General features: G+C 41.0%; 4 protein-coding genes and 1 long non-coding RNA gene across 11 annotated transcripts; 2 read left to right on the top strand and 3 right to left on the bottom strand.

Moving 5' to 3' along the window:
• The first annotated feature begins 39102 nt into the window (after positions 1–39102).
• pax2a (paired box 2a) lies at positions 39103–64587 on the top strand. Of its 4 annotated transcripts, none has more exons than XM_051076925.1 (10): positions 39103–39443; positions 40588–40785; positions 44404–44489; positions 44735–44854; positions 45850–45894; positions 52869–53044; positions 55093–55213; positions 62593–62694; positions 64141–64227; positions 64466–64587. In XM_051076925.1, exons 1-10 carry the CDS (start codon positions 39199–39201, stop codon positions 64585–64587), a joined length of 1302 nt encoding a protein of 433 aa, XP_050932882.1. In that variant the 5' UTR covers positions 39103–39198. The 4 variants fall into 4 exon arrangements, with proteins under 4 accessions (XP_050932882.1, XP_018527382.2, XP_018527386.2 ...); XM_018671866.2 differs by having other exon boundaries at positions 64447–64566; XM_018671870.2 differs by lacking the exon at positions 45850–45894.
• Positions 46066–107317, bottom strand: LOC108880381 (uncharacterized). Of its 3 annotated transcripts, XR_001960472.2 has the most exons (8): positions 107076–107317; positions 99657–99800; positions 67088–67183; positions 64395–64622; positions 51793–52286; positions 51583–51704; positions 50393–50510; positions 46066–46632 (listed from the first exon to the last, which is right to left on the bottom strand). It is a non-coding gene; the product is annotated as an uncharacterized LOC108880381 (long non-coding RNA). The 3 variants fall into 3 exon arrangements; XR_007814846.1 differs by lacking the exons at positions 46066–46632; positions 50393–50510; positions 51583–51704; positions 51793–52286 and adding an exon at positions 54432–55960; XR_007814847.1 differs by lacking the exons at positions 46066–46632; positions 50393–50510; positions 51583–51704; positions 51793–52286 and adding an exon at positions 63354–63785.
• On the top strand, positions 106426–111105 carry cuedc2 (CUE domain containing 2). 2 transcript variants are annotated; one of them, XM_018671874.2, is made up of 9 exons: positions 106426–106566; positions 107384–107488; positions 107576–107719; positions 107842–107903; positions 108106–108239; positions 108398–108565; positions 108657–108721; positions 108802–108862; positions 108947–111105. In XM_018671874.2, exons 2-9 carry the CDS (start codon positions 107415–107417, stop codon positions 109091–109093), a joined length of 855 nt encoding a protein of 284 aa, XP_018527390.1. In that variant the 5' UTR covers positions 106426–106566; positions 107384–107414; the 3' UTR covers positions 109094–111105. The 2 variants fall into 2 exon arrangements, with proteins under 2 accessions (XP_018527390.1, XP_018527389.1); XM_018671873.2 differs by having other exon boundaries at positions 106427–106566; positions 107324–107488.
• Positions 111106–111188: 83 nt separating this feature from the next.
• On the bottom strand, positions 111189–119850 carry LOC108880378 (hypoxia inducible factor 1 subunit alpha inhibitor). Its single transcript, XM_018671872.2, has 8 exons — positions 119412–119850; positions 115955–116205; positions 115217–115365; positions 114947–115092; positions 114653–114759; positions 113880–113943; positions 113658–113768; positions 111189–113341 (listed from the first exon to the last, which is right to left on the bottom strand). The coding sequence occupies exons 1-8, from the start codon at positions 119589–119591 to the stop codon at positions 113285–113287; spliced, it is 1065 nt and encodes a 354-aa protein (XP_018527388.1). The 5' UTR covers positions 119592–119850; the 3' UTR covers positions 111189–113284.
• A 5291-nt stretch (positions 119851–125141) lies between these two features.
• Positions 125142–125881, bottom strand: LOC108880367 (protein Wnt-8-like). Its single transcript, XM_018671843.2, is given in 5 exon segments — positions 125142–125183; positions 125185–125375; positions 125378–125425; positions 125428–125710; positions 125855–125881. Coding segments are annotated over 5 exon segments (591 nt in total).
• Positions 125882–126059: the final 178 nt, after the last annotated feature.

Genomic DNA, 126059 nt, shown 5'->3' on the forward strand with positions numbered 1-126059 from the left:
TGCACGGGATGCTGCTTTCCCGCGACAAAACTGGCTTCATTGGCAACAGCTAAATAGTTTTTCATTTCCAAATGGTCGGTAAAAGGGAAAAAGGGGGAAGCAAAATCTAATATTTCATAAATCTTGGGATTGCTTTTTTACTTCTAGTTTCTACTCCCTCAATAGTTATAATTACTATACTATGATTTGTAGAACTTTTGAATTTTTTATCTCACCTGTGCCAGATGTGACTGATAAGGAAAAGGGGGAGGGGGGGGGGGGGTTATATGTCTTATTGGAATGTAAGAGACATGATAATTTCCAAATCTTTCCTTAGTATTCATCTTCTCCTCCCTCCAGTGTTTTTCTTTTCAGCTTAGCTGGCTGGTTAGTTTGTTGGACGGGTGTATGAGCTGTGGTGTCTGTGCTAGGAAATGTCTGAGTGAGGACTGAGTTCAGGAAAAGTACATCAGAGGGTGTGTGTGTGTGTGTGGCAGTGGTGGTGAGCCCCTGAAGACCACATCTTATTTTAAGCACTGCAGTTACCCAACTTCACCCTGACCCACTGCGATGACACATAATGCACAACACACGTAAACAAAAGGAATGTTAGGGGAAATGTTATGCTCAGACATGACATAAATTTGTGAAAGTGAATGAAGTTTTGAAAGCATTTCACTGGCTCTTGGGCCATGAGTGTTTTTCAGTTCATAAACAGGAATTCAAAGCTAAATGAACATAAAAACACAGGTGGCGGTACTGTCACATGGCAGCAGTGCTATTAAAATCTTCATTCCTCCTGCTGTTCCCAACATGCTGCAGAAGCGCAGTGCTAGTCTTTGGTCCTCTTGCCCTCATTGGCCTTTACTGTGTACAGCCGCCTTTCTCACACTTTCATCAGAATCCCATTCCCCCCCACACACGCAGCCCATAAGCCCCCTCTGAAACTCTACCCCTCGTACTACCATTCTAGCCTGCCTATGATGGATGGCCGCACCTCAGGTCCTCTCCGCCTGTCCATCAAGGCCGGCGATTAAAACACTTGGAATGACCAACATTTTTCTTTCTCTCTCTCTCTCTCTCTCTCTCTCTCTCTCTCTCTCTCTCTCTCTCCCTCTCCCTCGGTCCCCCCCCCTCCCAACCCCTTGTCCCCCCATGCCACCCCTCCACTCTTAGGCCACCACCATTGCAGCCCTCTGCCCCCTCACCTTTCTCACCCTCCCTCCCTCCAGCACTCCTCTCCTACTTCAGCTGCCCCCAGAACCCCACAATCCATCTTGTGGGGAAAAAACATCATTTATTCTGTACTTCCCAGATAATTTACTTTTTCTCTCCCTCTTCCGTTCCTCTTTTCTTTTTCTCCTCCTTTCTACAGGAATTCTCTATTTCCCTATAAAATGAAAATTCATCTGGAATTACATCTTATGTCATCATTATGTTTATTAAGCGTGGATGATGTATATGAGGAGCTGCGGCGTGCCGCTGAGTGCTTAATGATGCATAAGATTAAGCCGAGCCTCTCAGCTGTGCTGAGACTCCCCTCTGCTTCCCAGGCTGCAGACACACGCTGGGGGAACAGGCTCCAAACGGCCATCAGGTGAACAGGGGAAAAGGGAAAGCCTACATCCTCTTTGTGTGTCAGCAGAGAAGGAGGGAAAGTACGGCGTTGGTGCAGAAGAGTTGCTGATAGGGGAGGATCAGAGAGTTGGCAGCGACTTCAGAGAAAGTGAAAGAAATGGTGTTTTTATCAGTTTGTTGAGTACAGTCAAGAAAATTTGTCCACACATAGTAACTACTACAGCTATTTTCTGTAATAATTTGAGCTCCTCCCTGTTACCTCCTCCTACGTTGAACAGCACCAAATAACTTCATATCTCCCTTTCTCTTCTCTGATCTTCTCGTATTTTGATCTTAGATCACACACACACACACACATACACACAAGCACAGACACAAATAGAGGATTTGCTCCCGGCCTCCCTCCAGCCTAGCAGCAGAAGCACCAGCAGTCTATGACAAAAACATTATCCTTCTGGTGCTAAACAATCCAATAAACCTCTCCACAGGGAAGAACTTAACCTCTCCTCTCCTCCGATGCTGGCTTCCAGACCACGTGACGGCTGCCACAGTAAATTCAAATCATTAGTCTTCTCACTCCGCCATCACACAGGGAAGGAAAAAAATCTGCCTCTATTAGTAATGGAGACCTCGTCAGAGACCTTCCTCCGAGAGCCCTGCCTTCCCAATTCCCACAGGAAAAATCCCCAGCAAAAAACTAATTCTACTTTTAATAATCTGTCATCAGGACCAGAGGCAGTCATAAATTATGTGGGGAGCATGTGCGGGAGCGGGCCACGAGAGGGAACTCAGGGGGAGAAATCAAAGCCTGAGTTTGACAAACTTTGCCGAAGATAAATAATAACTTACAAACAGGATTAGTTGTAAAGTCATGGTTGAGTGCCCTGCCAAGCAGTTTCCCTAGCAGTCTATGCAGGATGAAGAATTTACAGACACACCTGTCATTAGCACCTCCCCTCTTTCTTCCACACATCCTCCATCCTCTCTTTTCATTCTCACTCCCCCATTCTCTCTCTGCTTTCTTCACAATCATGACAGACCCCCTTTGCTTTTCTTCCCACAGCAAACATTGTTTGTGTTTCATCATTAACTGTCTTGGGTCCCAGGGGCAGGTGCAGAAGGAGTATGATTCTATGGAGACTATAGCGCAGACAGCAATGTGGTTAAGAGGCAGTATTAGAGGAGTGTGGCAGGGGAAATGGCCTCTTCCTCCACCCTTAAGTAAATAAACATGAATAACCAATCAGCCTCCCGCACACACTGTCACCAGAGTACTAATAGCAAATGGAGCTAGGTTTACTCTAAGAAGCTGATGAGACACCATCGATTGGGATGATTGGTTTCTGGGCATCTTTGTGTGCGCACAGCATAAGCATGTGTATATTTGTGAAAATGCCTGTGAACCGTAGGTGCATTATGTTTGTGTGTGTGTGTGTGTGAGGGGTATGTGTGTGTGTGTCTGTGATACAGAGTTGGCGAGCGAAGCAGCCAGTATGGGAAGAAAGGGCTATGAACCGTGGGGTTGTTCTCTCTCACTGTTTCCATGTCAATATTTGCTGGAACGATCGACATGCATCATAATCGGCTCCCTCTATCAAACCGTGGCTAAAGGCCCATCTCCATCAGGTGATGAATACCCCCACCCCCACAGCCAACCATGGGGGGAGGAACTGGCTGAAATAAGACAGACATGTTCCCACAAGTCTGTGTCAAATCTCTATTGATTTAATCTTCAACAGAAAGACACTCTCTTGGCTTACACAGCATAAGGTCACCTGATGTGATGTAATAGCTAACTTTTTAAACCTGAGTAGGCAACAGGACTTTGCAGCAGTGATATTATTCTTGTGATGTTGTTATGTCTTTATCAATAATCCACATGCTGCATGGCATGTTTCAGTTCTTAAAAAAAGTATAAAATATTTTCATGTTATTAATTAAAATTTTTAATTAGATTTTTTTTCTTTTTTTATTGTCAGCAACTCCCATGAAAAGACAAAAACCATCAAAATCAGATCCAACTAAAAAGTATTGACTTAGATACAAATTATTTCTCTGTGCCATAGGTCTCAATTGGTGCCATAAAACAGTCACCATCAAAAGCATATTTTAGTCCTGTTTGTTTAAAGTTTTCTAACAACTACTGTACACATTTATTTTGGGAAGTCTTACAAAAAACAAACACACAAAAAAACAATATATTTGTGATTAATTTAAAGATTTACATCTTCAGTGGTCATGGATGGGCTTGGGTTTGAGAGCCACAGACTGGAAAGTCAGAAAACAACCAGAGTCAGACTAACATATTTTTTGTTTTGGTTATTTCTTGGGACTTGTTGATAATAATGAATGTATGGAATAACCCTAGCCTTATCCTTAAAATACACTTAGTTTCAGTCATCTGCAACTTACTTCATAGATATTGTAAACAGCAAAGTGGTTTGCACTAACTTCCAAATACCACCCTAAACACCCCTGTGCTTCTGTCTCATTGAGCACAACATAAAGAACGCACCAAGCGTATCCCATGAAAAACCCTGAGAAAATGCATACATGCAGTACTGGGATTTCAACCCTGCAAAGTCAAGTGCTCAATTTTCTCTCCATTCTCCAGCGATACCAAAGAAGCTCAATCATACTGGGACAGTAATATGAATCAAGGACAGCTCACTCACTCTCAATTGCAGCTCGGTCTAACTGGGACCATGGGTAAAACAGAAACTGGATTCTCAATTCAAATGGGAGAGCGAATAGGCCAGCCGGACTCTCTAGCACGTCTCGAGGCTGATAGATTACCTACTGCAGTAAGGACAAAGGGAATGAAGATGACTACTCTGCCAAAGCTGGCTACAGATGAGACATGCACGGCTGAATGACCATGGTACACCTCACCCATTTGTCTATGTGTTCAAGCTTTGCACTACGTATGACAAAGGAGTTCGTACACTACACTATTGACATACAGTCTCACCTTTATATCTTAGAATATCTTGTTCTAACTTTCATTTTGAGTTAGATTTTGAGCATGTTAGAGCATCCATCAACTGGATTGGCCACTTAATGTTCCATACATGCTGCTATTTATTACGCAAAATGCTCTATGAGGGCATAAATCCAAATTACTGTCAGTCAGCTTTGTCTCAAAAGTAAAACAATGAATCTAGTGAGAAGTCTATGCAATATTTGCTATGATTTTATTGATCTAAAATCTAAAATCTTTTTTTTCTGTACAATATGTACAGACTTTAATATACAATACTCTGTAGTACATAGTATGAAATAGATTTCTTCTGAGGTATTTTGTTTGACATTGGGAGGCTTTATTCAATGCATAAAGCCATATAATTCTGCGAGCCAGCTATTTTTTTTTGCACTGAGTACATGATGTGCTATCCTCAGAGATTAACCTAGATGTTCTTGAGGCCAGGTTCACTTGTATCTGAGCCACAGTCGTATATTACAATGCAGCTGAGGTGGCAGTAGCAGTAACTCATTCTTTTCTATTCTATTCTGCCTCTGCATATTCCACAAAGCCCCCGCTGCTCTGCACTTAGAAGGTCACCTCTTTCATCAGCTATTCTATTTGCATTCCAAATCGTACGTACATGAAAAATGTGCCACTGAGTTTTCGCGGCGGCCCTTCGAAGGCAGATTAGATAGAATTTGCCATACGAACCTTATGCACGCTAACCTTTGCAGATGGCCCCACTATTGTGGAGAAATGGATTGCCTAATAAACCATATCATCCGACATATTTGCCGCTTGGCTGACCAAATAGAGGCTGTGTTTTTTGAGCAAATTCCCTTTGTCAAATTTGTCAGTGTTCATGCTGCCGTTTTAGGTTTGGGTCACAGAGAGGAGGAGGAGGCGGGATCTTTAGTGTATCAGGTTAAAGTGCCGACCAATTTGGACTGTTTCTGAAGATGAGACAATTTTTCCACAAGATTTATTTCATCAGAGGGAAATATTTCAAGGGCTCTCCATTTGTTTGTTGCATGTTTCCTATTCCATCCCTCCCTCACGTACTGTACAGCCTGCTGCATGTGAAATATACTTCAACAGTGATAGACGGTACTTATTCCACCTGATTAACTGAGACAATTAGCAGTGCACTGTTCATAACACTTGGTTACTACTTTCCATGTCAGTTGCTATATCTTTTTCAGCCAATTTTTTCCCCTGTAGTAAATATTAAGCACAGTTATATTTTATTTTACATGCAACATCTTTGTGTCTATTACCATTTGGATCATTTAAATTTCCATGAAGCTATTGTTTCTTTAAGTTTGTCAGCTATTCTGACATTCATCTTAATCGTTCATCACTGAATTCCCAACATAATTTCACTTTTATCTATAATTACCGTTGGGCTAGAAGGCAGTGAGGAAACAATGCTACTTCTAAACCTTGTGAGGTTCTCACCAGAAATCTAATTTCACAGCAGAGCCCTAATTCATCGCTCCCAGAAAAACCTCTTTCATCAAACTTTGCATATGAGCAGCCAAGTGATGCACAGGCTCTTAACGGCATGCTTTGCCTCCTTTGGTGAGTTGGCCAACCAATCCATCTTCCTGAGTGTGCTCAGAGCCGAGGAGTGGGCAACCGATGCTCCCGTCACCGGGCTCCTGCGGGAGATGGATTGGGGCTCCATCGCCCACCTCCAGTCCGGTACCAGCCCAGTGGCACAATCTGGACCTCAGCGCGGAAAGCCACGTGGTGGGCCTTGTGGGGCTCTATGAGGGGGCTATGAGAGGCAGGATGGAGGATGCTGTGTCTCAGTCACTCATGTAGAATCCAGATCCTCTGCTCCACAGGAGACAAAGCTGGACCTCCTGTTTGTGTTCCACAGAACAGAGTGAGGGTGTCCAAGTCATTGCCTGCCTGTGCAGTTGCTAATGCAGGCATTTTATCTATGACAAAATGTCAAACAATAATGTGCTCATCAGCAAAAGGAAAGAAAACTTACTGACATACACTGACTTGTTTAGCATATTAAAAGGCAGAAATTGCAATCTACTGAATAACCTCCATCTTAAGTTATGTCCTTCATTGGCTATTAGTCTCTGAACTGTCCGACGGCACAACAAATACAATAACTGATTGCCCTGATTCTTCTTAATCTGATACGTCTTTTAAAATGTACATCCACCCTTAAAATAGCTTGTCCTTCAGCCGGAGGAGGAGTTTTGTTTCATCCCTTTGTATCGTTCATCATGACTGGCTTTGAAACTGAAGTGAAAGCTTCTTTTATTAATCACAAAGAGCTCAAGTCAAGGCTTTGCACTCCATCGCTTGCATCCAATTTACAGCAGCGATAATTCATGCTATGCTAAACATTTCTTGTAAAATGTCACTTTGTGTTTGTAATTAATTTCTAAATTAATAAGCAAAATCTCTGAGTTATGGCATCAAACCCTTTTGAAACCTTGGTGGCTAAACAATGCATCAAGGTGCCACCTGGAATGATCGAGACGATAATAAGAATCTGACTCTGGGAAGAGCACCTCATACACTTGGCAGGTTGTTTCATAGTAGAGCAGTGTAACAAAGATAGGAAAATTACAGATGATCTTTCTCTTTTCTAAAAAGAAATGCTCCCTTTCATTTTAAAAACCTAGAGAATAGCAAATAAAACATGCTTTAAGTCCCCTGTCCTGCATATTAGTACTGCCAGTCACTCTGTCTTCTTAATCTCACCACTGACCAGGGTGGCCTGGTCCATGGGATTGCAAGCTGTGCTTCCAAGTAGGGAGCTGTGTTAGGTTACTTTCTAGAAGGGGTATCATGTTTCCCACATCAAATGCAAGCAGAATAAAGAGTGGGGGGTTAAAATGAGAGGAAGAGACAGAGCGTTTCGGTGCCCACAGAGCTCAGACGAGAGGGCAAATTCACTTGTCACATACCAAACAAGTGCATACATCGCAGGCTGATAAATCAGTGACTTCAAACTTAACTTCTTAGTTTTAAATATAAAAAATGAGTAGTGCTTTGGCTGGGAGATCTGAGGGATGTTGGTCAAATCATCTATGATAATGTAATCTTTTAAAGCGTTTCAGTTAGGGGTTTTCCTTTGATGCAAGTGGCCCATCTCCGCTCCTTCAGTGCCATTGATGGCAACATCCATAACCTGTCCTCTGATATTTCATTCCCATACGGGTGCCATGAACCTAAGATGTAATCGATACACAGACACACAGGCCTCCTGTGTTATTACAAGGGGGACAATGTCTGCTCAGCTTCCCGTGCCGTTACACAGTTCAGGCTTCCAATTAACCTGAGCGGATCCCCATGCCAATCACACAGGGCTTCTATCGACAAACCGCATGAAAAGAATAATGTTGTTAGGATGATGTAGCTCACGGTAGGAGGGCTGCTTCTCCCCCCTCTCAGTGCTGACAGGGATGAGTGTTGTAGTCATTTATCACCTCCTCGCTGGTCACTGTGGGGCCAAACAGGGCTGCACGCCTCTCACACCCTCCCTTTGCCTCAGTGGAGTGGACCACAATCTGAATAAGTCTGATTACGATAACAAAGCCAAGAAACGCATCTGAATTTCACTGTACTGGCAATACAGCGAGACAAGCAACACTTGCTTTGCATATGCAGCATCCACAGCCAATGTTGGATGGTTTTGAACATTTTTGAGTTTACTCTGCAGCGAGATGGAGCCAGTCGGTATCACAGACAAACTTGTGTCATTTGCAGGGAGAGAAAATAAAACGAATCATTAACTTCTGTTTGTTCTGAGTTTGTAAGTTGGGTAACTGCAGGGATGTACAGTAAATTAAGTAGGCCTGTATAGGAGTAGGAGTCCTTTGAGTGGATGAGTCCTCCTACAGAACAAATTAGAAGATGATTTATAGAATGTTTTTAACTCTTTGCATACTCCATCCTTTATTCGTGCCCATTCCACATATCTTTTCCTTCACCTGTTTGTAATATTTATTGCTCACTTTTTTTTCACTTAATTTAGGTTTTTACAAATTGGTCAGAATGTCCCAAATATGTTGTTGCAGACAGTGCAGCATCAAAACTGTATTTTCATGGTATGTTTAATGAATTAAATGTGAAAAATCCATGTATGATAACAATACAATCTGAAGGTTTACCTGTTTATTTGTCAGCAGTGATATTTTTTTTAATAATTGTTGTTTCAAAACAGATGTGCTGTAACTGTTGGACTGGGACGGGAGATCAATCCATTTATTTTTCCCATGTCTATTGAGAGACAACATACAAATTGAGACTGTATCTAAGTTACAATAGCAGCCAAGTGTGGCCTACTAGGATTTCAGGAGTGATTGAGAGTGTGTTTAGATGCTCAGGGCCAATCTCTAAAAGCATTGTTACACTGACAAGGCCGACGCAGAGAAAGAATGCCTCTCTATGTTTACTCCCCCTTTCTTGGGCATTGCTGCCACTGGCGACTTTGATATTGATTATTGTGAAACAAAAATCAGCTCAAGGAGCACGATCATTAAGACAAATGCAGTTCCACTCAATGCCAGAGACCTGAAATTCTTTGAGACATACTTCTCAGAGTCAGACTTCAGAAGATACAGTACACGCTAGTTCTCTATTGAAGAACATATACAGGACACTTGTGTAGAGCATAGTGTATCTAGTGATGTCCATTTTGTTTTGTTTTGTTTTAAATTAACTAAATCACTAAAAGATACACAATGGAGTGAATCAGTGCTGAACAAAGTATTTGGATCATTTATTGCAAGTAAAATGAGCAATACTGCAATATGTACTATGAGAGGTCCTGGATTAAAATGTCACTCAAGTATTATTATTCATAAGTATTCCCAATGTTTTGTATGAAAAAAAAACTTAATTTGAGAAGTAATTAGCAACTAAGTGTGTCAAAAAATGTTGTAAAGTAGAAGTATAAAGCAGCATGAACTCAGTTATAGTACAGGTACATGAAATTTGTTCTCAACTGCAGTACTTGAAGAAATGTACTTAGTTACATGAGTTACATTACATATACAGCTACTTATGGATTGCCAAAGTGCGCACACTGATGCCCATTCTTGTCTGCACTGGTTTAAAATGAGAAGAGCCTGAAGTAGACAGTGTTAAATTACAGTTCAGTATATCACCACATTAGAAAGAACACTAAAATATATTACAATTTTAGAACACACCATATACACTTTATGAGCTGTAGATGATACACATTATTATGAACAATGAAATTCCAAAACTTTACATATAAGTGTGATCACTTTTTCTTGTTTAGCACAAACACAGCTCTGACTTGAGGATGTCACTGCAGATTTAATGTGGCCCCCGTACCTTTAAAACTTTCCATTTGTTATGTTTGGTCATCCCATTAGTTTCCATTTATTATCATTAGTGTGATAGAAGCCTCTTCCTTGCAGAAGCACGGGGAGGAAAAAAAAACCTCTACATTTTCACATTAGACAGAACTCCACTGGTGCGTCAGATTAATGTTCCTTTCACAAAAACAGAAAAGGTAGGTGGAACATCAACCTCAGGAGCAGCACCATAACCATTACATTATGCTGTCTGTTTATTTGCTTATTTTCTTGATGGCCTGCTAATTCCTCCCGTTTTTCTCATGATGGTTGAAAATATAGCTCTTCTTTAAGTGCATTTGAACAACCTGTATTTGATGCTTTGGTTGTTTGGTAATAGCTTCAGTATCAGTTAGACTATTTTTAGCCACAGGTTAAATTAAGGAGCTAGTGAGCAACAACAGATTAGAACAATTCCATGCCTCAAATTTCAGCAAAAATCATCATCTTACTCTTGATAAATGATTATTTATTGAGAGATTTGACTGTCTTGATCAGGAATTATGCAGTGTTGATTTATTATCTGCATAATGAAAGTTGTAATTTGGCCATGAAGCAAAACATGCCTGGTTGAATTTGTGCTCAAAAAAAAAAAAAAAGAAGAAACAAACAAACAAACAAACAAAAGCAAAGCAATACAGAAAGAAAAAGAAAAATTATTGATTGTCAGACAAGTTTTGAAAAACATTTTGAAACCATGAAGACCAAACTGTATCCATCTTGCTGCAGAGGGCAGGTCTGGATGTGTCTGCCCCAGGTTCAGGTCCCTGTCCTGCCCACTATGAGTGATAAGTAACAAGGCCCCCAGCAAGCAGGACAGGTGTGTCGCCAGTTCACTCTGTACTACATCCAACGTGATTAATGGTTTTCTTAATGTATTCATGGCAGTAATAGAAGTCCCTCACGACTAACCTTGCATAAAAATGCAAATGAATAGAGACAAACTGCAGAAAAAACACAATGGGCAGGGCTGAGCCTGGAAGCCTTGGGAAGTGGGTGTGCATATTTCTTTATTTCAGGGAGAACAACTTAAAATTGTAGATTAGTCCTCGTTGTGCTGGAATAATTAAAGATCATGAGTCTTCATAAGAATAATTTGGGTTTTGAGCAGAAGGCCACCAGGAATCAAAAACAATCAAACAACTGACCCAAAGTCTTTAACAATTATCTCACTGTATCACTTTATCTTAAAGTAAACAAATTGATTAATGGTTTACAACACACTAAATTTAGTTGTGAGCAGATAGAAAGGCATTTTAAAATATTTATTAATGCATTTGTTAACAACAGTAACTATTCAGATGAAGCATCTGCAACAGATAGTGGATGACAAAATAATCATTTTATGTGAAATTATGTACTGCAGTGATAATATTTATTTATTTCATTCTTAATGAAATGCTTATCATCAGTGACATGTTTATTATATGTATTAATTATCTATTTTTTAAAAATAAATCTCTCTTCATAAGAACTGAGCAAACTCCAGCACCATAAGCTCCACAGCAAATTGAGTAAGTATACCTTGAGTTAGGATTTCTTTTGTCAAGAATAACTCTTCACCATGTGTCTTGAAGACATTTATTATATCAATACTTAACAAATGCTTTGTAATGCATTGGGTTTTTGAATGCATACAGTCATTTTTTACTGAATATGATTACAAATATGAGTCACAGGAGGCGTCACAGTTATACATTGATTAACATTTAAAAATGTCCTTATAGGTGCATACAACTACATTATTGTGTTATAAATGCTAAATGCTAAACATAAATCCACAGGAGCCTCCCATTTACAACCACAGATTTCAGCTGGTGGCCACAGCCACACTGGAGCACTCACAATGAATAATAAATATTTCAGAAGTTTACTTGAGTGAGTACATCATGAGTGCTGAGGCAGTCTGTTCATCAGTAATTTTTTTCCCCTCTTTTATCATCATAAATAATGTTGATTAATTATCAAGACAAAATCACTGAGGATAATCCATGTAGAATATATCACTGTCAGGCGAACTGTTGAATATTGCATTTACACCAGGAGCATTTTAATTACAGAAGTCTTAACATATTAATTAGGACTCTGAAGGAATATAACAGTTGGAAGTAGAGACCTGAAAAATAACTTTTGGATCTTTGAAGATTGTGGCATGTGACTGTTTTCCTCTCTTGTGTGCTGACTCCTCCTTCACCTCCTCATTCTGATCTGCTCTTAGTTCTCTCTTTTTTGCTACAGTAATTCCATCAGTGTATTAAAGCACAGTATCTCCATTTCTGCTGTTTGAGGTAAGGTTTCTTATGAGGCTATTATAGATCATTTGAATCAGATGTTATATACAGCAGGCTTTGTACTAGAATGGAAGAAATGGCTGCATCCTTTTCAGTCTAAAATGTTTCAGTTACAGTGTTTAAAGGCTGAAAAAGAGGGATTGTTTTGTAATAGGTCTGAGTTAAGCAATCTCTCCAGGCTCCAAAAAGCATGTATTACTGCTTTATGAAGCCATGACACACTCATATCATCCTTTATGAAGCCAGCAACCAGCCCCCTAACACACAGGCCCATCAAACCCAATCCCATCAGAGGGATGTGGGGCAGAGATGAAATTGGCCTCTTTAACTCCCTGTACCGTAACATGCTAATGCAGGACAATGACTCGCTCATTGCCTGCTATTATGGAATCTACTGGAGGCCCAACATGAGGGCTGTGACAGAAATGATGGCATGATACATGAAAATGCAGAGTGGGCCTCTCACAAGAGGGAGAATTCAACTTTTACTGTCAGGTGTGGTGTTGTTGAGCAACATCCTTTGAAGTTGGAAATGAAGATTGATGTCTTGCATTGCTGTTATTAATATATTGATGGTGCTGTCAAAAACATTGCAAATAACATTTTTTAAATCCATATTGATGCATTAGCTCAGGTAATTGATGAAAATCCTATAAAACTCCTTAATTTTTTTCCCCTTACGAGCTATTTGTCTACCATCTGCTCCACTTAGAGCTCCCCTGGGAATGGTCGTGATAGGTTGAAATCACTGCTGATGAGAGTCCTGAGTGCGCGCAACTCACGATTGAGTTTAGACCCTTAGAGAGCATCATATTCTGTGCAGAACAGTAAACATAAAGTAAACTGTCCTAAAACAGAGAAATGTTACATCACATAAATAACAAGAAGCAGTATTTGTCATGGTGCACAGACATTCAAATTCTATAGTTATTTTAAGTCCAGTACAAAGGTTTAATGAAATGGGTGTTTCATATCAACATAAAATATCCTGTAAATTATCAGTTGAATTCATTGCTCCGTGGACTTTCAGCATCTTTATATAGTCCTCCAAACTCAGCTTTAGCCAGACTCCCCTGAGAGGTGGTTCACTTTCTGAAAAGTATAATTAATACAGGAATTACAAAGTGAAAAAGTCTAAATGAGCCAGATATTTTTTACAAGACAAAACTTATCGCAGGAGTTGCAAGGGAGGGAATTTCTCTATTGTGGCTCCGATAATCCCCACAAATAAAAGTACAGCTGATATTCCTATATGGTCAAAAGAGAGTTAAGATAGCCTTGGTTTTCACACTCCAGCTAATTCAATATACTGGCAAGGTTATGAGGATAACAGAGCTAAAAAATATATATATGTTAAAATGCAGCTCCTGTGTTTTTTCTTTACCAAAGTAATCTAAAACCAATGGAAGTCCAGAGAGGACTGTAGTCTTCTCAGGTTAAGTTTCATGAGGTTCTGTTTCAGCTACTTGTTGACAAAGTAAAACCCAATAGCTTTTACTAAAACCAGAGTTAAATTAATTCTACAAAAACAATTCTCTGAGAAGATGCTCCTAAAATTACAAACTACACATACTGTAGAAGATATGTATGCTTACAGGATGAGAGAAGCTGCAAAGTTGGAGGGGTGGGGCATTTAATCTCTCCGTAATCATGACAGGCGTTGATGTGAAATGAACAGTAGCCACTCTCCTTGACCAGCTCACAGTGGTCAGCGGTCCACGTCCAGGAGACTAGATTGGATTTATTGCTACTGGGCCAAAGGTAACAAATACATGCAATATAAAAGCGGAGATGGATGCCATTATCACTGGATGGATTTTGTGCCCATCATGAGGGGCAATCACATGGAATAGATTGATACTGCAAGCAATACCTTTATATTAGGCTTATATATCTTAAATGGACAATTCACTTACAAGAAGGCAAAACAGGAAGTGGTTGAACAAAGCAACTCTACAGCCAAAATCAGGCAACTTTAATCATATTTCCTCTTCTGATCATTCATGACTTTTCGTCATTTCTCTCATCGTTTACCTTTAAATGTGAGTAGCAGAGAATCAGACAGGTCAAACTCTGACTGCTGTGATTACTCAAAAACCATTATTGCCCAGAGGTTTCAGTTGGCTGAGGTGGAAATATCTTCATCTCATCAGCAGGGTCGGCCGAAGGTTCCCGGGAGTCCTCGGAGAGATGAGATGAGGTTATGAGAGGTCATGTAGAACAGCTCAGTGTGACAGCAAATCAGAGGCCACCCCTACGGATGGAGTCACGTGAAACAAAAGGAAACAAGGAGATGAAACACAAACACAAAACCTCTGTGGGCAAACTCCATCTCCTGAGAGCTTTTTGCAGTGCCTGTGACTTATGGCCTCATTCCATCATCATAAATAGTGAAAGAATTTGGCTAAAGTGATCTTCCTTAAACTCTATAATGTGATACTTGCTTGTTTTTCCTTCTAAATTTGGCTACACGGGCTCTCTTTATTGTAATCTGTTATTAGGAAAATAAAGAAAACCTACATGTATCTTTTTAAAGTGTTTGGTAATAGATTTTTAATGTTCATTTGTCTATGCCCCGAAGGCTTGGATCTTTGACATTTGAAATAATTGTTGTTCGAAGGATCATCACCAGGGGAGGGTTGTGAATAGTGTAGGGACGATTTGAGTAAATGACTGTGTCAGCCTGTTTATTTGTAACATGATTGCCTCGGGCGCTGCCACAGGACAGCTATTAGAGGGCTTGGCCATAAAGAGATAGAAAGAAAAGCCCAGCGATCACCCAAAAGTTAGCACTTAATGTGACAACTTATCAGACAACAGCTCCCCACAGAGAATGTGGAAATGACAGAAAGAGAAAGGGAGGGGAGGCAGACATCATTGCCCACAGACAGAACAATATAATATGACAATGAAGAGGAAACTGTATTATAATTACAATTATCTGAAGTGGTTGCAGTGTCAAAGATCATATGTCTATTCAGAGTCCTAAGCATCGCCCCATATGTTTTAGCATATTGCACAAAGCTGTCCAATCCATGTTGGCCTGAGGGGAGGCAGGGTACAGAGGACGTCCAGCCCCGTATTTAATTAGATGACTCTAACACTTTCTGGCCTGTGGCAAGGCCTGCAGTGTGAGTGGAGGGTTTTTACTGCCGTCCGTAAGAGCTGCTAAATAAACACTTCGGGTCCCAGAGGGCCTGAGATCATGAGAGGATGCATGTCACTCGCAAGATGTAAACACAACACTGAGAAACACAAAGAATCAGGGTCAGAAAGAAGGCAGTAGAAGAGCTTAGGCTGATAAGGATTTGTGTTTTAAAGATAAATAATGTCACACTGTTGTCTTTGTTGCTATCAAATTATCATTATCATTAATAAAGCTGTGATCATACAAAGCACCCCCCTGCCAAACAAACTATCTATCTATGGTAGTTACAGAGAAAACAAGAAAAGGCATTTTATCACTCTCTTTGTGTGCAATTATCTGCATAATTATCCTTAGAGATCTAACCTGAGGTAACAATTGCTGAAAATAAAAATTGTGATTGCTCTGAAATGAAGGAAAAGGAGCATTTAAACTTGAAAATATCTCTAGATGAGTGTTTCTTATTGACAGACTCCAGGAGGATGCTCATTTCTCTTTCACACCGATGTGATGTACTAAAATAAAATTTTGTACTTTTGTTCTTCTGCAGTAAACATGATGCATGGTTTGTAAATGTCATGTCCCTGCCGTGACTGAAGCCACTGAAAGGTACTGTTATAAGACAGACGTGTTTTAAAAAGAGAAAGAAAAAAAAGTGTCCTCGGAAAGATCCCAGTATCGTCGGTCTCCACAACAACTCTGGCCCGGCTGAAGAATGCTTGTAATCTCTTCTGGCAGGGACAGATCCTGTGGCTCAGGCTGGCTGTGGAGTGGACAGTCCTATTGTTGCTTAAAACCTCAAAGGAGAGAAGGAAAGATAGGAGAGCAGGCAGGAGGTGGAAAGAAAAGACCGGGGGGAAAGGGGGCTCTGGAAGCAGTTAAATATAGTGCAGGGATGGATGGATTAACGGTGCGAAGTTGACGCTGAGGAGCAGGTAGTGTCTTCCTTTAATCCCCCTCATGAAATTCACCTATTCTCTGTTGTCCTGGGAAAACCATTGTTGCCTTGGTATCTGCCAACTTCAGTAATATTTCCTGTTTGTTCTATTTCACAAGTGGATGAGTTGGATTTATTTTGACAAATATTTAGTTATGAGAAAAAAAGACATTCATAAATAGAGAATGAGGAGGATATGCATGGCCTTTTTGTCATTGCCCCATTCGTGATGAGATGGAGAGGAAGAGATTCAACACAGAGATAGTGTGTTAGTGTGTGTGTGTGTGTGTGTGTGTTTGTGTGAGTGTGTTTGGAGAGGGCTGAGGGGGAGGGACCAAGGTTTTTGGAGATTATGCTAAATCAGGGCCAGTTAGAAGAGGGGGTGGAGCAGAAGGCCAGACAAAGACTGAAGAGGATGCTGCCACTGGCATTTAAATGGGCAAGAGGGTGAGGAATTGAGAAAAGTAGAGAGAGAGAAAAAAAAAACAAGAGAGAGAAAAAGCATAGAGTTTCTCCGCCATGGCAGACACTTTTTTTCTGGCTCTTGAAACAGATGCTGAGGCAGATGGTGGTGAATTAACAGAAGATGGGAGAAGAAGAAATGAGAAAGCCTAAAACGGGCCCATGGAGGGCAGACATTAAAATATTGTGTGTGTTTGTGTGTGTGTATACACACATTAGTGTATGCCTGTGTGTATGACAGAGAGAGAGAGAGAAAGGGAGTGTGTGTGTGTGTGAGAGAGAGAGAGAGAGAGAGAGAAAGAGAGAGAGAGTGCAGAGGTCCAGGGGAGAGGCTGTTAAACAGTATCTCAGCTGGGAGGACTAAAGAGGATGGGTGGAGGATTCCCAGTCAGAGATAGAGCTCACGATAATAATCACAGGCGTGAAATTACAATGCTGATATTTGTTGCACCCCAGGGTGTGGTGTGGTGGGGCTACCAGAGCTTGGAGGGCCCACATATCACCAGAGGCCCACGCTGGCGGACGGTCATCAATGATCAGAAGAGCGGTCCCTCGCCCACACCTCTGCCCATTGTAGATCCAAATCATCCAGCAGAGTCACAGTTTAAAAGAGATTCACCTGTGGTGAAAGCACAAGAACAACTGTGAAAAACAGTTCAATATTAGACTGTGCCCTCTATGACTTAATGTCACTTTCTATAATTATTTTTTTTCAATTTGCATTTACAGTAGTAGTTCTTCTTACATTACTGCTACATTTAAAATATTAATTTACATTTCCACAACAAATCCTTTTTCCTCAAATCCTTCTAAAAATTTAATGTAATAAAATCTTATTGAATTAGAAAAAAAAAAAAAAAAAAACACCATTCTCCAAGCCCACTTTTGAAACTTTTGAGTTTGGTTTGGAGGTGATGCCTGATCCTGTGGGTGGGACTACACACACCTGAATCTGTTTGATTTCTCAGAGATGTATGGGCTCAAAATGCAGTGCTTTTTCTTATGTAAAAAAAATAGAAATTTTAAAGGTAGCTGTTATATTGTTATAGTTTCTCAGCCTCAACACTTGGACAACAAAGATGTGTCCGTGTTCTGTTTTCTGATCAAAATGCACAGTGCATTTATTGAAGCTGTGCTTTCCCATGTGTAATGTAACAAAATATAGAAAATATTACTGGAGGTATTTTTTCAAGGTTTGTATTGTAAAATCCTCATCATGATTGGAGGATGTAGTACACAGAGATCTGCCCTCTGACACTTGCTGGCAGAGGAAGACTAGACATTGCAGTAATGTCGACGTGTAGATATTACCGTGGCTGACAGCCCCTGAAATATATTTTTAGGGAGTTGAACAAAATGTCAAAGTTTACCAAACTGACCAAGTTGAGATTCCTTATCTTAGTTTCTGACGTAAGTTACCATGCAGGTTATTTTGATTAATCTGCACTAACCTCTGATAATTACACAGTTTTGCATAACAAGCTGCAGTTCCCTGCCTGTTCATCTTGTTTAACAGTGAAATCAGAGCCAGAAAGGTGGCTGGATCTACTTCAGCATCAATCTCCTCTTGGCCACGAGCCAAGCTCTGACAAGATATGACACCACATTTTCTTCCATCCACTCAGTGAAGGGGGAAAAAAGAAGCTCATTTTCATGTCCATCATCTCCTGCTCTTGCCACTACCTCTTGCAAAGGCCCCTCACCCTCCGCCTCCCTCATTTCTGGGGTGAAAGTGAAAAGTAGATGTGTTGTCAGGGCAAAACTGATAATGGCAGTGGGACACAGACTGATCCCAATTGCCCTGCTTTCAGCCCCTGCCACCCCTGTGCTCCCCGACACTAAAGGGTCCACTGACAGATGGGATGGGGCACTGTGAGATAGAGCGCTGAGTTGGCATAAAAAGCCCACCAAATAGGCCTTTTTCTTGGCATTGTAGGCCTGCAAAAATAGTTTACTATTGGGATCATTACTGTCTGCATTCTGCCTTGCATTCATCATGTGTATAGGTACTTTGAACTGACAAACAACATTTGTTTTAAAAATTACATTTTTGTAAGAAAAATGTCAGAGGACATCTTTGAGCAAACAGATAATGATTTTCTTAAAAGCTGAAATTAGTTTTAGAGTGAATCTGGCAAACTGCCCACTGGTGATTTAAGTTGGCAAAGTTTCCTTGCTCTTTAATTCATGTTGATAAGTCATGGCCTCCCTTTAGTAAATCTTTTTATTTACTATGCCCTCTGCCTACAGGCTCTTATCAGCTTTGGGGTGCATTCAAAACTACATTCCAAACTTTGGGACGAAAGCCAGTTGAGCACAGTGCCTCTACTCTACCTCGCTGTGTTTATTTTCTTCCATTTGTAAAGCAGCAGAGTGGCTACAATGCACAGTGGTTATCACTTCACAGGCCCATTTCATTCAGATAATCTTCACCTCTCAGCAGAGGGAGAGATAACTCATGGGATCTATCAACAGAAGGAGCGAAAAGTGAAGGTCATTATAATGTCATCACAAGTTATCCTGCCGACCCCAAAGTCCCAGAGATTGAATATTGTCCTCTGGGGAATAGATGTAGGACATGAAAGAAAGAGAGGAGGGACATTTATAGAGAGAGAAAGAGACATGTTGACAGACAGGAAGTGAAAAGAGGAAAAAATGGGAATAATAGCATATTACAATAACATGTTTATGCAGAACTATGTTGCATTGGAACAGGTAATGTATAAGCTGCCTGTTAGATTTATACCAGAGAGAATAGGCTGGTAAAGATGCACTTTATCTTCAGACATGAAAACAGTCCTTCTGCTCTGGCACAATCCCACCAGGGGCTGGTGGGAAATTGCTGTTTTTACATTTCTGTATTATTTTCCCATAAGGAATACGGATAACAAATGAAATATTCAGCCCCGTTGTCTGATTTATTCCTTTTATTAGCCACAAATATCAGCCCAGCAGTCAAAAGAAGCCTCGCCTCATTCAATGGGCTCTTCCCACTTGGGGCCTGACAGCCTATCAAGTCTCCCCGCATAAACAGGTCAGGATTGTGTGAGAGCGCCAATATGTTATACTTTAAGGTTTTTGCCATGCAGAATCACTAAACAGAAATCGAAAATTACTGAAGAAAAATTCCCAGAGGTATCGCAGCGGGTCTCAGTGCAAAATAAAATTACACAAACATCAAATCATATAAACAACATTAAACCCACGTAAGAGCCACAGACAGTTAAATAATGGGATGTTGTTCCTTATCTCTAATATGTTCCTTTTGGCACGGGATTTCCAGCCAGAAGTGTGTGATCCCTGCTGCAGTAAAAGCCCCTGTGCTGTTGTGATGTTTGCAAAGTAGGAGAGACAGATGCCCAGTTATGGCGGCAACGTAACACAATGAGCCTCATCAGATATTAGTAATTGACCATTAATGAACTCCCCGTGATAGCCCACTGAGGAATACACACAAGGGCCCCTGGGACCACAGGGCAGCGGGGGAAAGGGCCCCATGGCATTAACATACTCCCAAGGCTACAAGAGGCTTTTAAATGGCCAATCAATAAAGAGCATTAGTTCATCATGCCCTCTGAGGGACCCTGGAGGTGTCTGTTGTATGTTGAGAGGCAGCACAAAAAGGGAAAAGTGTGCGGTCAAGAGCCCCATTCTTTGTGAATGATGAATGTGAGAAACCCCAACATGGGCTCAATTTGTTGTTTATGGGAGGTAAAGTCTTATTATTGAATTAATCAAAGAGCAAATTCTCTTGAATGATGCATTTTGTGGCTGTAAAAAAAAAAAAAAAAGATATATTTACAGAAACTCAGGCCTTTGGTAAAGCCCAGTGCTGCACTTCCTAAAAGCCCTTGGTACTTTTTGAAGGCAAGACAACATCAACATTTTAACCGCTACTGTAAAACCAGGACAAGGGCATCACAAATATCATGTGACATTTACTGTACATATTCCATTAGATAGCTATGAATAAAGCTAGACCTGCTCTGCACCCAGCAGTTTTATTCTTAATTTTCTCATTTGTGTTATATGGCACAATGAAATGGATATCATTACATAGAATAGCACTATCATACAAATACCATGCTGTGTCCTTGAAGGCGGCATAATAAATGGTTCATCACTGGCAACCAAATGGCAAGACAAATTTATGGCTGCTGATCTCTCTCATCATCAGAGCAAAGTACTCAGTAAAATTTCATTGTAACTTCCAGGGAAATAAATAAATTTGCCCCCTGACCTTGAGGAAAAATCCCCTCCCACCCATCCAGCTGAGATGATGGACCCCTCTGCCTCCATCACTCTCTGCTCTCTCTTTCAATCACCTCCATACATCTTACCTTCTTTGGCACTGTGTCCATACATAGATAGTAGGCTAAAGATAGGTGTCCCACCTTCACTTTGCTCCATACCCCGTCCCCCCAGAGATTTGCATAGCGCCTCTCTCTGTCTCCTCTGTCTCTGCTGAGACCTCAGCCCCCCTGAGGAGCAACGCTAGACAGAGAGGGGAGTGAGAATACAGAAAATAGCAGATCTGGAGGGAGGGAAAGAGTGAAGAAAGAGAGCGAGAGTCTAAGTGTGAGCGGTGGAGGCGGGAAAGGGTGAGAAATGACAGGAGAGGAATATGCATAAAGTCTCAGTTTAAATCAAGATAAAAGACAGAAATAGAAAATAATAGAGGGAACAAACCCCTGGACGCTGGCTTTCTCTAATGGAAACACATGGCTGAGGGCTGAGGTGTTGTCAGCAGTCTGCCTGCGCACACTGACATTCCTGCCTGATAATCTGGCCTGCCATAAAATTAGAATAGCAAATACCCCACTGACAGAGATGCATGTCCTCCCTCTCTTGTGCCACCATAAAAAACTCCTGCCGGTGTCTCCGAACACCACAAACTTCAATTTAAATTTACAGCGCCGCAAAAGGAGAAGTGATATGCATTCAAAAATTTTAATAACCTATTAAGTTATGACTTCAATTTCATTTTATGAATATTTTCCTTGGGGAGCGCTGCCATCACCAGAGAAAGACAGAAATTTAAAAAAGATAAATAGTGCCATTAATCTATAACATTTCTCTCCCATTATTCTTGAAAATGAGGAGTTATTTTTGCTCAGATCGTCATATAATTAGCTCCTTATACTTGACTCATAAGCCAGAAAATGACCATGTTTGAAATATTTGAAGTCTGTCATTTGGCTGGGCATAAAATCATCATTTGTCTTAATATATTGTCTATCTGACAAGCAGTATTTGAAGTTGATTAGGTTTCAGTAGCCTTATTAATAACAACTACTGGATCAGAGGGAGGTGAGTCCTCTACGTCTAAGTCAGTAAGTCTGCTTTGTTTTGAAAGATCACTGTACTATAAATTCTCACACGTCGTTTATGACCCAACATTGTGTTTTACTGGTTTTAAGCCGCAAAACTATTAAACAACTCATCACAACTCCACTTTGTAGAGGGTGAATGTGGGAGTGCAGCAGGGTATAATAGCTTTAATCTGTCTGTTGTTTGTCTCATGGGCATTAAACACCATCTTGATATGAGTGAGACTACAGTGCACACAGGAGGGGGTCCTCATAATATTTAATAGGTCATCAAAGGGAATGGGGGGTAGACTGCTGACATTTGCCTGGATAGTTAGGAGAAACCCCAGGAGTTGTCATATGACTCATTACCAGAGCACAGTCGACTTGGTTGCATCATCGTTCAAAGACTGTGTGGCAGAAAAATCATAATCCAACAGATATAACTATTCAAGTCACAATGGCCCCATTAAGTAGCATGAGATTTTGATTCTTGTTTCCACCCTGAAAATAGAGACTAATCAGTTAATAAAACTCTATTACTGCCACCATGAATGAGATAGTGGCTGCCATTAGTGTGAAAAACCCTGTGAGTACAGCGGCCTGAGACTACAGCAGACTACAGCTGAAAGAGCGCTTCCCACAGATAGATATAGATAGATTGTATTTTGTCTCTCTCCCTCTTAGTGTGAAACTCCCTGAAGCCTCTAACCACCTGCCTCACCACCTCCTTGCCCTCTACCTCTGGTCAAAGATTAAAAACTGCAGCCCTACAACCCAAAGGAGATGAAGGGACATCATTTTGAGCTGCAAGATTTTCCATAACAGGAAAACAATGAAATATGGTGACTGGGCCAGCTGCTGACCTCCTCCGGCCTGCTGGACAGCAGGTGTCAGAGATAGACGGAGGGAGTATAAGTTAATGTGAACTCCAGTATCTATTATACACTTAAATTACCTCAATATATTATTAAATAGTCATTAGAAATGCATATTTCTCATGAGTAAAGAATATAAAGATTTTGCATTTTTTTGGACTGAACTGAACAGCACTATAGACTTGCCTTAGTTTAGGATTAGAGTTGCATTCAAATTAAGCTGAACAATATGCATGTTAGTCCTCAATCATGAAAACCATGAGAAATGACAGCCCCATTTTGGCTGGGCTAACATATTTAGGTTAAGGTTAGTCTGGATTAAGATTTTAATTAGTTATGTAAATGGTGAAAAAATTGCCTCATTTGAGTCCATACTGCCTACAACTTTTGTATTTGTTTATCCAAAAGATCAGCCTCCACAGGTTGGGCTTTACTATTTCAACAACATAAATCTATGAGTAAAAGCAAAAGCAACCCCAGACCAGTTTCAAGGCTTAGGTCATGGTTCAACATGAAGATGTTGTCGTGGTGTTTGGAAATTAACCTGAAGAGCCTTCACATTTAAACTCAGAAAGTTTTTTTTTTTTTTTCTTCGTAGAGAGGCAAACAAAACATGAGCATTTCAAAAGAGAATTTAGCTGTCACATTCAAGACCCCTCAAACTTTGGACAACCCCCATAGCCCTGCACAAATCAACAGTACAGCACTTACATGCCCCTCACACATTGATTCCCCTCCCGAGGGCCCAAACCAATTTTTCTTGTTTTCAGACACTCTCCCTGCCTGAACCTGCAGTGGCCATCAAAGACATTCATCCATCCGCCCAGGATGACTATGACTGATCTAGCCACCAAACGATCAATTTGTATCCCTTTCTCTTTCTTCTTCTTTCTTCTCTGTCCCTTTCTCTCTCTCCCCCCTTCATTTCATTCGCTTGCTATTTTGTTGATGTGCAGAATATGATGAAAAAGTGAGAGTGCAGATCGCTTTGACACAGTGGCATGTGAGAGTAACAATGCAATCACTATCTGACCTTGGAGAACAGCTAATTCCTATGTTCATCTATCCATGTTTTTGACACATTGTAACTTTTCATCTCAGTGAAAGCCCACAGATCATCCATGCAAACATGAAATAATAATTCTTTACTCGCAGAATTTGACTCTGCAGGCTACTTGATCTCTGACATGCTGAGCCATCAACACACAGGATCTATAGACAAAACAATACCCTCATCCAGAGCAGCTTCAGTATGCCTGATTTGCTCAGTATTATATGTCTCTGCTTCATTCATTAAGCTGTAATTGGACGTAATTCTCAAGAATGCAGCATCCTCTGATTCCTCCAAGGCATGCAAGGTGATGATGACAGTGTTAGAAAGAGCTGTTAATCCATCTTGTAATTGCACTGAGCAGACGGCAGGGTTGGTCGTGTCTGTGAAAAGGCTGTAGAGAAACATTTGTCACCAGGCGTGAACAATAGGTATTATGTATTTGAGTGGATCTGAAGGTTTTTGTATGTATCTGTGATGGTGCTGTGCCGTGCCGTGCCATGCCGTGCCCATGTGTGTCTGTGTGTTAAATGAGAGTGAACGAGGTGATGGTGACTAGGTGATGCTGGTCTGTGCATTAGTAAATGGCAGTGCATGTATGTTGATGCTCATGTTGTTTGTGTGCACATGGTGGAGCGTGTATGCATGTGTGTGTGTTGTTGTGTGTGGTGGGGGTCCCTTTTCCTTGCTATTCACAGACAATTTGTAAGGCCGGCTGTTGAAGCCAGGCCCGAGCCCGTGGAACAGCTGGAGCCCCTCCATGATTGATAAACGTGGCGGCGAGAACTTCATCTCCCCCTGAATGAAGACAAAGGCCCCACAATGCTCAGCCAGTGTGTTACGCCTGCCTGTCGTTAAGTGTGGACTGTGGACCTGCCCCGGTCCTCAGCTGGGGGAGTCGAGGTGCCAAGAGGGAGGTCAGGACCCAAACTAATTACCATTTTATGACAAAACGGTTCTTTTGTCGTCGTTATATAATTGATTTACCTTTCAGTGGGAGATCATTATGAAGTAGCTTTGGAAGGGTGCGATGTTCTCGATGTAAAGATGGGCGCAAGCACATATGTCTACAAATAAAAAAATAGATATCGAGCTCCAAATGAGGATGAATAATATAATATACACATTTGAATGATGAATATCCTTAACAATATTCATATTTATCTAATATTATTTGTCACACTTTTTCAGTTATGAAAAACAGTTTAGATATATAAAGCAATAGTGAATAAAATCACTGCAGCAGAGACTAATTAATATTGAAACAGTACAAATCGCTGACCCCATGAGTGGACATGTGCTTTGAGCAGCTATGTATATCGACCATAAATACGTCAGTCAAATCAGCATCAATTTCACATGATTAAAAACATATCACCATGTTGTATTGATCCTGGCAGATATTTCTAAGAGACAGATTTTAACAGAGACATGTTCAGAGGTCCGCTGCCTCAGTGTCATAAACTTTTGCTTAGTTTGTGACCCATGCAGGACCAGGTCAGTGACTCAGATCAGGGCCAGCTCCGTCAAAGTCACCATGCGGTGATAATCGTTATATTTGGCTGTGATGAATCCCACCCAAGGATCTGTTTCCTCTGACTACACATTGTACTAGAAATATGTGTGGTGTGATGGTATTTGGATTTTCCATTTCCAGTCAAAGCTACCCAGTTTTGAAAGGAGCTAGCTGCTACTGTTGTACAGTGTTTAGTGTTGCTTTAGAAAACCCTAACTCGTACATCTATTCAGTGCCTTATTTGCTTATGTGTATAATCCCTTAGTTGCAAGCATTTTCTTCTGTGTGAAACAAATGATGTTTCACAAACGTCCGCCCAACTTTCTTTGTTTGACACAGAGAGCAATGTAGCCTGGGTACATCCATCCTTGACCTATTTAATGGCTGGTTTCTGTTGAAGACCCGCTGTACAAATTGAAAAGTTTTCAGTCACTAAGTGAAATGTATGGCTCTGCCTCTGGTCCAGAAAAATTGGGGATTGTTCTATTTTAATTCCAATCTCAATTTTAGACATCCTCCACACTGCGACAAAGTGGATTTCTGGCCCATCCATTGCATTGTGCTTGTCGACATCTCAGCTGCCAGGACACACGATGAATGAGTGAATATTGATGAACACAAAAGATATACCCAGGCCATTTTTTCCCTGTTATTGTTGGCGTGGAGGTGGGGAAAAGCAAGGAGAGGAGGCGCCCTTTAGATCCCCTGGGAGTGAGGAACCCCTCTCCATATTCAGAATATTCGCTGTGAAGTTCAGAAAGAGATATCAATCTCACTTTGAGGCTCTGGGCCTTCATTTGTTTGTGAGAGATGCGGAGCACTGCTCAGATGACTGTGCCAATTCTTCAAATCCCACTTACAGTAGGAGTTCACACAAACACACACACCCACACACATGCATACACACCATACACTGTAGAGTGTCTGCCTCTTTTCCTGAGCCTCTGTGTACCAGGCATCAGTGTCTTCAGCAGTGGAGTCTGCACTGTGCCACTGTAAGGTCTTGATTGAGGAAGCATTCGCAGCTCTGTCGGCAGCTGAGAGTTAAGAATAAAAAATACACCATGGCTGTTTGGGCAGAAGCAACACAAGTGCATGTTGGATAAATGGGTTAGTTTTTCTGTGTCACAATCTTTGAAGAAAAGAGTGTTTGTGTGTTTGTGCGTGTGTGGTTGAGGAAGAGAGAGAGGGAGAGAGTGAGAAAGAGGTGGATTGCTGTCCTAATGATTAACGTCAAATTGTTGAACTGGATTTTCCTCTCTTAATGAAGGGTTGGTCACTCACCTTTCAGCAGGCTTTTTTTCAGTCTGTATATTAGATAGCACAAAGGTGAAGATGGCATTAACAGGGACAGAAAATAAATGAAAATAAATGCAGACTATGTAAAAGAAATATGCAAGGTTAAGTCGAAATGTGATATGAAGATAAAATGCAGTTGACTTTTCCATGTGGAGCTTTATTTTCAGTGTCTTCATCAATCATGTCTTTTTTTTTTTTCATGTTACGTCTTGTTGTGTGTTTATGTAAGGTGTAGGAGATGTTTGCCCTTATTTGGAGCTCTGGTCTGACAATCATGATCAGGGGTAAGAGCGCAATTTGTAGGAAACACATGTTAGACTGCCACAGTGGAACATTACACTGGTGCTCGGCATGTAGACGTAAGGTTCTTAGTGGCTGACAGTACAGCACGCAGGGCCAGTAATGACTCTAAGAAGTGAAATAATTACATGCATCCCCACAAATACTGCCATTCTTCACCTCAGTGAACATCCTCTCTCTGGGTCTCCCTCTTTCTCATGATGTGCTTGTTATAGACCATCACTGATACCAGCTACTGACATTTTAAAAAGCAGTATTTGATTGTTTGAGGTGTATTTTGATTTTGCATCCACCACACATATCTATATATATTTCTGTGCTCAAAACCACACTCTTTTCTTTCTGTCTCTATTTTCACCATCTTTGCACCTCTCTCCTAAAGACACCAGTGTGTCAAGCGTCCAACCTGGCTGTAGTTTGGTTTTAGCAAGGCAATGGGCCATGCAGGCCTTTTTTCCCACAGTGGGTTTCTGAGTGGAGTCTTTGCCCTCACATGCGTTCAGCTGGGCCTGCTTTACCCACACTATTGATTGCAGGTGATGTTCTGGACTCAGTCCAGCTGACCTTGAAGGGAAGTTAGATACATCATTGTCCGAAGAGGAACCTCCAGAGACCAGACAGAAGCAGCACACGCGTTAAGCAGTCTGACTTTGTCCGGCCGCTGCATCTGTCAACAAGTGCTTTGGACACAAGCATCTGGGCTCCTTAGCATGAAAACAAAGCTTAACATTCAGTAGTGAAACAGAGAAGAGATGCTCCACAGACAAACACTCTTGCTTCAGCTGTTTCAGCTGCTGTGTTCCTTGAATGGACACCCATATATTCCTCAACTACTTCACCTTTTCCTTCTGCCTGCTAATTAGAAACCTTAATATGCAATCATGTTAACATTGGGCCTAATTTGCGCACCGTGCATCTTTGTTTCTTACACACCTCACAGCAATTGATGGATATCCAATGAGACGCAGAGTCCCTGCCAAAGGGAGTAGCTCTGCAGCTTGTGACACATCGCTGAGGCTGGGGGGAAGTACGCCTTAAATTAATTAACATCGGACCTCTTGTAGCTGCTCACTTCTGTAAACAAACATTTTAATATGCAGTAATTAATTAAATCTGCCAAGCTACTCTGCCCCTCCCATAGATCTTCCTTCACTCTTACTTTCCCCATCTTGTTAAAGAGTTTATTATGTGCTGCGTGAGATGAGGAGTAAATTCATAACTTTGTCCAGCTACATCTCTCCAAGTCACAGATTTCTGCATTTTTACCTGCAACATGATGCGTAATATTAGGACTCTTACGATTGTCTCTCATTTGCATCCAGAATTCACGTTTCCTATATGGTGAAAGATATAAGGAGCAAATGCTACTTGACATTTGTGAGGAATGGACCAATAAATCGTACAATCCACCAGTCCTGCCCTCTTTAATAGCTTCTGGGTTCTGGCTGTGAGAGAACAAAAAGGTACCAAAGCATCTTGGGCTACTTTGACCAACTGCAATGAATAATGTTTGGTCTGACAGACAGTCACAAATGTGTGTTTTTAACATCCAATACACTGCATTTGTTCACTGTGAGTATGTGTGTCCAATAAGGTAAGTAAGTTTTCATGAAATAATTTGTATGTTTGCTATATTGAATTATGTTTATTATGATCACAGTTTTCTACCTTTGAATGATGTGAAACATTAATATAAAAACTGCTGAAATGACAGCACTGCAAATATAGAATCATTTAAGTAGATACATAAAATCAGGACAATGTTAATACTTATGCTAATCCTATAAATAAGCAAACAACCATTGAGTGGAATCTTAAGGTCGACTACATTAGAAGATAACTGTGCCAAATATCTATGGATTGAGATTTATTTGGAAAGATTTCTTATTCAAGATAAATAAATAAATAAATTCAAATACTTCAATAAATCCCTCAAATTATCTACAGTGGATAGTTTTGCATTTGTCAGAGATGGAAAAAAAAAAAGATTGCATGAGTTTATGGAAATCCACATCAGCAGGGAATGGATGCAGACTCAAGGGGCATCACTGCACAGGTAAGCTGCTTTTGGAGGGTTCATGTAAATCCTAAAGTCCAAAAGTCAATTACTGGGGCATCTCAAGCGTGTGTTACTGAAAGACTCTGATGTTTTATTGAAGAGAGGCTTTAATTCATCAGGCTTCTCAGCTCCCTTTCATGCAGCTTGGAGAGGGAGAGCAAGGCACCTCCTTCAGATGGCCAGTGTCATATATCACACACACACACACACACACACATAGAGAGAGAGAGAGAGAGAGAGAGGAGAGAAGAGAGAGAGAGAGAACACACACTAATGCCCAAAAACAACTCTCAGGTGGTCTGCTTCACTCCACTGACCAGACCATTACCCCTACACACACACATACACACACACACACAAATACACACAGCCCTCTCAGTGCAGACCACACAGACTAAACAAGAAATTCTAACTCATCCATGCAGCGTCTTGTGCTCTTTCTGCGCACAATTATCTACATTTCAAACAAGCCGGTGACAAATTTTAATTACATAAAAACCTTTCATATTGTATAACCACCCACAGTTTGATAGTCACCTCACTTGCTGCTTTGCAGGGCCTTGAGACCTGACTGGAGTGTTTGCTTTTGGTGTCATTGCAGCTGGTTTGATGGTTTAGGAAAGTAGGAGTTACTGTGTATTATAATGCCATTCCTATCTGCTGATCACAGTGCATCTCTGCACTTTATTCCTGCTGGAATATTAATAAACAAATACTCTGTGCAAGCTGACACAGTCCCATCACAACAGAACGAGTCCTCTGTCTCTAATGTCTCCACAGCTGGAATTAAAGCTCATGGTGGCATTGCCCAGAGTGAGGCAAGCAGACAGCTTATTTTTCCACTGTGATTAGCCAAACTGTGCTGCTCATATACAAATGGAAATGGGATGTGCATGAGTGTCCCCCTCTCCTTACCCTCTCTCTTCCTCTCTCTTCCATCTGTCAAGACAATAGATTTTAATCTTTAATCCATGCGCAGCCATTGAATACTGGGGAATTACAAATTACAGATGTTTTACTGTGTTTTTTTTTCTCCCTCTCCCACAACACCCCCTGCCCGCTGTCTGTCTCCCTGTTGAGGCCCTTCAGCTACCTACTATCTTGATGTTAACACGCAAAGGTGTTCGCACTCTCACACTTGCCGCAAACAAATGTGTACAACACAGGGAGGGAGACAGACACACACACACAATCAGTGTACGCATATTACACACCCTCATTCTGTGCCATCATGGTACCATATGACACTGTCATCATTTGGTAATTAAACCCTTGCTGGCTTTAAATATGAAAAGCTGGCAAGAGTTGATGATGATGATACTGGCTGTCGCTCAGCCCAGATTTCCAACAAACCATCCAGACACCAGGCAGGAAACATATTGTCCTGTTGTTGTCTTAGTTTGGCTGTCCATTTCCCATCTGAGGAAAAGAAATGGGATACAAAGTATATATTTGACTGTTCATATGCTGTTAATGGATATAATAATAATATGTAACATTAAGAGATTTGTGAAATTTGCACATCTGACTCCCATGTGCTGGTGTATTGTGTGATAAATGATGGGCACAGCCTGGTGCATAGAGTTACAGTGGCCTCCTCCGAGTGAGGAGAGGGAGGTGGTGCCAGTGAGAGATGGGGGGGCACAAAGGGTGAAGGAGGGAGGTTTATTTAATGTTCAGCCCATGAGCAAGTGGGACACTATTTTTAAAAAGGGGAGAGGAGAGGAGAGGAGAGGAGAGGAGGGGAGGGGTGGAGGTGGAGGTGGCGGTGTGGTGTGGTGGTGGGGGTTTTGGGAGGATGAAGGGTGGAAATGCAGGTGAGAACTTTGGCTGTCTGTGGAGAGGAGACAGGAAGAGAGGGTTTGAAGATACATACCTTAACATTAACCTTACCCCCCCACACACCCCCACCCAACACACCACCGCACACACTCCCTCCCTTTGAGCCCCCTGGCAATCTTGGACAGAGTAGATACCATTGACCAGTCTAATGGACTATGCCATAAGATCTCTCTCTCACCCCCCACCCCCACTGCACACACACACAACACCGACCAAACAAAATCACTCCTCTCCCTCAATTTTCAATCTGCCTCTCCTGCGGACTCCGGTCATAACCCGTAAATGTGGTGTGTGGCTCTGAGAAGAGCTTAGGTTCCATTACTGACAGCCCACACAGCTTTATGGCCATTTAAGCTCCTCGATTTGGGTTCCTCCCATTCCGATATTCCTGCAGACCCCCAGTGTGTTGCCTAAACACCAAGATAGAGGAAAAAATCACTTATTAAGATCATTAATGTTGAGATTGTTGAGTCAGCTCTCACTGATGTAAATGGAATTTTAAGACTCACAGCAATAAACAATAACACAGTAGAAACAACACAATAGTGAGTCTGTCAGTCTCTAAGTCTCTTTGTAAATTAACATTTTGGCAGTTTCTTGGATTATTATTATTACTATTATTATTATTATAATTATTACACACCAGAATCAACTTTATAAAAATTGTGCACCGCATAATTGAATTATTTGTGATATTACTTTCTATAAAACATGACTATAATTAATGAGTTACAGTTTTTCCAGTAGTAGTAGTAGTTTCCTCTAAAGATTGACAAATCACAGTCACAAAGCTCTGTTTTAGCCCATCTCTATGTATTTTATTTTAAATGTAATACTAATACAAATCTATTTATTTTTCAGTCTCAATATGGATGAAATTACATATTTTCTGTATGAGACTACTGCTAAAAATAGACAATAATGTGCATCTGTCGTGAAGATCTAATGCTTTAAAAAGCACACAGCACCCAGTTGGAAAGTAGACTACTTGTTTAAATGACATTTTAAGTAAGGAACCGATCTTTTCTAGCTGAGTATCTTAGATATAAAGTGTTCTATAATATCCATTACTGGTCCTTGGTCCAGTGGCAGTGTTATTGCCATTTCTGAACTTCAAGCACTGTAAAGAGTTATAATACAAAATGTTTGTTAAATAGCCGATAGAGAAGCTATAATCTTTTAATGTTGAATTTTATAGCTTTACCACGCTCTGTCGTTCTTGTGGATATTGTAATATTGCATTTTTACTGGTTATTCATCTGTTAATGTTCCAGTTACTAAGTTTTATACTCTCTCTTATACTTTTTTTCTGTATTCCCTCACACTGTTAAACACACAGAGAAAGTTTCCTCTGTGAAGTTTATGTATCTGCTTGATATCTGACTGGACTAAATCTCTTGAGAAGGGCACTTTGTAGTGACTGTTTTAAGGCTGAAGTGTCAAAACCATGACTGATAAGAAAAAATATATAGCTGGAGGTATACAACAGAAAAATCTCAAAATAACTGTTTTAATTTGGCAGCTGAAGAACAAAATTTGTTTGAACCAACTATTGAAAAATCTCTTGAAAATTAAGACTTAATAACTGAATCCAACTGTATTGTTCATGTCTTTTTGTACCCCACCTCCCTCCCTCTTTCCCTCTCTCTGTCTGTGTGTATGTGTTTGTGTGTGTGAGAGAGAGAGAGAGAGGGAGGGAGAGAGACTAAATGTAATTTTAAAATGTTTAGTAGCATTCAGTGATGTTAGAAATCTGCATACCATAGCCTAGTTACCGTATAAATACATTTAAACAGTTTTTAATAAGTCATTTCAGTGTGGCAAAAGCTTGTTATCATGAGGAGGGGACATTTCCTGAGCTTTATCAGGTCTGTCCGCTGACAATTTCCATGCATGTGCATTCCGTGCATTTCTGTTACAAACTGCCGTAGATAACACCACATAATTTTTAAATAATTTTTAGCGTTCAGCAGACTGACACATACCTGTGAGTGCAAGATGTGGTGCTTCTAAAACGTATATTCACCGTACTGAGTAAAATACTGGAAGCTCCACCAATTTGCAAACTTAAGTCTCCCTTTTTTCTTTTTCTTTTTCTTAAAAAAAAAAAACACATTATTGGCAAGTTTTACAGTTCCTTTTAATTCAGCACCTGCATCGCTCTGTGTTCTTTGATTTCTATTTTTTTCTCCCTTTATCAATTCCTAGTTCATTGAAGCAGGGTTGCTTCCTCTTTTTGTTGTCGCCTAAACCGTTTAGTTTTGGATGATCGGTCAAAGATTCTGACAACCAGCGGGGAGAAGCACGACGCCCAGCCGGGGAGGGAGCGCAGGAGGCCGGACAGATCTACTGGGCTGCATCGGGGAGACGCACCATTAGACAAGGGAGAACCATGCCTCACAGCGCTGGTCGATCAGGTAAGGATTTCTCCCTCTACCTCATACTAATGTCAATGTTTGTTTGCAGGTATGTTGGTTGCGCTGTGTGGAGGCTGCAGCTCTCTGTCTATACATCCTCTCTGGATTTTGTATTTTTATTTTATTATTTTTAGATCAAACAAAGCATTGTGTGCTTTTCCTTCCATGTTGTGCAGACTTCACATTCATTTTTGTTATTCTATAATGTCAAATTGAGTCATGTCAAAAATTTAAGTCAGGAATTCATTTTTATGTTGTTATTATTATTATTATTATTATTATTATTATTATTATTATTATTATTATTATTGCACGTGGTAATCTATTAATATCACCTATATGCTTGAGGCTGTAATTGAAAACATAGATCACAATCTAATTCACCTCTCAATTTTGGGTTTAGATGGGAAGATCAATGGAAAACAGTTGTAATGATCTAATTAATTATAGCAAAATTAAAGGCAAGTACAAAATCAATCAGTGATGGTGTCGAGGATAGAGTCAAATTGATATCCATCTGCTCCCGTTATAAAGCACATGAATAAGCAATCTAAGGACGCAGCTGATATCCTGCAGTTTGGCATAGCCTACCCATATGGCTTTTGGGTGTCAGGAGACACCAAATCATTGTGGGGATATTACAAGTGACTCCCGATATTATGCTGATGTTTCGACTAATAGGGGAAAAATAGATCTAAGTGTAATGTGAACAGTCTGACGTGCAGCATAATAAAATTAGCTTTTAAATAAAAAAAATGCAAGAGGTGCACAACGCTTACAGTAGCTGGGTGTTTACTTCACTGACACCTGGATGTCCCTGTTTGGATAATAACGTATATTTGGTGAAGGGAATTTATACATTTTAATAGTGCACGTACATATTGTTTATATTTTGAACAGGCTCATACAAATGAAAACACATTAATTTCTAAAACGACTATTCACCTATATATGCAAATGCTTGAACAGGGCCAAACTTAAATGAGCAAGCTATACACTCAAAGTTTTCTCAAAGAGTCAAAGTTTCAGTGGGTTGCAGTGTAGTGGCTCCCAAACTGGGGTCAGGGGACATCAGGGGTCCTCAAATATACCCCAAGCCCCCACCTGGTAAAAATGAATAACAGTTACATTGCTAACCATCTTTTATTTCACCTCTCTAAATTGCAAGTTCCACGTCTACAAACTCACGTTAAATAAACATTAGATTTTTTTTTTTTTTTTAATCACTGAAGGTCGGTGATCCACGGACCACCCCACCACCACCACCACCACCACCCCCAGACTTAAAAAAATGTTTGGTAGCTCCTGCGTGGTCTCAGACACGCAGGAAAGAAACACGGAGGAAGATAAAGACAACAATATTGATTGTTGACGTGAACGCGCCTAACAGGCCATATGTTTCAAAAAAAGGGAGGAAAAAGATTTGTTTTGTCCTCCGTGGAAATTCATCATCCTCCCCTCCCTCTCTGCTTCTCTCCTCCCTGTCTCTACTTCACTGTTCTTATTAAAATACAACAGATTATTATTATTATTATTATTATTATTATTATTATTATTATTATTATTATTATATACAATGGGGACAGTGTATTTTAATACAAGCAATAATGAATCAGAAGGCCTAAAAGATCTATTGAAGACTGTTTAACTTATGCTGATATCAATACAGAACACTATGTTAGGAAAGCTGGAACAATGTAATTCTAAGTGTCTGAAATATATTAAAATCAACTATTCTTAGGGAGTGTGACAACTGTGTCGAGGCTCCTTATTGTTATAATGCAGGCAAAAAAATCGAAAACAATAATCGCATTAGGTCCTTGGTGGCTGGGGTTTTAAAAGGGGTGAAGTCAGGACTAACAGTTTCTTAATTATCATACCGTTTGTTTTGCTGTAGCGCTGTGACACGGGGACGTCATCGCAGCAGTACAGAGAGAGGTACGGGGGGCAAATCGGGGTGTTGTGGGGGGAAATAGCAGCAGCTTTAGGGCAAAAGTGCACTGACGTGTGAAATTACAGCCCATGGTGCTACATATTGTACCAGAAGCTGCCCCCCCCCCCCCCCCAAAAAAAAAAAGAAAGAAAAAGAAAAAAGAAAAAAAAAGCAGAAACAAAAAGAGGAATCGTCCTCAAACTTGTCCAGAGGGCAGCTGGACGCAACACGGAGTCCTGTGTCATGTAGTTCACAAAGCCTCTAAATAACAACTACATTATTATTAATTAAGAATAATAATGATAATTATTATTATTGTTGTTGTTATACTTTCCATAACATAGATGGATAGATAAATGAATTCAAGGACATTGCAACTTTACACATTATTTTGAATAACACAAACACAAATGTACACAAACTGTGCTGATATCATCCATGTATAGAAATGATTTTTACACTGTTGTGCTGGAAAAACTGCAGCTACTTCCGCTTAATGTCAGTCAGTTACAGACATGCAGAAGTTGGTGTTAGCTTCGTGCTACAGCCCATTAATGTGAGCACTTTTTTAAAAAATCTGTGAATCTTCTTTGACTGGGTGTACCCCCCCTCCTTTGTTGTCTTACGGATTGAGTTCTACCGGAAGAGATTAAGAGTGCATAATTCAGCTACAGTAGGCTTACCATCAACCTTTGACCCCGGCCAACCTCAGCAGCATCAGCCTTGCCTGCCTGCCTGCCTGCCTGCCTGCCTGCATGAGCACAGCGGGCTGTGTAACCTACTGTATGAGCGCCATCTACAGAGCGATTCCGCACACAGGCGGTGAGTGCATGATGGTGATGATGATGATGGGCCTACTGACGGACTCTCCCCTCTGCAGGCTGCGAGCTCACCTTGCACACACCTCCTGTTTGGCCACACACAGCCTGTCAGGGTACGGAGCACAGACGCTTTTTAGTGACAAACAAAATTTCATGGTGGACTCACAACATGCGAAGACTCAGGCCATTTCTTCGTTAGAGTGTTTTTCCTGATTAATTTAACACCAGGAAGCTGCACAGGGAAGCCAATGAGAAGCTTGGGGTGACACGCTGTATGAAATGGCAACTCATTTTCCAAAATAGAGGGAATAAAAACTCGTCATATTTCTGTTTCATATTTCCAAAGAATAACTAAGCTATATTGAGATTCTACACTTTGAACCATGGGGCTCACAAAGTGTGTTATTGGGCTGTTTGGGAGCTTCCAAAAGTCAAAAGTAGGAATAGTTCAATTTTCTTATTATCTAATTTTCTGTGAAATTGAGAGTTTATAATTCTGATTATTTCAGACGTGTGATTTAGGCTCCTCCAAGTCACTTTAAAAATGTGGTGCCAACAGTAAAAATCCTCCCAAGTGGGCATCCCTGAGTCACACTCCCATCATGTCTTTCTATTGGGACCCCTGAAAACATCTTAGCAGCATCGCTTTAAACAACATACACCAGCCTGACAGTGCTTTACCTCTCTTCTACCCCCTGCCTTTAATTTCCTTGATTCTTCACCCCCAAAGTCTCATCATTTCCCATTTTCGTCTCCCTCCCCTTCCTGGCTGTCGGATACAGGGACCTCCTCATTTGAGCTGCAGGTTTTTACGTGGGCGAATCACAAAGTGTTGGAATCTATTGCCTTTGTCTGACAAGTCATCCATCTCTATGCGAGGGGATCTGTGGGATGGAGGGAGGGGGGGGGGGTGATCTGTGGGACTGCAGCTTTTAGAAACAGACACACAAGGAGAGGGGTTTCATTCTCAGCCCAAAGCTTGGCTCAGGCACAGCCCATTCTGGAGGAGAGGGGGACGCGCTGCTCTGTATACTCCGCCGTGTCCATGTTGTTGTCATCTCCGCCCCTATCTGATTAAACCACAGAGCCTCGCCGCTGCTCCACGCCGTCAGAGGAGAGAGGGATTCTGTTTTTTTCTTCCTGCCTCAGAATTCTACGAGCGGACCCGTGGAGACTCCAGCTTTACTCGTTTTGTTTTTCCTCATGATGTCCTTTAAACACAAACAGTGACCCGGTTTGAGCCGATGTTGCTGCGACTGGTGCGCTCTGCACACGCGTGGGTCATGCTCTGCACCTGACAGCCCTTCTGCAGACTTTTTTTTTTCTTGAGTTCAGACTTCTAACTGGAGGAAAAACTTAGCATTGCAGCCCCAAGAAGTTATTCGCCGCTGCAGACCCGCGGACTCTGCCCACACGGACTGTTTTACACTAAAATATAAATCCTCGTGTGTGTTTTTTTTTCTTCACTCCTTTAAAGCTGCATCACCGAGGCGAAACGGCGACCTCAGTCGATTACCTTTCTTTCCTTTGCTATCCCATGGATATTCATTGCAAAGCAGACCCCTTCTCAGCGATGCACCGTGAGTATACTAAATTAGTTTATAGTTAAAAAACAAACACAAAAAAACTCTGTGCTGTGACTTCGACTCCTGCGCAAATTAGATCCAATACGTTTGCAAAGACAGCGGTGTAATTTACACAGAATACATGCAGTTAGAAACATCGAACTGTGCCTTTACGCATATTTTTCATTTAAAATCCATTAAGGCTCGTTATTTTCCAACGTATTATTACTGTACTGAGGATGAATGCAGTTCTCAAAGATTAAACATGTTTGCACCTTTAATTATTTTTCTAACACTCCTTTTTCTACTTAAAAATATTGGCAAAGTTTGCAGGAATATTCGCCTTAAAATAAATGAAATTACGTCATTTCCGATCATAATAAAATTACGTTCAGAAAATAAGGATAAATGGCCAGTAATATGTTTAAAAACAGGAATATTTCTGGTTTATTTTCAAGAGCACATGGCTCAGAGAAAAGTTTTATTTGTGTTTTTATTTTTTTCAGTAGTTTGTTGTGTCAGAGGTTAATGGGAATGGAGAAAATTTGAGCTAATTTCCTGTGAAGTGAGAAAATAGAAACTCCCCGAATTTAAATACAAAGCTTTTTTTATTACCTGTGAAATGACAGATAGTTTGGAGAGAAGAGAGCACGCTGTGTGTAAATGGACGTGTCACTTCATTTACCCTCCCTCACTTCAGATTTAGGGTGTATAAGAATAAAAAACCTGGGGTAGAAAAAAACTGATGCATCGTTGTTGTTCATTTTCGTCATGTTTTCCTCCATACGATATGCGTAAAGAAGAGCTGGGGCCGTGTGTAAATTATTTATTCCTCCTCATTCGCACCATCCGCGTTTGTAATATGAGTTATCAAAGCTCATTTTAATTATTTACAGTAATTGTGCAAGGAAAATTAAACAGGTTGAAACATAATATCTGCGACATGTGTTAGGCTGCAGGGGAAGAGGTGCTCCTGGAAAATATTGCCTAACCAGGTCAATGTACAGTAGAGAGAGGAGTTATTGATGTTTTTTTTTTTTTTTTTTTTTTTTTCTTTTTGTGGGTTCCAAAAGAGCCAGTGAAATGTTTTTATTTTTAGCATATTTGTTGATGTTTCTTTCATTTTTATTTATTTTATTCTGTGTATTTGAACGCAACACAGTACCTGAACTTTACTATTTTTACTCTTTGGCTGCTTCAATTTCTATCACGTTTTTACCAACTATTATAATTATTATTATTATTATTACTACTACTACTACTACTACTATTATTATTATTATCAAAATGTTCTACCAGTAAAGTATATTTTCTAGATATCTTTCAGTAAATTGTTCGCCAAAATTAAATTGTGCATGCGTGTGTGCATCTAGGTGTCTGTACATACATGGAAATTAATACTGCATGTGTGTATGCAAACAGTAATGTGATTCGAGCTTTTACACTCAAAATACAACGCGTAGCTTTTTATCAGAAAACAAAAGGCACATGAGGAGAAACCGCGTCCTCCTCTGCAGGTATGTAATGTTATGCTCCCCCTCTTGTGCTGCTGTTGTATCCCACGCAGGGCACGGCGGTGTGAACCAGCTCGGCGGGGTGTTCGTGAACGGCAGACCCCTCCCGGACGTGGTGAGGCAGCGGATCGTGGAGCTGGCCCACCAGGGCGTCCGGCCCTGCGACATCTCCAGACAGCTACGGGTCAGTCACGGCTGTGTCAGCAAAATCCTCGGCAGGTAAAAGGGGGGATCCACTACCAACAGAGCCCTATGTGTGTCAATCAATCTTCTATAGCTCGTATATGCGCACCCAGCTCTATTTCAGCCTCAGTCATCGGTTATACAGGCAGGTCATTTTTTTTTTTACTTTCTCTCTTTTTTTTTCTTTCAGTTTTTTTTTCTTGAACACAGCAGTTCTGCATCCGAGATTTTCTATCCATCACCTGCAGCCCCGCAAGAGAAAAGCATCATAATCATGAAATTAATTTTAGGAGGGAAGTGTAAAGATAAGCATTAAGGATAAAAAATATTCCAGAGAAATTTCATGCTTTGTTAATATTATAGGGGACTGTAGGTGATTAAAAAAAAAAAACAAAAAAAAACTACAGAGTACAATGAGGTCACTTGAAAACTGACTTTTCGGTTGTACAGATTGGAGTATTATAGCAGATTAAGAAAAACACCACAGTCTATACGGCCACTATAAAGTCACCTTCATAATCCATTAGGAAAAAAAAAACACCATAAATACATACTTTAAGTTGCTATATTTTTCCATCAGTGTAAAAGCTACTTTAAACCTGATAAATTTAGATTTACATCATTTTTTTTACTTCAGAGCACAAATGCTGTGAGATAATATTTTGAAATATATTTTTTTCAGCTATCAGAAGGCATTTCAGAGGTATTTCATTTCACACACACTGAATGTTTGTCACCAACATTTACCAATAGGTCATGGGGTGGCATGTCGTGCATGCTACTGTAAGCTCATGGAGACTGGAAATGAGGTCCAAACTGAGCTCTTACAGCTAAACTGTCCTTTGTTCTGTCCGTCTCACTGCTTATATTGTGTGATTTTAATTACACACTGCTTTCGTTGGAAATCCGCTCTGTTCACCTTCCAGCTGACACACAATTAGGCCCATGTAACAACACACTTCCAGACCAATAATAGATTAAAGCCGCCATCATATTTGTAGGTGATTTTTTTTTTTCTTTTAATTTTTTTTGCCCTACATGTAACTGCAGAAGGTCGGCGGAGATTTGTTTCCACACAAACGACAATTTAAAGCCACCTTTTCTCATCATTCAGACGACTGACTGGATTGTTGAATTAAGGAGGGATCCATTCAGGAACACTCACTCTGTCCCCATGCAGGTACTATGAAACCGGCAGTATTAAACCCGGAGTCATTGGTGGCTCCAAACCAAAGGTCGCAACTCCGAAAGTGGTGGATAAAATTGCAGAATATAAGCGACAGAATCCAACCATGTTCGCTTGGGAGATAAGGGACCGACTACTGGCTGAGGGCGTCTGCGATAACGACACTGTCCCCAGCGTTTCATCCATCAACAGGTAGGTGGAAACGACAGTTTTAATTTACTTCTGTGATTTTAAAAACCATCTCGAATCGTCCCAAAGCGCTTAAATCATTCCTGAAACAGACCTCTCCTTATTTCTTTCTAAATGCGTGCACACAAGCAAAAGAAAATGTTTTAAGTGAGCAAAATTTAAAAGGAAACTGGGGCCAGAAACAAAAGAAGGAAAACTTTGTCATTTGCCATGCGTAAACCCGATAAATCTGCTCTGAAATAAGCAGATAGCTATTTATCTTCACACATACAAGGCCGAGCTATATAGTCATTTCCAGCCGAGCCTCCCTATCCGGGGTGGTCTCACAAGTGCAATTCAATCCCCCTGTGCGGCCCTCCAAGACACAGCCAGCACGCGGGGGGCTGAGGGCTGGGGCCACGCGGAGAATCACATCTGTCTCGATAAAAACCGATCAATACCGCGTAACCAGATCCAGAGGCAGAGGGAAATACCCAACAAAGTCGTTCAATACGCGGACCACACTGCGACAGAGGCGGCAGCAGCCTCTTTATTGCCAAGCAATTGCTCTGTTTCCCAACACCGAGGTGAATGTGGAGTGACAATAGATCACACATAATCCAACTCTGAATTATTCCGGTTTCAGTCACATATTATTATTATTATTATTATTATTATTATTATTATTATTATTATTATTTAGTTTGAATTACAGTAGCCTATAAGTAGAATAAATCTGGAAACTTGTAGGAAATAAAAAGTATTTCCGTCCTAAAACAGTGTTATCTAAGGGTAAATGGACTATAAAAGAGTTTCTGTTCCACTGAAGCAGCAAAAGCAGCAGACACCCTACACCCTCACCTTTCCACATGAAGCGGGACAGCAGTGTGGACAAAGTATCTTTAGACAGAGGACGCTCGGTGAAAAGCCCCAGTGCATGTGTGCAAAGTGAAAAAAGCCCCATAGTGCCTGCGAGTGATGAACTTTGGTTAGGAGGCACTGTTCCAGAGAGCTGGTCATCGGCATTACATTTTAATGAGCTGAAGAGAGAGTCTCATAACACATCCAGCTAAATGGAGGAGATGGATGAATCTTTACAAACAAGAAAAGCGATAGAGAGGGAAATATTAGAAAATCAAGCTGCAGTGGAAATTTTGGTTTCAACAGGTCTTGTGGCGCCAGTCTTTGTTGTTACCTGTTATTCATAAAACCAAGGAAAATGTATTCAAAGGAGCGTGGTGGCAGTGTTTTATGTGTTAGTATCAAAAAACATTTGCTGGGTTTGAACTGTGTGGAACAGCACTATTAGGAGAAATTGTGTCCTTTGAAACTAAGTTGGCCTGCGCATTAATAATTAACACGAGACCTTTTGGCAATGCACAGATCTGCATTTTTTTTCCTGTTAAAGTGTGGCCTCACAAATCACAACATGACAGTCAGTAGCTTTCACTCCTTAATTTTATTCCTCAAACCTTATATTAGCATTGAAGAAAGGTCAGTTGATTAATATTTCTTTTATTGCATAAAAATTCAGTTATATTTTTAAAATGTTTGTAAAAAAAATCTCACTTTAACTCCAGTGATAGCTCCCTGTATTTTTCACATTGCCAGCTTTTCTGAAATATTGTTTGAATTTGTTGCTGTTAAAGGGAGGATTGAGAAAGATGTGGAGGAGGGAAGAAAGTGAAAAAAGAGGGAGAGAAAGAGCCAGTGGACCCCTGGTGGTCTCTGTGGTTAAGGGGCTGACCTCTGCTCTGTAGACTAAAGAGGATGTCCTGGCTTTAAACACATTTTCCCCTGCATGAATTATTAAAGATTACACAGATACTGGGTTGCACTTTGTTTTGTTGCCGCAGAGAGGAGTTTCTACCCGCTGCACCATGCCCAGTGGACAGAGGCATACCCATAAGGTCCTAAGCGGCTTTCAATCATATTGATCCACATTTTAATATTTCTTTGGGGATTTTCTTTTCTTTTTTTTCTTTTCTTTTTTTTTTTTTACAACAGCCAAACACCAAAGTCGTTAATTCACCCATCCAAATTGCTTATTCAATATCAACAACATGGACTCGAAACAAAGTCCTTGAATTTATGAGGCTCCCTCGAGTCATGAGGTCAGATAACTGTTGTGGTGAGATGTTAGAAATTCAAATAAAATATTGATGTGTGTTTTCTGGAGGAGGCTGCTAGCCTTTGTTGCCCTGCCTGAAGGAGAGAGTATAGAGGACGCATGAGATACTGAGGGGAATGAAAAGAGTCTGATGTACATTTTTGCCCCCTGAGGAAGTTAACCCCATCGCTGCCTGATTCACAACTGATAGCTTATTGCTGGATGCTGCATGCACATTGGAAGCATCACTGGCCTCATCTGCAGTCTGTAAAAGTCTGTTTTTGTCACACCTCTTAAGTGAGAGGGCTTCCATGAGGGATTTCTTGTCGGTGCACAACAGTGCCTGTTATTGAATGATCTGGCATTCGTCTGTCAGTCAAAAGATTACCATAGTCATGGTTTAATGTAATGCGATCATGTCCCATAAGAGCTAAAGCTGAGATTGTATAAATCCCACTGTACCCCTCTGTTTTGCTAAAAGAATTACAGCAATCCTCAAATTTACAAAATGATCATTATCTGTAATTTCTTCATCTTAAAAGTTTTCATATGATGGTGACACCTGCTTTTATTTCTTTTATTTTGAAGTGCACCACAGATTAAAAGACACTGGATGTGGCAGTGGTCTCAGGTTGAGCCAATAAGACACTATTGCTTTCCTGTCACATATAATTTATAGATCACCATTTGCATTTGCTGTTCCTCCCCGCCATTCGTCGTCAACTTTTCTATCCCAGAGTCCCAATCAATAGGCTCTGATCCTCAGTGAGCCTGAAGGATTCCTATGTGCTACACTGAGCAAGAAAAAGACCAAAAAACTACAGCTGACACCAGAGAGGTGACAGAGAGGAATACAGAAATGATTCAGAGAGGAGTGGATAAAGAGAGAAAGAGAGGAAAGAAAGATAAGAGAGGAGCGCGAGAGGCAGGCGTTGTAAAGTACAGTAAAACAGAGGGAGCACATTGGACAGTAGAGCAGAAATGAGAAAAGAGGATGAGGGTGGGAGTGAGAGGAGCGAAAGATCAGGTCTGAGAGATGGAGAGAGAGAGAGAGTGAGCGTGAGGAGAAAAGAGGGAGTGGAGAGCAGGAGAGGGAGATTATTAGAGTTGGCCAGGTAGAGCCAGTGAAGCTGATCATTGAGGTGAATTGATGTGATTTCATGCTTTGTTTGCAAGATCATTCAGACCAAAGTGCAATGAAGACTTTCCCGCCACATCACATCTTACTGGTATGGGGACTTTATCATATTTCTAACCTCAGAATCCAACTAGATTGAATCCACAATCTCAGGGGGCAGCCCCTATTCAGCCTCACACAGGAGCTGAGAGATTGCCCCTAAGGCCCCGAGATTGGCTATTTTGTGACAGGGGCCTGAATATGAGGATACAAGTGCCCCAAACGATGGAGCACTTGTACATGCACAGGCGTAAGTGGACGTGATGTGGCGTGTTTAAGCGTCTCGCAGTGGTGTGAAATCTCCATGCTCTGGAAGCACTATTGATTGATCCGTGTCTGTTGTTCACTTTGCCAGGATTATCCGCACCAAAGTCCAGCAGCAATTCCACCCGTCCCCCGACGGATCCGTCACGCCGCTCTCCACGCCCGGCCACACCATAGGTGAGCGCGAACAAGGCTACACACAGATTACAGCACAGTCAAATGAGCCAATCAGGACTGGCTGAAACAGGAAGAAACTTGGAGCGGGGGAAAACATACAAACACACACACACACACACACCAAAACATGAACACACAGAACATGCATTTACTCATTCCAACACACATGCACATGAATAAACACACTCACGCAGGCGTTACACACACACACACTGTGCACACACTAACTCAGCTTTCTCCATCAGTGCCCAGCACAGCCTCCCCCCCTGTGACCAGCGCCTCCAACGATCCCGTAGGATCCTACTCCATCAACGGCATTCTGGGTATCCCCCGCTCCAACGGCGAGAAGAGGAAACGAGACGATGGTAAGGGAGACACAAGATCCTTTTGTTTTCCGTCCTTTTAATTCTCCCCATCACTCGTCTCCTTCTTTTTTTTCCCTGTGTGTGAAGAAGATGGCATTTATGACAGCGCTGCAGCCAAGTGTGTTTTCTGTGTGCTGTCTCCAGTGACTTGTTATGTTGTATATCAGGCAGGGCAAGTGTTGAGAGAGTGTTGCGATTCAATCAGCTTTTTGATGCCCTACGTTTTACCATACGCCTACAGAGCTGCATCTCAATTTTATACCATGCTCAGGCGTACTGTAGATATCCCATATAGCTGTCATACAAGTCTAATCCCTCTTGGCAAGGCATCAGTGCTGCTGCTCCTCTCATTTCTATATCACAACAAAAGGCAGAAAAAGAAGCTCTTTTGTGATCCTTTGCCTTGATACTATCAGTTAACTACCAGTCATTTAATATTCCATAGTGTATAGATACATAAATACATTTTTGTCTGAGCTGTATTTTATTCGGAGGCGCTGAACAGCATTTAAAACACAATAATAAAGTATTTTTGTATGACTGAATACTAGGCTATACAACACCAAGGGACTGGCAAGAAAATAGACCAAGATATGCTCAAAGATTAAGTGCAAGCCTATCCGGTCCAAGCCAGAATTTCTCATTCCTAGGCAAGGCAAGAGTGGACACACACTGCCTGAGGGCTAATAGATTATCGGTTGTGCAAACAATTGGCTTTTTTAATGCCTATGAATTAACATGTCCCTGGTGGAGGCCTGAACAGGTGTAGGAACAGACCGGTGGAGGCAGGGAGGGGGCTGCGCGTGTGCCTGTGCCTGTGTGTGTGTGTGTGTGTGTGTGTGTGTGTGTGTGTGTGTGTGTGTGTGTGTGTGTGTGTGTGTGTGATTCTGTGGTGCTGCTTTGAGGTGGCTGATGGGATGAAATGGTTGAAAATGATCTCAAAGAGCACTCATCAAAACAGGCCACTTGCTTCTTTTATGTTTCTGTCTCTTTAGTTCTCTGGAGTGGCAACCACTTGGATGGAAGGAAAATAGGACATTGTAAGTTGAAGTTAGACAACCTTCTCTTTTGCTTTGGTCAATCAGATCACAAAACTTTCCTCTCAATTGCTGTTTTTGCTCTTCCAGGGTTGTGAGCTTAGGAGGCCGAGGCGGGGGAGGGATTTTTTTTCCCCAATAAATAATCTCCCGAGAAATTAAAATAAATTAAGCTAAAGTGACTGTGGAAAATCATATTTTCCATTTAATGGCAGGCAGTTCAATATACAGTAATGCACAGTGTCGCTTATTTAGAATTGTTATCTGGCAAAGATAGCTGTGGATTTTCATCAAAAAGATGCATCTTATTGTAAACAAATTTTTAAAATGATATAAACTTAGCATTTCCCCTTAATTTGGCTCTTGATGTTGGGAAAAAAAAAACTGTACAGTACAAAAGCCCCAGTCTACTTGAGCTAGCCAAGATTATGTCACAGCAAAAACACCTGCTAAAATGTTAACATGTTGCCTCGGCAACTCACAACTACATAAATGAGTAAACAGATAAGTAAGTGAACGAATATATTAAAAACAAGGGGAGACCTGGACTTTGTTGCATGTCTGTAAACTAATCAAAGAAAGATTTTAAGCCTGAAAGCTTCAAATGTTTGTGCCTACATTGTTGTTACTTTGCCCACGATGAACATGAAAAGATGCTTTGCACAGTCCTTGCACTGCTGGTGTTGTGACGGTGGTGGTGGTGGCGCGTGCTCTCCAGTGTGGCTGAAGTCAGCGGTTGCCCTTTGAAGAAGAAAAAGGTCCCCATTACTGGAGGGCTGTAGAGATAATGTACTGTGACACGCGTTATGTACACCGGGTCCCCGTAAGACGAGCTTCAGGGACATAGGTGCCATAAGAGCCATTAATCTGTCCTTGTCATGTGTTATTGCAAATTAAAAGTAGCATGTTACACCGGACGGCTTCAAGTGAAGATGGGAGGAGAAAAAAGGGAGACAGAGGAATAGTGGGGATGAGAGGGGAGAAAAAAAAAGTGGGTTTATGAGGTGACGGGGGAAGAAGGAGGACAGCCTCAATGAGAGTTGAGCAAGGATTACTTTTAGGATTTGTGCAAGCGTATATACACACCTATGCATGGAAATGTGCGTGTTACGTGTGTCTGTTAGTAATTCTGTGGCTTCAGATGCTCCTCACACAGTGAACATAGTGACATTTAAAAGAATTTGCAATTCTGCAGAGAAAAGCTATTAATTCACAAATTAACATCTCGCCCCCCTCCCTCCCTCTATCTTGGATGTGCAAGCTATCGAAAAGACAAAAGAAATAGCCTTAAGGGGGGAAAAGAGAGAGTCTCAGCCCTATCTGTGAAGAGATTGGTTTGCATGTCTGCAAGCAGCGATACCAATTATGCCAGTGCTGGGAGAATGCGTCTCAATGCGCCCCCTCCTTTGCCCCCCCCCCCCCCCCTTCACCACCGACGACTCCCCTCCTCCTCCTCCCACCACCATCACCACCACCACCACCAACCCACCCCACCCCACCCCGAATCTATCCATAGCCAGATTTATTTGTGTATCTCATTACAGGAAATGGGATGTTGTTCCTGCCAAATGCATTAATAGTGAAGTGGGGAAATTAGCCTGTTGTACAGCATGCTCTCACTCAGTCATTTAAACCTATGGTGGAAGTGGAAGCCAAGAAAAGACAGAGCGGATTGGGTGACAACTGCTGTGCTATCGTCAAATGTCTATAATAGTGTTAGAAGTCCATGCACTCAGTTAAAAAGTTCAGGCCTTTCTGCTCATGTCGTGATGATTTTGAGGTAATTATCTTGCAAGACGTACCTGCACTCATTTGTTCTTTCCTAAAGGAAATGCTGTTTTTATTAGAGTTGCAGCTTCATGTAAATTCAGTGTGTTCCTGGTCTTGGCACACAGTGACAACTTTCTCCTGACCTTGCTGCTGTATGCAGTCAGGTTGATGTGACCTAACTGTATGTTTCTCTCATCACTGGCTTACCCACGTTCCTGGACGGAGCCCAGTGGAGCTCTGGGGAGGACAGGCAGTAGGGAGCTACAGTGATAAATTAGATGGAGAAAGCAAAGGTCATAACTTGTGATTGTAGCGTGGGTGTGGGATGAGTGTAGAAGAAGCTGATGAGTGTGTGAGTGGGGAGAAAAAAAAATATGGCCCTAGCAGGTTGTTCATTCATGACATAAAAGAACGATTGTACGCAGCAGCCAGAGTCATATCAACTTTGTTCAATAGCTGGAGGAAAAATGAATACAGACGCTGTTTTGATTTGTTCAAATTTGATATTTGGCCTTTTTGGAGATTGTCTGGTGTGTATCTTTTAACACATATGACCCATTTGTGGAGTTTAAATCAGTTAGTGTATGGATTTGAACCTGGGCCTACACTGGTTGACTAGTCAAGCCAGTCCATGACAATGAGTCAATAGAGGATCACTTTAGAAAATAAATGCATCCAGAGCGAGACAGAAATAAATGGAATCATGAGCGCCATGATGGCCCTGATGGGGTGTGTGTGCGAGAGAAAAGCCCAGGTTTGAGAGGGGCCACAGAGCGTAACACGGAGACAAGAAGCTGTTAGGGCACCAACAGTGGAGGAGGACACAAAAGGGTCCACACTGCGTTTCTCCCCCTCCTCCCTCTCCGCTCTATCTCTGTCGTTCTTTCCCTCCAACATTTCACACACACACCCCCCCCCAGAGTCTTTCGCATTCAGCAACATGGCTGAGCGAGACCCTGTATATCGTTGTAAACAATATACAATGTGATCCGTCACAAAAATATAAGGAGAGGGAATTCATTCAATGGAGAGGAATCATGTCAGAGAAAAGTCAATTATGGACGCCAATGCCGAGAATTAATGGAGCGATGCATTACTCAGCTTGAGGAGGGAGAAAAGGCAAGAGGAAAGAAGGCATACGTTAATTGTATTTCCACAAATACTTGCTACACAGGGTGGCAACACTAAACGACAGACTGGTCCAGAGGAGGGTAGAGATGAAAGCAGAGGAGGACAAAGAAAAATAAGAGATGGGCATGGAGTCATATTGAAGAGGGAGAGGGCAGAATGCAAAAATATCCTCCTTATCAAATCATTTTGGTCTGTAACTGAGCCATAAATTACTTTAACAGATTATTTAAAGTTATTTTAAGACTCATTTCAAGAATAAATTGCAATAGTCTCACTGCAATGGCTTATTTTGATTTTTACTGTGATATGTAATATTACTGCATATTTATTTGGCAGGCAGCTGTCTAAAATGACATTTTTCCCCACAAACACACATCAGGAGCAGTTCAGTGTTTTGCTCAAGGACACTTTGACACGTGGAGAGAAGTAAAACCATCAACTTTCAAAATAAAAGGCCAAACTCACTGAGCTGACTCACCTCAGCTGCAGCCACCCTCTTATTAATATCATAGACTCACAAACTGGATCAAAATACTGGTGTACTTTTATTTATTTATTATGAACTTAATTCATTGGACTGAGGATCTGAGAATTTGAATTAGAGTAAATAAAATAACTACAGTGTTTCAAAATACCATCGATGGAGCGTCAGTGCTGGCAGCGAGTGCAAATATCAAATAAGCATCACTATGCCTGCTGACAGTCAGTACACTGGTTGGTGGTGCTAAATCGAATTAATAAAGCTCTTAAACACGCCACAACATAACAGGATCTTAACAGCCATGGCAGTGTTGCTGCCTCTCTCCCTCTCTCTCCACCACCCCACCCACCTCTCTCCTTTCCGCTTCAGAGGTTTCATAAATATAGCTAGCTTACAGGGAAGGAGTGTTCACCCTCTGGGTATACCAGTTTGTTTGTGCTCTCTCTTTTTTCAGGTTTTTTTTCAAGCTCAACTGCATTTTTAAAAACATCAACAAATGATCCCACAATTTGCGATAGCATCATTTCACCTATCAGCAGAGGACGAATAAGTAAACGGTCGACTCGCGGCCTCTGACCTAGGAAACCCTGTGTCATTGATTTACGGAGAGAGCCAGGCGGTGTGTAGGAATTCATTTGCCTTTCAAACGAGCCCCCCCCCCACTCCACTCTCCTTTGAGTTATCTTATCACAAGAACAGGGGAGATGAAAGAAGGACATAAAGTGCCACCATGCCAACACGGGACGTTAACATCCCCCTTAGAGACAAAGCAAGACAGGACAGCTTTTGATACCATTGTAGTCTGTTTCACAGTAGCTACTGTCATTGGTTAACTCTTTGTGTGTGTGTGTGTGCATGCACATGCATATGTGTGCGCGTGTGTGTGTGTACAAATGGCTGAAAGTGTGAGTATTAGATTGCTGAAGGTGTACAGCAACTCTTAGATTCCAGTTGCAGTTTCATGTGCACTGGTTGCGTTTGTGATTGGTGCTTTGAGTTGGTGCAAAGCTGTATAGACCATCCATAATATTCAAATACATAATGGTGAAATATGTAACTTTGGACACAATGATGTAAAAAGGCATCTGTCTCTTCAAGCTGATCAAAGAGAGTATTTACCTGAAAGTCCTTTGCTTTACGGATGACATGGGAATGTCACCGCTGGAGAGTCTTGTTTTTATCTGGGTTTGTCTCCTCACACTTTGGTGTTAAAACAAAGAGATGCAGTCAGCTGGTGCTGTGGGAGTGATAAGAGAATACCTGCTGAGACACCCAAAGGGGTTGAAGAAACAGTGAGAAAATGAAAAAAAGCCAGTCAATGAGACACACACACACACACACACACACACACACATACACATACACGATCTGACAGTCTGGCTTCACACTCCACTTGACACGCTGACTGTCAAAGGTTGAATCTGATTTATTGCAGCTATCTTGATGATATATGTCAAACATGAACCTCTAATGGCAAATTCTGAAAATAAATGATTTACTATTATTCCTATTTAACGGGCCAAATCAGTAATTTTTTGGCCACATAAATTTTAAATATATTCACACACATAACTGAAGAGTTTTTTTTTTTTAAAAGTATGTGTACCTGAACCTTTTTTTTTTTTTTTTTTTAAATTGGGGCTGTTTCACTCTAATTTTTAAAACATTACTGGTGTAAACAAACCTTTAACAACATCACAAAGTGTTGCTAATAGAGATTTAGTCGTTGTTTATTGTTAGTCCCTGTGTTAAAGTGACTGTCAAGCAATTAGCAAGTTCCAAAATTGGGTTTTTAATTTTGATAGTGAGGCTTTTCATTATGTTTAGATTACAGAAAGTGCACAAAAAAAGTGTATCTGTGATTGGAATCTATGTCCTTCTGCTACCAGTTCAGAAAGCCTGCTCATGTAAGGGGGTGCTGAGTATAAGAATTCTTCTCCACTGTGAATGACAAACACTCACTATTGATCGAGTTTGCCTCTTTTCTCAGACCAGCTGATACGAGGTAATTAATGACTCCATTTTCCTCTGTACCACAGACAACAATTTAGTCTTATCCAGCAACACTGATGCTGCTCCACCACCAGCAACCCCAACCCTTCACCCAAAAAAGAAAGAAAAAACCTGTGCTAAAATACTTGGTTAACTGATGGAAGGAAAAATACATGTGCAGGAAGAAAAAAAACTGAGTCCTTCATAAATGTTACACAAAGCTAAAGTCAATTTATTTCAGTGGTGAAGCTCACATATACTCACACCACCAACACACACCTTCTACCTCCTCTACACATACACACACACACTCATACCCAATTGCAGTTCTCTATTCCGTTCTCTCCATGGATCTATTTCTTGGTGCGAGTCGGGTTCATCCTCTGGCCTCAGCCATTGAAAAAAGGTCAAGCAGCCGAGCAGAATGGCAATAACGCCCCTGAAATGGTACCATCAGTGGAACATGATTGATCAATTGAATTCCATAGCACAGAAAAATGTGGGATTAAGTAGAGTATTATACGCACAATGAGTTGAGGCATGATGTTCATTCCAAGTTCATTTCGCCTCCCTCCTCTGCTGGCGGATCAGGCAATCAATAGCGGCCTTGCATATCATATATCACCGCTGGCTCGCCCAGGAGAGAACATAATCTGCTGCAAATTTAGAATGACAGATTTGTACGGGAGCTAAAGCCCTCATCCGCTGTTGGCGGCGGGGTATAGGGAGAAGAGGGAGGGTGGCGGCAGGCAAGCAGCAGAGTGGAGGTTCCTGGGATGCTGGCTGGAGGTTTTAGCTGCTTTTTTTTTTATTTCAGTGCTCAGGACTTGATGAGTGAGCAAAGGGAGCGCTGCAGCGGTGGCGGTGGGCTCCCTGGCCAAGTTGATAGGGTCAGAGATCAGGAGAACGAAGGAGGCATAGGCTCATTTGTTTATATAGAGTGTGACCGAGTGAGGAAATGCATACACTTGCCCTCGACGCCCCGTCCTCATTCGGCCCTGAGTGCCGTCCCCACTCCATTCTGTTTTCCAGAAGACAGGCAATATGTGGGGGATGGAGGGAGAGAAAGAGAGACAGAGAGAGGGAAGGGTAATATGTTCAGGAGGAAATAGTACAGTTAAATAATGGCTCTCCATTTCCCGCTGGCAGAATGAGAGGCTCTGTATGTAATCGCCAGCCCTACTTTCTCCTCCTGAAACACACGCTCTACCTTACAAGTATATATTTGCACTGAAGGTAATCCATCAATTACCATAGACCTATCACATGATGACCGTGCTGATGGTGGCGAGGAGACATGGGGGGAGGCAGAGAGCTGCTTGAGTGAGTGTATATGTGTGAGAGGAGGAGAGAGAGAGAGAGAGACAGTGAAAAACAGAGAGGGAGATAAAAGGCAGACATGCTGGTGGGTCTCCCTGAATTTACTACTGCTCCTCATGCCATCACTCTTATACCTATTGAGCTCAAAAAATGTTCTCCTCATGCTTACCTCACATTGCTAGCCTGCTAGAATGATGCCAAGTAAAAAGACGAGCCATGCCCTGATGCAGAGTGTTGTCGCCCTCCCTTCCTCCCTCTGTTCTCCCTCTCCTTCTTTCTCTAGATGGCTCTGATGGCTCAGGCCCCGGCAGCGACTCTCAGGGCAGTGTGGAGAGTTTAAGGAAGCATCTGCGAGCAGACGCCTTCACCCAGCAGCAGCTGGAGGCCCTGGACCGTGTGTTTGAACGCCCTTCTTACCCTGATGTCTTCCCCACTTCAGAACACATCAAACCCGAACAGGTTGGCAAGACAGATTTCACATTGGCATTTACAGCCTTAGATCCTCATTTCTGTCCTTAAGTTGTAGTAGCCAACAGTAAAATAATTTACACTGATTTATAACATTATAGAGTGAATAAACTGGTAGCCATTCTGACACTGGCGACAAAAACGCTCTGTACAACTTCTTGCTTAAAGCAACCTACAAGCCTACAGCCTATTACAGCGGATAACCTTTATTTACATTCATTAGACTGTTAAACAACAAGAGACTATTAATTTTTCCATTGGAACTCTATGTGGGTGCCCATGCAGCCTTAGCAGTGCCCTAATTGAGTTCATTTTCATCTCTGCGCGATCGCGGGGAATTACAGCGGCGATAAATCAGAGGGACAGCCCCTCAGCCTGCTATACAGCCCCTAATGCAGCTAATTACCAAAGTGATTTCTACGGCAAGATCAATACCAAAACGAATTGGAAATGACTTGCAATCACAAAGAGTGGAGGAGAAGGTATTAAAAAGGCGAGAGGAAGGTGGAGGAGGGGAGAGAAAAACGGCGTCAGAATGGTCCAGAAAAATCAGTTTTAATTTAATGTAATATTAATCAGGCCGCTTTCCACTCTTTCTGTGCACCTCCTTTTTTCTCCCTGTTTCCAACACCCCCTCCTTTTCTTAAACTGGTGAAAAGGTGGGATATTAGGCTATTAGGGGCTTGTCTGGTGTCTGCATCAGGGCATTAAAAAGCCATTTTGAAGAGCCCAGGCTGAATAGGCCTCATCCCTCCCACACTTCTGGCAGCCATGTGGTCAGGTCATTCAGGCCCCTCTGTGCTTGCCACTCGCCCTCCGCCCAGCCCTGCCCAGCCCTGCCCACAGCCCATCTGCATGACAAAATGGCTCTTGTGCTGCTGAGGCCCAGCGGAATAGAGAGAAACATCCAGCCTAGTGCCAGGGAACAGTTGTAAGCAGACAATTAGAGTTTATCTGGGATAGAGGCAGACAAGACTGGGGTCACCAGCTTGCCCCTGTGGGACCCCCCTGTCCCATTGAGACAAACAGATGCACACACGCACTCTGATACAAACACTGACACAAATGTGTGCACACACACTTATCCTTTTAAAGAGGAGTCGGGTCAGGAAGTGTCATCTCATTAACAAACAGGATTCATCACAGCTGCTAGCATAGTCTTAACCCGAGATTAAAGTGAACAAATTCTAAAGAGTCAAGCTGGTGGTTGATCCTCATGTCAAGTTTTCTAGTGCAGCACAGTAGACTATTGCATTTTTTGAATGAGAAATTGTAAAATATGAAAGATGGCTGTTTTATCACAATTGGAAAGAAATGCAATGAAAACCTCCATTATAAAGAAAAATACTAATAAAAATATGAAAGCTATACAACAATACTCAGTATTTTATCATTTTATTAACCCAGGTTTATGTGTTCATCCTGGAGGCAAAGCACAAAGGTTGATTTTGAGGTTGTACTCCCCTTTAAAAAAAAAAAAAAAACACCACATGTCTCTCCTGTAACAAAGCCCTGAATGTCTCCTCCCTTGACTGGTCACAGGGATGACTGCAGTGGAGCACAAAGAGCCAGCTGACACCCCGTCCTTTCACTCCTCTCCCAATCCCTCTCTCATCCCTCTCTCCCTTTCTGCCTTCTCCTCAGACAAGCCTTAATGCATGCATACATCATGGGCCTTGGTAAAGCACAGGGAGCGGGGACAGGATGGGCTGAGAGAGGGGCGCAGAGTGTACACAGAATTCACAGGAAATATTCAGATGGAAACACAGTGAGAGGATCACAGACAGCTCTCTCAAATACACCAGGGGTTATCCTCAGACATATTTCACATATTGTCACTTAAACTAGTAGATCTGTAACTCAAAGTGGGCTCGCGTGTAGTATGGCAGTGATATTAACCAGATCATGACACAGTCTGGTGGAATGTGAAATTATATTAAATATAAAAAGTTTGAATTGAAAGTTTCAGACTGCCACCTATTCACAGGTGCATCTCTCCGCTGACATATTTTTTGCATTTGTTGCGTGTTTGTCTACAGGCGAATGAGTACTCTCTCCCATCCCTGAATGCTGGCCTGGAAGACGTGAAGCCAAGCCTCTCCACCAGTGCCAGCTCCGACCTCGCCTCCAGTGTCTCCCAGAGCTACTCTGTTGTGACAGGTACAATCTGACTCATGCTACATTGATCCCTGAAAGAATGCGCATAGCAGAAGCAGCAGGTCGAAGACATCTTGGTGGTCGATTTTGCAGGACTCATTGTTCAGAACACAAATATAGTGTGTTTAGCTTTGTTTCTGCTGCAAAGTCTCTCAGTCGCATCCTGTCAGTTGAGATGTGGGTTTGAGGGGACACATTGCTGACTTTTTTGGGCTTTCACTTTTACATATAGTAACTCATTGTGCATATTATTGTCAGGGATGAATGGATTACAATTTTAAACATCACAAATTTAGAATAAATTCTCTGAGTGGATTTGGTATTGAAAAAATCACATTCAGCTACTTCTTATTTAAGATATTGCATCATCATTGACTCATCAGTTTTGGCTGCCACTTCCTGATGGCATGCACATTTTCCAGTGATATAATTCTTATCACCAAATGAAAAAGCTCCTCTTTCATGGCACTTTTTTTTTTTTTTTTTTTTTTTTGGAGGCACTCCGTGTGTTTATTTCCAGAGCGAGGTGATATATCATCTGAGCCCATTAAATCCTACAGGCCTTTCACACGCTGCTCCTAACTGGCTATTGTGTTAGCCTGGATTGGCCCGCTAACAGATTGACTGGGAGCACTTCTCATAAGAGACAGCTGCTGTTCTCGCCGCGACACGACGTTGTCATCAAAGGCTATGATAGCCTGTTGATTGACAGCGGCTGGAATAGCACCGTGGCTGGCTGGCTGCCTCATGCTGTGGGGAGAGAGAGACACAGAGAGAGAGAGAAAGTAAAAGAGAGAGAGACCCAGATACAGATGAGACGCTGACAGTTAAACACTGAAATTACAGGTTTTTTCCAACTTATGAACCGGCTGCTGTTTTCAATAGTAACTTCCACTGAGAGCCAACAGGTAATGGCAGGTGCAGTGTATTGAATATCGTGTAGTATTAACGATCTGTATCATATAACCCACACTAACCCACACTGGCTTCTTTTGCTCTGCTGTCGAGGTTGATGGCCGTCTGGTTAATTGAAATATTGTTTCATTGTGGCTGCTGAGGCACTTTCCCAGGAGAGGTTAGGTTTACTGATGGCCACGCTGACTCGAGAATAATATGCCAGCCTTTTAATAAAACACCCATAATTATGCAGTGGGCATCAAAGTCAATGAGTCCACTGTGGTGTGTGTGTGTGTGAGAGAGAGAGACAGAGAGTCAGAGAGAGAGAGAGTAAGTAAAGAGGAGGACAGCATGATTGAAAACTGCAGTAGCCCTTCTCAAATGATCCCTGTAGTCCAGCCCCAGACCCAGGCACAGAGCTATGGGAAAAGAAAGACCCCTTTTTTATTCCTGAATATGTGGGAGGTAGATTTGCCCCAGAAAGTTGGGCCTCAGGAGAAGAAAGGTGTGTTTTTGTCTTTTATGCTGGGCTCCTCCTATGAAAGCGGTCTCGCTCCAGGGAGCACACTCATAGCAGGTGGCCTCCAAGCCACCTGGGGGACTGGGGCCTCCTAAAGCGATACATGTGAGGGTCCATAGATTGCATAATGAGGAGGTGAACTAACAAAACTTTAAGTGGAATATGACAACAAACTTTGGTACAGCCATTTTATATATATATATATATATATATATATATATGAGTATTCCAAGCTCCAAATTAAACTCAAAAGTAATATCCAGTAAACTTTTATTACTTAATTTTCACGACTATGCAAAGCAATGCATGAAGCCTTTGATTGGTTGTAGGTTGTTAGTGCATAATATTATTTTTTCTGCCATTAGCAAACCCTGTAAATAGGAATGTATGCCAAGGCTGAAAAAATGCTAAATTACCTTCCTCACTTAGGCTGAGATCCAATTATCAATAAATTATGCTCTCATACTGGATGGGGCTACAAGATTATATTCATTCTTTAAATGTTTTCTGCTCCCAATTAAAATTCATACAGTTATTGATCTTGTTGATTTTTATGTCCTGAAATTTGCATAATCTATTAAAGATGAATGATTAATGAAGTGCTCGGTTTTGCATTCCAAGGGCGCTATAGCAAAAGCAATGTCGGCCATCTTTTGTGTCCTCTGTTTACCCTAATGTGTGAAAGAGACAGTTACCTAGGAAGGCGGGCAGCAGCCAAATCAGAGAGAGATTTAGGGCACTGAAATGCACTGCTGGGATTTAGTAAGAAGTAAAATTTCTTCTCCTGCACAATGAATATCTCTAGATTTTCAATATTTAAATTAAATTTCATTGTAATGTTGCCAACATAGTGGAAAAATGCTTCTTTTGAAGGAGAATACTCGCTTATCTACCTATATATATTTGCCTTGCTTAAAATAGTGCATATTTGACTGGATAAGAAGTAAATGGAGCAGTCTGTTTAGGTGTACACAAGCTGTAGAAAAACTGTAGTGCTTGTGTCTGTATCCAGTAAGTGAGCAGTGAGAACTCTTCAGTGCATCCATGGATAGAACAACATGTCATGATTTACTCCTGGTCTCTGGCTCTGGTCCAGCATTTGTTTGTCTGCACAATTTTATATTAATACCTGAACAGAGAAAGCAACATACAGTATCCTGCAGGTCCTCTGCATCTTGACTTGGCTTTATATTTAGTAAAATATTGTAGCTACTTATCAGTAGTTAAATAGGGTTACACCCACTGAGAGTTCAGTGGTCTACGTGCAGGCTGGGCTTGATAATCACTCTCACCAGAGCCTGTGGGGAGGCTGAGTGTAAATGGGCACCCCTCTGACCTACTACAACTCCAGCAGATGTGAAGACCCAGCGCTATTCCATCTGTCTTTATATCTATCTGCCTTCTCTCGCCTATCTATTTCTCTTTCTCCCTATAAGTGGAAAATGACAAAACTGTACAGATGAGAGGGTGGAGGTGAAGAAATAGCATTTCATTTCAAATTAATTTCAGCTCAAATGTACACCTCACTCTGAGCCTATTTTATGACTTGGCAGTACCAAGCTACTCTCTGCTGGGTGGCAAACAACAAGCAGCCACCTAACCTGCAGTGCCTGGTGTGTGGCCTGGTGACAAACGGCTTGTCTCAGCTCAGTTAACGCCCGCAGCCCCGAGCTCGGAAATTAATGTTTATATCAACCCCCCACAATAGCGCGCTAACCTTTGAGCACACATTTGATAATGAATGACTTTAAACATGTGGATGGGGAATTCAAGCTATTTGGCCCCACAAATATTCTTTACTCACTCACAATTAGATGCAGCCTTTAACAATTGTTCCTTTGTCCATTTTTTTTCTATAAGTGGAAAACAAAGGTAGAGAGTTTAACTGGCTGTACTTGAGGCAAACATGACTGTGTCCAAGTTGAAGTAAATTTAACATTTAATTCTCTGTGGACTTGTCTCCAGATGACCTTGCCCTACCTACACAAGAGGGAAGTTTTGCTGTGATCTTCAACATACAGTAGGAATGAAAAAGTTCTCTGTAGATTGAATGTCAGCCTCTGAAAACAAGAGTTCTGCCAGTAAATGTTTTGCGCACCAGAGTTCCTCTGTGTACATTTAAAAACAAAATGCTCACTTGAGAGAAGGCTGTTGCAGCTATATCTGGACACATCACTCAGAGGACTGTTGTAGGTTCTTAACAGTCCATTTCTATGGTTGATGGGGTCTGTAGCGGTGGTAACAGTGGTAGAGCACAGACAGATGTTGGAGAACTCTATAGCGTCTCCACCCTCTCAGAGATGTGTTTGCTGGGTAGAAGAGTCCCCAAGGACTCTGAGTATATCTTCCATCTCCATCATCAAGGCCTGTGATTTGACAGGCTCCCTTTACCCAGGCTCTGCCTCGTCTCCAGGACAATAAGCAACACCATGTCTGATTAGTTTCAGAGTTCAGTGGTCTTGAACGCAGCGTTTGTATCGGTTGTTGTTGCGTTGTAACCCCTGTCTGTTTGACAACGGGTTGCTCGGGCACTGAGAAAACAGAAGCCCACAGTTGTATGCAGGAGGTCTCCGGTACAGTGTAAACAGGCTCAACCTGGGCTTCGTGTTTGGCATCCTCAGCATTATCTTAAAGTTCAGATTAATGATTAAAGGTTAGGTGTCCCAGAGTCACCCTGGTAGTAAAATAAGTTATCCTAATAAGACAAATGAACTGTATTTGTGTGAGCAAGGTTCACTTGACAAGCAACCTGAGGTGATAGACCCACAATCCACTTTTCTAAACAGTGACATACAATGATTTGATTGTTTTGTTAAAACTGTGAGTTTGTTCCACAATGTAGTCTCTTGGTTAACTGTGAAATTCCCGCTAAATGGTTTGAATGTGTAATGCCACTGATTGAAGTGTATATTGAATGTAGTGCTATGAGGTTTCTGACAGAGGCTAACTGCTAACATTATCTACTTTATTGTCTTGTATTAATAAATGCATGCTTTTTCTGAGAGGATGGGGGCTGTTTTGCATCCAAATCAGCTGACTTTTGAAAGCTGTTTTAACTTGAAATACTCTAACAGACTGCATGTTAGCTATAATTAACTGAAGAGCAGAGCTGAGCGCTAGCCATTTGCAGTCATTCCCCTATGCAGACCCTGCTTCCAGTAAATTGACATATTTGTACAGTGCATGTGACAAAGTTATAGTCCACCCAATTAAATGCAGAGCTCACTCATTAGAATATTTCTGTTCACGCCAGAGATTTGTGGCAGCCATTCTTTTTAATGATTTGATCATAAGTCAAAAATGTACATTGTTATATATTGTGTCGTTTCCTAGATAACAATGGTATTTGTCTCGATGAGATGAAAGTACTCAGGGATAATTGCAGTACCTCTGACTAAATCAACAGTTATAGCTGTCACAAAGACAAAGAGGGAGAGAGAGATTTGGAGAACCTGCAGTAGATTTCTATGGGAAAGCAGTCAGCTACATTGCCTGATTCCCTGGCATTAGGTTCATAGGGCTGACAGGGTTGCATCCCCCTTCCATAGAACAGCCTTTATCTTAATGAGGAATCGCAACACACAGTCCTGTTGTAAAACAACAATGATGGGGGAAGCAGCTAATGAGGCTATCATGGTGTCGGGAAAGAGCCATCTCTCCCTAAAGGCCCCAGCTGAACAGAACAGGATCTGCGGCAGACGTGGAGAGGCCAGAGACAGAGCTCACATTGATTACATAGGTTCGAGAGGCAGAGCCGGTGAAATGAAAGATGCCAAGACTCATCAGCCAAATTAGATCAAAGTGTAGAGTTTTGAACTGTCTGCGAGCCGATTGTTTGGTTATTTGTGGGAGTGATTTTGTTGTGAGAAAGCAGCCGTGAGATTATGTTGTTTGTTTACCCAAAACCTTGGGGAAATTTTTTACGCATTTGAGCTTGATTGATCAGGCGCGATGTGTTGTTGCAACATTCCACTGGTGTATGTTTCCACTTAGTTGAATGAATTACTGCTGGATGCATATGAGATTATTATTATAAGCTATGTAAATGAACAAATCAACTGCTAAAGACTGCTTATCTATTCAGAATTCATATGAATCCATATGTCTGGTCTTAAGTTGGTAAAAGACTGTACCAAGTGTGCTTCTTGCAGGCTCCCTTTAATTCCTATTACAAATCTGCTAAGGATTTGGAATCCTGTCTCTGTTTGATTTATTGCCTTGTGGCTATGTGCATGACAACTCTAAAAACCTCTGCTGCGACAGATTGGATTTGTTTTCGCCTCTGTACAGTAGTTTTCCTTTAGGTTATTTGGACATTTAGAAAGAAAAACATCCATCCCACCATATATCTGAGTGACTGAAGTGAATGTACAGTATGTGAGGAGTTAAATGTCTACATTATATCTAGTTTTTTTTTTCTTTTCTTTTGTTTCCACCTGGCAGACTCTCACCCATCATATCCACCTTCCATGTGTGTAAAGCGGGAGCCCCATGAGGCATCCTTTGCTCCCTTCACCCCCTCTTCTGTTGGGGACTCTGCTCTAGCTGACATCTTGCCCCACCAGTCCAGCCTCTCTGTAGATGCCTCTACTCCCAGCTACCCTGCCCATGCCCACGGCCCCTGCTACAGCCAGTATGCCAGCCAGCCTTTTATAGCAGGTACAACTTTACCCTTAAGGCCCCATACCCAGATCAAAATTCAATCAAGCTCACTCTCTTCCGTTGATTTTTTTCCCCATCATTTAACTCTGTGTTTGTATGATTTAGTAATTCTCAAATACAAACCAAGTCAAAGCAAACTGGCTTTCACATTGCAAAGCCATCAGTCCCATCATGCTTTGTGGCTTTACTGTTGTGTATACAGGAGCGACACTGACTGCCCCTCATTAACAGCAACTGCTCTCTCCCCCCTTTTCTACCCTGCTTTTCTCCAGCTCTGACCCCTTGCTCGTCACTTGGGTTAACAATAGGCCTCCAGGTCCTTCCAGCCTCGTGACAAGCCCGAGGTCTGCGGGTGTGGAGGGCAGGCAGGGCCAAAAGGGGAGGGGTGCAGAGGCAGAGATATGGGGAAGATGCTGGGGCCTGCTATGGACCCACAACTCCCTGTCCTGTGTGCCCCTTCATCCAGCCAGGCCCAATGCTGTCACTGTTAATTACAGAGCTGAATGTGGAGCAGAGAGCAGAGAGAGCTCTCATTGGCCTAATGCTCCTGTCAGTTTTAAAGCTGCTTAGGACAGTGGTACATTGATGTTACAGGAGTTATAGTCTCTGATGAGATAATTTCGTTAAAAATAAACTGTCAGGGCTGCACCTAGTGCATGCTGGGATAGGCCTCAGCTCTCTGAAACCCCAGACAACATGAGCATTTCAGAAAATGGATATCAACATGCAAAAAAAAAGCTGCACTATTTTACATGTGATTTTTGTATTTTTCTTTTTCTTTTTCCTTTGTTTCTTCTCCTTTCTTCAGACTTTTAAAATGCATCAAATCAGTTTGATGGCGTGATGTATTGTGACAGACAGTAGCTTTGCTTCTATTATGAATCACTTCACTTGGTAATTTATAAATATCATTATTACAGGATTTGGGGTCCAGAGGAGAAATTACCCCTTCTCAGAAAAAAGACTATGCAAAAATACAGTGACAGTGATACAATATCTGCCTCTATCAACAAAAGTATGATTTAATTTTTTTATGGTCATGTTGAAGTACTCACAAATCTTGGTTACAGTTAAGGAAACATGATTAGAGAAAGTTCGAGCATAAGACACAATGTGTTTAACCAAAGTCCCTGCACTGTGTGGCACAAAAATATAGCACTTCCTCTACTGAAAAAACATCCAGGCAGTGGTTACATACAAACAATAATGACTGTGTAAACATAATTTTACAGAGGGATAAAAATGTAAACCTATTTCTGCATTCGAGCATTCTTATGACTGTTTTCCTCTTGTGTGCCTGCAGGTCGAGACATGGCTAGTACCACCTTACCTGGCTACCCACCTCATGTCCCCCCAACAGGACAAGGCAGCTACCCCACCTCCACACTCGCTGGAATGGTTCCTGGTAGGTGACACTGTTCCCTTTTTATGATGCTATTAATTTTACTTTTAGTCCTTGATCTTGTTTAAACAACTTGAGGTGACTTTAAGCTAAACCAGTCTCAGTGCTTTCCTGTGATTTCTTTAACAGTACGCATGTATACTAGGAATGCATACAAACTCCCAGTCACTATTGAGAAAATGAAGAAAGCTTAAATCATTGCTCTAGACTCAAAGGATTGAAGGAAGCTTGTTATAGCTTTGTTAGACTGCGGTTAGCGTGTGGTTAGCATCTGCGGATGAGGACATTAGATGAACTCGATAGGCGATCACCACAATCAGTGGCCGTGAGATAGGACAGTTCCTCTCAGTTACACTCCAGCTCCCAGCGCTCATTACCCTCGCCGTGTCCACACAGCGCACTCTCACCAGCCCCGTCGATAAACACTGCTTTTGCTCCTCTCCTCGCCTCCCCGGACACTCAGGGCTGCAGAGCGTATCTCTTTCCCCTCTACTTAACCTGCAGTTCAGGTTCACAGCAAACAGTTAAGGGTCAAAACACAGAGGCGTGGAGGGCCTGTAAATATTTAAATCACTATCTCTCTCAGGGATGAGCTCGAGTTACACGACCAGCAGTGAGGATGCTATAGCTGCCAGCGCGTGTAGATCTCTCCTCCAAACAACTGAAAACACAATTCCCTTTATTGCTCACAGACATGTACCTTTCACACTGACCGATAATCACAGCAGGCGTGCAGTATTTACAAGAGAGCTCAGTGTGCATGAGCGTAACATTTTAAGATATAGATGGAAGTTAGAGCTCATTATTTATATGCCACTGGATATACTTACTCAAAAGCACATACAAGCACACAAGCACAAATGCCTTCTTAATCCAGGCGTTGTAGGTTTTTTTTTTTTTTTTTTTAAACTGGTAGTGAATGACTAAGATTTAGTGACTGGCCCCAAACACTGTTAAAGCAAAGGCCATTCTTCAGCAGCTTCATATAAAACCCAGCCTTTATAGTCTCATAAAAAGAAAGAAACCTGTGGACCCACAGCCTCGCTCCCTGACATTCCCTCAGCCTCCCGTCCTCTCCACTACCACGTCCTGCACTGGAGGACAAAGAGAGAAGAGTCTCAGAGGAAACCTATTAGGGAGTTTTGAAGCGAAGCATCATCGCTTAAAAGCAGAGGAAAAAAAGCACTTAAGTCCTCACTTAAGGAAAGAATAGATGAAATCCTAAAGACTAACAGGGGATTAATAAAACAATCCAATTCACCTGAAGGGACTGTGGAGGAAAGCTACACAAGCAGTCAGGACAAATACGCCTCAAAAACACTGCTGTGTGACAAGAGTGTAATGTAACCACAATGTCTGTTTTTACAGATTAATATTTCACAATAGTTGTCACTCATTTCAGTTTGTTAGCTCTTTGCTAATGTTTGTTTTTATTGATTTGTTCTCTAGGAGGGGACTTTTCTGGAAACCCTTACTCTCATCCACAGTACACCACTTACAATGAAGCATGGCGGTTCAGCAATCCAGCATTACTAAGTAAGCGACTTTATCTTATATAATAAAATATGCATCTACAGTATGTTAATGAACTTTAAATGTTTTGTAGACATATTCTAAATTTAAAGCCATATTCAAAAACAATTTAAAAAATTCTCCTGGCTCCATGTATTCTTTATCACTGGAGCTTTAAACACATGTCTTACTTGAAGTTTGACCTCATGGTTTCCAACGGCTCGTTCTTCTGTTAACTTTCAGGTTCCCCTTATTATTATAGTGCCGCATCCCGTGGCTCCGCACCTCCCACTGCTGCCACTGCCTACGACCGCCACTAGTTACCATGGAGACCAGCTCAAACTGCAGGGCCAGGGCTTCGGCCTCCATATTGTCCCCGTCTGAGAAACACTGAGGTCAAAGGGAAGCGTGGCGGAATGCTAAAAGGAAAAAAAAAAAAACCCGTGATGTTACATGTGATGTGGAGGAAAGAAGGATCAGCAAGGTCGACGCCGGGTGCATCTAGCCCGGCTTCAGCGTTAACACACTTTGGGCCTAAAAGGGGCCCGCGGGCGTTCAGAACTCACCCATCATGCCCTCACTCTCTCACAGGCCTGAACATTTCCAGAATGACTTTAAGAGATTATATAAATATATATATTATAAAATATAAATTGAAGAAAAACAGTGTGAAGAATACCATGTGGAAAAAATGTTGTGGGTTTTTATTTTTGTTTCTTTGTTGCTGTTGTTGTTGTTATTTTATTCATGGATCCTCACATTCCTTTACATAATGAACTGCAGTATTTTTCTGCTCTAAAGACACAAGTCCAGGGGAGATGACAATGGTCCCATAGCTTGATGATGCAGCGACTTGAACCAGTGTTGTGGGGCCCCTCTGACACTTAATGAGATCCTGGCTTCACACTGTAGGGCGGGCTTTACTCTGGTGCTTTGACTACATCCTCTGCTCCCATTTCTCCACCTACATTATCCGATAAAACACAGCATGTCCTACGACGTTTACTGACCCTGTATAGACCAATGGCAGCATTACACTCCCTGTGGCAAACAATCAGATGTAAAAATGTAAATCATTTTTCAAAGTATTAAAAATGCGGTGACCATGAACTCAGAATGGTCTTGCCAGAATTTTGAATACTTTAAATTATTTTTTTTCTGTCACTATTTTTTAATGTAAAAAAGGCATCAAAGATCTTTCAGAATAGTTGTCACATTTCCCTCATTTTCCAGTCATGTCCATGTCCATGCATGATCGTCCTTTGCTCTTTTTTTTTTTTTTTTTTTGCACTATAACCTCAGCTTATCTGATTTATTGGGTACATTCACATAAAATTGAGTTTAATTAGCCTACCAAGTTTAAGCATAAGTTTAAAATATTTATGTTTAAGGTGTAAAAACTCAAAGCAGACAGACAGACGGACAGATGTGTTTTTGTGTGAGCATCTAGGAAGTAAAACTGATGCTTCTTGTTTTTGAAGACATTGTAAGTCATAGCTCTTTGGCTACATGAACAAATCCTTTCAACTTGCATGGGATATACGTCATTCAGCTACTTAGTCATACCACTAGATGCCTACACAGTTTAGAAAGCTGTACGCAGTTGAGCGAACCAACTGTAAATTAGCTTAACAATTGCCTTACAAACCTGTTTTTTCGACTTATAAATTCATGCCTGTTCAATGAAATTAATTGCCTTTACAAACACATACTCATCACATCAAACTCTTCATAGGGACTGAAAGGAAATACTGATTCAGTTTGCTTTTTGGAAAATATTTTGTGAATGTACTTTTAACTACATTTGCCAAAGACTTAGTTTGATATTTAATATTTTATTTACAGTATATGTATGCATAAGTAAAGCAGTATTATCTTTTGAATAAGTAGTCAACACTGAACATGTATGTCGTGACTTTTCAACAGGCGAACAACATGATGCATATGACTGTAATGAAAAAGGTGAAATTCAGTGACTCAATATTCCAACAGTTGCAACAAATGCTGCTTTGTAGAATGATTTGTGAATAATGTGAAGACAATTCTTCTCTGTAAATAATATCACACACACCATTGCAGTATCATACTAATGTACTGGCTCCCTTTGTAGATATACAAACTGAAAAAAAACATGCATTACATTTGTGTCTTAATGTAATGTTGTGCTCTGAGGAAAAGCACAACTGCTATATAACCTGTGGCTACGTCAGTAGCAGGTTTCAGTTGCTAACATCACATAGGCTGTCTTTGTCATTTTATTTTATTTTCATGATATTGTCATGATGATGTTTTATGTCACTATGCAATGAGTTAAATGGCTTTCTGTATCATCTTTTGTTGTTGGGCTCCGAACAAGTAACCCCCGTGAAAAACAGCATAAAAGTTAAGACGTACAAAAGACCTCCAGTGTGAAATGGTTTCTCTCTAGTTTCACTTTTGTTCCACAAAATTCCCTTAAATCCAGACGTGATCAAACTGAAGTCCTTGGCAACAATCAAAGATATTGTCCTGTTTGCTGTTAGTAGATGTTGTGATCATTATGTTAATCCAAATTACAGTCATCTGTGCCTCCATGTATAGAAACACATCCACACTTATTCCCAGTCACCCATCTCTCCCCCCTCTCTCCACTCTACTCTTTTTCTCACTCCCTCAACGCTCTCAAACCCGCTACCAATACAATTCTTTAGCGTAAGGCATCCAAGGTGAAGTTTACTTTAATTCTATACAAGCAAATACATCCTCTGGTACCAGGGTTAACCGTCATTGCCGAGGGCACCAGATATCGGAGAAACAGACTGCAGCCCTGCTCTGCAGGAGAAGCTATCCTCTACAAATTGCACATGGGATTTGCCTATTTCTGTCTACACATAGCTCGACATACCTGAAGATGAACCACTGGCACACAGTGCAAGCCACGTCATTCAGGCGAAGTCGTTGCTTTAGGAAGCGGAGCACCTCTGAGGGAATGGGTCTTCTGCTGTTGTAAAGATGATACAGGAGATGTGTCATGGACATAAAAAGGATTTCTGATGAAAATCTATACAGAAAGCCTTGTGGCCTCAATCATTGTTCTGTTTCAGTTCTGTTCCAATTCTTTTTGTGCACATGAGAAATAAATTCTTTTATATGTCAGTCGTTGACTCGGCGTCCCCTCATTATTAACCCCATAAGAAAATGATTCAGAGTTCAAGGTTCCCGGAGAGCACTGCTGCTGCTGGTGTATTGACGTTTGGTTTTATGAACAGTCGGGACCGCAGAAGGCACTCATATGGGTAACAGCTCTAAAATATGAAATACACAATAGCTACATAACATATTGTTTATGTGTATCTGTGTGTGGATGTTTGCAGAAATCATACACATTATGATTCCTGTTAAAAGTAGCCTAAGTCTACAATAAAATGAACAACTGCATTATGTTAACGCATGCATGTGCAGGACAGAGGGAGGGAAAGAGAAAAGAGAAGGGTGAAAGAAGAGGGTAAAACAAGAAAGAAGGGCAGTTGGGAAGGCAGGAGAGCATTGCCCCAGCTCCTGACTCCAGTATATTTAATGATGCATTGGTTTCATCCTGCTATACCACACTGCTGCTGTTGCCTCACTTCCTCCCTGCACTCTCTACTCTGAAACACACGAACCCCAGCCAGTTGTAATTCAATTTCTCTGCTTCCTCTGCCTATTGTTTATTTCATGGATCCCCTGTGAAGCATCAAAAGCTGCTGTTTCTGTCAGCCCCTAACTGTCCTATGTGTTTGTCATTCAGGCCTTGTTAAAAGATAAAACACACACACACACATACACACACACACTAAAGCTCTCCCTTCTCCCAGCTGAGAATTCCCAGTGGTAAAATTATTCCATTTAGATGGGAACTTTTTTGTCACTACCCTGTCTAAATTGGCATATCTGGCTCTCTCGTAGAAACCAATAAACTGTGAACCCGGATGCATCTGTCAGTCAAGCTCATCTTTACTTTAGCGGGCCAGATGACAACAACAGGAGAAGAGACATACACACACACCAGCAGAACGGGGCACACTGATTGGCTCTCATCAGTTAGGCATTACGAAAAGCACCTGTCATCCTGGGGGCTTCTCAAAACCCGCACAGAGAGGCCCTGCCACGGGGGCCAATGGGCCTCGTGCAAGATGTACTCAAACACTTCACCCTCATTGTCAACTTGGTGTGGTGATGCCCTACAGCTAGGCCTCTTTGGCATGATTCATGTCTGTCACTGATAATATATACAGCGAAATAAGCCAATTTTAAAGAGCTGGTAGCTGGACACAGTCTGAAGCAACATATTGCATATGCTTTTTTATTTCATTTTTTGATAACCCTGACTACTTGAGCATTCAGAAAGTACTGAACTCAAATGCTATTTATTTTGAGGTATTTCCAATTACTTATGAGTCCACTACATCTATCTGACAGCTGCATTCACTAGTTACTTTACAGATTGAGATTTTCCATTAAAAAAATATTGGAAAAGCTTATAAAATACAACACTCAGATGGTTTTAATTAAATCACTGTTTAAGGCCCAATTTCCCAGTATTTCACAAAAAGCAAAGAGTAAAGAAAAACACAAATCCAAATTTGTGCCGTACAATTCTTCTTTCCCAGATTTATCTTGTGACCTTTTAGACTGGGAATCACTGGGCTTAACTATTAAACAGCGCATGAAGTACTTCAAATTAGCTGCACCAGGACCAGCTACAGCAGTAACATGGTACTTGAGCTGATGCTTTAATATTAACAATCTAATAATGTAATTTATATTTATCTGTCACATCAGTTACATTTGATCCTTAAAGTACATTTTGCTGTAGTGCACTTTTCAATGCAGAACTTTTACTTGTAATGGAGTATTTTTACACTGTTGAACTGGTTGTTTACATGAGTAAATGTTTTAGGTACTTCTTCCACCAGTGGCCAACAGGGTGTTTCCTTGAAAACAAAAAACAGATAAACCCTGATGTTCTACAGTGTAAACACCTAGAATTCAATATATAATCGTTACCCATTGTGTAAACATCTATGATCCAAGACTTCACGAATCTCAAGGTGCCATACGAGCGCGGTATTGTTCAGAGACGAGGAATGGTGGTGGTCTCGCAGTGACGTCCTGTCATCTGCCTGCATGGGAGCCTGTCATCAGCCTCATCATGTGGCTGTCATAGTTGATGCTGGTGAGGGGAGAGGCCAACCCTGCTGTGTCAATCAACAAGCCCTCATTAGAAGCGGCTTTAATTAGTGGCTGCACGGGTGCAGTATTGTTCACAACGCCGCCTTCGTTAACTCTGTTAATCCCAAATGGATTTGGGTTGGGAAGAGGCTGCAGTACAGTGGCCCAGTGGTATAATGTGAAGCGACTTTATGGAGGAAAAGAGTTATTTCTAATGTTGTTTCTGCCTTGACATTAAATATATTTTACTTAAATACATATAAAAGTGTCCCAGCAACTGCGTTTATCATCATCCTGGTCCTGATAGAAGGCTTTGAAAATTAAAACGTGAAAACGTTCTCATGAAAATAAATCATCATCTCATCCTAAGATTATCTCAGTGTGGCAGGGGAGTCAGAGAGTTCAAGCTCGGTCTCTGATGATCCTGATCCTGACAGAACGATGATTATGAGGTTATTTTCACTGTCGGCGGGTGAGACCATCCAGGCGACAAGAACATGACTTTGTGATGTTTGTAATGAGTGAGCATTGATTGACTCAACACAGCCTAAAGAGGTTTCCTCCATGTTCAAGCTCAAAGGATGCTGGGGCTCTGAGCGCATCCTGTACTGCAGTATAGTTCGCAATTAGAATAATGAGCAGTCGGAGAGCTGTCTGGAGAAATGCAATTGCTGCGTTTCTCAACCCAGGCCTCATCTGCCAACTATATGCTATTATACCATTCCCATCCCAGTTAGATCAGTCACCAGCGCAGAGCAATTTCCCTTCAGGAGCTAAATTATCGTTTTGAATGGCCATTGTGCGACACATTGTGTAATTAAGCACTAAATATGCCTCGCTACCTGATTATGTCACTCTCCAAAAGAGCTGAGGAGCTGTGGGGCGAGGAGTGCACTCCTGTGTTTGTGCGGACACATCAAGTGGTGGGGAGGGGATTCAGTGTTGGGGAGGAAGTGTGCGAGGGCATAACAAAAGGCCAAAATGGGTAAAATGGGGTAGCACTGACCTGCGTGCCCCCTTCAAGCTGAGAGAGGGTCTTCAGCCTGACAGAAGCCCGGCCTGAGGGGTGTGAGGGTGAGGGGGGTGGGGTTGGTTTGTTTGAGTCCCAACTGTTTTGGTAAAACAGTTCAACAAGAGCATCCAGCCCCGTGCAGCTCCAGTAGGACATAGGAAGAAGAAGAGACGAGGCAAAGCGGGGAGAAAGAAAAGTGGGAGGCCACAATCACCAACCCCCACCACCTCTGACTGCCTTCCCACACCGCCCCAGCCCCCCACCCCCTACACACACACATACACTACGCACATTCACACACTACCCCGACGCCTCCACCTCCTCCCCTACCCAACACCCAGTCACTGTCAGGCCAAACACATGATGAATTGCCCTGTCAACAGAATTCATTCAGGGACCAATTAATTCAGCTGAAATGAACTAGAGCCATCAGTCGCTGAAAAACTCAGTGCAAAGAGAGCAAAGTAGCCCCACTTCAGAAAACGAGGAAGCGAGGGAGGGAACGAGGGAGAGAGGGGTGAGAGCCGAGCAGAGACGAGAGGGCAAGCAAAAGAGAGAGGGAGAAAGAAAGGAAGAGGGAGAGAGAGCGTGGTGGAAGTTAGTCTGACAGAAATTGGTCATTTAATGCTTTAGCGCACTGGAGACAGCCCCTGTCATAGACGAAGGCATGGCAGGGGCTCCCCTGGTATTTTATTTATTAATTATCCTATGCAGCGAGGGGCCTTTAACTGTCTCAGTCCAGCCCCGTCAGCCCGACTCCCTGTCATTTTCTCTCCACAAACAGATCCTTTAACACCGTGCTCCAGGTTAATGGAGACAAAGCCAATATCCAACCAACCTTGCCTTCTCCCCCAAATACAGTATTCATCTGTACCTTATCCAGGTAATTATGTCTCAGACGATCTCCTGAATATGTCGTTGGGATGCTAATAAACCACTTTAGAGCTGGCATGCAGAACATGTCTGACCTTTTCAACTCACTGCTTCATGGTGGCTTCGCCTCCCAAGGAGGGCAGCAATTATTTACACCTTATTGGGAACTGAATGTCATTGGGAATAAACACAGTCCCAAATAATTTAATGATGGCTGCATTTATTATTCAGGAAATAGCCCAAACAAACTCATGCTTACTCCCTTATCATTGACTGATATGTAACATGATTCAATGTGAAATCTTTGTTGATAAAAGACATGCTTTGCCTGCACCTGCCTGCTTACCTGTCATATATTTGTCACCTCAAATGCTCCATCTCTGTTTCCTTAACAATGTTGACAAAATTCAGCAGAAGTGTGCTTGCCAGGAGCTGTTTTGTTGGTAGTGACAAATTAGCACTGTGAAGGGCGATATCAACACCAGCTAATTAAGGTGTCGTGTGATTTTGGGCTCCAGATCAAGAATCTGCTGATTCATCCCACGGGTGATTATGATGTCCATATGGTCAACGTACAGCGAGCTACACTGGGAAATACTATCGGCCCACTGCAGCGCCGGCTTTGCCAAAAGTTTGCTCTTGCCTTTTGTGGCGGTGTTGGGTGGTGCTCATCAAGGCTCTGAATTATTAACGGCATCTTTTCTTTAAGCCCGGGATCCTCTAGTGGAAAACACGGGATGAGGGGCAGCTGGGAGGCTGCCTGCGACTGACTGCCACTCTTCTCTGACATCAGGAAGTGAAATTCAACGCTGTTTCCACTGTCGTTCATTGATGGGCTTGTGTACCTTGAATGCCCCCTTCTTAGTGTCACCTGGTTTTAAGGAATTATCACACCTCATGCAACATAAAGGTGATTTTAGGATAGAAGTTCTATGGTTTCAGTGTCAGATATTATTTATATCTTGACAATCATTAAAAATATAAATATTCCTCACTGTTAACTTACATTTCTTGTGGCCAAATGATGAGTAATTACAAATAAACTCAATTCTTTCCTGTTCTCTCCTTCTCATTCCTCTCCATCTAGTCTTTTACTGTAGTGCTAAGCACAGTGAAATTACACCTAATAGACAACAGTGGCATACAAGCCAAGTGAACCTGACAAATGGAACAGAAAAGCTAACAGAGAAGAAAGAGGTGCTTAGACCAACTGTCACAGGTAAAGTGCTTTCCTGATTTCTGTTTACTCACCCTGCTTGAAACTTGACTTGTTTTCCTGCAGCTTACTGAAGAGATTCTGTCTGTGAGTCAGCGTGTCTCGCGAGCAAAAACACTCATTTAGCATCACATTTGGAGGGTGGAAATAGTTACCAAGTGCAGCTTTTGAGAGCATAATAACATGGTCACCGAAAGGAAAGAATCGTTGTTGTTATTTAACTGAAAAGGCATCATGTTTTGTACTTAAGGACTTCTTGATTCAGCCAAAGGCCAGCTTTTCAACAGCTACTGTTGCTCATCCATACTACTACTGCAGTGCACAACACAGAAATTCTTCTATTCTATAAAGCATGAGGAGGAGTCGAAGGACGGGAGTGAAACCTACAGAAAGAAACTGCATATGAGCAAGAGGAGATGTGCTGTAGAATATAATTAATTAAATGAGACTAATTAGGAACATGAGAGCAGGTGCCAGGCTATGAGCTGACAGGGAAGACAGCGAGACAACATGCCAGCACAAAAAAAGAAAAGCACAGTCACACACACACACACACATGCAAGAGCACAAGCAAATACACACACACACACGCACACGTACACACACAAACACACAGCTGCGGTTATGAGGGTGTATCGTGACAGGCATGGGGACAAAACAACTTTCTGCGTTTTGTCATGTGAAACCCCGCAGGAATACTCCTGACAGGAAGCAGAGACCCAGGCACCATGGGGGTCTCCTGCCTTTGTCTCACACACATTCTCTTTATTATTTTGTTCTGCAATGGTGGAAGGAAGTTTGCACAAGCCAAAGATTTCTCTCCCCTAATTATTTCAGCACTTGCTCAAGACTGCAAGCTGTGTAAATTCACAGGCTTCTTTTTCCTCCTCTCAGAGCCCTTAAAATGCTCTTCAGTCTAGAGCTGCTTCAACAGGGTACATTTAGAAATGTCTGCAGACACTGATTGGGAAAAGTCTACATTTAATGTAGGAATAAATACTCTTAACTAGAACACAATGAATATTTTCCTGTAGAAAAACAATTATATAAAATCAAATTATTTTAATACTCAAAATCATTGAGAACAACATTAATCAAGATCTAACAAAACTTTTTTTGTTTGTTTGTTTGTTTTTCATCCTAACCTTAACCCCTTTCTCAAAAGCTAAATTGATGCAGCAGTAATGTCATTGTTATTCGCCAAAAACAGAGCTTTGTGTCATTGTATTTACTAGGCATGATGACATAATTAGAATTTTGTGTAGGGTATAGAAGTGCTAAAATGATTAGTTGGTTGACAGAAAAATTATTACCAATTACTTTTGATTAATTTTTCAAGCAAAAATGTCACATATTCATTGATTCCTGCCTCTGAAATGTGCTGTTTCTCCTGTATTTTACATAATTGTAAATTGAATCTCTTGGGTTTTGAATTGCTGATATTTCATGCAGTAAACAATGAAAAAAATGATCAGCTAGTGCTAGTATCAACTAGTCAGTAATGAAACTAACCTTTCCTTTTGGCCCAAAAATTAAGTACAACACATCAAATTAATGTTAGTGCTAGACTGTTTTCTTTACCACTATATTCTTTCAGAGAGGAGTAAAAATCAACCAAGAAGCCATCGCCATGCAGAGGTGAAAGGAACTTGTACTTGCTCTTATTGCCTGGTCTTGACAATGAGGTTTAGCACTTCTTTGCACTTGCACTTCTTCTTTGCCCCAGCCAACAAAAAACTCAACATGCTGCTCACAATGCCTCAAACTCAACTTGTTCTCAGGTCTACATAGTCTGTAAGCCTCTACACTTTACTGGAAAATAAGGGTCCATTAACCATTTTCTACTGTATAACTTCCCATGAACTAAATCATTCAATTTCCAAAAAAAAAAAAAACAAACAACTAACTAACATGCACAGATTAGAAACATGGCATGCGATCACAATGATGAAGCTCTCTGCAAAAGGACAGTTCCCCTTTTTTTTCTTATCAGAGTTAATAATAGCACAAAATGTAGTTGTTCTAGCTTGAGTGAGACAAAGGGGGAGAAATCATTTTGACGAAGAACTTCATAAAACCTCAGACCTTTCTACAGTCAATCACAGTCAAACACCAAGCATCTATACCTAACTTTCTTCCTATTACACACACAACACAACAGCATTTAGAGGGCTACGTGGTCCTGCAGCAAAGACTCTGCGAAGCGGACAGCTCAATATCTAGCCTTAGTGTGGCTTGTCAATGCAACACCAAACTCAAGACAGAGGGAGATGGGGGGTTGGTGTGGGTAAGGCTTTTTTAATTATCTGTGGTTGGGTTGGACTGTGCATCATCATTAGAGAGACTAAATAGCAGTGGTCACTGACTCAGGTAGTGGTAAACGGCACAATTAACAAGCTGAGGAGGGAGAACTGTATTCAATTTGAAAGCCTTCTCTCCTAATCCATCTCCAGTGATCAGCAGTGCTGCTGAGCTACGCCCTTTTACATTCAATTACATTAATCAGGTTATTACCCAGCAAAAAGTCAACATTTTAATCAAGAGCTGGCAAAGTAGGGCAGGACATTATACCTAGACAGGGCTAAGTGACAGTCAGAAGAGGGGAGTGATGATACTCTACTGAAGGTAATCTCATGGAAAATGGCACAGCATGGGAAGGTTTGTAAGCTGTGGGTGCACATATTTTGTAATTGATCTGATTTTAAAATGCTCCATTTTTGTCAGCGTTCACCTGAATGTATCTGTCATCATGACTACATTTGTACAAGTCTGAATTAATCTCATCTTTTAGCGGGAACTTCATGAATGTGTACAGCACACGTCAAGAATTCAGGCACTTTTTTTTTTTTTTTTTTACGCCTCTAGGCTGCAAATCCTCTTGGATATAATCCTTGCAGGAGTGTTGTTAGCACAGCAGGTGTGTAAGAAATGTAAAAACACAGCTGCAGGGTTCACATCCCAATAACTATCCTGATAGTCTCAAAATCCTTTGACACGCTCTTTATGGAAACTCTGGAAATACATTCTCTAACACAAGCCATTATTCATACATACAGATGAACAACTTGTCTAAATGTATGTAGAGCTACCCACTGTGGTCCGGTGGTGGATTATTTCATTCACAGCAGAAAAAAGCCAATTTATATGAATATGTGCTTACTTCACAACCAGTTCAAGTTGACTTTGCTGACTGATTGCTGACTGCACACACAAAGTGAATCTAATTTAGTAGAACCTCTGGCTAAGCAGTAGTTTCTCGCCCATTTTCTCCCACTAACAGGGAAGAAATCAATTCTCAGGGCATCTATGACATTCAGGAGATGCTTGTCTTGTTTTTAGTTGTTTTTTTTTTTTGTTGTTTTTGTTTTTGGTTGTTCTTTTTGCATTTCAGCTTGTTAGGAGTTCTGTGATGGCTGACCCTGGGATTGGGTTCTGATTAATGGAGGAAAATTCTTGTTGTCCACAACCATAATGAGAGAAGACAGAGGTGAGAACAGCTCAATAGGAGAGATAACCACTCTTTGATCCAAACGGTCATGCAGAACCTAGACTCGCTGCATCGTCAGAAAGTGGACTGTTGAGCTCCTCGCTTTTGAATCTCTCATCATAAACTCTGAGAAGGGAGGAACACGCTTTGAGATAGATACGTTTGTTTCACTAATTATCATGTAAAATGAAACCAATTTGAGGCGAAGTTTGTCTGTTGTTAATAATACAGTTTGCAAATGATAGCAAACTGTCTGCCCTTTGAGCGTATTGTTTCCAGATCACAGCCTGCAGACTATTGCAATATAATAATTGACTTCTTACACTCAGTTACACAAAACCAGCAGCCCAGCGATGCAGCATCTTCACACATTTTCAAAATATTAAACTGTCTAAGTTCCATTTCTGAATCCCCGCTAACAAGACCCATCTCAACTTAAGATGTCTTGTTAAATTGAGACCTTGTTCCCCAGTGGACTTAAATGTAAAACATATCTCTACCCTTGACAAGCAATGTTAATCCATTTAGTGTAACGAACTAACATGTCCCTAATTAAAATATGCCTTTTAATGATACATACTGACATCCTGGAAAACACTGTCACGCTTCCCTCCTTTAATACAGGAATATGCTAATTGCTTCAGTAACACTGGTGTTCAAATCCCAGGGCTACCTCCACATCCTGAGGGAGTAAGTGTGTTGGGGCTTTGCAAACCTCTGTTAAAAAAAGGGGGCCCCCTTTAACCATGCTGTTTCTTGAGGATTGTTTTTGACCGGCAGAAAAATGTTCAAGAGCTTCAGGGACTGACACTGTTGATTTCCACTCATTTATGGACATTCAATTCACCACACTCCTTCAGTCCACTACCACCACCACCACACCTATAGATGCTGGAGGGCAGATAGAGAACATCAAGCTTCCACTCCATCCCATGGCAGCTCATTTAAAACAAATCAGGCTGATTGCTGAGTTGCTGCGCTCACCAGGCCCAGGTGATAGAGCAATTAAAGCCCTCTAATTCTTCAGTTCGGAAAGGGCCAGTAGGTAATTAACTATATATAATGAAATCCTTTTGTTGCCTCTTAGTTTTTTCAGCATTTAATTTTTGTTTCCTGATGTGTGAGGCTGTTTGTTTGATGGGCAGTAAGGGACAGGTTCATGTGGGTGGGGTCTGCAGCCCTCTGTGGCAGGGACCCCGGATGAGAGCAGGGCTTTAGTTAATGGGCTCTCTCTGGACAGATGAGGTCCATTAGGAGGTTAATTTAAAAATGAATAGAGGACATAGAGATAGAAAAAGAGAGCACAGACCACACAGTTCACGGAAACAGCGAAATATAACATCAGATATTTATTTTACCGTGGAGCAACGTTGCTAATTAAGCACGTGATAATTCAATAGCCGCGGATTCAAAGCACCCATTTGAGCAGACTCTCACAAATGACCAAATGAAAACAAGGAAGCCTGCTCCAAGACCAAGCACAACTGAACCCCTATCACTTCCCATCCATGAGGCCATTTCTTAAACATTGAGGCATTGTTCAGATGCATGGACTGCAGCCCCTGCCTTCCAATTTCCATTTCTTTCCCCCCTGCAGAAAGGCTGAATCTGATCCGGACCCATTGGTGTGTGGATAATGAAGGGGTTACCAGGAGCTGGGAGAGGCCCAGTAATTCCCCGCACCGGGGGACTGGGTTTTTGGGTGGGGTTTGGATGAGTACCCCTGCTCCGTGATGCATGCACTCATGTGAGCTTGTGACAGCCTTTACCCAAATCCAAGGCCAGACATAGGAGCTGCATGTATTATATAGAGATACAGTACAGAACCCAGCTTCAAACATTTTATTACTGCAGAAATGGTATTTTCCATACAAATGGAGCTCATGCTGTATACATTAGTATTTGTATTACTTTGATCTTCTGTATATATTTGAAAGGATTGTAACAAAAAAAAATCATTGCATGTATTCCAGTTACGGAGCAGCGTTTGGCAATATGTGTCGCAGGATGGATTTGTCTGTGTCCGATGACTCAAACAAACTGATAACAACGTAAATGTGAGATTCAAATTAAAGAGTCCTTTACATATCGCACTGAGTTCATCGTCATCTTTTTTCAGTAGACGTGGGAGTAACCCAGCTCAACCTAAGGTCACAGAAATTAGCATATCATCTGGCAAAATGGTTAGCCAATGTGTGGGCGTCTCCCTGAGGGGGGTCACCTTAAACATCAGTATTAAGGCACCAAGAGACCTCCACACACTCCAGGGTTAAGTATCTCCACTTCATTATGGTAAAGATGTGAACAACTACCCAACCTAGCAACGCTGTCGATAGACATTGAGTCCTGGCTCTATCCAGCCTGACTCGCCCTCTCTCTCAGGACCCGGCATGAGCCTCCATTCATCATCTGAATACTCCAGCCCCAAATCATTGCTGATCATTATAGTAACAGAGAGAGCCCCGATGATAGGCCGTGATTGTTAGATCACAGGGATCTGAGGAGTGATCCATCATGCTGGGTGGCACGCTAACACCTCTGTGTGATGGGGTTCACCTCAGGGGTCAGGGCCAGGTCAGCCAGAAGAGAGGCTCTCCACAGAGAATACTTCTAACATTCCCAGTTACCTCCCAAAGTGCAAGGTAACTAAAATCATTTCCCCATTTCATTAGTCTTGCTGCATTAACAGTAATTAACAACATATAGATTTTTCAATAAGTTCAGATATTAATAGCAAATCCTGGGACAAACTGAATCCTTTACTATCAATTGTACATCAGAACTACGCTCTCTCTGCTTCACAATGCAAGATGAGCCACTGACCCCATCCGACTTGTTTCTCAGAACTGGTGCAACACAACACAGTAACCTGAGGCTATGTGTTGTCATCCAAATGAGATAAGTTTATTTTCCCTGGACCAGCATTTGTTCCATCAGCCTGTAGGGTCGCAGACCACACTAGGAAGCAGTGGGGAGTCCTCCTCAGCACCTGCAGCTCTAGCGAGGTGGCCCGCTAGCGAGGAAAGGCTTTGGCCGCTGCCCAAATATCTGCCTGCACCTTCTGTGCAAACGCACCAGCCTTAGGAAACCAGGAGGCAGCAATATTGTGGAACAAATGTCCTCTAATCTCAGCCTGCTGGTCTGGGGTCCTGGGTGGGGCCTCCTCGTTGTCCCATCCAAAAACTCTGTCTTATTGCTCTTAAAGCCTGATTCTGAATGGTGGTCAGTGAGTAAGCAGGACACACCTACAGAGGTGTGACAACAGCATCAGGACCCACCAGCACTACCTGCATGGGACCTTTTATAGCAACCTGTCAATAATGAAGCATCAATGATCTGTAAGCACTGAAATACATAGTTATGATATCATGGTATCATAACAGTAGCAATACAGTGCAATTAAAAATAGATCAAATTATATACACTAATTCATATTCTCCCATTGTGTTTACACTAAATATGTTCAGAAAATATGCATACAACCTGAAGGCTTAAAAAAAACCTGCACAGTGGGTTTTCATGTCTACATTCACCCTGACAAAGAGATGCCTGCTGGGTAAGCAAAGCCGCACACAGTGTCTTCAGGAGTGTTACAATGAGATTTCTTTGTAGAGCTCTGGCTAATTTCTCATGTATTATTAACATGTTAACATACAGTGTATTTTGATGAGTTACCTTTGGTGGTTGGCTTTAGAGATGAAAAAAAGGAGAATTGTACCTAAACTCTAAACCAGCATGTTGAAAAATCGTTAATGTCTGTCTTGACAATTATGAATTGTCAAACCATTAATTTCTCATCTCATAAAAAATATTCATTTTTTTAGACAGCAATGTGTGATCATATTAAAATTCACAATATAATTTAGCACACAAGCATCATGTTCTGAACTAAATATTATATAACAGTTATTTAGAATATGGCTATTTTTGAAAAATGATCAATTCTTCCCATCATGCACGGTAAGGCTGAGCGGCCTTTTAGGCCGTTGGTCTTCATTAGTATCTGACTGAAAGAAACAAACATATACTCCATCGATGCCTTGAGGAATTAATGAGTTCACCAATGTACACATATTTATTCTTAAATATTTGGAACCGCAGCTTATATAAGCCACTGCAGGAAAAACAAAGTAATTTATCAGCCTTTTCTATGGAAAAATTATTGTGGATTTGGAGGTTAAGATGAGCATTTTTAACAATATGTTTGAGTGGTAGGTAAGTCCACCTATTTAGCATTTACAGGCAGTATACTACAAAAAAAATCAATAAATGGTTTATAACACACTATAATGTGGTTGTAAGCAGACGTAAGTCTTAAATAATGTATTTATGAACCTCAAAGCTGCTGTACTACTAAATTTTAGTGCGTTACAAACTGCATATTAAATGTTTATATACTGTTATAAATCCTAAAGTTTTATGTTCTTACATACTCATCAAAAATCTACCAGCGGCCTTGCTCTGGTCTTTAAAGATTAAAAAATGTTTCAATTTTGTAAGACGTGTCTTGTCTCTCCTGTTTAGCTCCTCTGTCATTTTATCACTTTTGCTGTATATTTTTTTAGTTCCCATCTTTTAAACTTTAAATGACTTGAACAGACTTGACACAGTTGAAGACAAACAAAAATGATGCTGGCTTTGGAAATAAATGATCCTACAGCGCTCATACGTTTTCAAAACTTTAAATTTATCACTCAGAGAAGTTCCTGCATACAAAGCAAATTCCAGTCCATTCAATCAGTGAACAAGACCTGTGTCTGTTGTAGCCTGGCACACAGGAAGTTGCCCTGTGGAGTGTGTCATTGGAAAATAATATTTGAAATTATTTTCCTGATCACTGGCTTATCTCTTGGAATTCTTCCACCTCCAGTGAAAAGTTCTGCAATTTGAGCAAAACAAACAGAAATGCACTCATCTACAGTGACTGCGATTTATTTTTACTGTTCCAAAAACTGACTTTCCATTTTTCATAATCAGTTCTAATAGATAACAATTAAACCTTAGAGTGCATGAAAGGAAAGCATTTTCTACTTTCAGATTCAGTATTCATGTTGTTCAGTGTTCGTTTTTTGTAGTTAGTTGCTCAGGTAGGAGAAAACAAAGGGAGGGGGAACACATGAAAATGGTCAAAGGGTCAGAAAAAGATCAAAGATCAGTCACTGTCAGCTGATATACTGTATATATATATGTGGGTGTTTACTTCAAATGAGCAGTCGACTGGGGGGTGGAGAGTGTATCTATGGCAACGGTCTGGTCCCCAGCTGTCACAGTGAAGAAGAAGATGGGTGCCATGAGCGAGGAGACCACTTAACCTCAGCTGCTCCTCAGCTTAGGGGAGTCAAGATGCTGCTGAAGCCCTTACAGAACCTCACTTAATATGTAGACAATAACCCCCCACGCCCCCACACACACACACCAGACAAAAGATGACTTCAAACCAGCCAGTGTTTTAAAAAAAAAACAAAAAAAAAACAGAGAGAGTGAGCTTTGCAGAGGCTCTCGGTATCAGGAGCTCCAATACAGCAGATGGAATGTTTTAGGGGTACGAGAGGGGGGAAATTGGCAAAAGCTAATTAGATCTGGTTTAACTGGAGAATCGCTTTAATTGTTAACTGTTAACTTCTGATAGAGGGATGCCATTTTGCAGCAGATTTTCAACTCTGCTGTAACCATCTGCTAGAGTTGCACCAAACTACACAGAATGAATACAAAACAAACCGGCAGAAAGCAGAAAGCATTAGTATCAGTTATCTATGGAGGTTTTTTAAATAAATGAACCCTGAAATTTAATTCATATATTATTAATTTGCAACAGAAATTATGATTTAAGTGGTACATAATGGCTTGTGATTTTTTTGTTATTATAATGAAAACAACAAAACAGTAGCATTTCCTGCACTGGAAAAAGTTTACAAATTGACAAAATAGCTGCTATTTTCTCTCAATCTGCTATTAAACGAATCAATGAATCGTTTAAGCTCTAATAATGTTATAATCAGAGGTAAGGTCATAAGTAAAGCAAGATCATAAACATAAGATCTCCCTTTATCACACCTGCTGTTCAAAATGTGAATAATTTGGGGTTCATCAGCTGACAAGGTTGGACTGACTGACTTGACGTTGGAGGGAGGGAGGTGGGTGACGGAGGGACGAAGGGAGGGAGGGGTGGCTCTGACAGGGTGTCGTGGCGGCTGTGACACGTATTGCCGGTGACAGAGGTTAGGGGGTCAGACAGGAAGGTCTGTTGTTATGAAGGGGAAGCGCACCGCATTGTTCAGCCCACACTCCCTCCCTGACCGTGCAGCGATGGCCTAATCAGGCTTTGTCGCTACTGCCACGACACAGACAGCGCAAGCTCGTTCTGCGCTTTCCCCTTTATCTACCATTGTCTCTTTGTCTGTTCCCATCTCCACTTCTGTCTCTGCCATCAGTGACTCTCCTTTCTAACTCTCCCCCATCTTTCTCCAGCAAGCAATCTTTCTCTCTGTCTCTACTTATAGCATTTTTTCCTTCTTCTTCTTCTCCCTCCACATCTTTCTAAGTCTATCCCTCCTGCCTAGGCATCACTCCCTCTGGCTTTCTGTATGTGCATGCATTTGTGTGTTTGTGTGTGTGTGTGTGTCTGCCTCAGGCCATCCCACGGGAGGCTTCACAGGCTTTAGAGGCCAAATGAGGTGTAAGTCTATTAAAAAGGCAGAGCCAATGTGCAGATTCCCAGCATGGCATGTCATTCAGGTGCAGTTAATTTCCACTTGATCAACATTAGATGTGTTGCAGGTGTGAGCACAGTGAGACTGACAGGTCAGCATCAACACATCTACCATTTTTCTGCTTCTCTCAGCAGCCTCAGGTGAACCTTTAAGACATCTCTATGCTTAAAGCTACAGCTGTTACTGAGGTTTATGTTCCAAGAACATCCTACCACACCGATCATGTGTGGAGGTCTGAGCTAATTCAAAACACTGTCAAAGTTTCCACATAAATTCAGAGAATGACGGATTGGTACTGCATCTCTCTGCAGTTCATTTGCAATGGAGATTCTCTTGATAACCATTCAGTGGAAACAGGACAAAACAAGCATGTTTGTAGGCTACACATAGCCTGCTGTTAGCGTATATGTGCCACAAAATCCCATGAAAGGACAGCGAGATTAAATAGCCCTGTTTATTCATATGAAGATGACAAATGTTGTAAGCTGGAGGAAAACGAAAGGCTGGGAGGACACATTATTCATTATAGGAGCGCCTGTGGGTCATCGTGTTTTTATCTAAATCGGGTCCCAGCCCATTTTCCAAACCACACCACCAGGCGAGACGCATGTGTTTCTGCTTAACCTACTTCAGGTGGTCAGGTGTTGTGAGTATCGGTCTAAGCAGTGTGTGTATTGAGAGTAAAGTGACATGAGAGCAGTGTAACCAGAGTCTGTCAAGGCTAATTACAGGTGATTGTGAGTGTAGCTTGCACTGCTAAAAAATTTAATTTGATATTGATTTGATACTTAAATGGTCTATGTCCATTCCCATCATTATAACATGGAAGCAGAGCTGCCAATACACAAGACCACTGACTCTTCTCAGGGTGACTCCAAAAGGCTGTGTAGGAGTTTTTATACACTCAGCACCAAATGAAGTTACATATGGTGGTCCTTTCTTCAAATTCAATATGAAGAATAATTTTCAATATAAAAAGCACAAAAATATGTATATTCATATTTTTGTTCCACCTGCTGGTGTGCATTTGCAATTTCACCATGGAACAGAGGCATCACCATGCAGAAGTCTGCAAGGATCTCTGTCACCCATGTCAAAAGTTGGGTGTATGGCTGTTCAACTCACAGACCAAATAGAAGTCTTCGCAGTGGAAGAGCCCGCTGTCTCCTAGACTGCTTGTCTTTCGTAGAGATGGGCACACTGAATTCGTCCCCCAGGGTCTAACTGTCAATGCCGTTGTGGTAGCATAAACTATACTGACCCATACGGTAAATGGTACCATTCTGACACATCAGAATAAGGACAGTCAGCACAAACAACCTGAGCTGTGGCACGAAGGCTGTTGGGTGCGCCATCATGACAATGCACCCACTCACCAGCACAGTTGTCATTCCTAAGGTTTCTGCTCTACTCTAAGTTGCACCTTAGATTATTGCTCGTCCTGTGATGGAATTATGTTTCTAAACAGGAAGATGATTCATACCTACATAAAGTCCCCTGCCCAAAATAAAAAAGTGAAATAAGTTCATGAATTTTAAAGCCTCATTTTACATGGCACTAAACAATATTGCAGGATTTGTTGAACCATGCAGTGATGAGCTGGATGTTGAGGTTTACTGACATGTCTGCAGAGGTAAATTAATCTTTGAAAGTCTGTATGTTTTGCTAAAGGTGGGTGAACACATAAACAGACACCTGCCATCACACTGAGTATTTCACTGTAGCCTGCATCAGCCTGCTCTATCTATGTGCAGGCACTGAGGGGGGCTGAGGTCAGTAGCCCAGCTCTGACCTCTCTGGGCCCATTTCTCCAACAGACATTTGTCACTCTGCGGAGAGCTGTGTGCCGTAATAGATTATTGACCACCTCAGCAGTCCCATCACTCCACACAGCTCAGATCCCCCAATACAGCCACCTTTATCACCACACAGAAGCCAGAAGAAAAGACAGAGAGCAACAGCATGAGCATTACATGTTATGATGAATGAAAAGCTGACACTTTAAACTGAAGTGCCACTGTTTTATATCAGGAGGATTGCTGTATCTTTAGGGATCATCAAAATCTAGCCTAACACAGTAGAATGAGATGGCCCCACAGAATATTTATGAATATTTATCTCTGAATTGCTGAACACAAGCAGGTAAATCAGTTTGACATTTCACAGCACTTTCTGTACAGAAATCTATAAACAAAGTACACCAGTGTCACAACAAGCATGAGTGTAAATGGACTAGAAAGTCAAAGCCTGTTCCTTTAACAGAGGATGGGACACTGGCCTGTCTCTGGTGAATTAGGGGGAAAGTAGGTCTTTCCTCCATATTGTGTGTTTTGTGTTTTGGCACGTTCTGGGGTCCTTAATTGTATGATAATTCATCTCGGAGCACTAATTTACCCCCTGCCAGTCGCTTTAAATGTTGGACCATTTTGTGAACCAGCACTCAGAATTAGAAATGAGCCGATGGCTCAAAGAAGTGTGTCTTCCAGCTAAGGAGCATATTTATACCCATATTCTTCAGCTTTTTTTTTCTTTTTTTTTCCAGCTTTGGGCATATGAGTGCCCATATGTTGTGTTTTCTGACACTGTTTTAATGTTTGATGTTTCGTGATCTGCCTCTCTTCTCAAAAAAAAAAGTTTATGATAATCACTGTTGTATAACAAGAAAGTAATTCTTTGACTTTTCACATTAAGGCTTATATGTTGTGAAGGAATTAGTTGTGATATTAAAAACAGTGATAAACAAAAAGCAAAAATAGAGGGAAACATAGTGCAGCAAATGAGCTTTTTCCTCCACTGAAACGTACCATGCACACATAATGATTCAGATCCAGTGCAGTGTGATAGTTTTGATGTGGCATGTTGGGTCTGCAATATGTCCCTCTCCAGCAATTCATATAATAACTACCTGCTGTTCAGATTCTTGGGCCCTGTCTGTCATGCGATTGGGGGACATTTAGGCTTATTTTGCCATTGCTTATTTAGCCACGGGAGGCCTATTAATTTCAGCAGGCCCTGTCCTCTCCAGGGGCGATCACTACCCGCAGCACGCGCGTCCCATTGTTTAGATCCATTTACATCTGTGGTCAATGAATAATGACAGCTCCAACATAGAAAAGTATATACTAGCACACACATGCACAGGGACACAAATAGACACACAAGCCGAACAAAGATTTCCTAAATGTCAAGTTAACAAAAAAGGAAAATAACATTTCCAGGATTGCTTTGCTTTACATATAGAGAATTCTGATTAAAAGCTGCATAACGCCAAGCAGAGCTGTAACTTTCCTTTGTGATTCTCCACCCTGCTAGAAATTCTGGTGGTACGGCTGTTATTTTGGCACTCACCCAACCGTATTTGACCCATTAAATTAGCCACATTGGTTGATATGGTGCCATGCTAATGTTGAGGGTTTCTCTCCATCGGGTGCACAGACTCCTGGCACCCGCTATTTCACTCTGGCTGTGCAAAAGAGGCTGTGCCACTGCTACCACACATCATAGAATATTAACCCTTTTCTGTTTCCTGGCAAATGCACCAGATGGCACCGCACAATAACAGCTGTCAATTTCAAGGCAGAGCCTCTTTGGTGGATTTTTTCCCCCTTGCTCTTTGGGACGCTGGGAGGATTTTTTAAGACATAATAAGCGAACTGATGTGCTGTTTCAGATCGTAATGAATCAAATGTTACAACGGAGCAAGAAGCGTGTTTCCTCCCTGGGAAACCAAAGAGGTGTTACGGAGTGAGCGCAACAGTCAGCTGCAACACACAAACATGCGCATAAACACACATAAACACACACACACACACACACACACACACAAATACACACAACCAGTGTGATGGAGCTGTGGAGATCTTGCACATTGAAATGTACAGCATCAGGCTGAGGTTTCCCCTCCTTCCACCGGAGTGATCGTAGCAGTCATGAGATGAGGTCCCTGGTGCCCCCTCAGCTGCCACTCTAGTTAAATTAAAACTGAGGCCTCCAAATACATTCCTCATTGTGAGCCTAAAGCGCAGGAAAGTTGTATTTGGCCCAAGTGGCGGCTGGGGAATTGTCCCCCTAACCCAGTCCCATTCGCCTTATTTACATGATAAAAGCTGGAGTCAGGAAGAGCCACAAGCCCCGGGCTGTGGTGTTTTGCTTTTTTTTTTCCATTTATTCAATTCTTTACCAACATCACTTCTCCTTCATCAGAGGCAAGTGACAAAATCATAGTAGCAATTTAGATTTAGTTTAACACACTCCCTGGAAAACAGGACGGGGAATTGCCTCTGCGCCTGTCATGTGTTTCCACCTACATCTCACCCTCCTGAATGAGAAGGAGGGAAGGTGTTTTACATACCTCTTACTACCCTATCATTCTGGGATTAGCCCATAGCAGGGCTTCCCCAGTCATGTTTTGAATGGCGACATTTCTCTCAAGAGGACTCCATAGCCCTCCAGATTACAAGAATATGAGGAGAGTAATATGGATTTTTACGTTAGTCTCCTTTTCAGTTCAGTCGACTGACTTTCTTCAGCTGGAGTTATAAAAAGCAGACACAAACTGTATAACTGTCACAGAGGTCATCTATCCCTCTCATACTGTGCTTTGTAACTCAATTTCCCACCTGGCTTGAGCTGAGGGCGACACATAGAAGTCAATTCCAATAGCGACTCCCCAAAGTGCATGTCCAATCGAGAACTCTGCAGTTTAACCTGAACGGACTTCATCAATCGCAGAGTTGAGGTAAATCAATTTTGAATTGACCTCAGTCCCAGCGCTATCTCAGGTGACACTGTACTGTCTATACGCGCTGGCTGTCCGCACCTGACTCCGCTAAACGAATCTGACTTAATGACATCACACTGGAGCGTAGAACTACGCTTGCTTGCCAGCTATCCTCGCTCTCATTTCTTGTCTCTTTTTTTTTTTTCCAAGACACTTTTATGCCACAGGTTTCTGGCCCGAGGCTAAGAGGAGAGAAGTGCAGTCAGCAGGAGGTAAAATCCATACACATCTCCTGAGATCTCATCACACTCATCAGTGTAAGAACTCATATAATCCTGCTAATGTCTGTGTGCCTGTCAATAGCAGCTCTCACTGAGACAAAAGTGTCCTAATTAGAAAATGAAAGTGCAAACACACTTTATCTGACTGTGTGTGTGACGAGTGAAGGAGGGAGAGCCGAAGAGAAAAAGAGATGATGGAAAGCTAGTTAGGTGAAGAAAACACAGAAACACGCGCGCATCAAATTTGCATGAGTGGATCGTCTATTTGTAATTTTTATAATTAGCAGGATACCTTTCGCATCTACAAAACGCCCTCTTCATATCCCCCCTGCCATTTCTCCTGAATGGTATCCTCCCCCTTAAAGATTAATTGAAGCTGGGATAAAACAAAATGGTTCCCAGGGGGTGGCCCACTGTTTGTTATTCATGTGAGTCTGAAAACAGCAACAGTAAATCCTCTAAGTTGTTGTTAAGCTGGGGATATTACCATATGTGTGCCATTTCCATAGACTGACAGCTCCCTCTGGATCAACTGGGGACTATTGATCTTGCAGCACTCCATTTCAAGTTAATTGTGCTTGAAATGAGGTCCACACTCCCAGGCATACCTTTGTTTGAAAGGTGGATATTCATTTTTATTTGGCAGGATGTTGATATCAAAGATACAGGATATATTCCATATTTAGTTTATGTTTATCCTGCAGAAGCAGTTTCTCTTGCAGTGATTGGTAAAACAGTCAAACACTGATAATAGGCTGAAGAACGCTAGTGCTCGGTTTTAGCCGTGTGTTTTTCTCAGTTGTGATTGGACAGAAATAATGCTCCTCCTACGCTGATAAAGTAGGCAATAGAAAGAGCGAGCATCCTTCTCATCATACAGTAGAAAATATCAGGTCAAAAATGCTCTTTGTGTGAAACAGAGGGAGTAGAGGTGAAAGTTATGATTGTGTATTGATCAGAATCATGGATTATTCAGGGTTATGTTTTCTGCTCTGTATAATACTGAAACATTTATGTACACTGGACACATGCATGCTTTTGTTTTGGATCATTTGCTTTATCAAGATTTATCTTTTATTTATCTGTATTTTGAGATAAAAGAGTGTGTTATAGGTATTTATTTATGTGTAAGCGTTTTTCATTTCTGACTGAGATCAGTATTGTTTCTCTATTGTTTTGTCCTTGAAGTGAATTTCTTTTGTGTCAAACTACTTCATAAAAAGAAAACAGACTTTCCCACCAACTGGCCGATGCACAAACAAACAATCACTTGAGCCAGCATTTCATCTACTCATTTGCGGTGATTATTCAGAGAAAAAGGCTAAACAGGGGAACCTTGAAAGCTACTTATGCAACAGCTCTTAGGATTTTTCTTCTCATAGCCTTGTTTAGCTTTAATTCCTAATCACAGAAAAATTGTCTGGCCCACAAACTTGTGCCAGACTCACAGGAAGGTGAACTTTGCTGCTGGAAACCACCTGAGAAATGCTGAGAGTTTCACAGCTTTGCGGCTACTGTACGTACAGTATAAGCCCTGTCATGATTAAGCGCAAATCGGATTAGCATATGTGGCATATGTGTGTTTTTACGGCTACTTTTGACAGCGCTGACAGAAACAAGAGTGTGAGAGGTAGACTTCCAAGGAATGAAGCAAAGTACAACCTCATTAAGACAAAAGAGAAAACGGCGACGTAAGCTCTGTTACAGCCCAAATACTGCCACTCTCACTGATTAAACCTCTCAGTCTCAACTGCATCATAATCCTGCCTGGAACTCATGAAGGCGGATTCTTTAAGAGGAAGGAAAAAAAACATCCAGAGGGGAGACCAAACTGGGTGTCAGTCCCAATCTGAAGACCAATCTTGGAATATTCCCATTGCTCCTTCCTCCGAGGCAAAGAGCACTTTGTCGGGACGAGAAAGGATGCAAATCCTATCTTCCCCAGTAATCGCTCCCATACCAGTCTGACTGCTGCTGGAACCAAATCTGTTTGCAATATCAGATCACAACAAATAAAAGGTGTGTAATGGAGGACATTAGAGGGGCCACTGCATAGAGGCAGGATTTAATTTGCATGGCAGATTAGCCCTCTAGTCCCACTGGTGGGGCCACAGCCTCGGGGGCAAAGTCACCCCTTTTTCTCCTTCCCTCCATCTCTTTTATTCCTTTATTAATAGGATCTAGTCTCTTCAAATCCATTAAGTCAATTGAGCAGGCCCATATATAATCTGATTTCAAATCCAGCATGAAAATGCTTAACCAGTGGCCCAGGCTCCATGCTGGTTTTCCTATTCAGGGTACAGGAGGGTCCTGTGTGGGAGGAAGGAGATGAGAAGAGAAACAGAGATAGGATATACAAATCTCTGTCCACTGAGAAGATGCAGGAAAACGAGTAGTTATTTATAGAAATGGACAGTCTTACAAAGGTGATGTTTTTTTTCTGCTGGACACTGCACAATCAGTAAAAAGTACTTGATGTGCATTTACAAAAGGGGCATTTATTCTCTATACAAAATAAATACATGTTACATCTTCCGGGCTACCTATTTCCAAATCCCAGTGGAAGAGAGAGCGATTGAAAGAAGAGAGAGAGAGAAAGGGGGAAAGCGCGGCTGGAGGCTTTTTGGTCTCTGCACTCTGCGCACTGGCCTGACTGGGGCCAAGTTACGCCTCAGTGCCCCGGCGAGCCTCAGCTTTACACAGGCAGACAAATACACACACACACACACACACACACACACACACACACACACACACACACACACACACACACACACACACACACACACACAGCTGGGGTTACCAGTTATTAGACAGTGAGAGGAGAGAGCCAAGTACACACTTTCACAAAATCATGCATTCATAAATACATTTGCACACCCTGAACTCTTCTCTCTACAACACATAAGTGAGTGACATGGAAGCAAGCGGCTTTGACAGCTTGAAACGCTGCATAAAAGTCAGAGCGATTACAAATACAGGGGGCTTGTAATGAGCTGCGAGAGCTTTCTGTGTCAAAATATTATTGAATATATTTGTTTTATGAGAAGAAATTGATTTCCAAAACACCATCTTTGATAATAATCTGAAGCATCTAATCTAAAATCATTTTGTCATAATTTATCTGAGCTGCCTCATGTGAAATCATCATCTGAGCGACTGCAGGGTTATCGTTTGTATTGACTTTGAAAGTTCGCCTATGGTCTGCCAAATGCATGACATTCCGCACTATGGGTGCATTATGAATCTTGTGATGTCAACCTTGAATTACATCTGTGCACCCCCCAACCCCCACCCCAAACCACGTCTTATTAACATAGAAGGCAACAGCAGGAGCAACAATGTTTTGCTAACAGTTCATGCATTACTACTCAGGGGAGGGTTTGCACCATGCATCCCTGCATCTCAAACACACGCACACGTGTTCCCCAGTGTGATTCAGTGGGGGGAAAAAAATAAAAAAAAATCACACACAACGCTGCTGATCAGAGCTGCTCAGCCTGCTCTGCTCTGCACTCGGGGCCCCTGACAGAAGCAGTGATGTTTGAGATGCAGGAAGCCCTGAGTTTGTCCATCACTGATTAGTAAAAACTCCAGCTCCTCCTGCCCAGTTGCAGCTGATACGCTCGTCTGTGGATCCTGACACAAGCTCTGAACAAGGTTATTTTTACAATAAGATTTAAGTGGACGCACACAAAAGGCACATGTAAACAAAGGCGCACAAACACACGTGCGTGGGAGGCGTGCACACGCAGACAAATGCTCTGCAGTGTGCAAGAGTTGTTGTTTAATTTGTAAAACACAGCTCAGCAAAGCTTGAGCAAAGCAAGCAATTAGAGGGTCTTCTTCCTGAGCACTTGACTGTATTCCTTTAACCTTTACACAATGATTTATGTCAAAAGATTTGTCACCTTCGCAGTGGGGCCTTCACACACAGCTTTTCAAAACACACAATAGGGGGAAAAACTTAAAATCCTCCTGTGAGGATTTGGGGAACTTATATAACTCCCAATTATAAAAACTTCTTCTTGCAGCCTTTGCAGGCCTCTCCTCTGTTTGTAAGACTCACAAAATATCTACAGTGCCACTGAAGAGTGTATAATGCCTGTGTGCCCACATGACTGGCGAAAACACTCCTGCTCTTTCTGCCCCGCTGAGTCCTGCTGCATAATGGGGGTCTTGAAGGCTCTGGGCTCAGAGCAGGCCTGCCTAACAAAGCCTTGGTGGCTTGCAGCAGACAGGAGAGTGTGTTTGCGAGCCGGTTGCCAAAAACTAATTTTCAGGAGGTTTTCTGTGGGATGCAGTGGCAGCAGCATGACAATGTGAGGTTTAGATATCTTGGTGAGCGGGGAGGGCTGGGGTTGAGATATGTAGGTCTTTTGTGAAGGTCCAGAGAGTTGGTTCAAGAAGAGGAAGTTCACAAATTGGTAGTTCAGAATAAATTTCAAAAGTAAGTGAGGTTTGGTATCTTTTTCTTTTTTACTTTTTTTGTTTTGTTTGTTTCACTGCAAATTTTATATTTCCACCACTTCATCAAGATGTTTTTGGAATTAATTCCAGATTAACCGCACTAAGAAAATCCACTTTCACCAATCTGCCAAGCAGTGTCGTATTTATTTCACTCGCTCTGTATCCATCTCTCATGAGCATTTTTATCCTCTATCCCCTCACCATTCGCTTTCCCTTTTGCTCTAGAGTAATGTACCTGTTTACCTGTTGGGTGGTCTTGAGCTGGGCTAAACTAAAGCCCCAGTCCCTGCAATCTAAGTGTAGAGTAGCTGCTAATCCGATTTCAGGAAACAGCCAAACCCCCACCTAACTACCCGCCAACCCCCTCTGCTGCCTTTCACCATCCCAGCTTTCCCTTTCTCCTTCAGAGAGGGACGGAAATAAAAGAAAAATGAGTGACGGTGAAGGAGTTGGAGGGAGGAATATTTTTAAATGGAAATCTGGTTATTGGGTGTATGTCCCAGTGCGTACTTAAACACTTCAGGACTACATAACCAGGGCTCTCACATGTATCTGGCCCTTTAATAAGGTGCGACACTAAGAGCATATTACCTGCTCACTGACTGGTCTCTCCTCTGAGTCCACTCTGCCCTCTCTGGGACGTTACCGAGGCCAAACATAAAGCAGTGTTTCATGGTGCTGGGGCTTATCTGGCCTCTGAAAGTATGTGAGACATGCCAGGAAACAAAGAAGCGTCTCTGAGCCCACTACCAGGGTGAGCATATCCCTTTCACAGGCCACACATCTCCCTGGTTTTACTTAATTTGACAGGCTCATGGTGGTTTTCAGCGGAGAAGGTCTGCACCTGGACAGAGAATGACCAGCACATGGACCATCACTGCTGGAGGATAGGCAAACATCAACTCAGTATCACTCTCCAGCATATGGGTAGATTTATGTATGTCATCCACATACATACATCTTATAAAAATACAGTATGTTTGTATTGTAAACCTATTTCTTTAAAGCCGTAGAGATGATTAATACTTAATGGCATGAACACCAGGTCTAACTCCAAGACCTGCATTCAAAATTTAACTGAGGTAAAAGTACAAACATATTAGCAGTAAAATGTGAGTAAAAGTACACTCTCTGAGGAATGGCTCCTTGTGTATCGTTAAATATTTCATGCATTTCTCTGCGCAAAGTGTTTTAAGGTCCAAAGCAGCTAGCTAGCTTATGTTATGTAGATAAAACCATATTCTACAAAGTATAACTATAATCAAATAGGAGAAAAAAAGATAGTTAAAAGTGAAAGAAAAGACACATACAAAGGTAATACTCAAGTAAAGAAATCAGCGCCGTAAAATTTCACACAGAATTTGAGTAAACTGTATGTACTCAAAGAGTATAGATTGTAAGATGATTCCTCAAATGCTTCCTATTGTATGACCCATATATACAGCTTCCTTGTGAGAAGACAAGTGGGCCAGATCGACAGTATATGTTGAGGCTGGAGACGGGCTCTGCTCACCCTGAGGAAAGCATGGCCTCAACTGGCCAAACATGAGCAGTACAACCCAAAACACCTCCCAGCTCTCCCACTGTTTGTACTGACACTGCCAAGATAGTACGAAACCAAGCATTTTATACAAACAAAAAAAATTGTTTGATGCATTTATTTATCAAAATCCTTATTTTGAAAAGAAACAGGATATAAGTATGGCAGACATGTTGCCCTGAGTAGGTGCATAAAGGTGCACAAAGCGATGTTATGCTGCTGACATGAATAAATCTTGTGTAGTATATTTGACATGATGAAACCCAACAACACACACACACACACATATACACAGTGACACACACAATGGTGTTAGGATAGCACTGTGTGTGACATGGAGAGATCAGTGTCACTGTGTCACAGCTGATCCCTGGTGTACTGTAAGACAGCAGAGACCCTCAGGGCCCTCCTTTACTGCTGAAAATACAGCAGTCCATACGGCATCTGTCGTACCGACTGAAACACAAGCAACTGTGTGTGTGTGTCTGTTTATGCATGCATATGTGCGTTGGGGTATGCATTTTGTTGTGTATTTCTGATTCTGCCAACAGAATCGCCTTTTTTGCAATGTTGAATTTCACTAAAATGCTTTTCCCACACCCACCCTACACACAATTCTCCTGCTCATCCTAACCTGCCAGCCACCTGCTATTGTGGCTACCTACCTGATTAACCCCATTCTCCAGAGTTCCTCCTGTGTTTATTTGTCCTGTCTTTAACGACAGGTCACTCTGGTTGCAGCCACTGATGACCTTGGTGTAGCACTTCTGCCACAGTAGGATTGCTCCATAAACGGTCAGTAAAGACTAAGTGTCTGGGGGTTAAAAGCCCCCACTGTCACAAACAAAGGTAAGTAACAGTCACTTGGTTGTGATTGTAGGAGAGCTTCTGTTCCCTCTGGTGAAACTCTTTTTTTATATAGGCTAGAGTGAGAGTTGAACACCATAGAGGCAAAAGAGAAAGAATTTGTCTTGTTCCCTGTTTGTCTTTGTGGTACTCATTTAGTGTGGCACCAGGGTTTTGTGTATTCCTACAAAATTTTGGTATCTCAAATGGAGTTTAATCAAATTAGGTTTTCGTTCGAACATGGGGTGAAACACTGTGGATGGCAAAGTCACGAATAAGAATGAGGCTGTTTGACAATTTTGTAAAAACTACCTTACTCTTCAACGGGAACAAATCTGTGGATTTACCTGCTAGCTTACCATCCTATGAATTAACTGAATTGAACTGATTCAGGCAAGTTGGTCATTTCCAAATTCATTTGATCTTGATGACATGAAGTGACAGCCCTACGGTTGGTCCACCAATTTTATCCAAACCGGAATATCGCAACTACTGCTGGATAGATTGCCTGTTAAATTTTATGACATTCATGATCCTCCAATGATAATTTCTACTAACTTAAGGCAATGAAATTTGGCCCACACATTTGTATTCCTGTCAAAATGATTATAATGACTGTTGTGAGCCCTCAACTTTCCATTAAGTACCATTATCAGGTAACTGTATATACAAATAAAGATGGTGAATATGATTTGTTGTTTTATTTTGGTACCTGACTTTTCCTAGATCTGAAGGGCCCTATGGTAAAGCTTTAGCATGATTGAAAGGGTATAATAATAATAATAATAAACAGACAACATACTGTAAATGGTGAATGTTGTGTGGTTCATGTGTTAAATCAACGACCTTTTAAAGCTTTCTAACTCAATAAAAAAATAAACCAAAGAGGCTAACCTCTCATTTATTTAACCACTGTGTCTTCATTAGGGCAACTGAGAAAAGTGCTGATCTAACACTTCTATAGTTGCTGTGAAGAGAAGCCTCTTGAAAAGGCACCAAGGAGCTCGGTCCATTCCCTGGGCAGACACAGACAGACTGCTCCAGATTAACTGGTTTTCTTAATGTCTCCTCTCTGGCGAAGTTTCTTTCAGAGGGCTGAGAGGCAAACAGGCCCCGGTGAAAGGCTCACTCCCCATTAGTGGAGGTAAATGGCTCTTCTGTGAGCAACCAGTTAAAGCAGGGTGGGATAAAGGGCCTCTCCACACACTTCTTCAGCCAGATTAGAGAGGTGACTCTTGTCTCGAGCACTGTAAAATGTTTATACACGCACAGGGGAGCGCTCTACCGTAGGAACGTCAGCAGTGTCACTGTTACGTTTATCATCAGGAATTCACGAGGGTCTTGTCATCAGCAATGAAACAGCTCAGAATGATGCATTTGAAACTCGACTGTACTTTTAATCATGTTTTTTAGTGTAAGATAGATCTTGAACCCTGTTTGAGAATGAAAAGATTTCAAAACAGAAACTGCAAAACTTACAAAACTGCTTTTGATAGTTTAGTTATTTCTTATGTCTATATGCTATATCTTTATAAAATTACATGCTATTTTATATAAGTTGCCAAAATATTACAATACATTTTTTTCCATTCCACTTTTTCAACCCAAACTCTTCCTTACTTTTTGAGAGGGGGTAAAAAAAAAAAAAAAAAAACTGCTCCTAATCGCAGGCTCATTGCTTCCTTGCCAGCTACCAGCCCCTGATTGCATTTCAGCCGAGAAGTAAATACTACATGCTCAGTTACCAGGTGAAATCAAGCAGGCAGATGTGTCTGCAGCCTCAGTAGACACTCGCTGGACCCTGCTTCTGTCTACCTGTGCCACAGAGTTTCTAGCCAAGTCAGCTGCTGCTGATCCATGTTGCTGAGTAGGTATGTGTGTGTGTGTGTGTGTGTGTGGTGTGTGTGTGTGTGGTGTGTGTGTGTGTGTGTGTGTGTGTGTGTAAAAGAGAAAGAGATAGAAGTTAATTTAGTTGACTTTTTAAGATATAAACTTAGAATTCAGATCTAAGGTGGAGAATTTGTAAGAACTGTGAAGACGCATTTTAAGTTACCAACTCCACCTCATTTTAATATAAATAAATAATAACTCAAAAGAAATTTAGATAACTTCAGATTTCTAACACTCCCTGCAGAATCCATCAGGCCTGTTTGTTATGAAGAGTTCACAAAGGAAGAGAGCAGCAGAGGTATGTTTGCCAGAGAAGGGGTGAGAATACAATAGCCCTCCTTCCAAGGGTCTGTAACCATAGACTCTAATAAAGTCACTGCCTGCAAATAAAGAGCCAGTGCTCAGCTCGTGTTACAACAACAAGGACAGCATTATACAACTCTGCTCTGTTTTGAAGCACCACCACCACCAAATGTTAGAGAGCAACAAACAGAGAACAATGTACATTATCTAATATTGATGAACCAGTAATATCTTATTCTGTTGTCATTTGTAATGATAATATATGAATTTCTATAAATGACATGACTGTGCTGGATAGCTTGATGTAATATTGTGTGAGGTTTCTCACTGACTGTCTACAGACTGACTGACTGTGTGAACGTTTACACCCATATGCTGTCAGATCTGAAACAAGGAGCATAATATGTCCAAATACTCACTGTCACTTTTATCAAGCTTTACTTTACCTGATTGCTTTATTTAATTTAACAAATAAACACAACCCAACCATGCTTTTAAAAAAAATTTTTTTGTACATCTACATTTTTACCATTCAACATTTTGAAAGAAGTAAAAGCTCATACTGTATGAGACTGACTCACTGCCTGGTTCATCTCTCTTGTAACAACTTGTCAGGACATTGTAAAGAAATGGATTATTATCACACAGTGCTGGACACAAAAAAATGAAAATCAGAATACATGCTAGAAGCTAACCCGCAGGGTATTTCAGTGTTTGTTTAAATTATTATACAGTAACGTATAACAGTAAATAGGTGTTTCTTTTGATGGTCTACATATGACAATGCAGCAGTTATAACAGAATTAATCTAAAATTAACCAGGACTTAACAATGGAGGGATTTCCTGGATTTTCCTTTAAATGATCACTCTCTCTTTCATAAACTCTCGTCTGTATTGTGTCAAAGGTTGCACCCAGCCAGAGTCCGAAGGAGCCTCTCTGCAAATTTCAGGCCTCCCCTGTTGCTAAAGGTTGTGACCTCACTTTTTATTTTTCCCGGGGCTGTTGGGTTAATGAAGTAACAACAAACTGGGCCTGCAGCTAATTTGGAGTGGCACTTCCTGGCCCCTCCTGTCTCCACGAAGACGTATTTCATTTTCTCTTATCTCTGCCTCGGTCATGTGGCTTTCCGCATGGACGCCCATGTCTCCCCCAGTTGCACGACTAATGGAAACTTCGTTAATGTCATTAATCTGCAGACCAGGACACGAACCAAACACGTTTAACCTTTCTGGGCAGGCCTCTGCCACTGAAGCTGTAGTGACTGTCCATACACTCTACTTGTGGCTCAGTGTGACGCGTAATGATATGAGATTCTCTTGTCCACATCAGTTTAGGCCACTCTAAAGTTGTTTCAAACTATCAAGGGATGAGCCTTGATAACCTGTTCTAAAGTGTGTTTTAATGTTTGATTGATGCTTTCTGAGAGGTTCCCTGCATCCCTCAGTTTACACTGAATATCTATCTTTTCTAATCAGCCTCACACAAGTGGGGGGTGGGGATGGGGGGGTGGGGGTGTATATGACAGCACTCTCACTTCCACTATGCACATTTAAACAATGGTAATGTCAAAAGACTGCTTATTGACTAATCAGGTGGCTGTGATTCATGCCTTATTCATGCCATATTCACACATTCCACCAGCTCCATGAATGGACACTCTCAGCAGCACATGTCCTATACTTCCATTCATAAAGAAGAAAACAGGAGAGGGGGAGCAAGGTTGAAAAAAAAAAAAAGGAATCTGTCTGGTAGGATGGGTAACCCAGGGGACATTTTCTTTTGTGTGGCGCTCAGCTTATGGGGCCAAATGCCAGCAGGCTTACCTCCACACTGTCTGTCTGTGTGTGTGTCCTTTTCCTTTGCACACAGTAATTAGGAGGATCTTAATGGAGAGGGGGTTTATTAGTGTCTGAGGAAGGCTTTAAACGTCACTTTAATTAAGGGGGATTCGGCAGACAGCTTGTGTGGCGATGTCACCCGTTTTATAAAATCCTTGTTTGGGCACAACAGGAAAATAGAAGTGGGTCTTTAAAAGGAAAAGGGGAGAAAAAAAGGCTTTCCAGAGGAAGGCTGTCTAGACCTGCGGTCAGAGACAGAATAGATAGTCTGACCCAGGCTGAGCATTAAGATGACGGTCATTATCTGCCAAGAAATTCCACATGTGCATGCGGGGAGCAACAGCACCCCCTCCTCAGCCAAAATCAACCAAATAAACCGTCCAACCCTCTGAAACTGTTTCATTGAAAAGATAACCTCACTGCTAAAATTTTGGGGGGGATTAATTTATTCTCAGCATATCCTATGGCCATTCATGCAGGATATAAAATCCTAGATTATTTCCTGCTTGGTTAACCCGCATCCGGCCAGTCCCTCTCACAAAGCCATTCTAATGTTGCCATTAGTTATGCTCCTCTGGTGGCCAAAAGATTGATCCCAGAGACTTGGAATCCAATAAATGTGTACATGAATGGCAGAGGGAGATAACACATTTCTCACAGATAGAGCGAGGGACCGATCAGTGCTGAAACATGATTGGAAAAAGATGACTAACGATATAATATTTGAACATTAAATTCAGCATTAAATTCCTCAATTGACTTTTCTGTGCCTTGTCCTTTTCTCTTTTTTATGACCTTTTGTTCAATGTATTATTTAATGTGTTATTCACACTTTTCAGATTTTGTATTAACACCAATATTAGACAATGCAAATTTAAAATAAACTTAGAAACTGATTAAAATGCTGGAATTAATATATTTCTTTACTTGTTTGCCCAAAAAAAATATTCATTTTATGTGTTAAGCATGTTGTAAATTTTAAAGATTTTATTTGACAAGGAAGCTTCTAAGTTAAAACAAAAAAAGAAAAAAAGAAAACTACCATCCCAACAACCACAAGACAGCATGTACTTACTCATAAAAGCTGGTGTTGTCACAGACATCATGAGGCTATAAAAGTAGAGTCTTCCACAATAACTGCAGCTGCTGGGAGCCTACAGAGGGGATCTGATAATGGGCCCGAGGGGAAACGACAACGTGCTCAGGGACCAAGGATTGTCTGGAAAACAGATAAGAAGACACAGGAACAGGTTATCAGCTAGTTTATGAGGTGTCACTCGGCTCAAACACTCACCTGTTCTGAGGGAAAACCATACAATTACAAACAAGCAGCCCATTAATTCTTGCAGGGATCTTGCTGGTATGGATCATTTAAATGTAGACAACTTTTACACCTTTTAAACCAGGTCTCATACACAATGTTTAGATTCTTTTATATAGGATTTGCTTAAAAAAAAAAAATAATGATAATATTACGATAAATATTTTTGTTTTTGTTGTTTTTATGATGCAATCAAAACTGAAAATGGTTAGTTATACTCAGACAGGTCATTCACATAACTAATATATAAAGTGAGTTAATATGACAGGATTCGCACCGTAAACTGATCCACATTCTGGCTTCAGCCACTGTGTTAACCAAGAAAATGTCTCATGTCTAACATGGTTGAGTATTGATGCTGCACTTCAAAACAACTCAGAGCAGGCTCCTGGGATTCACAGGAAATGTTACGTCCATCCAGAACTGTTTTGTTGTTGTTGTTGTTGCTGCTGTCTAACAATGTTATGAGAAGAAATTGTCAGTTAAATGTCTGGGTTTTCTGCTTGTCAAACCAAGATATATAGATGCACAGTCCAACCTTGGCTATATTACTCGGCTGTCACAATGAACTTACAATTTCTTAACTTGCCCCTGTGATTCAGTAATGCTGTATTTTTCCTATTGTAAAACACACAAGCATGGAAATATAATCTATTTAAAACTTCCTTTAAAATTGCATCCAAATGCAGCCTTTATAATTTTATTAAAAACAATGAATTGTTTTGGATTAAGTGTATGTTGCGTTTTGCATGGACAGCAGCTGTTGAGTGGTGAAAAAAAGAACTAGATCCGTTTGACTGAGACAAATGACAGCTGACCTGGGAGTACATAGAGGTGATGTGCCTTGTGGCACCTCTGGACAGGTGCTCTCACAACACTTCCTGTGTAGGTGGAGGACAATGGCATTGCTATACCCTGGGCCATTAAAAAAAAAACAAAACAAAAAAACCAATATATTTCAAGGATCAACATAGCAACCTTTTATACTTTTCCTATTGCACTTGTGTACGGCATTTAGTTTAGTTGCTTTATATTAATTAACACTGACTGCTTCATTCACTTATACAAAGCTGAAAGAATGGAGGACTTTTATGTTTATGTTATGTTTAATGTTAAAAGAAACTGCATTTTCGGAAATGAAATCATTCTAACTAATAAAAGACAATGCCATTTTTTCTTTTCCAATGACTTCTTCCATATATGATAACAATCACCACATCATGAATAATTAAAGAATGTTTTGTTATCATCTTTAAGCAGCTTGTCGTGATGTAAAGGGAATGTATGCTTACTGAAATGCTTAATTGCTAAATATTTATTAAAAAACTTTACGTTGTCATATCACTCACGGTGCATTATAGTTTACTTTTACATTAGACTGCATAGTTACATGACATGCCTCAATGTGCAGACCACGATGCCACTAAATCAGAAAAAAATGCTCCTTTTTCCTAAAAAATAAATACATAAACACAGCCCCACTGTAGGTTGTTCAGCTGCATGGGTGCATTCTCCAGATTCTTTCTTTTTATCATTATTCTTTCACCCACATAAATGATCAAAACAAATGACAATCTCTGTGCAAAGAAGAGACGAAGCCCACAAAAGGGAGTCTGACAGCCATTTCCACAACAGATGTTTTTACAGAGGGGTGTCTTCTCTCCGCTGAGCAGTCTCACACATGAGAGACCCCCAAAAGCTTCAGCGAAACGTCCAGAAAACCAACATGTAAATTTGTAACTGCCATGTCTCAGACTAGCAGGGCCCATGCCAATTTTATTTCTTAAGGAGAAAAAAAACAGAAAGAAAGAGGAAATGGGAAATATCAAAATATACATATCAGCGTGGATGATATAAAAAGGAAGGGGGTCAGCATTAGAACTTCAATATCAGAAAAAGACAACAGACAACATCGTTATGTGTTATCATGAAAAGATAAGCCACTATTGATCCTGGTTGTGGGCAAAGGCTGCACTATTGACAGGAAGACAGAATATGTCGGAGGGGCAATATTTCATACATTTGGCCTGTTCACTCCATCACTGTGAGAGGGTGTTTTTCTGGACTGTATATAATAACACGTGTGCTCTTTATTTCCCTCAGATCAATGGTAATGCGAGGGGGGCCACATAAGATGGATGCCACGGGCAGGTTAACCTATCGACTGCTGAACAGAGACACACAGGCCAAGACAAGGGAGACCAACCTATTTACTGAGATGAACCTAAGCTGGTTGTGTTTTGAATCACTCTGCTTATTGCACCCATCTGTTGTAGCTTATTATGCCTAACAAAACTTAACTTCTGTAAAACTGCAATACAAAACATCATTTACTTTCATAGATTTATCTACTGTTTATACATCTCTAAGATTGTGGCAGTGTTTCGCTGTTAAATATATAATCATTCAATGTGACTGGGAGACAAATAGCATTTTGCAAGCTTAATGGTCCTCACATCTAACCCTGCACTCTTGTGTACCCTGTGACTGTGGAAAAAGTGGCAGTGGGCTGCCTGGTGACCACTTCCTGGAGACAGGACAGGAGGCAGACGGGAGGGCAGGCTAGCCCACACAGGTGGCCCGGATCTGGATCAGGTCAGCCTCGCCCTCGGACAACCGGCCAGCTAATCTCATGCTCATGCTCCAAGTCTCTTCAAGTCACTAACTAACCCGCAGCTCTTGAAAAAAAAGAAAAACGCGCAAAGGTAATATTTAATTGAAAACATATGCCAACTTTGATTTCACAAGTGTTGTTAATACTGTACTTTTGTAAAAATCTACACAAAAAACGCTTTGAATCACACGACCTTCAAAACCAAGCAGAGAGAGGTGAAATGATTAGCGAGTCTTATATTTGATTAAAGATGGGTGATGATTGTGAAGGAGGCCTTATATTGTAAAAGTTTCAATTAATTAAACTGCACTGTGCTTGAATTCACTCTGTAAATGCACCTTTTGTAATGCTCCGGAACAGATATGTTAAGTGTTTAAAATTTTTAACAAATTCTCTCTCTAAATAATGTGCTGATCCCATCTCTGCTGCACAGGTGATTCAACTGAAAAATATCAGATAATTCTCTGCCTTCCTATTGTGGATGCAATGCTACACATTCACTAAGAAAATACAATAAAATCTAAATATGAAGTCACTCTGGCTGAACTGCAAATCGAACGTTAATAGAATAATACTGTTCCGACAGACAACTCCGAGCATTATTGTCTAAAGTTAGGTAAAGGGTAATTAATTTGGCAGTAAATCATTCAGTGTTTTGGTGACTCTGATGAGAATTGTAAAATTAATTTTTTTTCTTCTCTTTTCTTTCTTTTTTTTTTTTTTTTGCTCAGACATCCCCCCGAGCCAACCCCCCATCCCCACTGTCTGTGTGAAAATGGAAATCTGTGCCACCAGTACAATATCCACATTATGTGCCCTGACTCAACATTGTTGCATGACATGCTTGATTGTGCCCCAGCATATAGGAGCAGAAATGTGTAAACATACCATTAGCACATATTAAGGTTTCTCCTTCACTTGCAGTGGTGTGTAATGTATGAGTTTATAGGTCTTTAAGTGGTGTCTTCTGCGTTTGGATAAAATACCTCTAGGGTATTTGTAGAATATTCCTGTTCTTATGCCTAAAAGCAGAGGAAATACAATCATTTCCAAATTAAAACATGCATGTTATATATTTCTTTTGTTAAAATGTGCAAATCTATTTATCTATTTTACTGCCTCAAACATGCCCAAAACAATCAAAAGGATACAGTTTTGTCACTATTTTAACTCAACCATCTTCTCTCAATGGAAATTTTAAATAATAATGTTGCTTAAGGCTAAAGGTGCAATATGGTCCTTGTCATTATTGATGGTATGCAACATTTGTATGGGCTACATTGATTTGTCTTATTGTATGTGTGTTTATATGTGATTATATGAGGATGTTTGTTTCTTGTGATGTAGCAATAGCAGGAGGGCACGACAAATTACCCAAAAGAATATTGTAACCTTTATCATAAAATAATTCTATCTTCTAAGTGAGGCTAATTTCCCCTCAAGAGATATTTGCTCTGTTTTCATCTTTGTGTAATATAATCTGAAATTTTCTCTTTTGCAGTGTCCTTATGTGTTCATTTAAACCTAGTTGGAATAACTGACTACTAGCTGAGCGAACGCATGCATGTATCCCTCACTCACTCACACAAAAGATGGGAAGTCCTTGCTCCTAAAGGCAAATCAGAAAAAAATGAAGTCTGATCAAATATAAATGACTATAGCAATTGGAAGTTGTTGTCCCCAGGTGGGACTTAAGTAAAGCTGAAAGATAACAACCTCCCTCCACAACATCAGCGATGGCAACAAACCAAATTTAAGCACAAGAATGTTGCTTCTTTACTGGTAAACTACTCACAACTTTTGTTTTTCCAATGTTGAGGTACATTACAGAATGAATAGAGCTGTTTTAAAAATGACAGTAAGAGCATTTCACCCCAAGATGTGATAAACTATTGTGGGTCTGATATTAGCAATGAATTTCCTTTGTTGTTTTGTTTCTACCGGAGGGTCCCAAGTGCAACCCATCTCTCAGAGAAGTGGATGAGGTCCTGCTGTCACTAATAACTCAATGCTGCCACCTAGTGTTGGAACACCTTCTTCTATGAAGAGAAAAATAATGAAACCCCGGTGTCAGCTTTATTATGTCTGTCAGCATGAGTTCATATTTATTACCAAATTCTGAATTGGAGAAGATGGAAAACATGATTACATACAGGACCAAGGGTGGCTTTGAGAGCATTTTGTTTGGGGATAAATGTGACACTGCAGTTACAATTTTGCTTTGTTGGTAAAAGTATAAACAAATGGTGCCTGAAGCTTGACCTTGCACGATTTTAACAACACGATTTAAGTGTGAACATAATATTATGGTGTATTGATGCTACTCAATGTGTGCAAGTGCAAGTGTATCAGTATGTGTTATATAGCTTGGAGGCTGTTCTCAGTGTCAGCTGTTAACACACGTGGAGAGAAACGAGATGTTTTCCTTTGCTGTAGATTTTATGCACTCTCCCCTCAATACCTCAGTCCCACCTGTCTAGCCATGAGCTCAGGGTTGAAACAGAGTTCAGCCAAGTTGAGAATTGTTCTTGCTTGTTTTATCAGTAGCGTGTACCATATTTTCCGATGAAATACTACAGCCGGCAAGAGATACTGCCAAGGGAGCAAGAAAACAATTGAACGGGCATTAATGATTTACATGTACATATCTGCTATAATACCAACACAGGCGGAGGTAACTGAGAGCAGGATCTGATGGCATCATTGATGCTGCCTCAGATAACACCTTGATCATCAACTATGTATGGATCTGGCAAAAGATATAAGATAATGTCCAAGTGAGAGTAGACTATTTGCTGGCCTAATGTAGGCTAGACCAGACACAGAGTTAGGAACCAGATATGGGTCCCAGAAAGCTCCACATTTATTGAGGAGAAACCAAACATATGTATGATTTTTTTCAAAAGAAAAAAAAGGAAAGGTAATCTCCCAGAGAGAACATGAAATACATGAAAAGGATTCCACATTTTAGAGAAAGCTATCATGAGCTTGAGCAGTTGTTGGACACCAATTATTAGAATCACATGTGATGATTTTGCTTTGAGTGTGTGTGTCTGTGTGTTATACGTTGTATGTATGTCCCCCTTAATAAATACATCACAGATCCAATGTGTGGGACAGCTGAACAGTTTTATGAAATATTGTTGACAAAAAACCTAACTTCCATAATGAGGGCAACAGTTACCCATATAATAGCTGCATTTTCAATAGCTTACTTTGGTGCATGGAACATTAAGTTTTTAAAAAGAAGAGAAAAAATAAGGAAACTTGGGGATCAAAACATGGTTTTCAAGGCACTAAAGGTGTCTATTAGTCTTATATCTCTTTTTTGTCTATGAAATGTAGGGAAGCAACAATTATTTTCATTGTCAATTCATTTGCCAATTATTTTCCCAAAAACTAATGGATTAGTTGTTTGAGGTACAAATGTTAGAAAATTATGACCAACGTCCATCAGTTTCCCAGAGCTCAAGGTGACGTCTACAAATGCATTGTTTCGTCTGATCAACAGTCCAAAAACCACAATGGCCCTATTTTCAATTATATAAAACTGAGAAAAACAGAAAATCCTCCTCTCAGAAGAGCAGTTGTGAAGAAGTCCTGTGGGAGTTTTTTTTTTTTTTTTTTTTTTTTTTTTTTTGTTGTTGTTGTTGTTTTTGTTTTTGTTTTTGTCGATGGGCCAATCAATTGACCTACAAATCGTTTCAGCTCTATTGTAATAGAGTGTCTAATCTTAGTTTTGAAATTTTATGTCATAGGGTTTGTGGCTTCTGTCTGCTCTTACTTAAAACTAACACATTTCTTTCCTGTTTACTGTTTATGTTCAATAACAGATAGATAGATACATTAGATACATAGATATTCATAACATATCAGTCAGTAGCTATATTTAACCAAGCGGTTTACAATCAGAGGAAATGACGTGCCAGTGTTTTGAATCGTGCGGGCTAACAAGCAGCACAGAAAGCCTGTAACCACTGTACTGACCAGCCTCCCCCCTACTACATCTGGGGAAAACTTTGAGCTTCATGTCCCTATAATTTCTTCACAGTAAGTTTCCCTCCATTAAAAGACGCTCCGATGTAAATAACCGAGGTCGGGTTTGCATTAAGCGTTAACCGTTAGCTAGCAGTTATTGTTCGCTAACACACCCCCACTTAGCTTAGCACTAGTTCGCTAACAACCTACAGTTATTTCCTCTCAGGGGTTGCGAAGATTAATCTTGTTAAAGAATGGACACTGATAATGTCGGAAACACGGAACAGTCGGCTGCATGATGTGAAGAAAAGCATGATAGCTTAGCCGTGGCGTTTGTAATTAACCATTAGCGGATAACTAACCTCCGAGTAGCTGTAATGCTAACGCTGGGCAACAACACTAACGTAGTAAGGCTACTATGTTGCTCTACACGACCGTGAGGCTAAAGTACTGCTTAATGACATCAGATATATGGATTTGTGAGGTTACTTTAACATAATTGAATTACTTTTTTTAAAACAAAGACGCGAGGTAGCTTCCTACATCATTTTAATGTTAATTGCAGCTGTATCTTGGCTAACCTGTGTCTGGTGATCTTCGCTGACTTTGGTCGTGAAGTCCTCCAACGCAGATATTAGTGTCAAAAAGTCAGACTGACCACTACTGGCGTCCCGACGTGACAGCGTTTAGCCAAGGTGTTGCAGCGACAGCAGGCTTTCATAACCAAGCTTTCATAAGAAATGCTTTGGTAACATTGTTATATCAGTCTGAACTGATAGTGTACCATATTTGGTGCACGGGTGACAACTGTTGTGTTTGACTATTTGAGGTTTGCAGTCACTGCTGCTCATTTTAACACCGTGGACCATCTGCTGTACCCCGACTCCAGCACTTCCTCTACTGCGCAGTTGGAGAACGCAATGGACCTCCATAAAATCATCCATAATGCAATGCACGAATTTATTCAGACTTACATTCCCGATGCCGATCTCAGGTAAACAGTTCCCAAGCTTTCTTTTGCATCCTTACACAAAAGTATCAACTAGTTTTACAGTAACCTCTGTTTTACCATTCGCTGCAGCACATTGGATGATGTTCTTCTGTCTTACATCACTGGAGTCCTGGAGGATCTTGGCTCCCAGCAGAGTGTGGAGGAAAACTTTGACGTGGAGGTCTTTGCAGAAATGCTAGAAGCTTACATACCAGGCTTTGCTGAAATTGACAGGTAAGCAAACAGACACTTTTCCGCATTTTTTTCTCTGTTCTGATTGTATTTCGTCTTTGACCATACAACTACATTGCTGTCATTTATTTTTATTGCAAAGGTGTTTTTATTATATTTTGCAGTGTAAAAGTCTGTGAAATGATGTTCAATCTGGCTTCAAAACTAGCCACAGCTCGGACCTTAGGTATTGCTTTTAATATTACTTTTGATACATTGCATGCTTATACTTTTCCAAGCTTTTCCAAGTTTTTTCATTTTTATAATATTGCCAAAAGAGTGATCAAAACATCTTTGCAGGGCAGTGACACTCATTTTATATTGGTATCATCAGACTAACATTTGTACTGTTGTGTGTACTGATGTTAATTTGTCTGTTACCATTTTAGCTGACGAAGAAAACGGTGTGCCTAAGGCAAGGACAGATGATGTTTCATTGAAACTCACTACCCTGCCTAGTGACCCTCCACCAGGAAGAGAAACACAGTGCCTTAAAACGCAGACAGAGGGTGCCACTGCCAAGGTGATCATTTTAGCACACGTCAGCACATTATTATCCTTTGCTTAATGCATGTGAATTTTTTAATTACTATAATTTAACTTATGCTTCTTGGGTGTGGTACTGTTGATATTGTTTACATCCACCAGAATTAAAGGTAGTATAAATGTGTATATGTCCAGCCACCAGTGTCTGAGTGGGAGACCCAGGAGCAGCACCTGCTTGAGATGTTTCCCAAGTGCAGTCTGTCCGAGGCTCGTAGTGCCCTGTCTATTGCCAAAGGAGACATGGAGGAAGCTGTGCGCCTTATCATAGAGGGTGATGTCCAACTCAGCCCCACTCCTCTCAATGTGAGTATCTGCTACACACAGGAACACTACCACTGTGTTTCATGTTAGCCACTGCCTACCTTGTTGATTTGATGATATCTTGTCACCTCAGGTAAACCATGGGAAAAATATTTCCTCAGTGGCAGACCAGAAACTTAAGGAGAGCATCCTTGAGAAGTGAGTAAGATTGCTATTATAAAGCAGAACTGGCTTCACTTCTTTGTTTCGGTCTTCATGACTATGTTCCATCTCCACAGGTACATGCTGGTGGACAGAGAGGAGGACAACAAAACACACCGGCCTGTCGCCCCCAAAGACGTATGTCTCCGGTTATACTCCATATTCAGAATGTAGCTTTGCCAAACGTGTTTTTATACTATAAAACGTATGTGCTTTCTGCAGGCTCCAAAGAAGCTAGTGCGGTACCATGGTAACCAGGTGGTAACCACAAAAGGAGAGCGATACCAGCTTGTGAAGAAAAACGAGACAGAGGACATGAAGAAGACGTATGTCAACCTCAAGCCTGCACGAAAGTACAGATTCCATTGATGATGAGCACAAAACTGTAAGAGCAGCTACTGACAATATTGTTTACACTATTATTAATTTATTAAGTCCATTTAGCCTGAATTTATTTGATTTTTTCCCAAGTAAAGGATCATATTTGTTAGTTAGTGTCAGTGGCTTATTTCAAAAAATGTTACCATTATATGCCTTGGTTAAAACATACAATGACAGTGTTTCAGTCCTATAACTGTTCATTTCCTTGAGAAACTTTTGAAATTTTGTGTAATATTTTGGTGAGGATGTTGTAACTTGTGTTCTAGTTTGTATAAGAGCCTAAACCTATCTACATTTTGCCATCTCAGCAGATCTGTTGCACTGACGTTATTGTCTTTTTTTACCACTTCATTTTCTTTCTTTTTTGTTAGTTCTTTTTTTTTCATATTATTCCTCATTTGTATTGTCTTTAACGTAGTACAATATAGATTCATAGTTGTGACATAAAGTTATAGAGATGAATCTATTTTCATTTCTGTAAATAAGTTCTAGTGGTGCTGTAAAATTTCCTCTGGACATTACGAGTCTCAACAGCTTTTTTTATGTACATATAGAAAAAATCATTGATGCCAATTTTATTTAAAGTTCTATTTTTACATCATACAGTGATAGTGCTGTGAAAATGTTTGGTCGAGCCTTATGTTTTGGACAATTTGTTGTGCTACAAAATGGTTTTCAGATGAAACTCGTGTTGTATAGACAGAATTTTAAATGAGCATTTGTACAGCAAGTGGCCCCAACAGTCATTACCTAAGGGTTTGATATGCGGTCTCCCTTGGTGGGGGCATGCTACGACCGTCCAGTTTATAGTATTTCCGATACACCTTTAGCATAATTTGCTCAGAAAGACTAGAACATAGCATGTGTAGTACTGAATGTTGACTAAAGAATCTGGCCTTCATGAAGCACAATAATCCTTTTATCTGGATATCTTTGCTGAACAAATCAGTTTTTCCTCCGCAAATGTCGCAGATTTGAGCAGAATTATCCAGATAACTTCAGATAATGAGGGACTTGAGTATCACCTTGAATTGTCCTCTTGATGTCTCCACAAGAGCAAGACCATCTGATTTGTTTTTTATCACATTCTATCATACCAATTAATGTATGTGATAGAGGACATGTTAATATTTGTCAGTGACACAGCTAACTTGATTGAACAAGGCATGCGCTTATTTTAACTTTAAATGTAATTTTAATACTCAGCTGTAATGGAAAACTCTAACTGCTAGTTAAGTCTCTGTTAATTAATTTTCTAGCACAACAAATTCAATTCTCAAGGGGTGCACTAACTATTACAGCACTATAATATCTGGTATAATGAAGTGGAGGACTGTGGTTGCCCCTTAAATGTTAAACCGAAACATGCTGCCGGAGGACTTGATTTTAAAGTTCATTCCAACAGCATTACCTTTATTTTTGATATAGATGTTTAGATTTGCAAAGTCTCAGATCATGCATTTATTGTGAAGAGGCGCTGTCGTGTGCTTTCAGGGTCCGTTTACATGTTACTCAAGTGGTCCTCTGTCATGGCTCCTTTCATCTCATTTGTGTTTGTGTGAACTTTGCTTCGCTTGTGATTGTTGGTTGTGGAACTTTTGAATTATGATTTGATTCTTATTTCTTGTTAATTGTATATTAGGATAAATGAGTCAGTCAGGTTTTTTTCTTTTTTTTACCAAGATATACCAGCTGTTTATTTGTGTTCCCCTCTGCATCCATTTGGAGCAACTATTAGCAATTGTTTTCAATTGGTGGTATAATATTAGTTTTCCTGAGTGTAGGTGGTACACAATCAAGTGTTGAAAAGATGTGTTGTTACTGATACTTCTATTTATCAGCAGCAATGTTGTCTTTAATTACTATCTGATGGTGTTACTGTAGAGCATGGAATGGATTTACTGAAGCTATTTAGTCACAACTGAGTTTTAACCCCTCGCTTTGAGAAACCCCTGACGCACAATTTATAGTAAATAAATACTAATTTTTGTAGACTACCACTCACATTGTATTCTTGGATTTATTCACTCATGTTACATAAGAACTCATTACATCTTTCAGTCATTAAAAACTCAGCAGTGCAGAACTTTGCAAACAAACTTTATCAGAGGAACAAGGTGAGCACATACTGTATGTTCAAAACAGAAAACCAGCATCCATCAGTAAAAACATTCCTCTAGCTCTATGAGCCCCTTCTTCTCACCTTTAAAGCTGATTAATGCCAGAGTGAAAACAAACATTTTGACCACAAAATAAAGGTTTAAAAAAAATCAAGTTCTTGCGACATTTAGTGCCATACCAACGCAAGCAAGGCACATACAGTAAACAGGGTTAATCTAGCAATAGAAAAGAGATGAAACATCAGTTTTACATATTACGGTGAGTTCTTTTACAGAGAAAGTAGCACTGTTCGATCATCGTGCAGTTTTAAGAAATACTTATGCACATTATCAGCAATGAAAAAGTATTATTTTCATCAGACAAAACAAAACCCTTGAAAACCTGTGTATTCCTGGCGAATTAGGTGCTTTGGTGTGGCTATTTTACAGTACACCACTCACTGATTCATCCAATGTCACAGGCAAACAAAGCCATCTGAATATGAACATACCCATCTACTGGTTTGTATGTTGGTTTGTCACATACAACACATCGTATGAAAGTACCCTCCCCTTATGCTGAATGTACTTTTTTTTTTACAACTGCTTGAGAGAGAACTTGCATGGCAACAGCCATCTTTCAAGTTGCTCTCATTTCAAGGTCTTCAAAATATGGCTGCTTGAAAATAAAAACAAGTGCATTTCTGAGGCTTGTTAACCTATAGTAATCATTACAGCAAGTACAGGTTTTCAACTGGAATTAGACTTTTGTACACATTGCAGCGTAATTTAATCTACATTTAACACAACATACTGAATATTTGTATTGTAGAAGTATAGTGTATGGACCAAGATACATCAAGCTTAACATGCAACTGCAAATTTGAAACACTAGATGGTGCATTTGTGTTGCACTGCAATGGCTGATACATACGCTTCTTTCCAGCAGATGGCCCTGCTAGTTCAGTCAGTTACTAACATTTTAACATAAATCAATCATTCAAGCCACTCACTTCAAACCAGTCTTACACTCATGGCTGTTTTAACCATCATATTCTCAACAAAACACTACCTGTTAATACTCTGAGAAGTCTCCCCAAAAAACAGTAACTTCCTGTATTTTCTACTGATTCTTAAAGTTAACTGTATTTGCAACTAATTTACAGTATGTGATTCATTGTCAACACTCCCTGACCTATTACTGGTACGCAGGATAACACATCCAATAAAGTCTTTGAAATATAAATCAAACAAGCAAGAGCATAAACAAACCACAAAGCAATCCCTCTGCTAAAATAATTTAGCTGCAAGCCATTACATATTCCTTCAGTTGAATATATGAGCCCCCTTTTCTTGCACGCCCACACATATTTTTGATAATATTTCATCACTGTTTTTAATCACTGCATCCTCTAACTTTTAGTACTGGGCCCATGCTGTCTTCGTTGCAACAGAAAATTCTTGATCACTCCCTGAAACCATGTCATTAGTAGGCTTAGAGATAATGTAGATTATGTAGAGAAATATTCCAAAGACACTTAAAAGACCTGTCATCTTTACAGGTATGAACCAAATTAGCTTTCTTTTCTTACATGAATATAAGAAATGTCCTGTAATTAACTTATGTCTACTGTATATATATATATATATATATATATATATATATAATACCCCTTAACTCATCTATTAGTGGTCAAAATATTGAGGTTGCTACAAAGGTACCAATCTTACACATTTACCGACTGGGTGAGCAAATACACCCAAACACCCATTAACTTATGAGAACACTGAATCACATAAATATAATCTAGACTTGAGCCAAAAGAGAGAAAAAAAGACCTCTTCAAGTATGGCGAATTCCCATGAGTTAGTCAGATGTTTCTTCTGTAATTGTGGTATTTGCGAGGACAATGGCACTCAGAGACGACTGAAGCAGAATGGTTTCAAGATGGCCGCTAATTCCCATGCAGTGATTCGTAGCTCCAAAAGTCAGGATGCGCATTACACACGCTGCAGTCTCACTTTCACACGCATACAGTTTTCCAAAGCAGTTCTATTTACCAGTTTTAAGGGTGGGGCTCTAGCTCAGATCCTGGTCATATCGCCCCTTGATCATCGTTTTCAGTAAAGGTCCAACCTACAGAAAACACAAAGCATTCTTGGTTAGGATAAGCTACTTCACAGACATGTTACATTGTTTTACTCATGGTCCCAGACTACATATATCTTTCCTTTGTACTATATCTGGTAAGCCATAAATATTCGCAGTAATTGGGTTGCTGGAAGGGTCAGCATGCCCCAGGGATTTTGTCTAACAGGTGACCTAAATGTGGATCTGATTTGATGTTCTAGAAACTGGCAGTGTGACATTCATGTGCGACTTATGCAATCAGTACACTGATGGTATGAAAGAGTTTGTCACGTAAAGAGGATATAAAATTAAATGCTTTTACTTCATGTGGGTCTCCAAGTGCTTCTCCCAGCATCTTCTCAATGTTCCTCATAATGGCCACCTTCTGATGAGCACGCAGAGGGTACTCTATCCTCTTGGGTGTGGGCGCACCCTGAACAAATCAGTCAAAGTGGTGAGTGGTCATGAAGAAAATACAAACAAGTAGGAGGAAAGATAAGAAAAGTTGCAGTAAATTGAGTCCTAGTGATTCAAATATACCTACTTTGTACCAAAAGTTTACAGTGATTGTCACTCCACCATTCAACAGTGATTCAATGTGATGCCACCTGAGGAAGAGAAGTAAAAATATAAGTAAGTGACATTTTAAAGCTGGCTGTCAAAAAGAACTTTTCTGCAGCTTCCACCACACAAATGACCTAATCTTTAGTGTTATTAATATATATGCAAGTAAGAGTCCAAGCGTAAAATGTGCTTGTGATGAAAGTACATCTGATACGAATCTCAAATTCCCATCAAAAGTATGTTGTTGTTTAATGCTGTTTTCTTTTTGCCAAGTAACACTTTATTTTGAAAATTCAAATCACAATAATTTCACCAACACATGGTGATGATTTCTCAATAACCCTCTAAGGAGTCATTTGTTAAACCAGTATCCATATAGCTTCCTCTAGAGCTAAAACTTGTGCAAGTAGGCTCATTAAGTTGGACCCCACCTAGTAAACAACTTTCAGTCAACACACACCAGTGACTTTTATCACTATTTCTATTTTTTTCTTACCAGTTAAGAGTAGTATACAATAACACCAACACCCTGCACTCACTGTAGATTCATGCTCCAACACATCATCTTTATTATAATTATAACAACTGTAATTGCAAGATAATAACTTTTGACAGCACAAGTCCAGGCCAGTCAATAAGGCACTCAATACCTAAGAAATAGCCAAGTGATTAAATACTAGAGCTGTTTTTCTTGCAAGTTTCTAGGTAAATAATGTCAATATACATAATTTCTATACACAATGTATTTCTTACCAATACATAGGGATGTAGAGCACATCTCCAGGGCCAACAACAGCCTCATAGCCAACAACATTTTTAAAGTTGGGAAACCTCTCATAGTCGGGGTTATCAAAGTCCACCTATAAATTAAAAATATGCATTTATTACAAAGCATGAACACACTGTTCCTTAAACAGCAACTATAAAATAAATGTAATTCCTTATTGCTTTTCAGGCATTTGATGAAGGCAACTAAGCTGAATTAAATCACTAATATGCTATTACACAAACAAAAGTTCACATTATTAAACTTGATAATAAGCTTACTTGGCTCTGTCTGTCACAGGGGTGATGCACAGGGTATGGATAGAGACATTCAAACTGGTCTGGAGGGAAGAGGATGCATCTCTTATGTCCTTTGATCTGTGCAAAGAAGTTCTGCTGCTCGTCGTAATGTGCTGGTGTCACATTGCCTGTAACATTTAGAATTACAGAGGTGATTTAAAACACTTAGACCAGGCCTGTAGACATTATATTTTGCAACAGGGACTGTACAGCATTCCTTGTACAGTGAATGACTGCTGTCAGATTCCTTACCCTCCATGCCAATGAGCAGCAGGTTAGATGTCAGCTGCCCCCAGTTTCTCTTGGCTTGCTGCTTGTTGATCCAGTTCCAGTTGAAACCAAGGAAGTCAACAACAATCTTCTTCCCTACTGTGTCATTCAGAGTCTGCTGCAGATATACTCTTAAAATACACAAGAAAAGAGATGTGCAAAATGATTGAGACGCTTTGCCTTACACTCAGAGGCCTGAAAGTCGCAATGCTGCAAATTTTCAAAAACCTTATAAATGTATCTGCAGGATATAAGCTTGTTTACAGGGTGCTTCTTCTGTTTCAGCAGATTACATTTCCTCTCAACCGTGAAGAACAGCATGACATTGAGGGAGGTGGACAGCTAAAATTCAAAAACATAACTGTGACTGTGAGCGTCTTTAATAAGTGAGTATCACTTTAGTAAGTGATCTGTGTGTGTGTGCATCCAAGTCAGGTCACGGGAATAAGCCTCTGCCCCAATTCTCCTGTGTAAGTGCTTAGTCATTTACTGCACTCTCCTGCACTGCATTACATTTTATGAGAGAAAACACCCTTGACTGTCAAACACACCTGCAGGACAGTCACATCAAGATCACTGTTTGAGCTTCAGAGAGAGGAGTTTGTTTACACTGAACATCAGCCCAGGCAGGGTTAACACAAACATACTGCAGCTTGCATCATATTCCTGTTAGACACAGCAGTGCAGAAGTCCGACTAGAATATCCTCAAAAAATCTTACCTCTCCTCTCCTCCCATCTCCTCCGTTTTATGCATTTTATCCACAAATTCTGAGAATTTCATTTCCATTCGACGTGACTTGGGGACAAAGTTCTCAAAGTTAGACATTTTTTTCTCATCGTAGTAGAGGAACTTGTGGTTTTCTGCAGTGTAAACAGAGAAGTCTCCATTTCCAATGTTCTCCTGGAGGTATGCAATGTCCCATTTGAGAGCTGGATACACAAGGTTTGTATCTGTTAAAACCACTGGTTCCTGAAAACAGATGAAGGACATTTCAAAAACATAATTACTTACACCAACTGGTATTTGTTTATTTGAACTGGCCTACACACTTGTAAAAACAAGTAAAATTTGTCTGAAACATGAGCAAGAATAATCACTGGAAGACATCTAAAAGTGTCAAATACTTTTAACAATTTTTAAGTGACTGCTCCTTGTAATGCTTATAATACTTATATAATAATACTGTATGATTTCTGTGTTTTAATCTACACTTGTTAGTGTAGCATAGAACTGAAATTAATACATTTACATTAACATATATTACAATTACAATGCTTGATAAAAAAATAAGTGCAAAGTAATTAAAGCTGTAAAAATGTACTTTTCTTTAAGTTTGTACAAACATTAATATTTGCTGCATGTGTGTCATCGTGATTGTGTCACAGTATTTTTCCACACAAAAAATCGACGCTACCAGTATTTCTTTTTCTTTTTCTGTCATTTCCTTGCCTTTAAACAGAGGAACATAGCTCACGGCACATATAACCGCAGTACACTGATAGTGCAGTGTATATGGCACTGGACGCACACTGAGTTACGAGGCCTACGTGACAAACTGAACGTAGACCGATGCGCGCGCTCCCGCTGCCAGCCTGTCTCCCTCTCTCACTGCACCGCTTCTCTGTTTCACTTTCGTAGGAGAGTGAGTGAGAGGAGTCTGTCTGCGGTCCAGCAGAGTTTAAATTATGTTGTGAAAAGCCGGCGCCGTCGACTAACTAGCGTGTTTAAATGTAGCAACTTTGGTCTTGGCAAGTGGCCTGCGTTTCTTGCGGCTTTTTTCTGCGTCTTTCTGTTCTTATGCGGCTGCTTTCAAAGAGGACAGGCCACACGCGATGCTCTGTTGCCTCAGATATCTGTCCTTTTTTGGTTTGCACGTTTTGTGTTTTGGATGTAAAATCGATTTGTTGGTAGTTTTAAATCACAAAAAGTGCATCTTAACTTGTCTTATTTATCTTAATACGACTTGGGGGCATACCGGTATGTGTCCCCAGGGTTCACAGTTTTGACGGGTTTAACAGTTGACGTTACACAGCGACAGTATGGACAAGCCATATATGGCCATATTTGACCTCTCCTTAAATTGTAAATGTGTTCTTGTGCAAACCATGCCTACTGTAGTGAAAAAAGGATACATGGATTTTATCCTCCACTTATAATTTTCCTCAATAATACTGATATTAATTGTACAATATAACAAACCATTATTATTGTGTATTACTGATATTTAAATGTCCACTATAACCTGTTTTCTCTGCATATACCAGATCTTGGAAGCAGACTTTAAGCACCCATGTACTGAACACAGTAGACATTTTAGTGCAAAATTTTAATTAATCCCATCTTTTTTTTCTAAAAGTTTTGAGGCAACGCAAGAAGAGTTCCAAGTTAGTCAAATCAGCACTAGGTTCATGGTATCTCTACTTTTTAAAATGTAGTGTTGAAATTGCACTGATGAAATATTCAAAGGAGATGTAGATTCAAACAAGTGTAGAAATTTTTTCACTGACTTCAGCCACATTTGAATATCACAAAGTTCAAATTTGGCATGGAGTAGTTTGTGTCAAGGGTTATTGTGCAACAGAATGATTAAAAGCAAAGTGGAGAAAGGGAACGTAGTTCATTTTGAGAAATATCAAAGATGACGTATTTCTATTTCTGTGTCCACTAATAATGACTAGTCAGAGCAGAAAGTCAAGTTTCTATAAATACAGAATCTAACATCTTTTTGGTGCATATCTGGGTGGGACACACTTAAATAATCTAGCAGGTAATCCACCCTGCTCTTTATGAAAATGCAATTTCTTAAGCCATTCTACTTGTCATGTCGCGCCATTTAGTCTCTGTTGACTTATGCTGTGCAGAGTCACTAACCCCTAACCCTTTGCCCCCCCCCCAATTTTAACTGCCCAATTGACAGACAAGGCAGGATAGCCATTACTTCCTAAAACCTGCTCCTGCCCCAAACCCTCTAACCTAACATCGCCATAATCAGCTGATATTCCATCTTAATGTTTCATAAGCCATCTCTAAATGGCTTTAGATGACACACAAAAGGCTTAAAATGTATGGTTATGACATGCAAAACATCCTTAAAAGTGGTAGGCTATTTAATCACCATCCCACAATATAATTTTGTATCATATTATGAAGTTCCCTCTTTACTAATCATGTTAAATCCAAGTTTCTCTCGTGCCAGGCCCAGGAGAAAGTAAAAATGGTAAACAGGGACTCAAATGACAAATTCCTGTGAGATATGACTAAAGCTATCAGAAGCTTTTAAGGTGGAATTAAGTGGATGTCATTTCTTTTGAAGGTGGCGTGTTAGCAAATAACAAATTACAGCACATGTGTCATTCACTTCTACGGAAACTCTGCCATATGATTCCTCATTGCCCCATCAGGAGGCATCTGCAGAGGCTGCCAGTTGCCTGAATAAGAATAATGAGAGCTGATGAATAAGATATGGTCATGCATTTATTCCTCTCATGGGTCAAACAAGCTTAGACCTGCTTGAACAAAAAATCTACATTTGTTTAACCAATAAGGTGGGTGGGGGGGTGATGTCAACAGGTGTGTCCAGCCAAATGTCAAAGGCAAACTAACTGATGTGACAAAACTGACTGTATTAACATCGTGGGCTTTGCAGTTTTATTATGCTATCATTCCAAGAAAAAAAATGCAAGAAAAAAATTATTTTAGTCATTTCAAGGCAAAAATGCCAAATATTTAATGGTTCCAGCATCTCTAATGTGAGAATTTGATGCTTTTCTTCATAGAAAGTGATTTTAAACTGAATATCTTAGGGTTTTAGACTGATGGTTGGACACAAGACAACTGTTGGGTTCTAGGAAATTATAGGAGGCATTTCTTTACTTTTTTTTCTTGCATTTTATAGACAAATAATCGATTAATCGAGAAGATAATTGTTAGTTTTCATACATTCTTTCACTTTCAATACCTAGCTTTATATTGATATTATAATGTTCACTAATGAGATGCCATGCTACAGCTTCTCGGTCAAAGTATGAAAACAGGGTTTGAGGTGCAGGTGTAACATTAGCGATTTCTGTGGTTAATTGATTCATTCGGTTGATATGAAAAGGTTTGGGATCTTTTCACTGACAGGGCAGGCATGGTGTGTTCAAACTTTCAGAAAGCAAACTTAGCAGGCTCACCTCGTTATTAATCAGCATCTCAGCTCTGGGGTCCGCATGAGACAGCCTGGGAATGGGTTTGGTTGGGAAGGAATAGTGTCGGAGCTGCGATTCATCCCAGCCTCTGCTCTGGACGCCGGAGAAAGCGGCGCCGCCTTCGCTCGTCGCCGGATCAGCCTCCACAACGGTCGCCGCTGCCATGGTCGTCGATAAGCGCCGATGTGCTGCCTCCGTTCTCCTTTACAGTGAAACAACCTTTCGGGGCTTTTCCGTCACACTCTATCCTGCTAAGCTACAGAGTCAGCAGCGGGAATACCATGCAAGTTTTCCCATTCACAGTTAATGAATTGAAAAAAGGAAATCTGCGCGGTCCTGCCGCCTGCAGCACCCTCTCCTCGGATCTGTCTTGTTCCGTGTAGGTGTTTACACACTGTACACAGTGTTGACGGCCTCAAAACAAACGACACAAACTAAAATAGTCAGGAAACCTCTTCGACAAATGTAAGTCCAGAATATCGGACAGCGACACCTAGTGCACTGGGTGACTAAATGCTCGTGTTGTAATAATTTGCCTCCACCGCTAGAGGAAGCGATTGTACTTGCTTTTACTGTAGTTTTTTCAGAAAATTGATTGGGAAACATGTCCACATGTCAGCCCTGTGATGGACTGGCGACCTCCCACTTCCCACCCTCAAAGAATAAGCGGTACAGCTAATGGATGGATGGATGGATGGATGGTTCAGAGATACACTGTAAGTCGCAATAAACGTCATTCTTTAAATACAATTTGCAGTAAAACATTAACAGTAACATAAAAACGATGCAAGCATCTCTCTGCCTCAGTAATGATAATCCAGTAATATAATGTTTAGACTATATTTTAATATAGTCACACAATCGGCTAAGTACTTTTACTTTTTATAGGTATTAACTGGATTTTGTTAATAATACTTTAAGCAGTTTGATTAAGACATTTTCAATGCAGGACTTATACCAGTGTATTTTATCACAGTAGTATTAGCTGTTTTATTTAAGTAATGATTTATAGGAAGCACTATAAGCCTAAGTAAGAGTTAAGAGTAATTTCTCCCCAAAATATTACAAAATAACACACAACACTGCAGTTCACCATTTAGCTTTGTCACAAAACATTCTTAGTGACATCTTTAACACTAATGTTTTTTTTGTTCCATCTATAAATCAGAGAAACTGGCAGGGAAATACATACATAATAAATGCTTATTTCAGAGTCAGTGTGTATTGGACAAATAGTTGGGTTTCTCAAGGTCTAATGAAACATAGACAATTATAAAAATCATAAACAAAAAATGATAAAATTGAAATCTTGGCAATTTGGATTAGAATATAAAAAATGTATATAAGAAATTAAAGTCAGACAACAAAGTAAAAACACAGGAAGCTTGCACAGGAAGTGTAATGGAAACCAATACACAAAGATGAAAAACAGATACATTTACAGCGGTAGGTAATATTACACTGACTTCTGAGTGAAATTTGATTAGAAAATATACTCAGTTATTATACTTGGGTACAGTTTACATTTCACAGGGAGATGTTTTACCCACAGCATCATCTTCTCTCCATTTATCTCACAGCGTTAGTGACAAACTACATTATTAAACTACATTAACTACATTAAGTATGATGCATTGTTATAGATTAAAGTCAGCTCCAGTTGGACCAGCTTTTGAGTATTGCTCACATGTTAATGCATTAAACAATCCAATATTAAAATAACTAAAATGCCACTGGCATCTGCAGTTGTCCCCACTCTCTTTCTCTCTATGAGAAGATATGGTAATGAAAGATTGAGCAAACACTTTTGAAATCCTGAGGCAATATTTAACTAAGGTCATCATAACCTCAGCATTACTTTATTGATCAGTGGGTGATCATTCTTCATGAGATAGCAGACAACAGTGCACGCTGTACCTTGCACAGTGGACTGATCAGCCTTGTTCAGTTTCATCAGTGTCAGACTGGTATTGAACTACAGTAGGATGGAGCGCATGTTATCAATCACTTTGATCATTGTTACCCTGTGTTTTTTAAACTTCTTGGTGACAGCTTTTTAAAGCCACAAACAGCCCTAAGTTTATTTGTGAAATTTTTGTTAAAAACCTGATAAATCTTGTATGTTTCCTCCTGAGTCATGCTTTATCAGCAGGTTTCCACCTCAGGGACTAGTTTGGGCTCCCTGGTGAGTTCCCATGCTCTGTGTGTCCTGTGTAGATCAGTGGGCTGAGCTGAGCTGAGCTGAGCTGATCCCTCTGATGCTCCGCTCCTCCCCATTCTTTGCAGATACCCACAGCTGGGACAGTGACCACCCTGGTGAGCCCCCAAGAGGCTTGTATCTCAATCCTGCTGATAGCAACAAACACATACACCTCTGCTGTCCTCTCCCCATCAGATGGGCCACTGTCAAAACAAAGACTCCCTTTTGGAGCTACTGTTACGATGAAACAGTTTCCTGATGAGTGAAGCTATCTGATAACTGCTGCAAACATCCAGTTTATTAATCTTATACCTAATATAATTATAATTAATAATTAATAAATCAACATAACTATACAACACAGGTAACTGCAGATTTCACTGAGTTTTGTCAACCACTTTAAGAGCATAAACATAAATAAATGTTTCTCTCACATTCAGACTGACCCCCGCCCCTGTGGGTGTTATAGGTCCAGAACCCCTAAGCCATAAATCCTATTAGTCAAGGATTCTCTGAAGCATTATAAGTCGTTTTCCCATCTTTCAATGATTGCATTATCACTCACTGCTTGAGTGAAATCAGCCCCCAGTTCTATTTTAATACCGATACTACTGTATAGTAAAAATATTCTTTATAATTTACTCTGTGAGCTTCTGTGTGAAACCCAACTTTTGTGGTGTCGCCGCTCTCCCCATCACCTCAGGCTCATGTGTTCGTGCAAATTGGATGTGGCAGGGCCGGACTGGGAGACGGAAGTTCAGACCCGTTGGTCAGAGGTCGCGTTACTCTCTGGGAGGGGAGGGGGGATTGTGTGTCCGAGTCATGATCAACATTATGTGCCTGTTTCACAAACCTTTATAATGTGGGTACCATCCTCCCTTCTTGTGGTGGAGTGTTTGAGTGATTGACACTGACAGAGAGAATGTGATGATGAAGAAGTGAGAGTAATAGAGACATGAGATGATAAAGAAATGCTGCATGTCTTTGTATCTCTGTATTTCTGGTTTCTGCCAGACCTCAAACTGTGGTCTCTGGTTGTTCATGTGAATCTTGAAGCCTTATAGTAGACCATCATGTTTTCAACATAAAAACACGCACTGTACAGCACAGCAGAGCAAAGGGTCAGGGTTATAGTGGTAATCTTGTGCAATGTAAACATTGGTCTTTTTTAATCCGAGATCGCTCTGCCTCTCTCAGCTGAACCTGCAGTCCAGCATCTGATGTTAGGTGTGCAGGTTAAGTATAGTATTATCCTCATATACTGCCAAACAGAGCTATGCCCTCTCTTTCATCTCTGCTGCTGATGCACAACTGATCTTGGCTGAATAAACAGGTGTGCGAAACCACTGAACCTTAAAACGGCCAAACGTGTTCCTCTGCACAGGTTTCCCACACTTTGACTCTCTGCTGTGTCAGCAGTTTTTTCTTTGTGTAGTTATTTTTTACATGTGGGCATAAAGAGGAAATTCTCTGCTGAGGGCGAACCACTGCATAAAGCCTGACTCATAACTAATCAAAAAAAAAAAAAAGGCAGAAGAACTAACACCAAGTTTAAAGCGGCTTTGTTAACTTTAATCCAAAATGTACTATATGCCCTAATCAGAATTTATGCATCACCTTTAAAATATCGTGAATGAACATTTTGATGTGCCTCTGTTGTGCTCCCGATCGCAGTAAATTGCCGAGCTTCCACAGAGCTGTGGGGCAAAAGCTTGGTATGCTGGTTCTTTTGTTGGTGAGAGGATTTTGCTGCATGCCAGACAGAGCAATCCAGCCAGCCCACAGGGGTCATCAGAGGAGGGAGGAGTTTTGATTATGATCATTATTTGGTAAATAAGATGTCAACAAGGTGTTTCCTTGACACTTTATTGAGTAAAAGGAGGAAGGTGCAGAAATGAACGCCCCCCTTCTCAATGGGACCTCTAATCTCCCCTTTCATGTCCCATCTCTTCTGAAGGGTTTCGGCTTCAGCTGCCATGTGCTAGTCTGCCTGGGCCTGGCACTTCTTACTCGCAGGTGGGGTGAGTATCCTGGCAAGCATGTGTTTATAAAACCCACTTGTTTGGGCACAATACTTGAACTAACTTCTTTTGAGCGAACAGTGTGAATCTGTGCAAAGCCTTTTCCCAAAGTCCTTTAGAAGGCGACAGCCCATTGAGAGCAGAGAAGAAGGGATTACCTTCCTCGACAGTGGTGCATTTCCGAGAGAGCTGATTAGCTCTGCATTCATTGTTAAATCGAGCAAAGGAAGGCCCTAGAAGAGTGAAAGGATCCAAATAGGTGGGCCCTGAAATAAAACAGCCGCAGGAAGCCCCTGCACAGGCAACCCAAAGTTTTCCCAACATTTCTTTTCCCCACTCCTAAGGAGGTGCGGCGTGAAAAAGGAGATTAGCATACAAAATTAGAGGCGGGATGATTTTTAAGGGCAACTTGCCTCATGCCCTCCACCCCCCACGGCCCTACTCTGTCTGGACAAAGTTAATTAAACCAGTATTAAACAGTAAAGAAACTTCCAAGCGCTTGGGAGTTAGGGGGCTCTTTGAGGATTACCATGATGAGGGAAAGAACGGGAGGTATTTGTTGAGGCGAAATTGAGAAAGGCGCGATGGAAGGAAGAGTACGCTGGAAAGTTTTCTATTCTTGCTGCTTTGGCCCAGACTATCCTAGAGGTTGTGTTTACTGCAGACCATCAGGTATTACTGTGACAAAGAGTTTGTTAAAGAAGGATGAGAGCTTTCCTCAGGCTGTATGATATGTAGGATTGAAGGATTTATTATTCTTTCATTACATTTTGATAGAAAACAAACCACAAAGGCAACTAACAATAAAGCAAAACTAGGAAATCCTGTGCAATAAATTAACAATGTACAGTACAAAGTGCTTCATTTTATATACAATTAAATACATCAAGAGGGCAGCAAAGGACAGGGCGAGTCAGACGATGGGAGAGAAGACCGTGCCCAACAATGTCAAAATGTTTCTAAATAAAGTCAAAGCTTGGCACTGATACTTAAAATATGTGAGGATTACAGCTTGGCTGACAGTTGCAGCATTCATGGGAATATAACCTATAACCGGGTTCTTGAAAATTGCAATTTTTAAAGGCTAATTATGACATTGCTCCAAAAGTTAGATCATCCTTTGCTCTAAAAGTAAAAACTGTTTCATTTTTAACAAAAGGTTTTCTGTATGAAAATAAATAAATCGTGTTGTGGAGAATTTTGAAGACAATTCTCTTCAAATGCCTGGTGACTTTTTAAAAATGTTGTAAAAAGTATAAAAATATATCTTAAATACATTTACACCAAACGCTGTCAAACCTCCCCTTCTCATTTGCTCTATCATGTGGCTTTGTGCGCATTCCACTGTCTTGAACTTTTAATACAAAACTGACAATGAAGATGGTCTGAAATAGTATTTTTGCTAGTTTTTCTCCAAAACACACACTATCTGAACATGCACAGAGTCTGACAGGAGCTGCAGTGGAACAGCAGGGGAGGGGGTGATGAAGACGCTCAGTGCTTCTTCCTCAGCCTGAGGTTCTTGCGGCGGCTGCCCGGCACTCTCGTTCCTTCCCCTCTGACCTCCTTTCTTTACACAAAAGTACTTGGTCACTGTCTTCCTGCACTGCTCGCACTTCACTGCGCAGCACCAGTGGAATTTACAGTTACAGCTCGACACCATCTCGGCCTTGCGCTCTTCCACGGCCAGCCCGCACTCCCCACACAGCCTCTTGCAGCTGCGTTTTCCCATTTGCTCAGGTTCTTGCCCTTCTTGAGGCACTCGCGGCCCTCTGTGCCGGCAAGCCCAGGGTGCGGTTTTCCAGGCAGTAGTCGGGGGAGTCTTCAAGGTGGACCAGCTCCTTGCGAGAGATGGAGCTGAAGGTCTCGGCAATCGCCCCCCGGCTAGCCGCGCTGTTCCCCGCTCCTCGGAGGAGATCCACTTTCAAAGCCCTGTGGTACTTCTCCTTCAAGTAGTTCCCCACCTCCCTGAACTCTGGCAGCTGCAGCCAGCAGGTCTGAGTGGTGCAGCTTCCTGACACCCCATGGCACTTACATGTCCTCTGCATGGTCCCTTTTACAGCCTGGGGAGGTAAAAAGGGAAATTCATTACTTGACAGCAATGTTGAAGAATATTATGTTTTGTTCCCAGTATCATATTAAAAAATAGTGCAAAAATGAAAAAAATCATGCTGTGATTGTGAGTATTCACACACACACACACATACTTGTGTGTCCACATAGGTAATGTGCATAAGGGTATGTGTGTGTGTAAAAGACAGGATGTCCATTGTCTTTTGACTGATGTGTTGTCAAATTAACTGATTGTATTCTCAAAGTTTTCTAGTTAAGTAAAAAAAAGGGATGAATACACTGAAAGGAAGAAATGATAGCTTAAAGGTCCATTGCTGAGTTTCTTTGTCGTCCTCAGTG

Source organism: Lates calcarifer, linkage group LG16_LG22 (assembly GCF_001640805.2).
Source record: "Lates calcarifer isolate ASB-BC8 linkage group LG16_LG22, TLL_Latcal_v3, whole genome shotgun sequence".
NCBI lineage: Eukaryota > Metazoa > Chordata > Actinopteri > Centropomidae > Lates > Lates calcarifer.

Coding starts and splice junctions, on each gene's coding strand:
- LOC108880378 (XM_018671872.2), bottom strand. CDS start 119,591: ATGGCAGCGGCGACCGTTGTGGAGGCTGATCCGGCGACGAGCGAAGGC. Junction 113,769..113,879: donor CTGTAAACTTTTGGTACAAA/GTAGGTATATTT, acceptor TGATTTGTTCAG/GGTGCGCCCACACCCAAGAG. Junction 113,342..113,657: donor CACTTGGAGACCCACATGAA/GTAAAAGCATTT, acceptor TGTTTTCTGTAG/GTTGGACCTTTACTGAAAAC.
- cuedc2 (XM_018671874.2), top strand. CDS start 107,415: ATGGACCTCCATAAAATCATCCATAATGCAATGCACGAATTTATTCAG. Junction 108,722..108,801: donor AAGGAGAGCATCCTTGAGAA/GTGAGTAAGATT, acceptor CCATCTCCACAG/GTACATGCTGGTGGACAGAG. Junction 108,863..108,946: donor GGCCTGTCGCCCCCAAAGAC/GTATGTCTCCGG, acceptor TGCTTTCTGCAG/GCTCCAAAGAAGCTAGTGCG.
- pax2a (XM_051076925.1), top strand. CDS start 39,199: ATGAGGAGAAACCGCGTCCTCCTCTGCAGGTATGTAATGTTATGCTCC. Junction 44,855..45,849: donor GAAGAGGAAACGAGACGATG/GTAAGGGAGACA, acceptor CTGTCTCTTTAG/TTCTCTGGAGTGGCAACCAC. Junction 53,045..55,092: donor AACACATCAAACCCGAACAG/GTTGGCAAGACA, acceptor GTTTGTCTACAG/GCGAATGAGTACTCTCTCCC.